Genomic DNA, 130,379 nt, shown 5'->3' with positions numbered 1-130,379 from the left:
ACAGAAAATGACCAGGCAGTGGTTCCTTTTCCTCAATCAACTTCACATAAATTGGTTATTGACTGCCCAACACATCCTATGAACTATCCGGGAGCATGGCGTTATGGGTTTAAGATAGACTGTGAAAGGGCAATTTGACAGCGCTCTATTCCTCCTCTCTCCCTGCCTCACACCGTCTCTCCTTTTTCCCATGCTGCCGTTACAATGAGTCTCCCTCAGGATACAGCCCAGTAATGTGGCCCACATTTCACTACATTATGGTTCAGTGAAAGGACCCAGCTGCCTCGACGTTTGTCTAAGCATTTTAAGGCACACCGTAACAAGAACGTGATGCCAAACCTTCCTTTTTGGAGGATTATTTGATGTTTAAATAAAAAAAAATAGGTTGTCAGAGATAGATAGGCTACATCTGTGGATAATACAATCTGCACATTACAGCAATACTCCTCTGGCATTGACCTGTATGTCTGCTGCCAATCAGACAGTTGCTGCTCAGCAGAACATCTAAAGGAGATGACTCTGCTTTTATTTACTTTTCACCTGAATTTATTAATCACGCAATCGTTAGTCAACAACGATGGTATGTCCATAAAGGGTCTCTGTCTCCCCCTAGTGTAAAGCCCACTCTGTCATCAAATTACATGCAATCAAAGTCAAGGTGTGATTCCTGCTTCTGTCAAACATGACACACAAGTCTCACACCACCAAGTCGTGCAGAGCCTTGTAAAAGCATTGAAACACCTGCAACATTTCTTACTGTTTGTCACGTCTCCCAAACTTTGTTGTGTTTTATTTGGATGGGCAAACAATGAGCAGAATGGAAGTGGAAAGAAAATTTCACGTGGTTTTATACAAACAATCTGAAAGGTGGGCTGTCGGTATGTATTAAATCTCATCTACGCTGACGCTCCTTTAATAAAGCCCAGCACAACCGTCAGAAGACAAACAGTTAACTTCACAGAGTGCTGATTGTCCATCGTCAAAATGGAAAGTCATTTCTGTCCATCCAACCTGAGACGGAGGCAATGAGAGAATTACTCAGAGAAGCAGTGAAGACCTCCATAGTAGCACTGGAGGAGCTGCGGAGATCCACAACTCAGGTGGGAGGATCTGTCAAGACACAATAAGATCTGCTCCCCCTACTGATCTTCAGATGATACAACAGCACACACTCAAGTAAATTACAGACAAATAAAACATCATACATGCAGGAGAGAAAACCTTTGTTGGAGCAACATTTAGTGTGTTATCCATTTACTAAACAAACAAACTTGGCTTTATAAAAGCAGTAAGTGATTTTATTTATTTATTTATTTTTTACCTGATAATTGAAAGTTCGTCATATGACGTTCTTTCCAAAGTTTTCATAAGCCAACTATGTTACTAGAGTTTAAAATTAATCTTCCTGGAATACATGAAAAACTGTTAGTTGTGAAAAACGAACACGCTGAAAACCACCATCTGTATAGTGAAACAAAGTGATGGCAGCGTCATGCTGTGGGGAGGCTTTTTTGAGTGAGTCTATGGCAAGGCACACACAAAAAAAGATGTTCACAGATGATCACTCTGTAATCTGAGTGTATAAAAACAATTATAATATCCAGATGTGTGAAGCTGCTAGAGTTACTTCAAAGATCTACCAGAGCTGGTTCCTATAAAGGGGTGAATACAAATTCAACTCACATTGTCAAAATTTATTTGTAACAAAAAAAGAAAAAGAAAAAGTATTAAGAAAAACATGTCACTCTATTTTCATTTTCCTGTGATCCTATGATTTGTTGCTCTATTTCATGAGATCCCCATAAAATACATAGAACTTGTAAAGTTCTTGCTACATAACAAATTTTGAAACGGTTTCAAAGTTGCGAATGTTTTAACAAAGCTGTGTAATTATCCTGACAGTAGCTGCATTTCCAACAAACATAAAATTGTGTAAGCTGGAAGTACAAAAATAAATTTGGCATTTTCAAAACAACTCATGTTTTTCTATAAGGAGTTTTTGCTCTGTGATGAGGTTGTTTTTTCAGCCATATCAAAACAGATGTATTTTGTTAAAACTGCAATGGAAATATTTTTCTGCTCACCATACAAGTCATGTGATCAACACACTACTCGTGCTGCTACTGGCGAAAACGTCAAAGAAGATAGCAGGAAATAGCGGGAGGAGAATCGTTTGTTGTAGATTTTTTGTTTTTTTGGACAAAGTGCAACTGGCTCCACCTGAGCTCTAAAAGCATCACACAGTTCATTCGAACACTTCAAATAAAAAACTCTTTTATAAAATCGCCATCTATAATTTCCACAAAATGCTCCACACATAGCCACTAGTTTTACTTCTTTTTTTTTATGGAAACACCACATTTGTGAAATTGTGTTTTCTTGACATTAGCAGAATATCTATAAATATTCGTTCATATTTGTAATGGAAACAAAGCTACAGTTGAGCTTCAAGTGTAATTTACTGATTACAGCACTTTGTTCCTTTTGGGAGCAGTGGCTCCATAAATATTTTAAGACAGTATGTATGTTTTGATAACGGATGCTTTGCGGCAGACTGAGGAAGATTAAGCATGCTCTATAATGATGTGAATCACAGCCACATGGAAACCCAGCTTATTGATTAGTGATCAATAGTTGCTTTGCAGGATGTGAGGTTGGTCTGTTGGGCAATAAATTGTTTTGAAAGATGGGCTGATAATGAGCCAGTAAAGAGACAGATTTTCCTGCTCGGCCTTTCAGCTTCTTAACTGTGTTTCTTGTTTTCTCCCTTCTACTTCACGAAGTCCTCTGTGCAGCACAGTATGAAGGGATTTTCAAAGCTTTGCACCACAGAGGGACGGAGCACAGCTAGAGGAGGGTGTTTCCACTGTAATTCTGCTGCCCAGCAGTTTCATTTTAATGGCTCAATACACAAATGTGAACATTTGAAAATGAGCGCAGAGAAACGGAATAATTTTCTAAGAGGAGCGTTTTCATTTTCCTACCCTGAGACAACCAACGACGCCCACTCATAATTATAAATCTTCGCACATTTGATGCTTCTACAGGGAAGAGTTGTTGACTAGCCCCGCACAAGAATGCCCACTCCACTTCTACAACGTGCAAGCTTCAACCAACTTGGTTACACACTTCAAGCCAAGGACAAATATTTTTAGATTGTGACAGGTCTTTCTTTTAGTTTACAAAAGCAGCAAACTGAATCCCTTGCGTGGCTAAAGGCAGGCATTTCTATTCCAAATCAAACTGTGCTGATAATATATCACGAATAATTAGACTCACCTTTAGAGAAAACGAATGATGTGATGCGCAGAAAAGTAAATTGGGAAGTCAAACCAATTTTGAGGTAGAACGGATCATTGCACACTTCTTTTGCTAATTGATTAAGTTTAATGCACCTGCAGATGTAAAACATTTAATGAAATAACTGTTTGCAGCATTCACTTCTGGCGTAAATCTGTACTTTGCAAACGTCAGTAAAAAAAAAAACACTCGCCTTATTAAATACATCTGTTCAACTGCTTGTTAAGAGAAATAGATAATCCGCCAAGTATTTGGCAGCATCTCAGCATATTTAAGAATCTAATTGTGGTGGAGGTGATTTGCTAAAACAAGGAGTGAACGTCCATCTCTGAACACACCCTGAAAAAGACTAAAATTTTAAAACAGTGCAGGAAAATCATCATCATTGTTTATACAAATCTCCTTCTGTTCGCTGATTGACCCGGTAGAAAAATCTACCTGAGGAATCCAAGTGAATGGGAGAAATCCTTGGACTGGCATAGGAAGGCGAACGCAAGGTTAATCTGTAATGGAAGTTCAGTTGAAAGCTGAAGCCTTTTCTTCCAAACAAAACATCCAAAGGACGTAGGAGGACGTAGGAGGAGGCATCAGGAGACGATGAATTACATTTTTGAACTCCGAGTTTTGGCACAGAGGCACTTTCAATCTTCAAAAGAACACCACATCCACACTGTGGTGGCACCAGCCACATGGCCTTGAGTTGCTTTTGAAATTGAATTTAATACTCAAACAAAAAGATAACTTCACTGGAGTGATATATTTTTTTTAATTTTGCAAAATATTTGTGGGGTCAGCTGAGGAAGCCAGTGGATAATTTCACATGTGTCACGCTGAAAGACTCCTGCCAGAGACCAGCTGCCACTAAATAACTATGCAGGATATGTGTCACTTTGTAGGCGGAAAAAGTTTTAACATTGTATTGTTTTGTGTTGAGTGACTCTTCACATCTGAGTGTTACTGAAGTGCTTACCTTAACTCAGTTTTTGAATTTAAAATAGATACTTCCTTCAGAAGCTGAAGGAAGCTTATTTGTTGGCGTCAAGAACGTTGCCTCACTTTTAGATTAGAGACTTACCTTCAACTCCAAGCCCACGCAATCTTCAAAGTCATTGGGTATTATGAAAACATAATTCAGACAGATTAACACATCATTCAGGCACTTATATGATCTTGATCAGCGGCTAAATTATACCTGGACAACTTTGAAATATCTAATTTCCACTTAGGTTTACCATAATTAAACTGTAGGGAACTTATGTATGCCATACAAATGAATCCTGAGCCTTTATTGTATATGCTTATCAACCTTGCCTTTACAGAGATATTATTGTACCCTTGAGGAGTTCATTAGCATAAGGAGCAGGAAATACGTTAAAGTGTCTGACAAATGAAGAACTGCTTCAGACAGCTGAATGAGATGCTGATCTTCTCAGGAATATTAATCTACAGACATAAAAGCCTTCAAAACCTTTTCTTTTCTTTTTTGCGGTCGTGCATTGGGCGATGCTGGAAAACAACTGGGGAGGTGGGGGGGGGGGGCGGGGGGGGATTCACAGTGGTTTAAAGCTGAATCCATGTTTTAAACAGGCCTCTTTTCACTGTATACCTTCACAAGCCCTCCTCCCGATCCATCTCTGTTATCCGTTTTCCCGTCCCTCATTTCATTCAACTGCATTTCAAACAAGAGGCATCTTTGATTAGCAAGACAAAGAGCGTGCCTTAAATAAAAAGACCATTTACAAGTCAGACTCCAAAAACGACACGATGAGTAAGGGCCCTGCTCTTTAATTTGCGATGAGAGGATGTGGCAGGCCTGAGTACAATGACGCAGCAGGGCCTATTGTTAGTAAAATGAACACCTGGCTGCCGGATAAGTGCTACATCACTGCCGTGCGTTCAGCCACACCTCGGGCTCGTCATAAAAAACTGGCACAAACCAGAGGATTACATTGCAGGCTGCGTGGATTCAAATATAGCTGTACTCAAAAAAAATAAAAAAATCGAATCCATCAACGGTTGGCATGTCAGTTCAAATTAACTTGTGTCTGTTGTGTTTTCCTCTATTAAAAGCTAAAACGTTATTTCCTCGGAGCAGAACTGCTGTCAATGAAACGTTATTAAACGCGGTTATGCCAAACCCGAGCAGAGGGAGTTATGGCTGCGTATTTCCAGCAGCTTGCGTTGATGCTATTCTCTCAAAAGTTGATCAGGGAAAAGGGGATAGTCTTTGTCAAGGATAACTAGATCAATGAAAAGCCATCTGCTTTATTACCTTTTTGCTGCGACTGAAGCAGCGGCTGACAGATACCCCACTGACGGTCCTGCTCAGAGAAAGCCCCATCACGTTTGATAGATGATGTTTCAGCACGCAGACTCTTAAGCCAGTCGTCGGTGATAACAGACACGATTCGTCAAAGCCGATCATAGGAAATATCGGGTCGTCCATCCCAGCAAGATAATATTCTCGGTGCTGGAGTGAGTAAAACCTATTTAATTAAACTATCCAGTTCTCTTTCAGCCCAATGGGCTTAAACTGTGGAGGATGAGGTAACAGAGGGGTTCTAGCAGAGATGAAAGCTGCTGTCCTCCGCAATTATTTCACGAGAACTTGCTGTTCAAAATAATTGCTGGAAGGTGAACCCACCCAGTCGTGAGCCTTTACAAACTCTAACAAGCTTCCCTCCGTGAATGAAGCTCCATCCATCTTCCTTCAGCTCTGCTCAGCTTTCCTGTCCCTGTCGAAGGAAAGCAGTTAACACAGTTTGACTGGTATGATAACACAATGGAAGAGGCAAGCCAATTATTCCCAAAAAGTAACAGTAATACAATTAAAGCAGCTAAAATGACCTCTTCTGCATGAAACGTTACACTCTCTAAAGCCATAGTTTCACATTTTGGGCAAGAAACCAAAAAAAAGCAAAAGATGAGTTGTTAAAAACTGATCCTTGCCTTGAAGTGAGAGCACCCATAATTGCAGCTAAGCTGAGATTATGTGAAGACCCTGAAGAAAGTGAACAGAGAACAATGGCTGCTGGCTAATTTTGTCTTGATCTGCTTAATGGGACGGTGGATGTAGTAAGGACCTCACCCCGAGCTTAGCCGCGCTCCAGCTCCACGTTTGCAGTCAGGCCTTTGTCGTCTTTTTGGTATTTGTTGGGTAATTAATTTACTCTAAAGACTAACTCTCTGATCATATTTGGTAAAAGGAAAAAGAAACGGCTCCTGGGCTGTGCGGTACAACTGAAAACACAAAAACTGCGTCCTGAGGACGTGAAGCAAAATATTTTGGTTGACGTTTGAGACTGTGTTCTGTGGTTCACACGCCATCAAACACATCATGTCAACCTGATGCCAAAGAGCTTGAAAGTCATCTCATCTGACCGCATCACTTCCTCCTGAGCCTTCGCTGAATTATTTAGATGTTAAGTCGGGCCTCTTGTCGGATACCTGCCAGTGAAGTAAGAAGTACACCGATGGTTTAAGTGGGTATTTCTTTACTCACAATCATAAGTAAAGGAAACTCAAATCATTGATGGAAAAAGTAACCAAAAATACTCAAATTGAACCTGAATACCCTTGATATCGCTGTAGCACAAAGTTTCAGTAGAATAAGCAAAACTTTGGTTTTCTTCAGGCTTAACCACAACTTTTGACTCGGCAGGAAGGAGAGGAAACAGGACGCCAAACCCCAGGTAGCTTCACAGGAAAAAAAACAAACAAGTATAAAATATATAACAGGAATTTGATCCTGCAGTGCAATTATGTGAACTCCACATAAATGCTGAGGTGGAATAGAAAATGAAATTGATTTGATAAGGAAACGATGTATTAATGTTTCTCGCTGCAGACACTTGCTGTTTTCTTGAAGTCGACACCATGATCAAATTTTCTCACCCCCAGTAAATCTGTGCCTTGTTAAAAATTGCTCAACTAAGTGGATGTGATACAGGCTAGATTGGCATCGTTTTATGCTGATGTGGAAGCATACGGAGAAAAAGGGGCATGATTGAATACAGCTCAATCAGGATATGACTGAAAAAAAAAGCCTTCCTGATAAGGAAAGAGTAAACAAATTGAGTTTAGGCAACTACTCTGTAGTAATTAACCTTTAGACATTAAAATGCAAATATGCATTTTGCAGTTTCTCTGCAGAACGAGCATTATGTCAGTAAATTAAATACCTTTCACAAACAGCTTAGGTTTCAGACTTTTATTTTTTTTACTATTTATTTTTCTTGACAAACTAACAACTAGAAACGAAAGGAAAAAATGGCATAGCTGGAAGAAAATGACAGAAACTGAGTTCATTTGGTTATGTATTCTGAAATATTATTATTCTTCCTATAAAATGTTGAAGTGATGTGGGGCGCCTTCTGGAGCCCTCATCCATTTAAAAATCAATTGTCTACAATACAGTCAGCTACAGATGGTTGCTTTAGCCAGAACTTAAGAGTTTTTAAAAAGTATTTTGGTTGGACATCTGGACAGTTTGTTACAGTTTCCTCAATGGACATTATTCTGTTAAGTCTTTCATATTACTAGGTTTCACAATAAGACATTTGTAGTGTGTAACCCTGAGTTAAATTCATAAATGAATTAATGTCATGGAGTTTAGTGTGAAGCTTTCGGACAAACCTCAGTTCTAAAGAAATCTATCGGAATAAAGACAGCTCTGCTAGATAGGCAGTGGGACAGACGGTTTGAAGAAGAGGGCTCGGATGTTGGGAATTTGAAAATACTGAATTATTTTCATATGTTCTTAAAAATTAGAAATGATCATACTTTATATGAACCAACACCTAACAAAATAGATCAAATGAGGCACAAAATAATGCGTCTAAGTTGGAAATTTAGTGAGCAAAAAATCTAATCGTTCTGCCTTTTATGCAAAGTAGCTGTTAATGGGAGGAGTGGCATCATCAGGCCATCACTTTTGAATTCAAACTTAAAAAACTGTGAAATAAAGAGACTGTGCACTTGTATTGAACGCGCCATGTGTGTTTGTACTGAAGGCATGTTTTAATGACAAATCATATATACAGACCTATTAAATTATTAGAATGCTACCTAAAAATCCATTTATTTGAAGAACTTTATTACTAAGTGACACACATTATATAGATTAATTACACACAGTTTAAGGTCCGAAAGCCTGTATTTCTGCTAATTAAGGAGATTGTCCGCTTACAGTTCATGAAAACATTATATTGAAAATTAGAATACAACAGACCAATTTTCAGTTCAGAAACGTATGTTTAATAAAAAGTATGTTTAATACCTTCTTTGAGGTTTTTATTGCCGAAAGGTGCTTTTAATCTGGCAACGAGCCAGATAGATAGATAGATAGATAGATAGATAGATAGATAGATAGATAGATAGATAGATAGATAGATAGATAGATAGATAGATAGATAGATAGATAGATAGATAGATAGATAGATAGATAGATAGATAGATAGATAGATAGATAGATAGATAGATAGATAGATAGATAGATAGATAGATAGATAGATAGATAGATAGATAGATAGATAGATAGATAGATAGATAGATAGATAGATAGATAGATAGATCGATGAGTATCAACCTTGTGTTTTTTAATTGAAGTATCAGTTTGGTGGAAACTGTCATTTTTGTTCTGCTTTGTCATTTTGCTTGCTTTGTGGTAAAATGCTGCAAACAGCTGTCTGTTGAGCAAACGGCTAGGAATGTCCAAAACTATAACTTATCAGTGGATATTCAAATCATTTGCATCAAATTATTTGTAACCATAACTAAGCATGGCCCTGCCCATCATCTCTAAGCTCCATGCTTTGTTTTACAGGCACAAGAGATTAATTAGTTGGCCAGTTTCAGTGCTATGTGAAGAAGCTCAGTTGGAGCTTCATCCTCAGGAATAATTCAGTGGAATAAAACATCACACCTCTTAAGGTGCGGGCAGAGAGTACGCTTCATAAAATCTCAGTATGTAGGCATTTAAAAGTGTAAAAAAAAAAAGGGGAGTTAAATTATTGATCTACTGAATGTGTGAAAAGAATTCAATAAAAAATACTTGCAGCAAAATGTAGAGTCCAAAAAAAAAAACCATGGTAATAAAAAACACATGACCACATTATTTACTATGCACAATGTTAGAACCTTTATTGATCTAAATTAAAATCACGTGTGCTTTCAGACTAAACTTTAATCATATGGGTTAATAATGTATGTTCTTCAGATATTTTTTATTATTAAACAAAATATATTACATGAAGAGTGGAAATTTCAACACATAAAAATGTTTTAAAGCATACACGCTGAGAGAGAGTTGATGTTACCCCTGTGCTAACAACCGAAAGCTCACGACAGCCAAACAGACAAAAGTAATACTAAGTAAAAATGTACTAAAAATTAACCCATGAAAGTTAGAAAAGGCTAATAGGCGACATGACTTTAGATTTCTCATTAATAAGAGATTTCTCTTATTTTACAAAGTTTGGATTAGTTTTTTCCCCCTTAAACTTAATAACAAAGTGAAATGCAGAGAACTAATGCACATCATCCAGTACCACACCTCTGCTGCGCTCTGCAGTTGGTTGCAGCTAAGTAAAAGGATTTAATAAGACACGCTGCCTTGCTTGAGTGGCTGAGTTAAATATGAGTCTTATGAGGCTGCTGTGTCTTCAGAGTAAATTGCATTATTTAATGTCTGTGTTTGAAAGATGGAAGCTGAAAAAGGAATTATGTTTCTGCATTTTATTCAAAAAAGAAACATCAGTGTATCTATGACAATACATCACAAAGGCACCAGTGGTTCCTTAAAATAAAAGGAACCACTGATTGGAGCGCGGCCATTTCTTCCAGTTTGTTTAGAAGCTACATTTAATGATTTGTAAAAAAGATAAATATGTTAAATGTTCATGTGGGAATTCAGCAAAAAAAGTTTAGTTATGTGAATGTATATTTTAGGCAGACTAGATAGCATGCGTCTGATCTGAAATGTTTAAATTTAGTCATGAATGTGTGCCTCAAAAATTTATTTGCCTGAGGACCTAAAAGAAACTTCAAAGCAGCCAAACATGTAGCATAAACAGATATTTAATGAATTAACCTAACAAGGTATCCAAGATTGCAGTTATCCACATTACTGGATATTAGTGGTTGATGTTATTTGTACATTTAAACACAGATTGTTTAATTAGAACTTTGGTTCTAATTTGGTTGTTTTTTGACATCATAGTTTAGTGTGTGTCACGTTGGTTATTTTTTGACATCATGGTTTAGTGTCTGTGACTTTGGTTGTTTTTTGACATCACAGTTTAGTGTTTGTCATTTTGGTTGTTTTTTGACATCATAGTTTAGTATGTGTCACTTTTGTTGTTTTTTGACATCACAGTTTAGTGTGTGTCACTTTGGTTGTTTTTTGACATCATGGTTTATTGTGTGTCATCTTTGTTGTTTCTTGAAATCATAGTTTAGAATGTCTCTCTTTGGTTGTTTTTTGACATCATAGTTTAGAATGTCTCACTTTGGATGTTTTTTGACATCACAGTTTAGTGTGGGTCACTTTGCTTGTTTTTTGAAATCACAGTTTAGTGTTTGTCATTTTGGTTCTTTTTTGACATGGTTTAGAAAGTCTCACTTTGGTTGTTTTTTGACATCATAGTTTTGTATGTGTCACTTTAGTTGTTTTTTGAAATCATAGTTTAGAATATCTCACTTTGGTTGTTTTTTGACATCATAGTTTAGTGTATGTCATTTTTGTTGTTTTTGACATCACATTTCAGTGTGTCACGTTGGTTGTTTTTTGACATCATAGTTTTGTATGTGTCACTTTAGTTGTTTTTTGAAATCATAGTTTAGAATGTCTCACTTTGGATGTTTTTTGACATCATAGTTTTGTGTGTGTCACTTTAGTTGTTTTTTGAAATCATAGTTTAGAATGTCTCACTTTGGTTGTTTTTTGACATCACAGTTTAGTGTGTGTCACTTTGGTTGTTTTTTGAAATCATAGTTTAGAATGTCTCACTTTGGATGTTTTTTGACATCATAGTTTTGTGTGTGTCACTTTAGTTGTTTTTTGAAATCATAGTTTAGAATGTCTCACTTTGGTTGTTTTTTGACATCACAGTTTAGTGTGGGTCACTTTGCTTGTTTTTCTAAATCTCAGTTTAGTGTTTGTCATTTTGGTTCTTTTTTGACATGGTTTAGATAGTCTCACTTTGGTTGTTTTTTGACATCATAGTTTAGTATGTGTCACTTTGGTCGTTTTTTGAAATCATAGTTTAGAATATCTCACTTTGGTTGTTTTTTGACATAGTTTAGTGTGTGTCACCTTTGATGTTTTTTGAAATCATAGTTTAGTGTGTGTCACTTTGGTTGTTTTTTGACATCATAGTTTAGTATGTGTCACTTTGGTCGTTTTTTGAAATCATAGTTTAGAATATCTCACTTTGGTTGTTTTTTGACATAGTTTAGTGTGTGTCACCTTTGATGTTTTTTGAAATCATAGTTTAGTGTGTGTCACTTTGGTTGTTTTTTGACATCACAGTTTAGTGTGTGTCACTTTGGTTGTTTTTTGAAATCATAGTTTAGTGTGTGTCATTTTTGTTGTTTTTGACATCACATTTCAGTGTGTCACTTTGGTTGTTTTTTGACATCATAGTTTAGAATCTCTCACTTTGGATGTTTTTTGACATCATAGTTTAGAATCTCTCACTTTGGATGTTTTTTGACATCATAGTTTAGTGTGTGTCATCTTTGTTGTTTCTTGAAATCATAGTTTAGAATGTCTCTCTTTGGTTGTTTTTTGACATCATAGTTTAGAATCTCTCTCTTTGGTTGTTTTTTGACATCATAGTTTAGTGTGTGTCACTTTGGTTGTTTTTTGACATCACAGTTTAGTGTGTGTCACTTTGGTTGTTTTTTGACATCATTGTTTATTGTGTGTCATCTTTGTTGTTTCTTGAAATCATAGTTTAGAATCTCTCACTTTGGTTGTTTTTTGACATCAAAGTTTAGAATGTCTCACTTTGGTTGTTTTTTCACATCATAGTTTAGAATGTCTCACTTTGGTTGTTTTTTGACATCATAGTTTTGTGTCTGTGACTTTGGATGTTTTTTGACATCACAGTTTAGTGTGTGTCACTTTGGTTGTTTTTTGACATCATGGTTTAGTGTCTGTGACTTTGGATGTTTTTTGACATCACAGTTTAGTGTGTGTCACTTTGGTTGTTTTTTGACATCATGGTTTAGTGTCTGTGACTTTGGATGTTTTTTGACATCACAGTTTAGTGTGGGTCACTTTGCTTGTTTTTGAAATCACAGTTTAGTGTTTATCATTTTGGTTCTTTTTTGACATGGTTTAGATAGTCTTACTTTGGTTGTTTTTTGACATCATAGTTTAGTATGTGTCACTTTTGTTGTTTTTTGAAATCATAGTTTAGAATATCTCACTTTGGTTGTTTTTTGACATCATAGTTTAGTGTGTGTCACCTTTGTTGTTTTTTGACATCATAGTTTAGAATGTCTCACTTTGGATGTTTTTTGACATCACAGTTTATTGTCTGTGACTTTGGTTGTTTTTGGACATCACAGTTTAGTGTGTGTCACTTTGCTTGTTTTTTGAAATCATAGTTTAGAATGTCTCACTTTGGTTGTTTTTTGACATCATAGTTTAGTGTGTGTCACTTTGGTTGTTTTTTTACATCACAGTTTAGTGTGTGTCACTTTGGTTCTTTTTTGACATCATTGTTTATTGTGTGTCATCTTTGTTGTTTCTTGAAATCATAGTTTAGAATGTCTCTCTTTGGATGTTTTTTGACATCATAGTTTAGTGTGTGTCATTTTTGTTGTTTTTGACATCACATTTCAGTGTGTCACGTTGGTTCTTTTTTGACATCATGGTTTAGAATGTCTTACTTTGGTTGTTTTTTGACATCATAGTTTAGAATCTCTCACTTTGGATGTTTTTTGACATCATAGTTTAGTGTGTGTCATCTTTGTTGTTTCTTGAAATCATAGTTTAGAATGTCTCTCTTTGGTTGTTTTTTGACATCATAGTTTAGAATCTCTCTCTTTGGTTGTTTTTTGACATCATAGTTTAGTGTGTGTCACTTTGGTTGTTTTTTGACATCACAGTTTAGTGTGTGTCACTTTGGTTGTTTTTTGACATCATTGTTTATTGTGTGTCATCTTTGTTGTTTCTTGAAATCATAGTTTAGAATCTCTCACTTTGGTTGTTTTTTGACATCAAAGTTTAGAATGTCTCACTTTGGTTGTTTTTTCACATCATAGTTTAGAATGTCTCACTTTGGTTGTTTTTTGACATCATAGTTTTGTGTCTGTGACTTTGGATGTTTTTTGACATCACAGTTTAGTGTGTGTCACTTTGGTTGTTTTTTGACATCATGGTTTAGTGTCTGTGACTTTGGATGTTTTTTGACATCACAGTTTAGTGTGTGTCACTTTGGTTGTTTTTTGACATCATGGTTTAGTGTCTGTGACTTTGGATGTTTTTTGACATCACAGTTTAGTGTGGGTCACTTTGCTTGTTTTTTGAAATCACAGTTTAGTGTTTATCATTTTGGTTCTTTTTTGACATGGTTTAGATAGTCTTACTTTGGTTGTTTTTTGACATCATAGTTTAGTATGTGTCACTTTTGTTGTTTTTTGAAATCATAGTTTAGAATATCTCACTTTGGTTGTTTTTTGACATCATAGTTTAGTGTGTGTCACCTTTGTTGTTTTTTGACATCATAGTTTAGAATGTCTCACTTTGGATGTTTTTTGACATCACAGTTTATTGTCTGTGACTTTGGTTGTTTTTGGACATCACAGTTTAGTGTGTGTCACTTTGCTTGTTTTTTGAAATCATAGTTTAGAATCTCTCACTTTGGTTGTTTTTTGACATCATAGTTTAGTGTGTGTCACTTTGGTTGTTTTTTTACATCACAGTTTAGTGTGTGTCACTTTGGTTCTTTTTTGACATCATTGTTTATTGTGTGTCATCTTTGTTGTTTCTTGAAATCATAGTTTAGAATGTCTCTCTTTGGTTGTTTTTTGACATCATAGTTTAGAATGTCTCACTTTGGATGTTTTTTGACATCATAGTTTAGTGTGTGTCATTTTTGTTGTTTTTGACATCACATTTCAGTGTGTCACGTTGGTTCTTTTTTGACATCATGGTTTAGAATGTCTTACTTTGGTTGTTTTTTGACATCATAGTTTAGAATCTCTCACTTTGGATGTTTTTTGACATCATAGTTTAGTGTGTGTCATCTTTGTTGTTTCTTGAAATCATAGTTTAGAATGTCTCTCTTTGGTTGTTTTTTGACATCATAGTTTAGTGTGTGTCACTTTGGTTGTTTTTTGACATCACAGTTTAGTGTGTGTCACTTTGGTTGTTTTTTGACATCATAGTTTAGTGTGTGTCATCTTTGTTGTTTCTTGAAATCATAGTTTAGAATCTCTCACTTTGGTTGTTTTTTGACATCATAGTTTAGTGTGTGTCACTTTTGTTGTTTTATGACATCATAGTTTAGTGTGTGTCACTTTTGTTGTTTTTTGACAGCATAGTTTAGTGTGTGTCACTTTGATTTTTTTTGACATCATAGTTTAGAATGTCTTACATTGGTTGTTTTTTGACATCATGGTGTAGAATGTCTCACTATTGTTGTTTTTTGACATCATAGTTTAGTGAGTGTCATTTTGGTTGTTTTCTGACATGACAGTTTAGTGTGTTTCACTTTGGTTGTTTTTTGAACTCAGTTTAGAATCTCTCACTTTGGTTGTTTTTTGACATCATAGTTTAGTCAGTGTCACTTTGGTTCTTTTTTGACATCATGGTTTAGAACGTCTTACTTTTGTTGTTTTTCACATCACAGTTTAGTGTGTGTCACGTTGGTTGTTTTTTGACATCATAGTTTAGTATGTGTCACTTTGGCTCTTTTTTGACATCATGGTTTAGAATGTCTGGTTGTTTTTGACATCATAGTTTAGTATGTTTCATTTTGGTTGTTTTTGACATCACAGTTTAGTGTGTGTCACTTTGGTTGTTTTTTGAAATCACAGTTTAGTGTTTCTCATTTTGTTTCTTTTTTGACATGGTTTAGATAGTCTCACTTTCGTTGTTTTTTGACATCATAGTTTAGTATGTGTCACTTTTGTTGTTTTTTGAAATCATAGTTTAGAATATCTCACTTTGGTTGTTTTTTGACATCATAGTTTTGTGTGTGTCACCTTTGTTGTTTTTTGACATCATAGTTTAGAATGTCTCACTTTGGATGTTTTTTGACATCACAGTTTAGTGTGTGTCACTTTGCTTGTTTTTTGAAATCATAGTTTAGAATGTCTCACTTTGGTTGTTTTTTACGTCACAGTTAATGTGTGTCACTTTGGTTGTTTTTTGAAATCATAGTTTAGTGTATGTCATTTTTGTTGTTTTTGACATCACATTTCAGTGTGTCACGTTGGTTCTTTTTTGACATCATGGTTTAGAATGTCTTACTTTGGTTGTTTTTTGACATCATAGTTTAGAATCTCTCACATTGGATGTTTTTTGACATCATAGTTTAGTGTGTGTCATCTTTGTTGTTTCTTGAAACTATAGTTTAGAATGTCTCTCTTTGGTTGTTTTTTGACATCATAGTTTAGTGTGTGTCACTTTGGTTGTTTTTTGACATCACAGTTTAGTGTGGGTCACTTTGCTTGTTTTTTGAAATCACAGTTTAGTGTTTATCATTTTGGTTCTTTTTTGACATGGTTTAGATAGTCTTACTTTGGTTGTTTTTTGACATCATAGTTTAGTATGTGTCACTTTTGTTGTTTTTTGAAATCATAGTTTAGAATATCTCACTTTGGTTGTTTTTTGACATCATAGTTTAGTGTGTGTCACCTTTGTTGTTTTTTGACATCATAGTTTAGAATGTCTCACTTTGGATGTTTTTTGACATCACAGTTTATTGTCTGTGACTTTGGTTGTTTTTGGACATCACAGTTTAGTGTGTGTCACTTTGCTTGTTTTTTGAAATCATAGTTTAGAATGTCTCACTTTGGTTGTTTTTTGACATCATAGTTTAGTGTGTGTCACTTTGGTTGTTTTTTTACATCACAGTTTAGTGTGTGTCACTTTGGTTCTTTTTTGACATCATTGTTTATTGTGTGTCATCTTTGTTGTTTCTTGAAATCATAGTTTAGAATGTCTCTCTTTGGTTGTTTTTTGACATCATAGTTTAGAATGTCTCACTTTGGATGTTTTTTGACATCATAGTTTAGTGTGTGTCATTTTTGTTGTTTTTGACATCACATTTCAGTGTGTCACGTTGGTTTTTTTTTACATCATGGTTTAGAATGTCTTACTTTGGTTGTTTTTTGACATCATAGTTTAGAATCTCTCACTTTGGATGTTTTTTGACATCATAGTTTAGTGTGTGTCATCTTTGTTGTTTCTTGAAATCATAGTTTAGAATGTCTCTCTTTGGTTGTTTTTTGACATCATAGTTTAGTGTGTGTCACTTTGGTTGTTTTTTGACATCACAGTTTAGTGTGTGTCACTTTGGTTGTTTTTTGACATCATAGTTTAGTGTGTGTCATCTTTGTTGTTTCTTGAAATCATAGTTTAGAATCTCTCACTTTGGTTGTTTTTTGACATCATAGTTTAGTGTGTGTCACTTTTGTTGTTTTTTGACATCATAGTTTAGTGTGTGTCACTTTTGTTGTTTTTTGACAGCATAGTTTAGTGTGTGTCACTTTGATTTTTTTTGACATCATAGTTTAGAATGTCTTACATTGGTTGTTTTTTGACATCATGGTGTAGAATGTCTCACTATTGTTGTTTTTTGACATCATAGTTTAGTGAGTGTCATTTTGGTTGTTTTCTGACATGACAGTTTAGTGTGTTTCACTTTGGTTGTTTTTTGAACTCAGTTTAGAATCTCTCACTTTGGTTGTTTTTTGACATCATAGTTTAGTCAGTGTCACTTTGGTTCTTTTTTGACATCATGGTTTAGAACGTCTTACTTTTGTTGTTTTTCACATCACAGTTTAGTGTGTGTCACGTTGGTTGTTTTTTGACATCATAGTTTAGTATGTGTCACTTTGGCTCTTTTTTGACATCATGGTTTAGAATGTCTGGTTGTTTTTGACATCATAGTTTAGTATGTTTCATTTTGGTTGTTTTTGACATCACAGTTTAGTGTGTGTCACTTTGGTTGTTTTTTGAAATCACAGTTTAGTGTTTCTCATTTTGTTTCTTTTTTGACATGGTTTAGATAGTCTCACTTTCGTTGTTTTTTGACATCATAGTTTAGTATGTGTCACTTTTGTTGTTTTTTGAAATCATAGTTTAGAATATCTCACTTTGGTTGTTTTTTGACATCATAGTTTTGTGTGTGTCACCTTTGTTGTTTTTTGACATCATAGTTTAGAATGTCTCACTTTGGATGTTTTTTGACATCACAGTTTAGTGTGTGTCACTTTGCTTGTTTTTTGAAATCATAGTTTAGAATGTCTCACTTTGGTTGTTTTTTACGTCACAGTTAATGTGTGTCACTTTGGTTGTTTTTTGAAATCATAGTTTAGTGTATGTCATTTTTGTTGTTTTTGACATCACATTTCAGTGTGTCACGTTGGTTCTTTTTTGACATCATGGTTTAGAATGTCTTACTTTGGTTGTTTTTTGACATCATAGTTTAGAATCTCTCACATTGGATGTTTTTTGACATCATAGTTTAGTGTGTGTCATCTTTGTTGTTTCTTGAAACTATAGTTTAGAATGTCTCTCTTTGGTTGTTTTTTGACATCATAGTTTAGTGTGTGTCACTTTGGTTGTTTTTTGACATCACAGTTTAGTGTGTGTCACTTTGGTTGTTTTTGACATCATAGTTTAGTGTGTGTCATCTTTGTTGTTTTTTGACATCATAGTTTAGAATGTCTCACTTTGGTTGTTTTTTGACATCATAGTTTAGTGTGTGTCACTTTGGTTGTTTTTTGACATCACAGTTTAGTGTGTGTCACTTTGGTTGTTTTTTGACATCATTGTTTATTGTGTGTCATCTTTGTTGTTTCTTGAAATCATAGTTTAGAATCTCTCACTTTGGTTGTTTTTTGACATCAAAGTTTAGAATGTCTCACTTTGGTTGTTTTTTGAACTCATAGTTTAGAATGTCTCACTTTGGTTGTTTTTTGACATCATAGTTTAGTGTGTGTCACTTTTGTTGTTTTATGACATCATAGTTTAGTATGTGTCACTTTGGCTCTTTTTTGACATCATGGTTTAGAATGTCTGGTTGTTTTTGACATCATAGTTTAGTGTGTGTCATTTTGGTTGTTTTTTGGCATCATGGTTTAGAATGTCTCACTTTGGTTGTTTTTTGACATCATAGTTTGTGTGTCACTATTGTTGTTTTTTGACATCATAGTTTAGTGAGTGTCATTTTGGTTGTTTTTTGACATCACAGTTTAGTGAGTGTCACTTTGGTTCTTTTTTGACATCATGGTTTAGAACGTCTTACTTTTGTTGTTTTTCACATCACAGTTTAGTGTGTGTCACGTTGGTTGTTTTTTGACATCATAGTTTAGTATGTGTCACTTTGGCTCTTTTTTGACATCATGGTTTAGAATGTCTGGTTGTTTTTGACATCATAGTTTAGTGTGTGTCATTTTGGTTGTTTTTTGACATCATAGTTTAGTATGTTTCATTTTGGTTGTTTTTGACATCACAGTTTAGTGTGTGTCACTTTGGTTGTTTTTTGAAATCACAGTTTAGTGTTTCTCATTTTGTTTCTTTTTTGACATGGTTTAGAATGTCTCGCTTTTGTTGTTTTTTTAAATCATAGTTTAGTGTGTGTCATTTTTGTTGTTTTTGACATCACAGTTTAGTGTGTGTCACGTTGGTTCTTTTTTGACATCATGGTTTAGAATGTCTTACTTTGCTTGTTTTTTGACATCATAATTTAGTGTGTCATTTTGTTTCTTTTTTGACACGGTTTAGAATGTCTCGCTTTTGTTGTTTTTTTTAAATCATAGTTTAGAATGTCTCACTTTTGTTGTTTTTTGACATCATAGTTTAGAATGTCTCACTTTGGTTGTTTTTTGACATCATAGTTTTGTGTGTGTCACATTTGTTGTTTTTTGAAATCATAGTTTAGAATAACTTACTTTTGTTGTTTTTTTACATCATAGTTTAGTGTGTGTCGTTTTGGTTGTTTTTTGACATCACTCTCTTTGGTTGTTTTTTGACATCATAGTTTAGAATGTCTCACTTTGGTTGTTTTTTGACATCATAGTTTAGTGTGTGTCACTTTTGTTGTTTTATGACATCATAGTTTAGTATGTGTCACTTTGGCTCTTTTTTGACATCATGGTTTAGAATGTCTGGTTGTTTTTGACATCATAGTTTAGTGTGTGTCATTTTGGTTGTTTTTTGGCATCATGGTTTAGAATGTCTCACTTTGGTTGTTTTTTGACATCATAGTTTGTGTGTCACTATTGTTGTTTTTTGACATCATAGTTTAGTGAGTGTCATTTTGGTTGTTTTTTGACATCACAGTTTAGTGAGTGTCACTTTGGTTCTTTTTTGACATCATGGTTTAGAACGTCTTACTTTTGTTGTTTTTCACATCACAGTTTAGTGTGTGTCACGTTGGTTGTTTTTTGACATCATAGTTTAGTATGTGTCACTTTGGCTCTTTTTTGACATCATGGTTTAGAATGTCTGGTTGTTTTTGACATCATAGTTTAGTGTGTGTCATTTTGGTTGTTTTTTGACATCATAGTTTAGTATGTTTCATTTTGGTTGTTTTTGACATCACAGTTTAGTGTGTGTCACTTTGGTTGTTTTTTGAAATCACAGTTTAGTGTTTCTCATTTTGTTTCTTTTTTGACATGGTTTAGAATGTCTCGCTTTTGTTGTTTTTTTAAATCATAGTTTAGTGTGTGTCATTTTTGTTGTTTTTGACATCACAGTTTAGTGTGTGTCACGTTGGTTCTTTTTTGACATCATGGTTTAGAATGTCTTACTTTGCTTGTTTTTTGACATCATAATTTAGTGTGTCATTTTGTTTCTTTTTTGACACGGTTTAGAATGTCTCGCTTTTGTTGTTTTTTTTAAATCATAGTTTAGAATGTCTCACTTTTGTTGTTTTTTGACATCATAGTTTAGAATGTCTCACTTTGGTTGTTTTTTGACATCATAGTTTTGTGTGTGTCACATTTGTTGTTTTTTGAAATCATAGTTTAGAATAACTTACTTTTGTTGTTTTTTTACATCATAGTTTAGTGTGTGTCGTTTTGGTTGTTTTTTGACATCACTCTCTTTGGTTGTTTTTTGACATCATAGTTTAGAATGTCTCACTTTGGTTGTTTTTTGACATCACCGTTTAGTGTGTGTCATCATGGTTTTGAACGTCTTACTTTTGTTGTTTTTCACATCACAGTTTAGTTTGGGTCACTTTGCTTGTTTTTTTGAAATCACAGTTTAGTGTTTTTCATTTTGTTTCTTTTTTGACATGGTTTAGAATGTCTCGCTTTTGTTGTTTTTTGACATCATAATTTATTGTGTTTCACTTTTGTTGTTTTTTGACATCACAGTTTAGTGTGTGTCACTTTGGTTCTTTTTTGACATCATGTTTAAGTGTGTGTCACTTTTGTTGTTTTTTGAAATCCTAGTTTATTGTGTGACTGGTTGTTTTTTGACATCACAGTTTAGTGTGTGTCACTTTGGTTCTTTTTTGACATCATGGTTTAGTGTGTCATCTTTGTTGTTTCTTGAAATCATAGTTTAGAATGTCTCTCTTTGGTTGTTTTTTGACATCACCGTTTAGTGTGTGTCACGTTGGTTGTTTTTTGAAATCATAGTTTAGAATAGCGGTTCTTAACGTGGGCGGTACCGCCCCCCGGGGCGCTTTCAGAGGACGGCAGGGGATGCTTGCTGACATTCTTGCAAAATGGGGGCGCTGAGATTCCTTTGGGGGGCGTTTGGTCAAAGGTAAACTTTACACCTTAAATCCGCAACAATACCAGTTTAGACTTTGAGCAACTTGGTAAAACTGTATTGTGTAACATTAAATCATGCTTGGCTGCAACTGTATCGATGGCAGCTCTTCTTCTATTCAGTTTTTGTAGCTTCTGTTAGCTTCTTGGCGCAGCTCCGTTCTCCTGCTACTGGTAGCTAAAATCATGACACCCTCACTGTGTGTCCCTCTGAAAAATGAACCCATTTAAACCCGTTCGTTTTATAGCATTAACACCGGAGCTGTAAGTGGTCCGGTATGAAACGGGGGTGATAGAACAACACAGCACTTTTACATTTCAATAATCAGAATGCAGAAATTGTTTCCGTTGTTTTAAAAGGTTTATGTCAGTCTCCCTTTTCCCCATCGATACGTTTCCCGACCGCCCTGCACCTCAGGGGGTAAAAAAAATAAATAAAAAGAAGGGCACATTGCGCAAAACTTTGAAATAGGAGAAGCGGGACATAAAACGGAGCAACGAACTAGATGTGAATTATGGCATAAAAACAGCGAATCCGACGCTGAACAGTGAAAAAATCAACACACGATGTGAAACACATGACGATTAGGCGGCGCAGCAGGTGATGAGTGAATATTATTCGTCTTATAAATGATCAAATAAATCTAGCAAGAGGAAAGAAACTAAAGTGGACATAGCAATAAGAGAGGATAATAATAATCAAACGAAACTGAATGAAAATGAATGAAGAACAAAATGCAATTATAAATTAAGAAACTAAAGTAAATACAGAGGAATAAACTGGTATGGCAAAACCTTTCGAGCAATAATTAATACAGAGACTGTATGGCAAGAATAAACACACTATTTCCAGATAAAAAGTACAATAATATTGTTGAAATGTCATGGGTTTAAGACCACATCTAGTACTGAGAATAAATATAGCTTACAGACCATAACAGTAAAGAACTGACCACTTATTTTTGTTTTAATTAGATTTGATATATTTATTTATTCAATATTATTTTTCATTTCAGTGTTAATGTCATGAGGCTGATGACTCCATTACACTTTCAATTTGACTCATTAGGACTTGATTAAGAACCAGATTTGTTCTTTGTAATTTCTGTCTAGTTAAACTATTAACCTATAATCAATAGACAGGTCTATATAAAGATATAATCCATGTTTCTGTCTCATATTTGTATGGCATTAAAAGGATATGGAACTTTTGTTTTTCCACTGAAAACTCTGGTTTGCACAATAAATGCCATGTGGGTGAAATTTTATGGATGATACTCTGAACTCCCATTCTCCTGAAGGCAGCACAGAGCTGCACCACCAGAAACTAACAAACACTGAAGAGAAGAAGAGCTATGATTAATGTAGTTACAGTTCTATCCATGTTTTAATTTTGCAGAGCTCAGTCGTTTTGCAAATAGTTCAAAGTTTAAACTGGCATGTTGAACATCTTTTATCTGGTCATTTTGTGCAATATTTAACAACTAGAAAATGGCACAACATAAGAATATTTTTTCCACTCTGATTGGCTGCTGTTAGGCCTACCAATTTTAACTTGAATGTTCATTGCATTTTTTGTAGACACCTGTGAAAATAATTTCTATTCCCATGGCTTTTTTGTTCTCTGGGAAATTATTTTTGATGATAAATACAGAAACAAGCATAAAAATCTAAACATCTACAATAGTGAGTAATATTAATGATAAAATAATGGTCAGTGCAAAGTAGCCTGCAAATTCTTTGGTGGGGGGCGGTGACGGCCCTGGATAAAGGCTAGGGGAGCGCTGGCCCAAAAATGGTTGAGAAACACGGTTTAATATCTAACATATTTGTTTTTGATGGTTTATTTGCTTTGATTCTTACAATAGATGAAAATAGAAGTAACAATGACTGTATATGTGCTATTACAATTCATGATAGCAGAAAATACCAACCAGAGTTGTTCAAACCGGGATCACTGAACCATTTTCCTCACAGTATTCTTCCTATCTGAAATACTAAAGCCCCATGCTATTATTTCAGGATCAAAAGGGCTACCTCAACACCAGGCGCATAAAGTATATCAATAAAGAGGCACAAAAAAAAAAAAAAAAAAAAAACTCCCGGAAAGGGATCTTAAAATGCAAACTTCCCTTATGTTGCCCTTGAAATCAATTTGCACATGTAACATCTCTGCCCACTTCTTTGGCTTTATTATAAGACATTAATTAACTGTGATGGCTGTGAATACCCGGACGAGTGACAGCCAATAACACATTACGTAGTGAGGACTTCTGTCACCCACCACTCCACCAAAGTTAGAGCAGTCTCGAGCAAGAGTACACCAACACGGACGCGCCCAAACAGCTCTATCACAGAGGGTCAGCTTGAGCAAGCAATGCCACAGACACTTTGAATCGTGTGTCTTCCCTCAGACCGCTGTGCTTCACTCCATCCTTTACCAGACACATTTTTAAACGCTTCAAAGTGGCGCATGGCCAGCAGCACTCGGTAAACAAGCTCCAATAACACAAAGCACAAAGTTTATTTTCATGCACATGCAGGGATGTCGGGAGGTTTAACGCTAACAGTACTTACTCCCCCAGGCAATTCCTGCTTTATTGTTACGCAACAGTAAATGTCTGAATTAAAAACAAATGTTTGTCTTTTTCGGTCTTTATTGTAGCTTTCGAGGCAGCGATATTCTCATGGTCTTTTTTAATTGGGTGTTATTTCTTAACTATTCACGGCCTCCCTCCAGCCTCACTTGGCCCCCTGCCTATCCCATTGTCTCGTCTCCTTTTCCCCTCCCAATTCTTTCAGTCCAATTTCTGCATCCTTTTCCCATTGTCTCCCGTCTTAAAGCATTCATATGGCAGCAGACAGAGCTATGGCAATTGGGTCTGATAAAAAAAAAAAAAACAACCCCCAATAAATTTTAATACCCACGCTGCAGCCACATGCAAAACATTAGCTAAAACTGCCACGCCTTTTACTTGAAAGCCTTTAATGTTTTTGTCCATTGTGGAAAAAAACTATTGCCAAGCACTGTTCAGGTAAAATCACTCAATCAGGTTTATTTATGAATTGTGCACAATACAGAGTAGGACAATCAATCATGAAGCAATTCTGGATGGAAAGCTCTGCCAGGCAGAGACAACACATGAGTCTTTTACACACATTAAAGTTAATTTTAAATTAACTTCTCTTATGTCTAGAATTAATTTCTAAACTCTTAAACATCCTTAGGACTCAAACAACTAAGAATGATTATAATTAAGCTACCCAATTTCATGTGTTTTCTAGGAAACCAAAAAAATAAATAAATAAATAAATTACACTAGTGCAGTGAAGTGTCCATAAAAAACCCAACATGAAAGCACAGATTTTCCATCTGGAAAGTAGGTAATGTGTAGACGCAGAAACACTGATCGTCTGTCTGGAGGAGGATTTGTTGCCTCCTGTCAGAAAAGTGTAAATGTTCACTCTGCTCTTCGGTCACTCGCCAGTAGACCAGCAATAGTCCTTTGAGTGGAGAGCCTTTCAGAAATATCCAAACTCGTTGTTGCTCTGGACATTGTCCTCTTTGATGTCAAAAGTTGAAGTTCTTGATACTTGGTAGAGTGAAGTTTTGCTGCTCACTCTTGCTGCTTCAGATTTAAAGTTGTGATCTAGATGGACATTACAGACAGGTCGTCCTTCACAGTGGTTGATGTGGATCCAGGTTGTTCCTTCCTTCTCGCCCCTCTCCTCCACTCGGTCTCGGCGTTGCTGCAGCCAAATCCTCCCCCGTCTCTCTCCTCTGGCTTCCTGTCAGTCCAACTGGTTCTGGCGTTGCATCTTTGGGTTGTCCAGATCGTCCCTCAGGAAATGTCCATGTTGTCCGCAGATGAAACAAGCGTCAACAGTTCAGAGTCTTCTTCTCTCACAGCTCTGAAGCATGTTTAGCTTTTCTTCCTCTACGCTGATACTGGACAGCAGACCAGTGGAGGTTGTTAAAGCTCAGTCTCTCAGTTTTCAGTCCAAATGCCCAACAGGAGACTGACGGTTGTCCCCTGGAGGTGATGGAGGTCGTTTTTGTCTTCTTGATCCTCCAGATCTTCTTGATCATTTTCATTGGCTGGTTTTGTAGGAGGGACATCATCTGATCCATGGGAGGACAGGTTTGAGGAATTGAGGTCAGATGCACCGAGCGAGGCTCAGACAGAGGGAAAGAGAAAAAGGAAATAGAAATCGATTAGGGTTTGTTTTGTCATTTTCCTTGTTGTTTTCTATACATATACATTTATATTTATGAATCTTATTTTAAACTTTTACGTGATCATATAGTTTTAGTCATTTATTATTCATCCAGTATTATGGCTGCTGTTTGTGGAACAGTTTGAGAAACCTGAGGGGTAATTGTTGGTACAGCTCTTAGAGCTGCTTTTAGTGTGAAAGGGTCCCTTATAAATAAAATTAATTAATTGATTGATCCTTTTAAGAAATAATTTTTTTATAATATAATAATAATGATTTATTCAAACCCACAAAAGAAAAATTAAACATATTAAGGCCTGTAATTTATCAACAAAAGATTTATGTTCAGCATTTTATTCCAAACAATTCACCCTGAGGAGGAGATTGTGTGCTGAAACCACTTAGACCCATTCTTCCTGAATTCGGTTTGATTTCCTCTTTAGACTGCAAACGTCTTCACAGAATCCAACAAATCAACTTTGTGGTCGCTCTGCCTCTTAATCCTCTAAGAGGGGCCTTTATTTCCAATAAAGGTCTTTAGGATTCTCTAAAGGATCCTAAACACATTTAGGATCCTTTAGCAGTGGACACTTGCACAAGTGTCCACTGCTGTTCTGCATCTGAACCTCCTCAGCCAAACCATCAACAAGACTGGCTACGGATACCCTCAATTTAGAAAACCAAAACTCAAGGAATCACCTGCCTTATTGACCTTCCTTGCGGCTCGTGTTTAGTCAGGGTGATGGATTTGGGGTGGAACCCTCCATGCATGGTTAGTAGCTTCCAAGTCTTAACATCCGTGGTCTTTATCTCCTCTGGCCAGCTAGTTATTCCTCCAAGGTATCTGATTACTGGTAAGGCATAGCTGTTTATTGCACAGATCTTGTTCTTGCCATTGAGCTGGCTTCTCAGGACTTGCCTTATTCGTTGGAGGTATTTGGCTGTGGCTCCTTTCATTGTGACCTCATTCAGGTTGCGATTTGCTTGTGGTATTCCCAGGTACTTGTAACTGTCCTCAATGTCTGCTATTGTTCCTTCCGGGAATGAGACCCCTTCTGTCTGGATGAGCTTCCCTCTCTTTGTAACCATCCGACCACACTTCTCTAGTCCAAATGACATCCCAATGTCAGTGCTGCAGATCCTGGTGGTGCGGATCAGTGAGTCGATGTCTCGCTTGCTCATAGCATACAGCTTGATGCCATCCCATGTAAAGGAGGAGACTTTTGGTGGCTGCATTCTTGAGTTGATGTCCGTAGCCAGTCTCATTTGAAGTTTAGAGCCGTCCCGTCCTTCCAAACAGTGCTCAGGGGGCTTTCCTCCCCCACTGCTCCTTCCCGGAGAGCCAGGCCGCTGATGCTGGGACCTCTGTCCGTGGAGCGCCGGCTCCTTCGTCCAAAGAGGTGCAGGTGATTCTTCTTTGTGGCTGTGTCCTTGGCGTGCTACCCTACCTGTAGCTATGTATGTTTTTCCTTTTTTTGCCACCATTCGGATCACAGCCACAGGTGGGCATCTGCGTACGCCTGCTTACCAGCAAGTTTCTGGAGGTCCATATTGCGTCTTTGAAGGTGGCTAGGGTGAGCCACATCTCCATGAAGTCTTTTTTTTGCCATTTTCCGGTGGCTCACCCCGTGCAGCACTAGCTGCGTGTCGAGGACCTCCCTTGCTGGCAAGTATGGGAATTGCAAGGAGCCGTCCTTTGCCCACAGGTCCACAGCAGCGCTGTACTCCCACAGAAGGTGCCTCACTGACTTCGAGTCGGGGGCAGATGTCGCGGGAGTGCATGACGGCTCTGACCGGGAGGATCCCATGAGCCACCATCCTGGAGTCTGTTTGGAAGGACGGGATGGCTCACGTTGATGATTTGGCTGAGGGGGTTCAGACCTATGCAGAACAGCAGTGGGGCAGAGAGTTTCCTGGAAAGAATTATGATTCTTTCCAGAGTTTGTGATCTCTGCCCCATTTGATTGACACTTATGCAAGTGGTTTGCAGTTGCAGTTTATATATATAAAATATACATTCAACACAAAAGTAAAAATCTCGATTTAGACTTTGTGGCAGTTCGTTAACAGAATAAACCAGCTTAGCTCTTAACATTAAATTAACAATAAGTAATATTGTTTATAAATATAAACTCTTTCAAAATACTGCTTATCTGCTTAGACACAAGAAATTTACAGTTGGTAAATTTTGCAAATGTGAAAATCAGAAGTTTACTTTGTGGAACTTGGTTACCAGAAAACGCGATTAACAGACTAAGGAATTGTCAGTGAAACTAAATTATGAGGAAAACAGCTCATTATGAGACTCCTCTGAGAGATATTCTAACATATCTGTGGGGTTTTGTACAATGTAAAAAAAAGAGGAAAGAAGAGAGTCCTTAGCAAGAAAATGAGGCGTTCTGCACCAATATAATTATGACAGAGTGAGTATGCCGTGATGGATAGAGACAAGAAGAAGAGATTCAAACAAAGAAAAGGAACGAGACAACATGACGGTTTTGAAGCTGACACACTCCGTGGTTGAACGTAGGCCATTCACAGGCTGCCTTGGGACGCGGGTTTGTAGTCTAAGAAGCCAACACTGGGGGATGTCAGCTCTCCCAGGGCAAGGAGACAATCCTTCCTGGTCCACACTCCTTATGTAAATACAAATCACAGCGTCTGAGCATTTTGAGGTGAACTTCATCTAAAATGGAAATGTGATGCCTGCCTGATATTCAGTACATTCAAATGAAAATGGGAAAATGAGATGATAGCAATAGCTGTATAAACAATTTTTAAAAATCAGAAGTCTCAAATATGTTTTTTCACAAATAACTGTCCAGTACGGTTTAATCGACCTAAGCATTTTAGATTTTGTGTTGTGTTGAACAAATGCAACCCAGATTCGTTAAAACATGTGAAATAGCACTTTGGTTTAGCCGTAGCCGGGATTTTTAAAGCAAATTAATCATTGTTAGTGACTAAAAGTTAGCTTGTTATGGGATTCTCTTGGAGTAAACAAATTGCTTCTGTGTTTTCTGTTTTTTTTTTTTTTTATTGAAATCCAAAACCTTTCCACTCAAGGGGTTTACAACGGTAGAGGATACATGGATGAAAATACTCATTTGGGTAGATGCACACCATTTCTCATATTCTTGCTATTGCCTAAAAATTAAAAATCTCCTTAGTTCTACATAGTAAAAGTCCAGGCTTTTTACTGCTGTCTTTCAGTTGTAGGCTGTGTTATTTCTTGCACCTCCGCCTGCAGCATGCACATCTGTGCATTTTTATCCATTTGCAAACTCAACCTACACAACTAACAAAAAAAAAAAGTAATGGATAACTTGGCAAATAAATGAGCAATTCCAGAAAGAGCAAGAAGGTCAAATGTACTATAGCGTGTGCATGTAAAGCATTATGAAAATGTGTGAGAAGTTTTCATCTGAGGGACCGTGCTTCATTTGGACTCTGGGATCTTGCTGGAATAAGTTGAGTCTTTTACATACTCTGGGTAGGTTTGTCTTCTCCACCTTTCCTGTGTTTACCGATACATCCACAGACGTTTATGTTCCCAGGAACAATAAACTTCTCTTCATTAGCAGAGTCAGCAGTAATGGGTGACCAGTAACAATGATCAATGTTGAATTATTCTTGTTTTTGGTCACACTTTCTAGCTTTGAAAAGTGCAAAAATAAATTTAATTGTTTCCACTACAAGCACTCTCTACACAGCACTCAGCATGACCTTCACTACCAAATGAAACAGCCACGGCTGTAGCTGCGGATCTATTGAAACTAATTAGAGAAGAGCTCTGTAGTGGCCCAATCATAAAGGTCAAAGGCCTTTTATGGTAAATCTCTTGATACTTAGTCAAGTTCTATAAGAATGCATGTGCTCTGGGATTGTTTTGTGCCTTAGCTACAAATAACAGAAATAGTTTCATTTAACAAAACCTTAGATTTAGCCCTCCTCTCAATCTGTAGTCTCAAATTCCAGTTCTCAATGTCCAGACATTTTTAGACATCTCTGCTTCAGCACACTTGGCTCCAAACCTCCAGGCTTATTCCTTATTCCCTCTAGGTACCGCTAAACCAGTGGTTCTTAACCTTTTTTGAGGTACCAACCCCCCCAGTTGCATATCCGCATTCATCGAACCCTTCTTATTCCAACCAACCCCCCCTCCCACCCCGACACACAAAATACTTTGCGGTATTCTGATTTAGTAATGTAATTATATTAGCTGTGTTACCACCCCCACGCCACTAGAGGCAGTACCAACCCCGAAAAGATGCGACTAAGGAGCAGATTTAGACTATAGAATTTGGTAAAAACAATGAGCTTTGCTGAAGTAATTAAAGACAAAAGTTCAAATCCATGCTGAGAGTGGAGCTCCTTCAATCATGGCTCCTCCGCAGCTCTGATTGGCTAAGCAATGTAACGTGATCCTCTGATTGGCTAAGTAATGTAACGTGATCCTCTGCAGCAAGTGATGGCAAAGCAGGGCGTCATCACGACTTTACACAAGTGTGTCTTTACCTCCGTGGCAGAGGCTCCGCCGAACCCCTGAGACCGACTCATCGAACCCCTGGGGTTCGATCGAACCCAGGTTAAGAACCACTGCGCTAAACGCTCGGTACACTAACAGTAGTCGCAGGTTACTCTGAATCCAAGCTCACTTGAAATAAGCAGTACTTTTCTGTCTAGTATGTTACTTTTTTTTACTCGGCAATATAGAATGTCATGTGGATCATTGTTATTTTCTAAAATGCAATGGGTCATGATGTGAAGTTGAGGTACAAGTCTTAACAAATTCCAGACAATTTTAAGTGCACCGGCTGAAGTGGATTACCTCAGCCAGTGCAAATAAACACACTGTTTAACAATTACTCTCATCTGCATTGCACCATGCGGAATCAAGGAAAATGCTTACACATGCCACAATGTTGAAAGTAAAAATATCGTATTCATTAGTGCTGAACGCAAGAACCAAATTGAAAAGATTATTTCATCTGTTCAAATGAGTAATAGATCGTGTGATCTTGTAGTAGATCATGTGTTGCTGGCTGTGCTTGATAATAGTTTTTATACTTAGTTTATATTGGTATTTCAGTGCCAGAAGTGGCACTTTTGTCATTGGTTTTTAAGCAGTTAGAGTACACTTAAACTAGTTTGAAACCTACATTTGTAAGTAATACATTTGGACGTGTTATGATTACTTTGTAAATGTTTAGACCCTCCCCATTAATTAATTAAAAGGTTAAGGACACAACAGGGTGTGGTGAAAATGTTTTTTGTTTGCCAAATTTCCGGAGTGACGACAGGAGGTTTTGTAAAATGGTTTGACCACATCGTTTAAGTTTTAGGATAAGATTAAGTTATCTTTTATTTACACCTAAGTTGTTAAAACAATATCTTTTATTATCTTTGTCTATATTTATGCAAGAAATAAACACAGATTTTTCAAAGAATCAAGTCGGAAGTGAGCACAGAACACACACACACTCACACACACACGCAGACACACACACACATATATATAATATACATTTTAACATATTTTGTTTCACTTGACAATAGAAACAGTGATTCCTGAAACTGCAAAGGGTCCAATGATCCACTGAAACGGTGTACTAAGCAGGAATACCAATGTGTCTGGCCACAGATGGGAGCTGAGCAATTCTGAAGAATTAAAGTAGTTTGAAGCTCATCATTTTAATCATCGCTGCTGGGAGTTCAAACTGAAGTGGGTCATAATGTGTGAACTGTAATAAAAGACTCAACACATTTTTCTCCAGCATAATTCTCTCTTAAATTATGCAAATGAGGCCGTCTGGAAAACTGTCCATCCGCCGGTTGTTTGCTGTGGGCTGGTGAAGAGCCCCAATAAAGACTGGAGGTAAACAGTTTGATGGAAATAAAGTCAATATTATCACAGGAGAAAATGAAACAGGTGTCAACGAAAAAGTAACCGCAGGACCTCACAAGATTCATCCATTTATCACATATTTACACCTAATTGATTCGCACAGTAATAGAGTTAAGGGTTGGTGTTATCCCGGACTAAAACCCAAACTATTCTTCAAGTCGAGAAGTTGTCAAGTGCAGTTGATTTGTGAAATTTATTGTGCTCCTTTAATCAAGGATTGGGATTTCACTTGATTTTTAATCACAGATTAAATGCAAACACAATGTCACGCTAATGTCCTATTTTAGTTCCTATTGTTTCTTTTGAGGAAAAACATGAACTATCATTAACTGCTTAGCAGAAGAAAAGATTGCAATGTGTTAGAGGGCAACGGGCGCTGAGGAAGACTGACAAAGGAATGAAATGTTTTGTGATTAATCAACATCTGCTGGGCAACAAGCCGATACAAAAACCTGGAAGGAAAACAACTTCGCTCTACAGTTAATACAAGGTTAAGGAGTACAATAAATACCACTGTATGTCTTTAAATCACTTTTTTTATGACAAGACAGTATTTTTAAGGCTGAAGATGCAGCTTCCCATCCAAAACCTAACATTTTTCAAATAAATTTCCACACTGTGGCCAACAACCAGCAGGAATCCCAGCCCTCAGTGTGAAAAACCCGAATAATAAAAAGGTCTTATGACAAGGCCTCATCCTGAAAGGCTGAAAAAGAATCGAAACTGTCAAAAGACGGAAGAGTTGTGAAAAAAAACGTCAGAAGTCGTGCTTTATTTTCACATTTCCATAAAGTTCTGCCGTTGTGTTACACTTTGAGAGAAAACTAGAAACCTCTACAGGGAACAGATTGTTTTTTATACAAACAAAGAAACCCATTAACAAGTCTGAAGATACACTCGATTCGTGTCTGAAAACCACAAGAAAAATTTACAAAATAATTAAAATGTGAAAAAGAAATTCTCAAACATAAAATAGACTGTAAGTAGCAGAATTGATATTTTCTTTTATTTTTTTAAACATAAAGATACATGTAGTGGTTTTAGTTACAGTATTTATTTTATAAATAAGTATGACCTCTTTAATACTTCTCATGAAGGCATTTATTGTTTTGATATACAAGGAATAACATTGTATATCTTGAGAATTGCTTTAACAATCAACAGGCTTGGTTTCGTTTCCTGTAATGTACTTTTATTATCTTGTCAAAATCTTGATAAAAGTCAACATATTGTGTCACACTGAGTAAATTATGACGTTATGACCTTGATTTTTACATTTTGTGGAATCGCTGTGGCTCTTTTGGTTTCTATTCTGCAAACCAATTCTAAGTTTGTAGGTCATTACATGTGGATCATGTTACTCCCTCTTCTTTGGTATTAATTTGTTACTGACACATTAAATTAGAAACTATAAATTAAAGTTTAGATTTCCCATAAAACTTTCTTTAAAAACAACTCTGAATTTTTACAATTTTTCTTAATCATAAAGTGATCTTTCTTTGCCAAATTAAAAGGTGCAATGAAAAGTATATTTCCTTAAGAATTACGATGAGGGCACTTCCACTGAAAATTATTGTAAAACAACCGAACGCTGCCTATAATGTTGTCTTTACTTCTGTTTTAGCTGGAACAGGCACATATCTTGACATGGGTGATATTAAGATATTTTATAAAATAATGTTCTAATGTCTTCTTACTGTCTGTGAGCAGTAAGAGGAGGTGAAACAGCCATTGTGACTTTGAATCATTTAATGTAACATGACATGTATCCATGTCTAGCACTGAGTCAAACCGGAGTTCATTAAGAATTATCAAAGCCAGCCGAGGAATACGTGTTCCAGTCTGCCGCCCAATATAGCATATATGAGTCACATGCCAGAGCTTTGCTGTCATTAGTGTCAGTATGGCAGACAAAATTGAGCTGTTTTTTTTTTTTTTTCTTTGCTGCTTTTTCAGCAATGTTTGCTGTATCTCCTGTAGATTTACAATCTACACCCAGGATTTTACAAAGAACTTTTGAGATCCACTTGTTCTTATCCTTGACTACATTTTAAAGAATAAACTTACAGCAGAAACTGCAAGCAGGGAAGGGATTCAAATTAGGTAAAAACCAAAAAAAAAAAAAAAAACAGGAATTGGATTCAATCATCCCACAATCTGCTACTTTTCTACTCAGTCCCTGGGTTGTGCATGATCACTCCAAACTTACCAAGGGAGAAGCCCCCTTTCAATTTGGGATGCGACTGCAATCGTCTGCAAGCAGATGGAAAAAGGATACATGAAAGCATGTCAGAGAAGCGGTCACGTCTCTGTTCAGTCATGGATGGCCAGCGGGATAACAAGCATGTATTTGAATGCAAAGAGAAACCCTGTTTGCTCTGTCGTACCGTCCGCGTGTGCCGTTTAGCTTGGCAGATCCAGCGGCGTGTGTGACCTTGAGCTCAAATCATAAGGCAGCTTTCTCTCCTCTCTGTTCTGCCTTACCTTTGACAGCTTGTTCTCCCCATACCACACGATTCCCATTCTTCTTTTTTGAGAAAAAAGAAAAAAAGAAAAAAGAAAAGCGCTGTGCATCGTAAAGGAAAAACCAAGCCTGATGATATTTAAGAATTTTCTGTCATAAATTATTTACCACACAGGTTCTTCTCCATCCGTTTGTCTTCCCAGTGTAATTTCCACACCTGCTGTGCAGTGGCCTTAAAAAAAAAAAAGAAATTGCAATGAAACAAGATAGACAGACAGACAGTTGTGACAATTGCTGCACTCAGATTTAATGTACAAGTTGCACGTCACACACACAAAACACCAGAATGAATCAAACACAGTTCATACATGCATTTGAAATATCTTTGAAAGTTGATCCTGTCCACAGAGGAAATACACTTTGCTCTAAATTACCATAAAATCTAACCACATTTTGACTTCAAGGCTTTTTCTTTTTTTTCCTCCCCTCATTTCTTCTCTTCCAGCTTTATACTATGAGACATAATGTTGCTGTCGCATGATTTCTTCTGTTTTCTTGTCGTAATTCCACGCTGAGAAATGTCTTTGACTAAAATTGGTTTCTGTGAGGTGATTCAGCTGCATCACAAAATTAATGCTGCGAGGACCGAGAAAGCAGAACCAAGCAATCTTTTCGAGCTCCTCACGTTCTTATTAATGAAGAACACGTCTTGTCTCTGCAGCACTTTACAAAACTGTCACATTTTTCCATGGCAGAAACCACAATCCGAAATTTCTTCTAGAGGGATTTCATGTGAAAGACCAGCATGTGTCAGTGTATAGAAGTGGATGAGGTGAATAAATGGCTTCCAAGCCTGTTCTGTCATCAACATATTTTTGATCCAAAGTAGAAGTTTTCAAACATTTCAACCAAAACCTAAAGGAGTCATAAAAATGAAAAATATAGGAATAATTTCATCAGATTTTTTTTCTTTTCAGTTCAGTTCAGTAAAAAATAAAAAATAAAAAAAAAAACTCAAGTAATCTCAAAGGCAAATTAAATAATATTTACATTTGTCATGCTGCCCAATTAATTAGCCTGGAATATCTAATGTAGCTAACAATAACAAAACATAAAACGGGTTTTTCACTTTGGGCTGTTTATAAAAATGACATTTCTGTACATTTTGGTGTCAAATGTTTTTGACACTTTAGTTGTAGTTCTTTTTGATCTACTCACAACAGTAAGAAACAGGATAACTCCATGTATTTTCTTCATCCAGTCATCTTCAAGTGTGGAAGACGAGTTCCTTCTTCAACTCCTGATTCAAATCGACTAATCTCTGCTCATCTAAATCAGGCGTGCTAAAACGGAGAAACATCAACATTATGATAATCTACTTATCTAATTGAGCAGTTAAATTTTCCAATGCTCAGGCTATGGAAGGTGGATAAATATAATAATTTTAAATTTGTGGTTTTGAAAAAAAAAATTTAAATTAGATTGATGAATCTTGAGTTTGTCTTGTTTTCTTATGGTTTGGTTCCTATCTTTTCTATGATTAAGTTGATAACTTGAATTGGCTTTCCTGTTGTTTTTATGTTGTGTTAGCTCATCTTAACACAGTGTTGGTGCTGCTGCATCTACGGTAACCATAGTTTCTATTTTGGTTAATTTCCACTGTAATAATTTTCATTTAAAGTCAATACTCAAAGAGGCTTGAAGCATTTTAGCTATGAAGCACTTTGACATAGTGGGTGAACTCTGCTATTAATTTTTAGTATTGCTAAAGGGAAACCAAATGCCTCTAATGTTACTTGAACTGTAGCAATAGGGGATCACGAAATATTTATGCTTTAATAAATAGTAGTAGAGATGTCTTTGACTAAATGTATCATTCTGTCCAATAATTATAGCAATGTTAAAAATCCACACAAAATACATATTGAATGTTGCACTGCAGTTGGGTTTAATCTAACGCTAAATTCGAAACCAGAAACTAACTTGAGTTGTGATGTTTTTCTTTCTTATTTATTTACCATAGATGAACCAAAGCGCTTCACTGTGGTTTCACTCATCCATTCATGCGCACACTCACAAACTGTAATGCTACAGTAACCATGCAAAGTGCTGGCCTGCCTGCAGCTCCAGCATTTTATCCAAAGACAGCTCTGGCATGTGGAGGATTTGGAGGAATAAATCACAGAGCAGCACCTGAGCCGCGGTTTGCCACGACGCGTGGATGTGCTCCAGTTATGTGTTTGAAAAAGTGCAGCGGGTGACGTAGAGGATGATGGATGATGATGGAATTTCCCACAGAGAGAAATTTATGAAAATTTTAACAGCTTTATTATTAAAAAAAAAAAAAGTCCTCTCTTGGATGAGAAAAGAGACGTAAGCCACAGCTGAACGTTCTTTCCCGTAGTTTTCCCTGGGAGTCTCACTCAAAGTCCTTCTTGATTGTCACGGCTGTCCTCTTAAAACAGACGCTCATGCCAACACTCTCCTTGTCCTCACCTCTTTTCCTCCCCCAACACACACACACAGCACTGAGCATCAGCTTACAGTACAAGCTCAAGCCAGGGAACACACCAAAACTTCAAACTCAAGATGTCACAGAGCCATACTTGGTGCTAACCAGTCGTGGTATTATAAATTCTTCATGTGATAAGGCCGGCTTTAAAGCGCTGACCGCTGGTGCGTAAAATGCGATTCACTTCCAGGACCACTGTCTGGAGTGTGTGTCTGCTTGTGTAAAAGAAGGAACTGTGAATTTTTATTTATTTTATTTTATTTTTTGCAGTGAGGTCTGCTTTCATGTCAAGCCAGAAACCTCAAGACAGCCTCAGAGTGCAGGTAGCTCTACCTCTCTATGCATCGCTCTAGTTTGCACCTACAATCCCAGGTCGAACAGAGAACATCACATACAGATATGTGGATCATTTCTTGAATAAATAAGTACAGTGGAGTGTGACGTTTTTTTTTTTTTTTTTAAGAGTCTGGAATTAGTTGTGCAGAACAGGACAAATTAAGTAGTAATACATTTTCTATGACTTTTTGGCAGCAACATAAAAACAATTACATTCTGTGACATTTAGCGGATGTATGTATACGTTTGTGGCTCCCATGATTAGTTGTGCGGTTGCAGATATGCATTTCAGAATATGTTTGTGTAAATCAGTCATACGCAGGCACTGAGCTCTGGCCCTCTGTCTGAATTTCCCCCTACAGGAGCACTGAAGTGAGAAAAGCCGGTCCTCGTGAGACCTGCCTCCAGCAGAGGCAATTATCAGTGCTCCGCTTGTGTCTCTAATCTGTGATGTTTCTTCAGGAGAAAAACGATCATTATGGTCTATCCGTCTCTTCGGTCTTCATTCTGTGGTTAATTTTTCCTTACGTTACACGTGTCCTGTCATTTATAACTCGTCAGTTCTTTCTTACTGAAGACATTTCACAAACAGATCCTGATTCCCACCATTATTATTATTATCATTTTTTTTCTCCAACAAGAATATTTGCTAATGCGACTGAGTTTGTTGGCGTGACACTCTGTTCAGTGGCATTAGCAAATATTGGCATACTTGGAAAAGGCAAACAATGAGCCAGTGGTATAATCTTGTCACATTTTTTTTTGAAAAACAAAAACTACTTTTCATTTGAGAGCACTCATTTAGTGTGTGTCAGGGAGAGGGGGTCTGAACAATGCATGTTTACTTCCAGACGTCAGTAAGACTATACATAACATTTTTTAATCTTTTTCTTCTCTTTTTTTTCAAAATCTTTCTCTTTCTTACTGTTTATTCAATGTCACATGATGTTTTTATTTTTTCTTTAATTATGTAAAGCACCTTGAAATGCCTTGCTGCTGAAATGTGTCAAATAAAATGTGATTGATTGATTGATTGATTGATTGATTGATTGATTGATTGATTGATTGATTGATTGATTGATTGATTGATTGATTGATTGATTGATTGATTGATGAGTTCTGGCCTTATAAGTTGGTAGTTGGGTAATAATCCAGAATATATGGACAAATCATCACAGAAATTCACAAAATCAACATTTTTCCAGGTCCATGCAGGTGTGAATGCTATGGAAATGCTGTGGGGTGGACTAAATGAAACACAAGACAAAGGTTGTGCAAAGAAGAATGGTCAAAGACTCCTCTCGCTGCATGCTCCAGCTTTCAAAGGTTACAGGAGAACACTAAGAGCTGCCTGGTGGCAAAATGGGGTCACACAGCGTAATCACAGCAAGGGCTTCAATTAATGTGGCTCTAACTGATATATATATATATATATATATATATATCACCCGAGATTAAGGCTAAATCTTTCTCAAATTGTTTAGGTTATATTTCTGCAATAAAATATTAGTGTATTTAATTGTTTTTCAGACATCTATACAAGCAGAGCCAAAAACTGTGGAGCTTCACCCAGCAAATGGAAAGCAAGACCTTGGATGGGATGAAACCTGCCTGGGGCATAAAGGAACATCAACACGTAGCAAAGCTGGTGTCTGTATCAAATTTGTCCTCAAATGCATTTATGATGTGATTATGAAAAACAAGTTTGTGTTGTTTTATTGGCTGGACTCGGACGACACAGCTGGTTTTCTCACGCTGCAGTCTGTCATTTACATTCGCAGTAACAAAGATTAACAACTGAGTAACTGCGATGACCTTCCTCAAGCATTCACACCCCTGGAAAAGGCCGAGCATATTGACGGTACGACAAACTTCATTAAGTTAATGAAGAAGAGTAATATATGAACACCATCATGAAGAATGAGGAATATAATTAACAGGACAAAGCAGTCAGTGTTGGGTTACAAAGCAATATCCCAAGCTCTGAACATTTCACAGAGTGACATTTAGTATATCATTTTGTAAAAAGTACGGTACACTTGCAAACCTACAAAGACGTGACAGTCCACCTAAGCTGCCAAAAAGGCAAGGTGAGGAAAGGAACCGTTAGTAACCACTGGTAACTTTGGAGGAGCTACAGAAAGCTGAGGTAGAGGAGTCTTTCAACAGGGTTTGGGAGAGTGACAAGAAGAATGTCATTGTTGAAAGAAAGACACAACTGGTTTGCCTTAAGTAGCAGCAAACGTGAAAGGAAGATGGTGAAAGCAAAAAAAACAAAACATGTTGGGGGTTACAAATTATTTGGAGATTCAGACAAACTGCAAGAGCGACTGTGGAATCATTGAAAAATCAGATTCATGCACAATAACGGAGAAGTCAAAATCCAGACCTAATGTCATGTGAGTCTGTGAAAAGCTTTGAATCTAATCATATATTTCAGTTTTGAAAATGTTTTTTTAGTGATCGGATATAGTCTTCTTATATGAAATGTTGTTTTCATTTCATGTATGTGGAAAATCCTCACAACAGGAATGAAGATTTGAAATCTGTGCAGCTGAATTGCTGCTGAAATAAATGAACTTTTCAAAAAAATATTTGAATATACTGGCCAAATATCCTTTTCTTGAGGACTCAGAAGTTGACCTACTGGCTGATTTGTCTTACTTGTGACCCTGATGAGGAGCTGTTCTCGCACCGTCAGCACAAGTGTATTAAGAATCTATCAAAACAAGAAAATGCTTTAAATACATGCTTGAATTTCCCATCTATGAGGAGTAAAGGTGGTGCACACTCCAGCTTGGAGAGTCTGAAACAAACATTAGGAACTGAGTCTCCCACGACGGTGACATTCACAGAAGCATGATTCCCCGCGGTGGATTAAACAGATGTAACCCCGCCTTGATTTTTTTTTTCCACACTTCTTCACAGTCCCCGCGTCTCCCGCCTCCATCAGTACCGAAGGTAACTCCGCTGCGTGCGTAAAGCTCCGGGAGACTCACGCATCGCGCTCACAGTTTCAACGTCTGCTCTACTTCTTCTGAGATTAAAGAAAAACAATCTTCGGCTGATATTAGACTTACGTAACAAAAAAACAAAAAAAAAAAGAGTGACCAATTTTCCGGCATTTTGAAAACATTGTCGGCAGCGCTTTCTTTTTTTTTTTTTTTTTTTGGCACATTTTCGGATCAGCTTGAACTAAATGCATCGCACTCAAACTGACGCACTACCGATCCGGGTCGTTCAAGTTGAGAGTAAAAATGTGCAAAGCAAATAGAAGATACAGAGGGAGCTAACTGGACTAATTTTGGATTTATTTGTCGGTGCCTTTATAAAGGATTCAATCAAACTTATGGCGTGAAGGTAAGATAGTTTTCTTGTTTTTTCTTGTGCTCCAAACGTTGTTGTCGCTACAAAACTTTAAAAAAAAAAACAACCCAATCATAGATTTAACAAAGGCTACTTTGATGAACCTTTCATCTTGCTCTTGCAAAATTCCGTTTTCTGTGAATGAGCGAGCGCACTGACGGTTCAGGTGGGAATTTGTCTGAAAGTGCTGCTTCAAAGACAGACTCTTGCTGGATGCGATACTGAGAGGAAACATTTAGTTAATTTTCTGTGGTGATCCAGGACTTCGAGGGTTTTTTTCTTCTTCTTCTTTTCTTCTAAGCCTGCCTCTCCACCCTCTGCTTGTTCCCAGCTGGCAATCAGAGCTGGACTCTTACTACAGGGGTAGCGGGTCCTTAGCGCCGCAGAGACAGAGAGTCTCTCTCTGCGGCGGGCAGGTGAGAGCTGCTCCGACTGCGCAACCTCCTCCCTGGTGCCCACTCTGAGCCGAGGGCAGGTTTTATCAAGGTGGAGGCAGAAGGCTACATAAATGAGAAGGAAATAAATTGATAGTTTATTTTTGCAGCTCCCCCCAGAACAACTTGTGATTTCTTTCAAGATTATATAAGTTCTTTTGTTTTTTTTTATTGATTTCATTTGAGTATTTTTAATTGCATGGAAATCTACATCCAGCTTCTTCTCTTAACAGCAAAATAGCTCTTATGTTAGATATTTTTCCATAATTATCCCATCCTCCTGAAGGCTCTAATCATGCCCCCTACCCCCATCCCCTCCCCCTTCGCTCCTTGAAACTGGAATGTGCTTTTGAGCAGAATTTGCCCATTGCCAGTATTCTGGTCTGCACAGTTTAGGTTGCAGTAGAACCAGTTTGGAAAACTGGTGCAGATGATGTAAGACTTTTCTTCCCCCAATAAATGAGCAAAACCCTAATTTCAATGCTTTCTGAACACAGGGAATTCATCTTCTAATCTCAGCGAAAGCATTTTCAGGTAAGTACCAGGGGATAAGCTGAGACTGGCTCCTTGCGCCCTATGTGTGTGCGTGTGTGTGTGTTCGGTGTTTATCCGGTGACAGCGCCCAGACAAATATTGAATTCTACCCACTCCTGTCTCTTATCTGTTACTCTCCTTTGCGAACAAAACAGCTTCAACTGAGCAGCCTGATGCAGTTCTTGTCAAGACATGAATGCTTTCAAGAATTTCCCTCTTAGGAAGAAGCATTAAAAAGAGGGTAAAAATGCAGTTTCTGTTTGAGTTGTTAATTAATTACTGTCCCTATAAAGGATTTACGTTTTCGATCAGGCACTGATTACAAAAATACTTTTAAACCATGTAAAATAACATTATAAAAGGTGTCCTGCGACACATTTATTCTGTTTTTGAACACAATTTAGTGTCTGAGGAGGGTAATAGGAAGCTAATGGAAAGTACAATTTTTAAATGATGATTCATTTCTCAAGTGAAACCAACTATCCGCACCGACTTGCCCTTCTGCAGAAAAAATAATTGCCTCCCTTGACAAATCATGAGGTAACTTCGATTAACCGCATTGTTTGGCTTAATTTTAGGTCAGGCTTGATTACCTGTTAACAGGTGAAATCACTAAGCCACTTAAACACAAAGTGTCTGTAGCGTGAAGTTCCTCAAAATATTTTTAAAAAGCTTCACATCACACCCTGATTGAAAGAAATCGCAGAACAAATGAAAAACAAAAGCATTGTCCTCTGAGAGTCTGGAATGGGTTAGAAGGGCATTTCTAAAGCTTTGGGACTCCAGCAAACCACAGTGACAAGCTATTATTCCTAAAAGTGGCCAGCTCATTGAAAAGAAAAAAACAAAACACAACAACAACAACAAAAAAACTAGGTGTTTACTCAAAGGGTTTTTGATTTTTAACACAGCTTTAATATTTAAATTGACACATGAACAGCTTCATGTACATCACAAATGGACTTGGCAAACAGTTGTGTATGATAGAAATTGGGTCAGGTTTGTGCTGGTACAAGTAAAGCTTTTAAAGTTGAGACATACAAGCCTTCGAGAATAAAATAGTCCAGAAAGCTTGCCTGGCATCACTAGACAATTCAAAATGAGCTTGGACGTCCTCCGTCTTCATTTTCAATTTCCAGCGGATGATATCTGCTGCCAACTAAAACTCCTTTGGACGCTAATGAAAAGACCTGCAGCCAATCAGAGTAACAACGTGCGCGATGAAGCGCAGGATTATTTGCTTCAGCACTGCCTCAATGTACAGTGTTATCTTTTCAAGCCCCCCTCAAGTATTAGATAAACCGCCGTGATTGCTTGCCCAGCACAAAGCGGAAATCCGTTTGAACCGAGTGAGGGCCAGCTGCAGTCTGCCGGAGCAAATAAAATATGTATTCAGATTTCCCTGTTTTTCGAGCTAACAGAAAGCTGCATAAGCCCGTTCTGTCACCAGTGACGTGACGCCACACGGTTTTGTTCAAACTTCTTTAGCTAAAAGATGTCTCACTGCAAAAACGCTTTACTGATTAACATTCTCTTTGCAAGGCATGCCACTAAAGGTGGATATCTTTTGGTTTGCAGTTTTTTCATTCTCTTCTAACTATCGGATGATGGACTTCCTCGAAGTCTGCACGGTGGTGCAGCTGCTAGCACTACTGCGTGTCTTTGAGAAGGTTATTGGTTCAAATCCTGACCTGGTGTCTTCCTTCATGAAGTTTGTATTGCGTGTTTGCTCCCGGGATTCTTTGCACAACACTTTGACAATGAATGGCTAGATTAAAAAGCCAGTGGACTTTCTATTATGAGCTTGTTGTGCTCCACATAACAGTTGTGTGGTGAGGAAAGTCGACTTTTCTATTTTTATAACAAGTATCTCATGTTGCTCTTTTTAGTGTACAAAAACACCTTTGCCACCTCAGGAGTGTTAGGGATGGATTTTATGCTACTGTTAAGGTGTTTTTTGCACTTATTCTTACATTTCTGCACTTTTTGTGGAGCATATGTTGCTAGATATAATTTATCACAGCAGTTCCTCAGTGTGACACACACATGTGTGAAACAGACTAACCATTAAAACAGATAAAAACTAACTTTTATCGCAACAGTGCGCTACCGAAGTGAAAAAAAACAAGAACATAAACAGCCCACTGGTATCCATCATTTAAAATTCAGTTAAACCTCAAGGTGCTTATAATAGCAATAGACCTGCCCACAACTCTCTATTGTACCAGTCCTCTGCTAAGGTGAACACTGGTATCCACCCAATTTTCTCATGAGAAGTGTAAAAATATTGACAGTCAAGTGTCTCTGTTGGTGCACATCACAGCTTTTACTGCGATCATATTTGCACGTGTGTATTAAATGCAGAAACACAACACCGACACGCACAGGAAAGCTCAAAATGCCCTAATTGGCTGTAGACGTGTAAGAGCTCCATATAAATTCAGAGGTGACGTCTTAAAAGCTCGTCCGAGGTCACCGCCGGGGGAACTGCTTAAATGAACAATCTGGACCAATAAAAAGGGACGCGTTGTTGTGGAAGTGTCGAGATGACTATTAAACAGAGGCGATGGGATGAGGATTAATAGCAAACCTAGAGAGAAGGAACAGAAATTCCCAGGAGAGTAAAAATCCTTCCCTGTTATCTTGCTGTTGGATGTTGGCTCTGAATGCCTTGAAACATGAAGACGTTGACCATTCAAGACTTTATCTGAATAGCTTAAAAACATTTTTACCAGCAGATCCCCGACATCTGAACTCCATAAGAGGTTTACCCAATACATCAGAGCGAGAGTTTACAGGTAGAAATTGCCACTCAAAAGTTCTTTAGAAGTGTCACTTTACATACTCATGGTCATGAATAGTTGTCAGAAATTAGTTTTTAGCTTTCTGCTCTGTGTTGAATGATCATGACTGATTTCAAAAACAATAATGGAACGTGCAAGTACAAATTCATTTTGCTTTTTCCATTCTTTACAAGGCCAAAGTTATTCATACAGACTCACTGTACCACGAAGAAATGAATTAACCTTCATACATTTGTTTGGTTTTGCTTTTTCATTTCACATTTGAATGTTTCAGAGCATTAAGGAGGTTGTTATATCAATAACAAATCAACACATTAACACATTGCATCTGTGCGGAGGAATTTTGGTTCAGGTTTTCTCACAGAAGTAGTTTTATTCAACCAAATTGCAAATGTTGGCAGTTGTTTCCATCAGAGGTGAAACAACCAGGCAATACCTTTAGGAGGCAAATACTTTGGCACGTTGGGGCCATGTTGTTTGAAATAGTCTTACTATTAGAAACTGTTTTTGTGTTTACTTAGGTTGCCTGGTATTCAAATAAGTTTGATAACATATATATATATATATATATATATATATATATATATATATATAATTTTTTTTAAGTGATCAGTTGTAATTTTCTTCAAATACAAAGTTGTTATTTGAAAAATACATCAGTAGTATTGGTCTTTAGGGGTTATCTGATGTCACAATATTTTTTTTTACCTGCAAGAGTCGTCTACAGTAGAAGGAGGGACCGGGTCGGTTGGCGTGCTTTTCTGTCTGTCGGCCATATTGGATTTAACAAAAATAATTTCTTGCATTTGCAGCTGATGGCCAGTAGTTGATAGTGTACTTTATGATGCAATAGTGTCCATTTCAGTGCTCTGTGTGCATTTTTTACATAAAAATCCACAAGAAGCACAAGAAAATGGCTTTTAGACAGCTGTCCACTGTAGTGACCACTATGCATGAAAGGGTTAAGGAGTCAAATAGTGACCACCCTCCTGGATGGTGATGAGTCAGATTTCATAGGAGCGTGACAACAAACATGCATCACAATGAAAAATGTCCCTTCCGTGACATTTTCCCTAACCGCCTATGACTGTCATGTCTTAAGAGCAATCCAAGATCCTATATGACCTTTTGGTCCACGCTCTAATAAATTATTGTCTCAACATATCCTTCTGTATGTGCTTCACTAATGTCTGAAAATAGCCAAGCTTTTAACAGAACCACAATCAATCACAATCAGGAAAACCACATTCGATACATTTTATCAAGTCGATCAGTCCTGGTTACAGAGGTAGCTTCGACCTCTTTGAAAAATAACCAATCTTCTGCTTTCATGCTTGGCACAGCCTAACCGTATTGCTTTGTCTGTCTGATATAGATTTCATGGTTGCTCGCTGAATTAGCGAGAGAGCAGAGAAGGAAGGGACACATGGCTGCTTCAGAAGACGAACAAACATCTAGATATTGCCTTCCAAACAATTAGAACTGTAATAAATATTTCAGTTTGCAAAAACTAGAAGTTTGCAAAATTGGACATTTTGCTCTAACATGTTTGTTAGTGGGTTGTTTCATTGTAGAGATTGAAAGGTCCTTTATGCACTTGAGTGGTTCATAAAAATATATACTTTTAGCTTGCTGAGTGTAGTTTTATTCCTAAAATAGTGATCTCTGGAGGCTTTAGAGACAATGACATAAATTCTCAGGTGATCTTATTAGCCTGACGACCTAAAAACTGAGCTTTTTCCTCGTGGTAGCGGTAATAAAATGGAGGAGGACACAGCTGTTTTGGTTCATTGTTAGTTTATTTAATGCAAAAATTAATTTTGTAAATTAATTTACAAAATTAATTTACAAAAAACCCTGAAACATTTGTGCATCTCAATAAGCTAGAGTAATAGCTTATTGAATATATTCCTGTAATTTATTCATATTCATCTAGTTCATTATATTCATTAAATTGAGTCATCAAAGAGACATTATATTCATTAAATTGAGTCATCAAAGAGAGAGTGATACATTTCAAACTTTGATTTTTATGTTTCTGAATATGGCTTACAGCTAATGCATACCCAAAATTCAGTTTTATAGAAAGTTAGATTACCAATAGTTAGAAATAAACTGATTGTATATTATGGCCAGAATAATGGAGACAATGCTGATTTGATAGTTGTCCAGCAGACAGTCTCTGACATACAGATGTATCATAAACAGTTGTTAAGTTCTCCGTGTTTAGCTTCTCCTGAGCTAGAAACAAGATCAGAAATGTTTAATACTCCATGTTAACAAAATTATTGAAATGATTATATTTTCCTGAAATTGTGCTACCCAGATGGGGATGCTGTGGTGGTGCAGGGGCAAAGCACGACCCACGTATGGAGGCCTTAGTCCTCATGGTGGTGGTCGCAGGCTTGATTCCCGGCCTGGCGACATTTGCCACATCTCTTCATCCTCTCTCATTACCCTCTTTCCTGTCAGGCTACTTTCAAATAAAGGCAACTAGAGCCAACAAAACCTTTTAAAAAATGGTGCTACTCTAATAGAATTGAAGCTGCTTGAGACCCAGAGTGAGGTTTCCACAATCAATGAAGATTTGTGGAGCCATGTCAGCTGCTGGTGTTTGTCCACTGTGTTTTTTTTTTTTCTTTTCATGTCCAAAGTCACATAGTCGTCTGCCAGGAAATCTGTGTTCACTTCATGGTTCTCCTGACAAGCCCTATGAAAATGATCACTTCAGTTTCCAGAAGGACTTGGTGTTGGCTAACACTGGTATGAGATCTGCATCAATGACCAGGATGGACGATGTGTCCCTAAGTTATTACTCTAAGATAGATCTTTCATTTTATTATGACAATTGTTTTTATTTTTTATGTACATCCTACTTGGTCAAACCAAATGGAAATGGACTCTTAAGTGACATGTGTTGGATTGTGACTCCTTACATCAAAATGTTTGTCAGTGGACTGATTCACTCAAAGCAACCTGAGGTTAATTATCCATGCTATGCTACATTCATGGTGTAATTCTTCCAAAAGGATCCCCTAACACTAGGAGCATATACTGTACAGTATATTCACATATACATTTCTGTATTTACTTATATATAACAGGTTTTATGTAATACTCAGTTGTTGTGATTGATTTTGAATTCGAATTTTTTTTTTTTTTTGAAAAAATAAAAATACACAAACTGAAACAGGCAGACCCAAACCTATGCTTGAGTCGCAGATTCTGTGACTCAATGCTTTGTATTTGAGAAACATTTATGTGTTTACCTCAACAAGCAATAGGATTTATTAAAAGACGTGTTGCTTGGTTTCACAAACCTTAAAGATGATATTATTATTATTATTATTATTTAAAATATTTCTCTTCCACATCCCAGTTGTTGTTGCTTTATCTACTTTATGTCTGAGCTTTCTTGTTGTTGTAAGCTTGGATGGGCACATCTGTCTTACCTGCCCTCTTCGGCTCCTTGTCAACCATCATTGTGTCTGGCTGGTTTGCCCTTAGCTACTTGTCAGTCTGGAAGATGAACTCTCTTAGGGTTTTAAGCTCTGCTGTTGTCAGCTAATTTGTGGTGAGCTCCTATCGGGACTTGTGGGACTTCCAGGCCGTACGATGCCCTCATATCCCTGCTACTTGGTTGTGCCTCGTCAGAGTGCACTATCTCGGTGTTTGTCTTAGCCTTACTACAGTGTGTTGGGGAGACAAAGGGTGATCTTTGCATGGCCCACGCAATGTCTGCTGCCGTAAACCCTACCTTGATAATATGGCTCTAAGGGTCTATTCCTTCTGCTGCTATGATAGTAGTCTTTGCAATGTCCTCCAGGTCTGCCACCTCTTATGAGTGTTAAGATTCTTTAGCCCACACCTTTTGCATCCCTAGTTCTACTTTGAAACTTAAGCAAGCTGTTTCCCATGTGAGTAGTCGAAAAACATCCCAAATCAACAAGATTATTGTTCTTCTAATGCAACATAGTTTCGCAATAGGAACACAATTTTAAAACAGAAGGTTATTTTATTATCATAGCTTAGCTCACAAAGTTATTGGTAGATTGTTGACTGGACAGTTGTCCAGGACATAATCAGAGACTCCCAGTATCATAAAAAACGGTAGCTTTTCACCCTTGGTTACACAGTTCTTCATTCAAGACTCCTAATGGGCATGAAAGCAGTAAATCGGTCATAAAGCTGCTGGCATAGTTAGCAACAATACTCAGGTAGGCTGTGGCGCTGAAGCAATGCTTATTTGGTAGTAAGGGGCACAACTGTTTTTCTTAGACTTTACTTGCCCCCTTGAGAAAATTACCCAAAAGTACCCATACCCAAAGTGTAGCTTTGTCCATTCCCACTGTATGCTACAAAATAATGTAACAAGCAGCTAAAAGAGAACCTATCTCCTGTCACCTTTTTCCCTTTATCTCGTCATCTCCATTTTATAGATATTATACAATTTTTAGAATTATAGATACAAAAATTAAAACCCACATACAATACCTGCCCAGAAACAGTTTCTATAAAACTGAGACGATCCCGTCTGGTAGCAACAAACATGGTGAGTTCAGTAGCTTAAATCAGAAGTTTTCTACACAACGAGTCACTGCCTTGTGATCGGTGGACTCATGGTATATATTGACAAGCAATTGAATAGGTTTTCCACAACAAAGTAATAGATGAGTGCATGAGTATATTTAATGACATAAATTCAGTTTTCTAAGATGTTTTATTTTATTGAGGTATTTGTTACACTTGGTAGTGTTGACATGATGCAGATATCTGAGGGTTAGTAATGGCAGATATCTATTTGATGCAGTAAAACCGTGCTAAATTGACTTCAAAGATTTCCTTTTCTAAACACAGACATAAATGTACTGAATTATAAATTTATTTGATGACTCTGCAGCAGTACAGCACACTTAAATGCACCAATAACTTCACCAATAGCTTCATAAGCTAGGTCAAACGTAAAACCATCACAATTCTGATTTGGTTGTTATAAATGTTCTAATTGCACTGACTGAACAATACAAAGTAAAAAAATGATAAAGAAACTGAAATTGACAGAAACAGTAGGTTGACTACCGTGGTCAAACGTAAATTAAACTGCAACATACCTTCTTTCAAATGGTTCAGAAAGTGCAATTATGAATTCTAAATATAATTTAAATAAATAATACAGCAAGACATTGGTCAGAGCACAAAGCATAGAATTAGAGTGAACAGATCTACCCTTATGGATTGGGCACATTGACATCGACACCCAATCCAGAAATGTTTTCAATATCAGGACCGATGCAGGTCAGTCCATCTCCATTATGCAAGTTTGTGAAACTACATTAAACTGAAATTATTTATGCATACAAAAACACATTGTTGGTATACTGACAATTACTGAATCATATTCAATACAGAGAGGAAGCTTAATCTCCTCTTTCTTGACATTTACTTAAGCTAAGTGTGATGTTTTTTCCTCCGTACATTTTATCCTGCCATGATCAAGCTATGGCTGGGATTCTTGCAAGATCACAAACTGCCTGATTTGACTGTGAATTAAGTGGAGACACTGATAAAAAAAAAACTGGAAACCTACTTTTATTTACTTATTCTGTACACAAGACAGCCGCAGCCAAACAGATAGCGTGAGAGCTAAAGAAGCAACTGATTTATCAGAGGCTTATGAGCCTCTTCTGAGTATTGAGGAAAAAGCAGAGGCAGAGCCACCGTGCATGCTGATTTACTTTTTCCACACACCTGCATCCATTGCTTGCCTGCACGTCTTTGTGGATCACAATGTGCAATGGAAAACTGGCAAGGGGTTTGTCTGCGTGTGTGTGAACCTGTGTGTTTGCCTGTTTGTTTAGGTCCTATGCACAAGAGACAAACCTCGTTGTTTAGTTGGAGATTCTCTAGAACCTAATGAGGTCAATGGAGGCTTGTTACCAACATCCCTGTCCTCTCCTTCCACTGGGTGAATGTCCAACAATTTATATCCTAATGGGTGGATTTTTTTATTGCAGCTGTTAAGGCAAGAGTCAGTCCTGATGTGGTCTTGGTTCAAACTTGAAGTTAGACTTTTATTTTCTTTCATCCATTTTTTTTTGTGTTCAGGTGGGCTGTGGTCGGCCGCAATTTGTTTTTAATCCCATTTGTTTTCACCATTTTCTGTCTGCATTCCAATGTGACAGCTCCAATGTATGTGTCAAATGTGTACATTAAATGCAAATTCTGAGGTGCAAGTTTAGCAATTTATTATGTATTTTCTTGGCACATAGTGCCATTTTATAGCACAGTCATTGACCTTCAGTTGTTATAAAAATGCTGCGTAGATCAAAGACAAAAGAAATTTGATTTTGCAATTTTACTCCTTGAAGTTGGCCTCTGTCTCTGAGAACTTCTTGATCTTTTCCGATGCTGCGCCTTTAGCATGTCATCACTACAGTGTTCCTCCATTATGCTGTTTGCAGCTGTTCTTAGGGGCGCTGGACTGAGAAGTAGTTTGTATGATAAGCTCAGCAGATGTGCAGTTTTACCAGGTGTTTGGTAATTGTTGCTGCTGCTAGTCTGGAGGAGCTGACTGGGAAAGCCCAGAGGAGCGGTTCTCTAGCTGGAGACTTCATCTCTAGAAAGGAGCTTTGAGTGGTCAAGCATTTACGCACCCCCAAATGTTTGCCATGCTATTCAAAATTCAGAAACTGCACAAAATGTTAAGTTCTTTTACATACAATTAAGAGCAGTACAAAAAAATTTGAGAACCCTCGCTATTTTCTATGGTTCAGGACAAACAGCCTTTAGTTTTAAGTGCCAGATTTATAGTGAGAGATAGATTATAACAATAAAACATTACTGTACAAAAACAGCCATACCTCTAGGGGTAAATGCTGTGACTCTTTTCTGCATAATGAAACTGTCCTGAAACTTTTTTAATTAGCAAGTTTCACATAGAGTGCTCTTTGAAGGTGCCTGAGAGAGCTTTACCTAGTTCGTCCTGGTACAAAGCTGTTCTATTAGGTTGAAAATGGAGCATTCTGCCAGATAATGCCAAGAGTTTGAGAAGTTTTATTGTTTCTGTAAAATCTAATCTGAAATGTCCACCAAAGATTGCTCCGCTCAGTGTTATGGTCAATGATTAGCATGAGTCCAGAACATCCAGAAATTTGCTGAGAAAAACATTGCAAATTGCATTCTTACCCTCGGTTGAAAATAATAAAACGTGGAATGCAACTCAAGAAAAGAAACCGCAAAGTCAGTAAGCTCATTTTCCTCAACGGCTCGTCCTATTGTTTTTGATTTGAGACGAAACATCGAACTAACGTAAAAATTTTCAATTGCATTAATCTGGCTGTTTTCTATTATTCTGCCTGGCCCTAGAGAAAAGCAGCTGTTTGCCAAGCAAGTGCAGTGGGCTTTTAGAGTCGCTGACATGTTGGCGGCCGGTTACAACAGAAAGTACTGGCTGCAGTGTAAACTAGCTCCTGATGCTGGAGTGGAAAAACTTCCTGTAAGGGAAATGTTTCTATGGAGTCCAGCTCATGGGAACAAGGAAATGAATAAAAGCTCTGTGGAGATCCAGTCTTTCACAATATCCTCTTGGTAGGTTTGTGTGTACAGTTTACCAAAAAGCACATCCACAGACTGTAACTTGTTGAAGAATATGTAAAAAAAAAAAAATGTTTAGAGTTCTGAACTTGGATGGTAAATGACATTTTTTAAACACAAACCCACATCCTATAATAGAAAAAGATGATATGCCCTATTGTTAGGGGAAAAAATATCTGAGCTAGAGCGATACATGTTTAGCTCTGTGAGATGTTTTTGCTAAATAAAAATAAAAAAAACCTTTAAGAAATGTATCACTGTCCAATTGATTCTACCTAATACAGAAAAGCACCACATTCCCACTGCTACAGAAATAATACACAACACTGATTACTGTAATTCTAATTTAGCTATTTCTAACATGGTTATAAGGAGACAGTTGGGTGCCTGGTCTGTGCATCAACCTCCTTCTGCTTCTTCTAGCTGAAGAAGTCATCTCCCACTTTCACTTTAAACATTTCCCACACATTTCTCCCTTTCTGTCCCCCTTTTCCATCTCTGTGTCAATCACATTTCATCATTTTGCATTTCAGTACAATAAACCCAAAGCAAATTCTGAGAAATCCTCTCCTGTCTGTTCAGATAAATACAGACATTCATATGCAAGCTACTGTCCACGAGTATCCATGAGGAACAGCATCCCATTTATCTATTTAATAAAGATATTGCATAGGAAACAAATGTTTATTTTATTTAATTAATTAAATTTTTTTTTTTTTTTCATTTTATTTCCTAAGTGTGACATTTCCAGACCAGGCGATGATGGAAAATGTTACAACCAGTTTTAAAAAACCCCTGCAATTTAACAACAGTGGTGGCTCTTTCTAAAGTGAAAGTCACCCCCAAATCAACTTTTTTTTTTTGCTGCTATAATGTCTAAATAAGTCATTTTGGGTTTTATTTTTATCTTTCTGTGCAAAATTTGACGTTTTTGTGTAATTCTTTTGGTTTGGCATTATTTTGCCTAAAACCATCTCACTACAAGCCTCTTCGGTCAAACGGTTCTTAGGCAGCTGAATTTTCCTGTTGGTTGCAGCCACAGCTTGGTACAGCTTCGTCACTTTGGGTATAAAATTACCCTGACCATCCGATGGCACGTCATGAGTTGGCATAGTGAACATTGTTGTGGCAACTGGTGAGCATTAAACGTCAAAGAATCTAATGGCGGCTAATGGCTGACTGCTCACGAAGACAGAGTCTAAAAAACATAGAAAAAGAGTCGTTAGTTTTATCATGAGTTGTTTTGAAAAAAAGTCACAAGAGGAGTGTGAAAAATCGATAAATACAGCAACAAAGTGGAAAAGTTGACCACAGTGCTTCTTTTATCCTAATCACAGGATAGCAGAGGCTCATCCCCACACTCGGCCGTGTCGCTTGGCTCCGCCCACTTTGCTGGAATTTTGCAATATTTGCCAGAGGCATTGCTTCGCTTTCAGACGGAGGTTAATTGCACTATAAAGGCAAAAACGTTACTGTAAAATTACATGTTACAGTAGTTCCAAGGTATTTATATTCTTCTTGATAAAGTCCCCCACCACAGATCAGGGCTTGTTCTCATTACCATTCAGCAGACTAACAATAACTGTATCATCTGCAAATTTAAGGACTTGACTGTAGTCATGGAAACTCCTTCAACAACCAGTGCAAAGGATGTTCAACAAGGATGACAGAAAATATCTGTAGGGAGAGACAGTGGGTCTGGAGTTTATCATCAAAATACCAGTTAAAACATGCAAAAACCTGCATGGCTTGGTTTCAAAACTGCTACTGTGTTTTATGATTGTTTTGAAAAACAGACGTCTTATTTTCTGTCAGAAAAAAAAATCTTCTTGGTTCAACAGAAATAATTTTGGAGCTTAATCTGGCAGGGTTATGAATTATTTTGGTCTCAACTGTGCATTTGTAATAACTTGTAGCTCAATGCCATTTTTCTTTCACACACACACTCTGAGACTTCCTCCGCTGCCACGATGCGGTAGTGTTAGATCACTTAACCCTCTTCATTCCACCTTAGTTATATACAACAATACTCTAAAGTCGTTTTTTCAGGCCAGTTTTAAAATTCATCCAACCCACAGGAAACATTTTTTTTTTTTTTAGATAAAATCTGGTTGTAGCTCATTTTAGATATTTTTTGTGAGAGAAATGTAGTAAAATGAACAGATAGTTTCCTAACTCTAAAACAAACTGCTTTGCATTTTCAGAATCAGGGTGATAAAACACTGCACATTTTAAATATTTTACAATCATATAGTTTTCAATAGATTTATCTCAAAAACAGTCAAATAAAACTGTGATCGTTGCATGTCCCTTTCAAACAAAACAAAACAAAAAAAAAATCATCACTTTGAAAATATAATTAACAGGGATTCATCTTCCATTTAAAGCTAAATGCACCCTTATGGGTTTTACTTGGGGGGGGGGGTGATGGGGGGGGCAGGGGGGGGGGGGGGGGGACACCTTCATGATGGTGAGTGCAGAGAAAAAGCACCCATAATTGCAGTGGCAGGATGATGACACAGTAATTGGTACACTGAATGAGCAGGTTTATTTTCAGCTCTGTAAAAGTCATAGCAGCCACCTCCTACACAGCCAGCCAGCAGACAGGGACTTTACACTTTTACACTGATTTTTGTCTGGTTCTCCAGGAACACAGAACCATGTCTCCGTGACAGACGGTCGGACACAGGACAGTCATTGACTTTGACCAAAATCAGTCATTCTTACCTGAGATTATGACTGATAGTAAAACAGATGAGGGAGAAGGCTGCCGTGCTGTCATAGGGTAAAATAAAAATATTATTGACTTAATTATATCAGTGTCAGAGACAGTGTACTTCAGCTCATTAATTATATCATTGAACATGCTTTACAAAAAGTGAAACTTCTCCAAAACGTCTAGTGGTCTTCTAATTAAGCGTCACGTTCTGAATGACAGGGGGGATTTTTCACAACTTACATTTTTAAGAAACATGTTGGTAAAATTAGAATATTACTTTCAACCTAAAACTGCCAAAAGTATGAAAAAGACATTCATATAAATACATTAATCTATAAATGTATTAGTAGTACAACTACTTGTGCTTTAGAAAAGGAAATTCTACCTGAAATAAGGTCACACCTGAAGGCCAATCTGTTAATTGTGGGGGTTTTATTGTAATGTGGCTTAATAAGCTGACTAAGCAGTGTCATCTGTACTCTGGAGCAAACAGACACATTGGTAATTGGTTTTCTTTGGCTTTTATCAGTTCGCGACTCACAAACATGCTGAATTGGACGGCGCTTTAACTGGTAAATCAATCAATGAAGAGATTAATCAAAATTTGCATTAATCTCCTCACCATAATCTAGCTCAATTTAACAAAAGATAACGATGAAAGCATTTATTTTTATTTTTTTTAGTTAAAATGTACACTGGGGTTAATTAGTTGAGCTCGAGAGAAAACAAAACATCTTTATTTTCCAAGAGCGGATTATGAAGTGATTAAGGTTGATGTGTTTAGATAATGGATAGTTATAATTGCTGGGTAAATTAAAACCTGTTTTGAACCACTGTAGCAGAATAATTGCACCTTGTAATTGTTTTTTAAGTGCCCCACTAATTTTATTAAAGTCTCTTTTGGTTATGATCTCGCACAGTAACTTGGGAGTTATTTCAGGTGATAGAGCACAGTTCCCACTCTACAAGACATGCCACGATTATACATAAAGCAAAAATGCTATTTTCAATGTAAATATTATTTAAACTGCCTCTCATCCAGCGTAGCCTGATAATACCCCCCTTCCTCTCGTAGATCAGCGCTGGGGTCGACCGGTAATAAAAATATTCAGCAAGATGTGAGAGCAGGGTTGTAGGAAGGAGGAGCACTCCGGCTATTTAAGGATTTCATCCAGGAAAGGTCAACTGCTCATGATCCAGGGGTCATCGGCTGGGGTATTGTGCCATTTAACCTGTTTAATGATGAGAGGTGGATACGCTCTGGCTGCTGCTCTGTGAGCCACATCTTTAATAATGTATAGCTGCTCTACAATTATTATTATGTAGGAGGAATGTCTCATGGTTGAACATCTCTTAGGTTGTAATATGAAATATTTGCAGGTCTCTGTGGATGGTAACTGAGAGAAAAGAAACAAAAGGACATTTTCAAAATGGCGGTGCTTGCTTTGCATATAAATTTAAAGGGTTTGAAGCAATTCCATTAAAATAGACAATAGTGAGGATCCAGCCGTAACAATTTCTTTACCCTTATTCCAGTCTTTTAGCTACATTATGCCAAGCATCTTTTCACTCTCACACAATGTTCTTCCTTGGGCTTCTTTGCAGTTTGTTAAATAATAAGCAATAGAATGAATTCTACATTTTGCGGAGTGAGTCTGTAGTCGTTTAAGGAGGCAAACCTATACGGGCGGTTGATCCATTTTCATCCCATTGTGTCCAAATGGCACAGATTCAAAAGCAATGCAGAATTTGGCTGCAAGATGGTTTTTGAACAGCTGTGCATCTTTTCAGGATTTGCAGACTCCAAACTGACTATATGTCTGATTCACCTCATCAATCTGCTGATTCAGGGTCCGTGGTCCTGTGTTGCTGCAGGTGATACTTTTGGCTCAATTTACTCCTGAAATGATATTAATACAGTCCTCTTCCATGGACACTTGTGTATAAAATCCAGCACATGGGCACGCACACTACTTCTGCAAACATTGGAAGAACAGGTTGCTCTCAGGAGCTCAGTAAATACCAATGGGCAACTGGAATTGGATGCAACTTGTTCAATGTCCACAGCTAAAATTGTATTGCTGCCAAATATACCACAATCAATTGTTAGTTGGGGATCTGTGCTTCCATTCCAGTTCATTATTAAACCCAGTATGAGAGGTAACTTTAAGCATACACATTGTGATTCCAGTTGGATCTTTGGTAACTTTTTATGTTATTGTTTGACATTTATCATAAGTTAGTAATATAAATAAATACATTTAAAAATATTAATTATTATAGTCATAAATGTGAAAAAATGTAACCCTGGATCATAAGAAGCAATTTTTCAGCATGTGCTTCCTTGGTCAAGATAATGAATCTTATTTAATAAGTCTAGCTATGTTTCCAACAAAATGCAACAAAGAAAGAAAAAACAGTAAGAAAATGTAAATTAGGAGTGTTTTCATTAAGTGGATTGGAGTAAAAGTCCAAAAGTAACCACTGTGTCATAGAACAACGTTTGGAGTAACAATATTTAAACCCTGTAAAAGGTTTTAATCGATTTATTATTTACGGTAATTGAAAGAAGATTATTTTCACTCATGAACAAACCCTTTTGCATACTTAATGCAGGGAGAAAATATTTGCGTTGCTGACCACTGCCAGGAAGGAAGTGTATGTATGTATATGGACTGTAGATAAGAATTTATGGGAAATGACAGAAAATGGTACCATACATTGATACCTAATGAAGTTTGTATAGCAAACAGAAGTAATAAAAGGAACTGAGTGAATTCTAACTGGATGAAAGTCCAAAAAGTTTGCCTAATCAATTTAGGTAAACTTAGCACTGTTCAGTGCTAAGGAAGGAGAGCAATAACCCAATAAGCCAACAAATGACTGGAGGGCTGGAGAAGCATGAGGGTGTGGAGGAAATACTGGATTTGTACTGGTAGAGAACAGCACAGGTGAGGCAGGGAGACAATTAGACATGGCACAGGTGGGCTGAATGAGGCTGATTAGAGCAGAGGGATTTGGCAGAAATATGCTTGGGGAAGAAATGTGAATCATTATAGAGAAAATACATCCAAGTTTATAACAAAACCAATAGTGGAAAGGTGAGGGACTTTACACTTTTACAATGCAAATCTAAAAAGTTCAAAGTGTGCATTTCTATAGGCCTATTTTAAAGTCCCAATATCTTATAGTTAAAGATACTAAACACCTTATAAGTCAGACAGTAATAACTTACATAACTGGTGCAACAGTTTCGTATAATTCCATCAACAATGCGCCACTGGGTTTCATCATAGCTTTCACATTTAGTTTGATAAAATAAATGTAAAAAATTATTTACTGGTTGCTAGGTTTGCAAGGCGAAGAAGGAAAATACCTCCAGGCTATTTCAGTTTTTATCAGGGAAGTTACAGTTGTACCCTGGTCACTCTTAGTTTATGTGTATTTTCCTACCAAAAACCATATTTACTATTTTAGTTATTTTTGCTCTCCAAATACCCAGCAGCTCCTGAGATGAGGGGAGAAAAAACACACAATACTGAGGACTGTAATACCCATAATGGGTGTCTTCTGCTGCCTGCTGTGCCCTCAAATGGGCAGGATAAAAAAAAATACATTCAAGTGTCAAACAAGAGAAGCAAAAAGGTGGTAATTGCTGCTGCACCTCAAAGGATTAAATATCATAAAAGCTGGCAAAAATAATGGTCCTTGACAAGGTTAGCTGATTTTGAAACCTCCATTTTCTTTGTTTGAGAATCACGTCATTGTTGTTGAAAGGAAACGAGAAAAAAAAGAAAAGAAAGATGTTGTGCAAGCAGGAAATGAAAATAATTACAGAGAAACTGGTATCGATTAGACACACGTTGAAGCCTTTGCTGACATGAGATGGGAGAACTTCTGTTTGTTAGAACTCTGACAATATTGCTTTAATTTGTAGGCTGCATTAATAACAGTAATAACGTTTTTTTTTTTAACTTTAACATTTGTGTGACTTAAATATAACATAAACATTAGTAATGTCTGAATCAATGTTGAACCAGGAGGAAAGGTATAATTCAACATGTAATACCTTTCATTACTTTTGTTTATAGTAAGTATTCTGTTTCAGAATTAAATGTACTTTGATTTTATGTATTCATTTTTAGACCTATTTGACTGCTGATCTGCCAAGTTGACTTGTTTCCTAATTAAGAATAAATTGCAAATACAATTTGATTTAGTTCAATTTAATTTGTATCCTTAGGGATGCCGATAATTACGGCACTGGCAATCAAACTTCTTTTTTTTTCTAGCCTTGGATAATTCCCCCCCCCCCAATAAAATGAATGTGCAGATATTTGTTAGTGCCATATATATCACTCTTGCTTTAAGGCTTGCCTTTACTATGAGTGTCAATAAATGTGAAGTGAACCACATTAATAAAAAGATTACTGCAGACAAAGTCCAGGTGGCAGCCTGGTGTTATTAAGCTGCAGAATGTAATCTGGTTCTTTTCACACAGCTTGATTCACAGTGCTGCTCAATGCCATTTCAATTACACAGTGGTCAACAGTAAATCTGAATTGCATAAACGTCTTCATAGAAAATATGTTTGCATTGATTAAAAGTATTTAATAAACAATTGTGCCATTTTACTTAGTGCTTGAGCTGTGCGGCTTGGAAACTTTGGCTGCCAAGTTGAAGGTGTAAGCTCTCCAGCTTTTCGCTGTCTGTCCGTTAGAGAAATACAGCACAACGTTCAGAAGGTTTACAGAGACGGCAGGTAAATCTGAAATCTGTCACCAAGTGCTTAGTTGTTTGCACAGCATTCCCAAGTCCTTTAATTCATTCAGTAAATGCAGAGAAATTGTAATGCTTGTCCGAATGTTTGACGTCCGGCTGAAATCCAGAGCCCAATACTCTGGATTTCAGAGGTCACTTGGAGGGTCACTGTGGCTGACTTGGAGCATTATGTGCTAGTCTGAAAATCAAAGCTTTAGATTGCTTGTAACCACAGTCCATGCGGTGAGGTGGCGTTTTAAGGAAGATGTATAACCCTATATTATCTTGAGTACAGCATTCATAGACAGAAAAAGAAATGCATTTGAGTGGGAAAAAGTGACTGTGGAAGACAAAATAGATGTAGAAAAGAGAAGAAAATGATCTTCCTTCTATGTTCAGTTCAAGGAATTTTAGTTATGATGTTTAATCCGAGTAAAAAGCCTCTTAATCTCACCAGTAAAAACAAAGCCAAGACTACTAGCATTTAAAAAAAGAACATTGAAAGATCAGTCTTTGTGTTCAACACGTATGTTAGAAACTGTGTGCGCAAAAAAAGGCTTTTCCCGTTTAGATGACTTACCCTGACCTTTGATTTGTCCCTCAGATTGGTCTGGCCCTGATACAAGTCTTCAAAGACAATAAATAAGGAGCAATAAAGTCACAGTAAAAGAAAATAATCGTCTGTCTGTTTTAAGGCACAAAATGACATGATTTTTAACGGGTTCAGAAATGATTTACATCCGTCTTCAACCAGACAAAACAGATTTTGCCATGTTATAGTTTTATTATATAAAGAAGAAAATGGGGCATAACATTAGGACCACCTGCTTGACTCTACGCTCATTGTTTTGCGTCTCAAAATCTGTCAGAACCATTTTTTGCTGAAAGAGGTCATGGGAATCAGGGAATATTATTCTTAGAGAAATGGCGCACCAGGAAAGCTACAGCGCTCAGGGTAGTGGTATGTGTAACATCCACATGAATGACAGCGCTCTAGGTTTCTCAGTAGAATATTTCCTAACAAAATCAATGCACAGCCTCTCCCCACTAGCCTTTTATCCTTCCTATTCTTTTCTTTCCTATTCTTTCAGCAAGTCAGGCACATTTGGTAGACTATCATTGTCATCTGAGAGAAAGCGCGAGTCATGTCACATCTCTACTCTGAGCAGTTTTAGTGGACAGTGATCAGCATTAGCATCCTAACTGGTCTGCAGCAGTTTGATCAATGTTAGATCGCCTCCTGGTAAAATATAAACTGTATTGTAAGTGTTGATAAATCTAACATAGACTTCCAAAAATAAATATTCCAAAAAAAGTAACACATTCTGTAGCTTTCTTCTGCAACCGACTGTTAAAATACTTGCAGAATCAATCCACTGTTAACAAGGGCGTAAATCCCATCTCATTATTGGGGGCGGGGGGAAATATAAACAGGAACATTTCTTAAGACCAATTTTGGGGGGTCGGCAAAGTTACAGTGAAAAGTAACGGGATCAAGCTGCAGGACCAAAAATGACTAGTAATGCACACCAAACGTGTTTTTCTAAGTAAGCAACCTATTGAGAAAAAAAACCCTAAAATTCAAATGTTGCTTAGATACAAGTTTTGTTCAGTCTGACTGATCTAATCTCTGCTACAACTTTACAAAAATTTGAGGACCTAACAATTAATTCTTATTTTTTTCTGAGATAAATGGCAGATTTAGTTTGTTTTTTGTTTCTTTTGCCTTTTCATATTGATATTATTTAAATGTAAATGTTTCTTCAATTATTTTTTTTTTTTTGGGGGGGAGGGGCAATTCTAGACTTTTCCAATATTGGGGGGGGGGTCCAGGCACCCACCTCCCACGGGACTTGCGCCTATGACTGTTAAGATCTGCAGTGAATGGCAATCTTGCCTATTTTTCTGCTTCATCAACTATTACCTTATTAATACCACCAAAAAAGTAGTGGAGCAGTGAAGAAATATTCAGTGTTCTTCGCTTCGCTCATCAGTGGTAGTAGTGATATTCCTTATAAGAAGTACTTAAAATCCTAGAAATTATGGAGAGTGTTCTCTTTTCTTTGCTGCACTCTGCAAAGATTCAAGACATTAGAAAGAAGCCAATGCAGTTTGTTCAGAAAAGCACTACCTACCAGGTCAGCAGTGAGAGATATTTCAAATATTGCAACGAAGGAAGTAGATTGAGCAAACAAATAAGATTAGACAGTGCAGAGCATCTGCAGGGCACACACACACAGGCAGCTGCCTCAGAGCATTGCTTACATGTCCTAACGGGAACATGCTTTTCCCCTACTCCAATTCCCTTTCCTTCTTCTACTGCCCCTCACTTAATCCTTCTTCGTCCTCCTGAGGCTTTTTTAACCTTCCACAGCAGCTCCTGCATGGAGCTAAATAATTAGTTCTCAAAGAGAGTTGGTTGAATAAATGAACTTTTAACTCTAACATAGTTTTCCTTAATTCATCAGTTATATTCAAGGCCAAACACATCATAATAGCCTCTCAAAAATGTGAGTAATCTCATCGGCTCTGTGACATTAAAGTCTGTTGTGGATTAGATGTACCAGACACTATTAGGAACTGTCTGTCCTTTGCATTGCTGTGAGCAATAGGGATTTTTAAGGACCTTAAAAATAAAAACAAAGGGTGCTTGTATTATGGCTGCAAAGGTCACACAAGAATACATAAAGGTCTGGCCTTTACAAGTCAATGGTTCACAGCAATGCAGCTCAGGTCAGTTACCAATCTCCCTACAACTCACAAGAGAATTCAGAGAAGTGAAATGAATAAAATATGTTTAGCAATGACACCGTAAACACACAGAGATGAGTTTTTGTTTTGTTTTTAGTGCAAGTCTCTGGGAATTGAGGTTGTAACCCCACTTGTGGTGATTTAAGGATATTACAACCTCAACAAAAGCAGTATTGATGAGAAACCATGTCCTCTTCTGACTCATCTGTTCGCACTTACCCAGGGGTGAAAGTAGGGGGTACGGTAGGGTACTGCGTACCCCTAAAAGATTTAGGGGGGGTACGCAGTACATGCAACATATTGATGTTGATGAGATTTTCTCCAAAATGATAATCTTTTTCAACCTTTATAGCTCCACTGTTGAAAATGAGGCTCTAACATTCACAAATGACATTGTAATAAAATCCAGTCCAACATCTGGTTTGAGGTGAATCCTCTGGAACCTGTTGGAGGAAAAATATCCCAACTTCAGAAGATGAGCTTTTAACCTAACAGAGCTCTGTGGTTCTTCCTATTAGTCTCAGAGTCAGGGTGAGGAGATGCCATGTTAGGAAAAGAATTGGAAGCCGCAGGATCTTCAGAACAAACAGGTCATGATGCTGGGCTACTGATTATCCCTCTTTCTAGACACAGGATCAATATAACCAGTTTAAAAGCTAAAATGAATGGTTATATGCCAGACATGGAAAACTGGGACGCAATCCACGCCAAGATGTTCAGAATTTAGGTCTCATGGCATCTCAAGATGTTAACATTGCAGCCAGTGGGCTGAAGGAAATACAGCTTTATTTTGTAGCAATTCAAGAGCTACCCAGCTTTTATCGCTTCGCAAAAGAATTAATCAGCACAGAAACTCCAAAGCACACAAAGAAACAAAATATATACATACATAAAATTTTTATTATTCTTTTTTTGTCATAGTACCCCCAAGAATTTAAAACTAATTTCATCCCTGCACTTACCCTAATGTAAATAGTACATTACAGCAAATTGCTTCATGCATTTCAGATGCAAGCAGTTTGAAATGCTCTTCATTGTTGTGGGATAGCTTATGCTTTGTTTATTGTATTTTGCAACAACTTTGTACATAATTGTTGAAGTAAGTATGTCTAATTTTTGGTGTTGTCCCAAAGACTAGAGCTTTAGCGTTAACATGTGGTAGCCACCGTGATATAAGTTTCTCTGCTAGCAAGTTTTTTGCTGCTGTGAAACTCTACAGCAATAGTGTTGGGCCAGTTAAGAGAAATGCATAGTAGGTATCATTATAGTTTTTTCTGTTGAACATTGGTTCTGAATTAGCAGATGACAATGCGGTAAAATCCATCACTGCATTTTGCTTCTTTCATTATTCTAACAGCCACTATAACGTTGATGCTATCTTAAAATCTGTTTTATATTCCCCAAAATATATATATATTTTTAATTGGGGTATTATGTATTTGTCAGTCATATTTAGCTATTCATTTTATAGCAAAATTAATATAATTACTATGTTACCTTCAGGTGTTATGAAATGTTGTACATATCAAAAACAGCTTAAACAAAGTTCAACTTTGCATCATAGCCTTATCAGACACTTTTAAATTGGCCTCTGTCTCTTTAAGAACCTCCTATACTGCCCAATACTTCCTCTTTAGCGAGTCACCACAACTTTGCTTCTCCATTGATATTAGGCTCCCATTCCCAAATGGCGGCCACGGGAGATTTGAATATTCCTCAACCAGCGGCTTAAGAGTATTGAAACCAATGCAGATAGATGTGAAGAGAGATACAATAGTCAAAAAGATTTATGCTGGGAGATTGCTAATCACATCATAATTCATAAAGTCAAGAAAAGATTTCTGAAAAGACATTTTCCTAAATATTTGACGTTGTATTTATGACTTGGACTAAAAAGAATCTATAAGAAAATCTAAAAAAAAAAAAAAGTTTTGCTGTAAATGATTATTTTTGTAATTTATAAATGATTTTCCACAATCATTTCACGTTTAAAAATAACACTTAAAATACATTAACATGCCAAATGTGATATCCATGTCATTGCTGAGAGTGTGTAAGCTTTTCACTGGAATGTGTGTTTGAACAAAAGTTATCCCTAAAACTAGAGTGCATAAAAGGTTGTGCTGAAGTAGGAGTAAAAGAATAGTTATACAAGAACTAAGTAGCTTTTTCTTTGATAAAACCTCTACTGGGAAAACCTTGATGCTTATTTGCAGTCATTTTCCAAATGGCAATAAATAAAACATTTGATGCATGAAAGAAAAAACAATTCACTCAAACATGAAGGAAATCAGAAAGAAACATGGCCATTTTAAATTCTTTTTAAGTAAAACTTAATGTAACAAAAGGGCTTTGTTTTTTCCACCTGTTCTTTTAAAGCAAACCCAGATCAAATATGCTCAACGTTTAGAAGACATTTCTAATTAGAATGATCATGAATTATGTAAAAACACACATTGTGAAAACAGAATTTTAATTTACTAAGCCAAATAGATTCTCCTATTTGCTATCTTTACAGGGAAAATGAATACAACTATCTATAACAGTTATGTATTGCCATAATGAAACTGCAGGAACACTTTCACAAGTAATACAATTTTTTTTTTTAGCTATGAAATAATTTAAATTTGCTAAGCTAAAATGGCTTGGCTCTAGTTGAGGATGGAAAATCATTTGGATTCTGCCTCGGTGTCAGACTGCAAAACCTGTTTTTCCAATCAAAGTGCCGATAAAGGGTGAAGAACAGATTTAGCTGAAAGAGCGGAGCATGTCATAAAGCACACGTCTTCACAGACACAAGGGAAGTTTATGACTCTTTATTTTCATTCAAGTTTATTACAAAACAATGTCATACAGCTTTGATAGGCTTGCGGTGAAAGGAGTGTCCTATGCTTCATGTATCACATTTTTATCAAGCAGCATTGTCACTTTGATCCAGAAAAAAAACAAGCAAAGCACACATCAAGGTAAACTGACTGTTTCTATAGCCCATAACCATCTGGTATGTGTCACATCCCAGACAGAGCACAAGCAGTAAAGCAGTTTTGTTTACATCAAAAGTTCAGAAAATCTGTCCCAGGGAAAAATAAGATAAGAAAACAGAAGTGATTGTCATGAGGTTATTCTTGGGGGCTCTGAGATTGTGCATGCAAAGGCTGGGTTTTGATACACAACCTAGGCACCAAGGCATATTTTACAATATTGTAGTATTGAATGTTTAAGATTGCTTTTGTTTTAAGTAAGAGCTAAATTTAATTTGGTGTTAGTTATGGACGGAATCTTATTGTCACACATCGACTTTAGCTATATCATCCATTTTCCACGGTTCTTAAAATATTGCAGTTAATTCAGCAGCTGTGTTTAATTAACCCATTAATTGATATTTTCATGTGTTAGTTTCAAAGTAACCGTGACTTTGTGTTGCTTGTTGCTTAGAGCCGGCAGAGGAAAACCGAAGGCCACCTCTTGATTGTTGTTGCTATATTTAATGTGTGGGATGCACTGATGACTGGCTGTTTAGTTTACACACGGACCATTAAGGCAAAACATCCTGCAGACATGCACTGATGTGATATGAGCAGTCAGTCAATATAAACTGATCGGCCTCGGCGTTAACACTACCAACAGGGAAAATGACAAGTATTGACAATGTCATTGAAATGTTCCGCTCTGCCGGTAAACTTCGTGTCTTCAGGCTCTCCAGCAGGCTAGTGTGGCTTTTATTTGTCTGCAAACGTGCTTTAAAATGATCAAGCCTCAATCGCTCGTAGCAGGCATCTGATTCATTCAGGGGGGGAAAATATCAAGAGGGCAGCAGAAAACCTGCATGAATAGTAGAGGCAGAACAAAAGCGAGCTCAACCTGCATGGGAGTTGTGTTTATGAAAACAGCTGTGCTGTTAGGTGCATTTAAATAGCTGCAGACGTCCAAGAGGTGACGTGATTTGTCATGGGTTTAACACATTCTGTGTGTCCAGTTGTGTAATGCTGTATGTAACTTTTATTTAAAAAAAAAAACTATCACTATGTTATAATATGCAACAGATAATCTGTGAAAAAAAAAATCGAGCTCCTTTGCCTTCTCCCTATGACTCTGCTGCCATCTACAGAAATACAGAAAAAAAAAACCCCATCAGAGCCAGAGGGATGGTCTTAGTGCTGTCAATCGTCACACTACTTTCAATATTTTTTTACTTTCATGATGTACAGCTGACCACCAGAAAGTAGTGCATATAAGGAAATATTTTAGTGGTGGTTGTTTGTTTCACATGCTGTGTAAATATACACATGAAAATATGAGTGTAGTCCAACTATTAATATTCCTTTATGTCACATTTTTCTGTGAAGAATGCAAACTTTTACTCAAAGCCACATCTATAATCTCTTAATCTTCTGCTTCGTTGTCACTTTAACTTTATCGAACCTGTCATGGTGTTGATTCCAATCTCCATCACAATTCGAAATCAAGTCCAATCCCATTACCGGGCTCAGCAGGGTTTAAAAGATCAATCGAGAAGCTGCTTTTGTTCCGCAATTACTAAAGGATTAAAGATTATCAGGGGACTATCTTCCTGTTTGCAAACAATTCACTGAATTCAACATTGAAATACTGTCTCACCTGTCTTGCAGGGCCACTCCCTGGCCTCCATCACTCACAGCTAATGGATGTCTTTGGCCAGTATGCCTACAATGACAGTTTCAACGATAACGGAACATGGCACTTCAACGAAACAGAGCAAGAACAGAGGCATCCTTACAACTACTATGCCATGCTTCTCACGCTGCTCATCTTTGTCATTGTCTTTGGCAACGTTCTGGTGTGCATGGCTGTGTCGAGGGAAAAGGCTCTGCAGACCACTACCAACTACCTGATCGTCAGCCTGGCTGTTGCTGATCTTCTGGTGGCCACCCTGGTTATGCCCTGGGTTGTCTACCTGGAGGTAGGATGATAGAAATGCACAAACACAAACATACACACAGCCACAGAAAGAAAAAAAAGAAACACATTTCACCCATATTTCTTTGTAATGAGACATAAAACTTGACATTTCTTAGCCCAGAGACATGCTCTCTGTTCATTTTATACTCTCTCTCTGTGTATTACATCAGTAAAATAAAAAACAACAACAAAAGATTAAAAAGAGTAATGGTTAGAAAACTAAGGCATCTGCAGAAGAGCAATATCCCTGCAACAACTGTGTTTATTTCCAGGGTTATAAGTGACTGGAACGTTTGGACAGCACTGAAATGGCGAAGAACCAAACGCAACACTTAATTTAAAAGACAAAATTCACAACTGGAGGGTAAAACATGTCAGAGCAGATAATGCTTTTAGATTAAACGTGGTTCTGGTGAAACACTGGCGGAAAAAGGCTTCGATACAGCGAGCTGCGGCTGTATCGTCGGGTCGCAGGGACAAGGTAAAACAAGAGTGAAGGTTAACGTGTTCACATCAGTCTTGTAAACAGGAGCCATGCAGTGGTCAGAGGCCTGTGATTTAGCAGATATGTGACAACAGCAAAATGTCAGACCAACCATTTTTATTAGAGGTCATTGGGTTTTGAATAAATCTTCCTGGATGCCTTTAATCCAGTGTAGCTCAATTGAGATCTTTTTTTTTTTTACTTCCTAAAAGCCCACAAAAACATGTTTGCTCTAGCGTAAAATTGTCTAATCAGTGATCAGTGGGAGGTTACGTTGTTTGGAAACCTCTGTGTGTTTTGTACTCCGTTGTTTTTCTAAGTAAATCCAAACGCAGCTGTGTGAAAATGTGAAGCTTAAATTCTCATAATACAATAATACAAATTTCTATGTATCAAAAATGTTGGAGCCCCTCTAAATTAACGTGAAAAACCCAGTCAAGTTTGTTTTCACTTTCTAGAAAGTGAGGAAAATAATTATTCGAGAAAATATGCTTGCATTTTTCCTGGTACTGTATAAATGAAAAAAATTATTATAACTTAACCATAAATCTTCTTATAACCCCATACTTAGACAATTTTGTGTCATCTTTGCAATCCATCAAAATGTTGACATTATATTCCACACTCCTCTGGTTTTGATTTCCATTTTTATTATTTGAGATCTGTCTTTGCTCACCAGCCTACAGTGACTTTGGAAAACAACAATTTTTAACTTGACTGTACTATTAGACCATAAGACCATGTATAACCAGGCAGTTTTTAGTGCGTTTTTTTCTTTTTTGGTTGCTTGTTTTTTTTTTATTTATTATATTAGTTTATTCATCTCTGTTCTTTATTGCGGTAAGATTTCACCTAATTAGTTAATTCCTTGTCTTTTAAAATTTCGTTCTGTCTATGAGTTTATATTTCTTGTGTTAGTGTTAGACATGTTTCCCTTTGTGTCTATTTTAGCTCCCTCCATCTTACCTGTGTTTATTATTATTAGTCTATCTCTCTCTCTCTCTCTCTCTCTCTCTCTCTCTCTCTCTCTCTCTCTCTATTTCCCTGCTAAATACTCTCCCACAGCTGTTCGACATCCCCTGATTAGACTCACTTGGTTCCCATTTTCCTGAAGCCATTTCTGTGTCTGCGTTTGTTGACAGCTGGTTTCTTTAACATACATGTGACCTGGTTCTGTCCTCTTCGTCCCTGAGTATTTCGTCTGCACTCTGCTCCAGGTGCAACCTTTGAACTTATAACAGACTTTGGGATTAGAGAAATCGGACGAGATTATTTTATTTATTTATTTATTTTTTGACGAAATACATTATGAGCCTGATTAAAAAACAACTTGACAAAAAATTGGCAAACTTATTATTTTAGTTTTGCTATTTTTTCCCAAGCTATACCACTCCTGTAGTAGGAGCAGTGACCTTTCCAGCAGATACGATTTACTTAAACCGCACAGTTTTGTAAACCACCATAGAAAAGACACAGAACTGATGTCCAAGATAAAACAAAGGTCTCCAGGAAATTAAGCTATGGGGGGGGGGGATATTTTGAGTCACATAGTTGGGATTTTACTGTGGCATAGACAACATTAGGAACACACACCTATCAGACTCTTTTTCTTTTGTTCTCCATGATCCATTAGAACAGCTCTTAACTACCTTTTAGTGATTGCAGTGAGCCGTAATACAGGGCAGAGTGTTCACACTGTGTTTTTATCAAAATTATTTACTTCTTTCTCTGTTGTTGTGGGCAGCTAGCTTCTCACAGAGGGGGGCACATCAAAGCATGCCATAAAAGTTTTAGCTGATTTGCTGCCAGACGCATTTCAAAGCACCAAATGACACCATAACACTTTCTCAATAGAAAATTGTACTTGATGGCATACCAAAGACTCAAAGGAGAGTCTTTGAAGGTGTAAAGTGGTTTAATTGCACATAGGTGTTTGTTTAAGGATGGCACTTTGTGTGTGCTGAAAGCAATCACTTTGAAATATTTATCAAATACAAGGAACAGCAAGCTTTTGGCTATAGGTTTGACAAGCATAATTCCTACATAGGCGGCATCAAATTTCAGGAATGCTCGATACATCCTCCAGGTTTCTGTCCTTTTTGTGCCAATTTTGTTTCTCTGCTGGCAGGATCATAAAAACCTTGTTATGCCAGTTTAATGAAACTTGAAGAGCTGGAGTATGTGTAGGGGGAGATAAGGGAGTGCTCATTAAAAATTAAATATCTGCAACCCAAAACATGGCAGTTCTCATAGTGGGTCAGAGTTGTCCTTTTGACTTCACTTTAAGCATATTTCCTGTCTTCACAGCTTCTCAATCCACAACTATTCAGTCCGTAGTTGTTACCTTGGTCACTACATGAAGGGCACGGCTAAATGTTTTTCCGTCTATTTTCAGGACACAGCCAATTAACCAGACAAGATGGATAGCAGTGCTACAAACCAAAACAAACACATAAGAGCAAAAGTTCCAAAAATATTAAAGAATAATTCAAGTTGCAGCTAACAAGATATGACAAAATGCAAACAAAATACTTAAGATTCGTTTGCTCTGCCTTTTTAGCACAATATAACGATGTATACCGTTACAGCTGGACAGGGTAAAGGCTGTCACGTTGACTGGCGGAGGCTCAGTGTCTAAAGAAGGAGACTTAGCAAGAAAAGTAAGTCAAAGTAAATTTATTAAAGAACTGCAGGTCACATTTGCACCAACACCATTACACTGTTTTTTTTTTGTTCTGTATTTGATATGATCAAACAGAAACATTTTATTTTTGAGAATGCAGCTTCCTTTCCCTGCTCCTCTCTGCTGCAACAGAATGAAGATTCACAGTCAACAGCGGAAACTAGGGATGAGACATTTTGCGCTTTTTAAAGATTTTGCTTTGGCTCCGTTAGAAAAGTTAAGAGCTTCGAAATGGTTCTTTATCCTGTACTATTCCCACTGGCTTGTAAGTGCTATGAGGGTTTTTTTGTGCTAGTTGAATTTTTTTATTGCATCTTTTGTTTAAAAAAATACAATAAAACCTTGAAATACTTTATACTATTGAACAGTTTAATTAAACTATTCACCAGAAAACTGAAGAGAGAAACATGATCTAGTTTGTTGTAGGGCTGAAACGATTCCTCGAGTGATTCGAGTACCTCGATTATTAAAATTCCTCGAGGAAAATTGACCTGCCTCGAAGCTTCGTTAATTTATGTTTTATCATTTAGCGCACAGTGTGTCAGCCGGAACATTATTTGCGTTGCGCGGAGCTCTGACTTCCGCCTCTGAGTTGTTGACGGAAGCTACGTTTTAGCGGGATAACGTCCAATCTTCAAGTTTGCCTGCGGGGATTTTACTGATTGGTGATAATTCCGGGTTTTCATCGTTTTTGTGGGACCAATAAACATCCTTAAAATGACCGGCGCGATGTCGGGAGTTCGGCAGCCTTTCTGCTCCGGAGCTGCTGGTTGAACGGCGGGAAGAAGCTGAGGAGGATTTATACAGGTGAGCGGAGAGACTGAACACGGCGGGCGGCTGAGGGTTGATGCTTACAGGTTAAGAGCAGCTTTACGGACGAACCGCACAATAAACTTATATCATCCCGGTCTGAACAAACAGGAGGCGGAACATGGCTGGTAGATGAGTTTCTGAACGGAGGAGCCGTAAATATCCCGTATTGCTCCCCCGGTCTACAAAAAAGTAACTGGTAGGGAAGCTCAAATGTGGAAAAAATAGACTGATGTTGATATCCGATAGTAACACTGGTGTTATGGAAGATTTACCAATATTTTATTTTATAATTGTTTTTATCCGATTACTCGATTAATCGTAAGAAAAATCTATAGATTACTCAATTACTAAAATAATCGTTTACAACAGCCCTAGTTTGTTGCTGATCCTACCCTGATGTATAGTTTAATAATTTAATAATCTGCTCTCAGTTTTACTGCCTTCAGTATCAGTGAAATCCATCCAGATGCTACCACTTTTTCAGGAGTTTTTCTCAGCCTTCAGATGCTACCGTCTAAATCCATCTGTCTATTGTTCTATTGCTCTTTGCTCCTGGCCTCGTACACCACACTTTTCCACGGCCCTTTTCTTTTTTTCACATCACGGTTTGCCTATCGATGGGGTGGCGCGCTTAATTTGAAGGTGAGACAGAGACAAGCACTCGCCACACAAAGCCAACAACACACAGCCCGGCCAGCCTCAAGTATTTATTCAACTAGTACAGTTTTTACCTCCCTGGATATCTCTTAGCCTTTTTGTCACATTTAAATGTTTCCAATTACTTATGTCTTCTTAACCCACCTTAGGCTGACAGATTTTAATAGTTTTTTTCATTTGTTCTTGTAATTTTGATTAAAGAGTAATGGTTTACTTTTTAAATCTTTTTAACGTACTTTGTTTAACAAGATAGATTCAAGAAATATGTAAAACAGAATCAAACAGAATGGCAAGTGGAACTGGTCAATTATTGCTACCATTTAAAAAAAAAATTTTATATGGTCAGGTTGTTTTGGATAACTTTTTCTTTAACAAATACTATTTCATTTTCAGAACATTTTACATTAACTTTTGTTGTTTTCGTTAGTATGTCTTGGATAGAATACAATTTTATGTGAATGTATGGAAAATAGACAAAAAAAAGGCAAAATGGAAAAGGGAAAATGTGTATAGAGCTCTGCATGTGTCATACAGAGGTATACAGTTTATCTGCAAAAAACAAAATCAACAACAAAGACAGACACTGTGTTGGTAGATGATCTACCAACACCACACCTTCCTCCAGTAAATGTTTTTGATTTATTCGGTCACTGTCCATTATTGTTGGGGCTTAATGTATTTGACATTAAGCTCAAATTTCTTAGAGTATCTGGTAGCTCCTGGAGCGTAGACCAGATTTCTTTTATCATTCGCCTGCATTTTTTTTAATTCTGGTGTCACTGACCATGTCCGTGACCAAGGCTCTCGTGTTAATAATGTTTTAGCATAACTTAGTCACAGAAGGTGGGCAGAGCATTCAACTTGCCCTTTATTATTAAATGCTAGATTTGCATTAATTACCACAGTTTTTGCTTTTTTTTCCCCGTCTGTGACGGATTTTTGGAGCCCATGGAAGGAAAATTATGCGTGATCTGAATTAGTGGAAAGACACTTAGAATAAATGTTAATTATCATCTGCTACAGCACACATGCTTACGCAGCGGTGCAGCTTTTTATGTAAGTTCCTGGAGAAAGTAAAAACTAAATTACATTCACATTTCTATTTGGATTCATTATATCTTATTATCAGAGGGAAATTATCATTTTGGTTGCTCCTCTTATCTTGGATAAACGTACTTTCGTATCAGTGTTGACTTTTTTGAGATGTATTATTTTTGAGTTCAGAGCAGCTTTATGATTGCAATTTAGAAAACATTGTTACATTGTTTGAACTCGGAGTGATATTAATTCACACTCTATGAATTAACATAGCATGATCAGCTGTAACTTGCCGTGTGTCCATTGGCAAGGAACTACGGAAAAACAAACGTAGGTGAATTTGTATGTTTATACTTTTAAATCAAATGGGATAATGAATGACAAATGATTTTAGAATAACTTGCCCTACATCTTATATGAACGTTCTTTGCCCTATATGTAAAAATTAAACTTGTACTAGCGATGACAGCATTGTAACAAAACACTCTAAACATATTTTTATTACTGTAATATTCATGAACATAACAGCAGGATGTGTTTATATCCAGAGCCATCAATCTGCTCTATCAATCACCTCCCAATTGCAAATTGGAATTCTAATTGCATATCAATCATGGATACTGACAGCAATAGCTATAGCCCTTAAGTGACCATGTTATGAATCACCTTAGAAACCAACAACAAACTTCCCTTTTTACATCTGAGAAAATGACCAGACAGCAAAACAACCAGTTCTTACTTTTGTTCCTTTTGTGTTTTGTTTTGTTTTTTCTTGCCACATTATTTGTCCTCAATGTTGCAAAGGGTATTTTGGTATTGTGTCTGAATTCACATTGTTCGTTGTCAATGTGAAAGCAGGAGATTACACTTTTCTGTCTTCTCTCACAAGTGTTTGTCCAAAGGTTGTAATCCCAGATGTGCGTTGTAGTGTGAGGGAAACAGAAGAGCTGGATTTGGCCCGCTGCCTAATTTTTCCTCACAGGCCTTATGTTGTAAAATACAATAAAGTTCTTACGTTTCCGCATAGATCAAAAGGTATGCCTTATAAAGCATATTGTATTACAAGAGACACATCTGAGTGCAAGCAGGATTTAAATTTTTTTTTTTTAAACATGGAAGTTTACAATCCTTAAATCCAAGAAAAGCCTGTAAAAGCCTAGTTTTGTGTGGCAAAATGCAATATGAAGTTGACAGGCAGAGTTTAAAGTGGACAACAAACGGTGTGGATGTGCAGTGGACTGTAACATCTAAAGCTTAACTCAAACCCAAAACAGTTTTTCCGGCTTTAGAGCCTCGCAAGCAATTTTTATACAAGTGAGAAACCACCGTCTTTATCCACCCGCTTCTAAAGTACATCCTAAAGTAAAGAAAAACTCTCCATATATATATAATTTCCTTCCTTCATGCATATTTGAATAACGTTTTGAAATTAGTGTTCAAAGACAGAGAACTACAGTGACGGTTTGCTTAAAAGCAGCCTGCCGTACATCACAAGTACGGACGACTTTGAATAGATTTCCTTTTAAAGTCTCATTAACGTGTCTCTTTCTGCCAGCTGGCTAGCTGAACAAGCAGTTGGGCAAACATTTACAAAGAAAAAGTGCACAGCTAATGTCAGTCTGAATTCACAAAACATAATTAGTAAACTTACTGAAGAGGGTGAAATCTTTTATTCTACCAATGATATCGAAGCAACTAGCCGGGCACAAGCATCACTAATCTTCAAGGTGACTAAGTCAAAATTTTAACTTTCTTTTTTTGTTTTTTTTTTAATGATCAGAGAGTAAATGCAAAAGAAACAGAGAAATAAATAACTGTACAGTAAGATGTGTAAATGTATTTAAAATTTAAAAAAGATAATTTTTTTGTCAACTTAGACTTCTAATTTTGGTTTTGAAGTGGTCAAATTCATTGACAGTACTCTCCACATTTATTGATATCCTGATAAGGATGTATGCGTATTTTGAAGAATGGTTAACAAAATTAGGCTTCCAATCAAAAGAAATTGGAAAAAAGTCCTGACACAAAGGATCATAATTCATGAATGAAAGGGTTAATAAACGGACATGCACACCATTATGGGGGAGTTACTTCTTTTATCCAGCTTCAACGTGGACAGACATTATTTATAAATGACATTTTTTAAGTTTTAGACCTCACTTTATGACTTTTCTCTCAGACTGAAATATTTGCATAACGTTGTTGGCAAGATCATTATTTAAATATCATTTTCTCAATGGGTTTACATAAGGATTTCCCTTTCATTTTGCTTTAGATTGTTCAATTTTATTTATCAAAGTGATACACTTTGTAGAGATTAAACATCAATTGTGTCAGCTTTACTGGAGCTGGCCTGCCTAAAAACATGGTTGACATTTAATTTACTGACAAACATCTATGATGAAATTTTTGCCCTGCCAACCCCCCTGTTGTGTAGCAGGCAGCACCTTTTTACCTGTGCAGTGCTGGTATTTTACCATCATCCATAACCAGATATGCTAATCTTGTTTTTTATTTACTTGCATGTTCAAAATCAGCGAATCCTGAAGACTATGACAACTTCCCAACCGTCTTTACGCAAACGTTTTGATATACCAATGCACTTTTAAAATTAAATAAAGACTGATAAACTTAGATCAATTTCTACTTATCACAAAATATGTTTCCCTGGAAAAGCAACATCAATGTCTGCCATTTTAGTTACTTTTGTTTTTAAGCAATTAGGTTGTAAAATGCCACTTAACTTTAAAATATACCTTTCTAAACCATCCCGAATGCTCTTCTGAACTTCTTCGACTTTAAATATCCATATTGTTTCGACTTTAAATATCTATATTGTTTTGTGCTCTAAGACTACTGAGCATTCAAGATTAAACAGCTGCGTTGAAGGGGTTTTGAGAGAAATGTATCCTGATATATATCTGCTTGCTGCTGTTCCAGAGTAGGAAACCAGGTGACGACAGAAAAGTGCACACTCTCAATCAATGCAGAGGGCATTATAATTGTTTTGAGATGCAGAGGAGGCAAATGTCAAGTGCAGACGGCTTGTGTGATGTTAGAGCATAAAAGAGCCTTTGAGAGGTGAGGCAGTCATGGCTTCCTTGGACGGTTCTCCGTAGTGTAATCCCGCCCGCATCAACATACAGCTTTTAAATGACGGTTCTTAATTTTCTGAAAACAGATCATTGAGACAAAGATTAATTTTCAGCAGAGAGGCAGGAGGTGCCCCGTGACACTTGCATCCCCCTTACCCTTTACGCAGCTGTGGGAGGAAGCAGGTAGGATTTTGTGCCAGCTGGGGTGGGCGTAATCCGAGCTGTCAGCGCATCACCGGTGATGTGGGTTTTATCATTTGACCAAACCATGGCGACCAACTCTGGTATAGATATAAATAGGTTGCAATGTTGTTCATGAGAGGAGGCTGTACAAACTGTAATGTATGTTGTAGGATTTTTATATCACGAACATTTAAGCCATGCAAGAGTTTGTTACAAGGGAGTTCTTTAACCCCCAAAAATAAAAGAAAATTGTTTCAAAATTAGATGATTTTGATGACTTGAAATACTCTAAGACTCTAGAATTGTCCACACAGAAATGATTGCAAGGGGCCAAAGGCTTTACTTTATTCAACCCTGCTTTATAATTCTCCTCTTTTTGTGACTTCTTTGCTTTTTTACGAAACTATACTTGGTTTGTACTTCAGTAGAAATAAAACTACAAAATGTTAACTGTTCACTGATTTTGGTCCTTTTCCACTTACCATGGAGGAAATAATACATCAAAATATGTACAAATGTTTAACAATTGCTCTTCTGAAAATAAAGAGGGTATAATATTTGCGTTAGATATTTGTGTGGATGTATTTTGCTGACACTCAGTAAACTGTGAATGCTTCATGTCTTTTTTTCCCACTAGGTAGTGGGAGAGTGGCGCTTCAGCAAGATCCACTGTGACATATTTGTCACCCTTGATGTGATGATGTGTACAGCAAGCATCCTCAATCTATGTGCCATCAGCATTGATCGGTAAGTTTGACGTTGTAGATGTGCCAAGTGTGGTCACTCATGATTGCAGCATGGAAATCAATGGAAATATTTAGCTTCTGCATAATAAAAAAATAAATCCCTACCTCTGGGTGCATGACTCTCCAGGCCGTTGTGTCTATTTACAGAGTAAATGGCCTTTTCAGACATGAATTTCACTCTGCACACAATCTGAAAATGAAACATTTGTTTTTAATTAGGGACCACCAGATGTCCTACAGATATAACATGAATAGACCTTTTTTAAAAATTAAAAAAAAAACTATGAAGAGAGCATAAGCCAGTGAAAATGTCAGGTATCACAGAGTATCTACCAGTAAAAATTTAAAAGCATTTTTTACAAAAAATATCTTGTATTGTAGACAAAATCACGTGAAGGAGTTCAAACTTTGGAAAAGAGAAAAAATATTAATACACGATTTTTACTTCAGCTGGTTTTCAGTTTGAAACTTTGTCAGCCAATCACAACAATCAAAACCTAAACCATAATCTTTTGGTATTGAAATCAAGAGTCACACCAAGAGCTTTAGAAAACAAGACAATGACTAAAACATAGATCATAATACAAAATGTTGTTGGATCTCTTTTACAAGCAGAGCTGTAATCTAGGGCTTATAAAACAAAATCTGACCAAAAACCTAAAGCAAACAATCTAGATGGCTGCAAACCAGCAACATAACAAATAAAAGCCAAATAAAAAGACCCTTAATCTAAAACCCGGGTCACTTTAAAGCTACCCAGCCAACAAACACAACACAGCAGAACAATACAGGCTATAAAATGCCACGTCAAGTCAAAGCTACATTAAACCCTGGCTTTCTTCTCCTTTATTTTGACATGTACACTGCTCTGATTGCCTCATGTAGAAAAGCTACAATTAAATGTATTTCTGGTGTACGCCCTGTCCTGTGCGAAATTTCAGATGCATTAGTTCACTGGTACAGTATACTGCCCGTTTTATGGTAGTGTTTAAGATTTCATTGCTTGATTTGAAAAGACTTTTAATTCAAGGGCAGCTCTTTACATGACTGAACTTTCAAAGTCCCACATTCTCACCAGAACACAGCGGATGAAAAATCTATTTCTATTTGATTTTTGTGGATTCAGGCTGAAAGGTAGAGGTGACAAAATCCTTTCTGTGGTGGCCTTTAATCTGAGGAACTGCCTTGCCTTTTTAATGAGAGCTGGTCAGACCATTTAAAACCAATCTCTTCTCTCTGCCATTTAATCCCAGCAGAGCAGAGTCATGTAGGCTTTTACTGTGCATGTTCATTGTTTTTTGCTTTGTTTATTGCAGTTATGTGTTTTCACTGATTTGGAATTTGTCAATAGTAAATTTCACACAGCAAACTATGTTGTGTTTGGCTGGAGCTGCTTTAAAATTTGATTTTGAAACTCTCTTTTATGTGGTCGATCAATAATTATTTGTAATAAACAAAAGGTAAGTGCGGTGGGGTGTGAACAGCTGGCACGGTTTTGTGTAATTTTGTGCTAAATTTACACTATTTCTACATGGCAGAGCTTTAGCCAGATGGTCTTAAAAAATGCAGTCATTAAATAGTCTGGTCCTGCTCAACTGTTTCATGCAAGTTGCATCAACAATTGCATCAGAACACATTCTGTGATTTCTAATTGCCTAATCGCAGAGCGTACTCTTTTACGTTTTCAAAATCTAAGGAAAAGACATGAAATAAAAATGAATGTATTTTCCTTTTTGCTGAATTCCATGATGTAGGTATGCAGATTAAAAACATGATATGGCATAAAACAGCTTAATACTTTGAAGCCATCATGCAGACTCATTCAATAAATTAGAACATTACTGAAAAGCCTGTTTAGTTCAGGGACTTTATCACTATGTGAAACACATTATATAGATTAATTACACACAAACGGATGTTGGAAACCCACATATATGTCAATTATGATAATTTTACACTTAAATGTAATGAAAATATGACATACAATTAGAATATTACATCAGACCATTAGGTTAGTGCAGTTAAACAAGCTACCAAGTTAAACAAGCTGTTTAATACTAGATGTTAAGCATATTTTAAAATTAATAAGTGTGCAATAGCAACCTCAAAGGTTATTATTTTCAAAAGGTGCTTTTAGTATGACATTCTAATTTAAATGATATCACAGTATGTCAATAAAACTAAGAAAAGCCTCCTTATTGATTATATTAGACTTACTATAATTATTCATTGTTAAATTTCCAAACAGTATGGACTATTTTCTTCAGGATCAATCTGAGACAGCAAGTTTCTAAATGTGGATAAGAAGGACGTCCTAGAAACTTGCTTTGTTCGCATGTTAAAGGATGTAGCCTGGTCAAAATTAACTACAGTGTTCCCTTACAGTGACTCCAGATGGTTATATCAGTCATTATTAGTAGCATGATATACCACCTATCCTCTTAATTAATAATATTCAACTTAAACTTAATCTACTCAAAATGTATATAATTTGCTTAAAAAGTACGGTACATGGTTCTGAAGTAAACAAAATATCTGATGACATTTCACTCTTATTCATTGTGGGCACATTGAAACTGTATCACTGACTTGGAGGGAGTATTTTGATTAGTCATAATAAAACGTAGTACTAAAAGAAAATTATACGAACCACTTCCTTCAGCCCCAGTAAAGCATCACCTGCGTCATGGTTTTTAATTCTTAAAATCTGAGAATTCATCCAGGAACTCAGATTAAGACCTGAGTGGATGCTAAAAAGTGTTTTTTTCTTTCTTTCTTTCTTTTCCCTCTATGTTTTATTTGAATAAGACAAACTAAGAGAAAGTCTCAACTATTGATTGCAATTCTCCTCCTGAGATAGTGGTTCAAGATAGCTCAAAACCAGGTTGACACAACCAGGTCTGTGAAAGAAAGAGCATCAGAAATATAATGACAAATTTCTAGTGATTAGTAAATTACATTAAAGATTATTTTTCTCTTCAAGTAGAAGAAAAACAATTTAATAATATCATAATTTTCTCCCGTTGTGCTGATTTTTGATTCATTTATCCTAAGCTGTCGGGGATCAGATCTGGTCTCAGTGGGGGTTTGTTTTAGTGGATGTGTGTGAGATTAAGACTCTTTCTCAGTTTTAATGCTTGGTTGACATCCGCCAGAGAACTACTAGAATATATACGAAGTAGTGGGAAGATCACAAAGGTGGAACTCGCATCACAGTCACATATGGTTTATTAAAAACAATGATTTATTGCAGTAACTTGGTTCAGCAATTCAAACATGATATAGATTAATTACACCCAGACCAATGTTTTCAAGCAGTTCTTTCTGCTAAAGATGCAGATGTCCTGCTTTTGGGGTGATGAAGCCAAGACAGGTTTATTTGTGCAGCATGTTTCCTTGACAGGGCACTTCAAAAATACTTTACATGATGAAAACAAAGGAGATCAGACAAACATTACTTCGGAGAGGCATAATAGAGAAAAACAATACAAAATTGGAATACAGGGAAAAAAACAACATAGTGAAGAATATCAAGCTCAAGGTGCCCAGCAAAACCCCAAGTTTAAATCTAAAATATAATAGTACTAAAATAAAAAAGCGTGCTCTTTGAAATAAGGAATATGGTGGCACATCAATTTGTGGTTAGGCTGCTGCTGTTCCAAATCTCTTCCCCTTTGTCGTAATATCACTAAAACTAACACACAGTTAGTTGTGAGAAGATTGAACAACTGGATTTGTTGCACAGGAGGAAACTCACTGCAGCACCAGTGATCCATTCTTTCACAAATATTTGCATAAGCAGCATGTCAAGGTGCTGGATTTCATACCCCTGTAGACATGGAGGTAGTGTGTAAACCTGATTTCCATTTAGATGTTCAACTGTGAATATTAATGAACTGATTCTGGCCTGGGTGAATTAAATTTAGAGCTTGAACAATACTGATTATAGCAATTCTTAAAGTACATTTTCTACCTTGGGTAACAGTAACACTGTACTTTAAGTCCTAACCTTGTCAGTACAAGTGAAAAGAAAAGCAAGATCCTGTACCTCAGAGCTTATGAACGCTTCTGAGATTTTGGACTAAAGATCTTGGTCTCAGTTTAGATTTTTTGTACTTACCAAATTTTATACTGCGATGTAGGATATTTATATCTAAATCAGAAGTGTCTGAGGACAAAATCAAAACACATTGTAACATAAGTTCGAAGATTATTTTGTCCTTTTTTGGTTGTCTATGCTGAAACAGGGAAATATTGCTCCACGTACCAACATGGCCATTTCATTTTCTGAACTGGATTCAAACTGATTGGTAAAGGTTCGTCCGGCTGCCAAGGGAGTAGCGATAGTTGCCATGGCTTTGTCTCGACGTACAGACTTATTGTCTCTGAAAAATTAGCAGTTGCAGTTGTTAAGCATCTTTGGCTGGATGTGTTTTAATATAATGGTCGTCTGAAACAACAGCCTCAAAGCCATTAAAAATACGGCACGTGTGTGCCGTCCTTCAATTCTGTTCAGCAACGATATTCGATGTGTTGTTGCAAATTATCCAATTTAATTAAGTAGTGCCAGTAAATTAAAGCAGATCACGAGCAGCAGGAGCCTGCTGGTTTCAAGCTGGACTTTTTAGGAATAAATCTGCGTTGTCATTTTTGCTAAGTTAACTTCCAGAATATGTATTACAATTCCAAGTGCAAGACGTCCCCCATATTTTCTTTTTATAGATTTCTGCCCTGCTTAATTTTGCATTATTTTCTGCGTGGCTGCATGTTTGGAGTCCACATGGCAAGTAAAAAGTCTAGCCCGGTCACACATGGAGGCGATTCCGGCTCTTATTGAAAGCAGTGAATAAGAATGAAGGATGACTCCCGCATTTGGAAGAAGATCTGGTTGATCTGAATAATATCATGGTTGATTCCTGTTTGTGCAAATTGCAAGCTAACATGCAGGAGGACAATGGCCTCAGCATTTACATGTTGGTTGTTTTCCACTGAACTGCGTAAGCTTGCAGCATATTTGCGAATATACACAGGAGAAGAAGAAGAAGAAGATGGATGAGTGTGACTTGATCTAAAGTTTCCTCTCCTTGCTTCAGTGTATTTCTGTTTCCACTCATAGGAGACTGATTTGTGAAAGCCCAGGTAATAGCTCGGGATAAATAGGTGTGCTTTTATCAGTTTAGCGGCTCTGGGAAGCGATGAAACGTGTTCGCCGAAACACTGTTTGCTGCTAAATCTTCTGTGAATGCAATCATAAAAAGGATGAGGACATTAGTGGGGAATTGAGTCTTTTCTCTCTCTAACAATGACCGGTCACTTATTTAGAAACAGAAGATGAAACTGTCTTAATGTAGGAGGTGATAAGAGGACACACACGCACACCCCCACGCACACACCCACACACACACACACACAGAAAGTATGATTCATGATAAGACTAATTAATTTCTTGGTGGTGTTTTCATCTTTTTTTCTGTTGCTACCAGATAGATAGGACACATTTATGACTTAATACTGAATGAAAGTTCAGTACAAGTTCATTTAGAAATGTTTTTTTTCTTTTTAAATTGTATACACACTCAAAAATATTTTAAGAGGCATTCAGCCTTTTCTTCTTTGCATTACCGGGACATATTTCTAATCTTGTTTGCTTTCAAAAAACCTTGTACATATATTATATTAGTATAAATGTACAAAAAGTCCCTTACTGTAGATGAAATGGTATTTTTTCTTATCAGTCATAAATTAAATTAAAAAAAGAAACACGCAACCACAAATTCCCAAATAGCGCGCTGATCTTTTGTTAAAGAATGTTACGTTATAAATGTACTTAAAAGGCCTAAAAATATCTAAATTGGAATGCAGTAATCAGTGTGTATGGAGACAAGTATTTAATGGTCGCTTATATCAAAATGCTACCAGGTAGCTGTGGCTACAGTGTAGTAGCGAGTGAATGTCTGCGTAAATGGTTGAACGACTGAATGTTGTGTAACGAGCTTTAGAGTCCTCTGGGCTAGAAAAAGCGCTGTACAAGTAGAGGACATGTGCCATTTTAACATTTAAGGGGACGAGTGGCGGACGGGAATGTGTGCCAAAAGTATATAAGTTGATTCAATGAAAGGCAATTACCAACAAAAAAAAATACTTTAAGAACCATATCATGAAGCTTTCCTTCTGATGTCATCTTATATATGTTCAAAATAAACCTAATGTAGTTTTGATGTTGCACATAAGCATTTTATAACATTTTAGTCTTACTACAGGGGTCGGTAGCTTTTAAAAACCAAACAGAATGACCAAAAATCAGAGATTAAGGAACTATAATACATTTGTTAGCAATAACAACCCAACTTTATTGAGGCTAAATGTTTTTTGTTTTTTTTTACTTATATTTAATTCATTGCTATTCTAAGAATGTATTCTTGTCAGTCTGGTGTTGTATAATTATTTTTTGCTAAATTGGATAAAATCTGTTCTTGCAAGTTCCATCCTTTACACCTCTAAATTTGGGAAGTGAATCCGATTTTTTTTAGGTGTCAGGGTTCCAGATGGGTGTGTGTCTGCATGGGATTAGTGAAGACCCTGTCGTTTTCAGGAACTCCCACATTCTGTCAGAAAGGAGCCGATATTGATGCTCTTACGGCGTTTATATTCTTTAATATTTGAGTTAATAAATGATGGGTCTGAATTCGTTGGATAAATGAATAGACTCATTTACTGGACTGTTTCTTTTTTACCATCTTTAGATGGATTGTGGCTGATAAGTAATCCATCCATTTTCTTACACCCTTGTCCCTCAGTGGGGTTGGGAGGGTTGCTGGTGCCCATCTCCAGCTAATGTTCCGGGTGAGAGGCGGGGTCACCCTGCTGGACAGGTGCCAGTCTGTTGCAGGGCAACACAGAGACACACAGGACACACAACCATGCACACACACACTCACACCTAGGGGCAATTTGAGAGGCCAATTAACCTAACAGTCATGTTTTTGGACTGTGGGAGGAAACCGGAGTACCTGGAGAAAACCCACGCATGCACAGGGAGAACATGCAAACTCCATGCAGAAAGACCGGGGCCGGGAATCGAACCCAGAACCTTCGTGCTGCAAGGCAACAGCTCTACTAACTGCGCCACTGTGCAGCCCGCTGATAAATAATATTGAAGCTATATTTCTCCTTTCATATTATTAAGTGTGCATAATCTTTAAATGTGTATTGTTATCTTACTATATCATTTACGTAAGAAATTAATCAATAAAACCATTTATAAACAGGAATATATTTCTTTAAAAGAGGTTTTATTTTGTTTTATTCAATTTCTAAGGGTGTTACCTATGACACATTGTTATATTGTTCCATTTTTATTTCATTATGTAACTATGAAAGCAGGAAACATTTATTTATTTTATGTATCACATCAATGGTGTTTAGTCTCCAAAAAAGCCCAAACTACTTGACTTTATGCATGAAGACTCTTTATGTGGTCAACAAATCAGTGAATGACACACAGTAAAATGCCGTTCATTTCCTGGTATTTACTACAAGTGCACTAATAAGGTCAAATAACGGGGCAAGGTTAAATGATAAGGTCGTTCTTCCGACATGAAAAAAACAAATTTGTGCTTTACAGTTTCTCATTCTGATGTGAACTGAAGCCTGCAGCACCAGAATGTTTCCAAAGGGCCAGTCCGACATCCACAAGGATCTGATCACAAATGACAGGCAACATTTCAAGTTTAACCCACTTGCGGACTTCATGTTCTCTACTGCGCTTCAGGCACAAAAAATCCCACCAAGTAAAAAAAAAAAAAAAACAAGCAGGTAGCAGAAGGATGAACATAATAAAACAATGGAGAATTTCAGATTTCGTGCACAAACAAGAAATTTAAATTTAGTTTCAGTTTTACCTTAGAGGACTTACAATAAAGGATAAGAGGAATGTATGCGTGTGTACAAACACTTTATTTTTCTGTAAAGAAAAGAAAAAAAGGGGGGCTTGTTGTTGTAGTGCATATGCATACTTTATTTCGTAGCAAAGTAGCTGACTAACTTTCCCCATAGGCTATTAATGTTGTACTGTAAAAAGGTGTCTGGCTACATGATAATATGGTGTTTTTTTTCCCCCCTTTGCTTTCATGTTAGATACACAGCGGTGGCAATGCCGATGCTGTACAACACGCGCTACAGCTCCAGGAGACGAGTCACCGTAATGATCTCTGTTGTCTGGGTTCTCTCCTTTGCTATATCATGTCCCCTGCTGTTTGGCCTCAATAACACAGGTAAGAGGGAGTTGAATACAAATCTTCTCTACGGTCACTGTCATGTATTTTGCGTATTTGTCTGACTTTTACGCAGGCAGCAATAGTTCTACATGGCATCAGGTGTAAACATTTTCACTCTACAAACTAATGTCAGTGCTGGGCAGCCATTTATAGAAACACTAGTGTAATTTTTTAACAAGCTTTTACTTGCAAGATTTGCCTTATGTCGTCTGAACCTCTGTCCTTCAGGTTGGTTAATATTTAGTTGCAGTCAGTCAAACCTTTGTTTCACCAGGCTAAACAATAAGTCTGAAAGTGCTGAATATTTAGCACTTGTAGGCTCGCATGCATTAACTAACTATAGATAATTATGTAACTCCCAGAATAAAGAACAGAATAAAGCCAATATAGGGCTCATGTGTGTGTATGCTACTGCATTCAGTCAACAGAAACAATTAGGTCTAAGTCATGGGTTCAATTGTGTAAAATATAAATTGGATTTTTTTTTTACAGAATCTTATTCATTTGAAGCATGTTTAGAACTCATGATCTTTACGGACAGATTTAAAGATTCCAGGATAAAATGTAAACAAAAGATTAGATTATTTGCTGGTTTTCATATATTTTTTGCCCTTTTAACACCACCAGTTGGTCCAGCATGTTTAACTATGTTCACACATTCTGGACTCTTGGAACCTCTTTGCTGGCAAAACCCCGGACGACAGTGAAATTAGCAATTCAGCAGTGGCAGCAAACTGGACGCAATACAAACCCAAAACCTACGTCCAGTTTTATGAGGAAAAATTAGGGGAACAACCTGTCTATGTGGTTGGTCTGTCCATTGCTTTGAGCAAGCTGCAACAATTTTAAGCTGCAGCATCTTTGCAGCGAGTCAGACAAGTGTTTAAAAAGTAATTTGATTTTTATAACCAAAAACAACCCCCCGTTTAAGCACATATGTCTTCCTCTCTTCAGGACATGCAGCCTGAAGTTTGTCATTCACCTTGCGCTTGTCTCCACAGCAACCCGCGACGCGTCTCTCTGTGTCATCGCCAACCCTGCCTTCGTGGTGTACTCCTCCATCGTGTCCTTCTACGTACCCTTCATCATTACTCTGCTGGTTTATGTGCAAATTTATGTGGTCCTGAGGAAGCGCAGAAAACGTGTGAACACAAAGCCAAAGCGGCGTGTGTGTCAGCCTGCTGACACCGATGTAGCAACTTCATTGAGGGTGAGCGGCTTCGAAATTATGGCTCCTGTTTGCAGCTTGGCAGCTTTATTGATTCAATATGAATGAGTTACGTCTTTGTTACGCGAGAGCTCTTTATTTTTATGTGATATTTTACCGCTTTGAAACAACAGTTTCTCCACACATTATTTAACGTAAACATGCGGGTGCAGACAATATCCTGTACTTGAAATTTACATGCCTCTGCAAATCAGTAATCTTTGCAGCTCAATTACATCTGACAGTTTTAAAACAGGCTGTCTGCAGTTGGCATTTAGTTCAATTGCAACAATTCACAAAAATAAAAACATGAAGTGGGACCAGATTATTATTATTATTATTATTATTATTATTTACATCAAACTTAAATTTTCAGCAAAAGTTGTGCTATAATTGACAGTAGTTTATGCATATGAGGATGCAATGGTAAATGTGCATTAGCATGGTTAGTTATTAAAATGGATTAAATGTAATGTACATTTTCATTTAGTGGCTATTGATTTTCTCAACATAAAGAAACTTGCAGGAACTCTTGTTTCGAAACAAACTTTTAATCTGATTCTCATTATGCGCAGCCTCAAACTGGTCTGCCAATCAAATATAGATAATATATATGAATATAACATGGATGTCGCGGCCTTCCAGTTTCCAAAAACCAATATTCCAACAAAGGCCGTGGGTCTTAACAGGTGGTTTAATTTGAACGCACTTTCCGACTTAATTTGTTTGAAAAAATATATTCGTTATTTATTGTAAAAAATTAGCGACAAAATAATTACCAAAAATGTCCTATAAATTAGCCAAAAACGAAAGTAAACTTAATGTGACGTTTCAAGTACGAAAAAGTGAAAAGTGGTCAAAAAATCATTTACAAAAAACCTCCCGTCCACACACCAAACATTTGCCAAACAATGCCTCCACCAAGCACCCGGTGTGTTTTCAATTACTCAAATTAATGGGAGGGTCTAACCAATTACCAGCATAATCTAATCAACTCAAATATACAAATTAACTACAGATTTTGGATCTAAACTAACTTAAATAAATTCTAACTTTCAAAAATAGAAAAACTAAATTCGTAGAAATTACAATTTGCTAACTTTACAGAAATGGCCACAACAATGTAATAAAATAAACGTATTACTTTTCTGTGAAGTTTCATTTTTTCCAAATCAATTGAAAGATCCTATTATTGCGAAACAACACCCTCCCTTTCCCACTCACCCCACAAAAAAACTAAAACACTGTCATCATATCTGACCTCACATCCTCTATTATTTGCCTGTCTGTTCTTAGACAGCCCTTTAGTCGGGGTTTTGACATCGTACCCTCTCCTGGCCTCACACAGCTGTTTCTGTTGCAGGATAAGTGCACTCATCCAGAAGATGTAAGGTTGTGCACCATGATTGTGAAGTCCAATGGAAGCTTACCTGCCAACAAGAAAAAAGTGGTATCTTCTCTTTTTCTGTCACTTTTTAAAAAATTGCTTGAGTCTCATTTCTGTTCAAGATTCTGCTTTTTGGAAAAAGCACTAGACTTGCAACTAATGCTGTTGAGTCAATATGTTCCTAATTAGTCAGCATTTATTTTTTTTAATCCAACTCTACTTTCTAAAGGCCTTCCTGTTGTATGAAACATGTTTAAATTTTTAATTTGCGTACCTGAAGATAACGTTGTGTTAACAGCTTCCAGTGCATTACAAACATTACCCATCAATAATTATCTGTGGTCAATATTGTCATTCATATGACACTTGTAGACCCAGTAGGCACTACTGATAAAGTATGTTCACTCTTATACAAAACTTTTAAAATAACCTAAAAACCCAATTCTTTAGAGCTGCCTTCGATTCATAACAACATAATTTGTCTAAATTTAATGTTTGTTGCTTTTTTGCTGTTGTCAACATATTTGATTATTATATTTTGCTTTTATTGTGAAAAGCAACTTTGAAGTACCTCTCTCTGCTAAAATGTGATACACATATGAACTTGACTTGACTTAATATTTAAATATTCTCAAGCAGAATATTTTTTTTAACAAGATATGAAGAAATAAATTCTAGAAATCCAAACTTTTCCCTTGGCCCCGGGCCAAGCACCTCAAAAAGCTCCATGAAATATTGCTCAAGGCTAATTTAATAATGTGACAAAGAAGGCTGGATTCTTGGACACGAAATATGAAAAGATGACACCACACCTTTGCACAAAGCGGTAGATATTTTTTATATCCTACTTTTAATGTTACCCTTTTCTTCAAATGATAAATGACATCCTGCTTTGTCTTGTCTTGAACTTCAGATTTTCATCAAAGAAGCTGCCACCGATGGGGATGACTTGGAGCTGGATGAGCTGAACAACAGCGGCACCAGCCAGAGGCAAAGACATCAGACACACAGTGCCCTTGGAGACACTCCGGCCACTAGCCACCAGCAGCTAATGCCCAACAAGGCCAACGCTAGCCCCACCTCCACGCCTCCCACACCCCCCGAGGACGGCCACAAAGCAGAAAAGAACGGCGAGCGCAAGGAGGCCCTGACTGACCCAGCACCAGTTGTAGCCAAAGCCTTCCAGACACAGGCGCTACCTAATGGCAAGACTCAATCCTCTGTCAAAAACATGAGCAAGAGGAAGATCTCCCAACAGAAAGAGAAGAAAGCCACTCAGATGTTAGCTATTGTCCTCGGTACGCTTCATCGACTTCATGTGTCTTTTATTTTTTTGTTTATTTGGGGCTAAGGTTCTCAGTTTTTGTGTAGGGCTGTCAGAGTTTTTAAAGTTACTGAATCTAATGTTAAGCAGCCTTGCTGTCATGATCAGATGTTAATTAGATTAGATCCAACAAGCGTGTCAAACTGTATATGTGAGAAATCAGTTTGTACAGCCCTGCAGTTAAATAGATATTTCAAAACAAATCACTCTTCAGCGATTTCTATTGGTGTTAATTAAGCGTAATTAGCATGGTTGAGCTTACCAACAATCGCCTCTGTGTACAGAGAGACTATTTAACTTTAACAAAGAGTTTGGAAACACTGCCAGCATTTCTCACCACCAAGCTCCATAACAGACAGAGTTTGGCTCAAAGGGATAAAACACATCTTGCAGTCTTGCATGCAGCTCCACAGGTGTCTTACCACCCAACTGTGTCAGTCTGAATGACAAGTTCTCTCGGAAATTTCCCCTCCTGTTTCATTTTTAATACCTCATGATACTAAATATAGCTAACTTTTATTCTTCTCATAATAATCTCTTCCACACTAAAGAGTGGTGCATTATTTGATTGGAAGACATTACGTTTTTATGTTGCTAATCAACTTCTTGCTGCTCAGGTTCTTTCAGGCATAAAACTGTTAAGTTACAGAAATATGTCTGTGTTTGTTGCCTGCAGCTGACGTGACCCAATTCTGATGTTTTTGTCAAATCAGATATTTTTTTGTCGTGACCGTTCACATTGCCACACTGTATGTGTTCTTCAGTGTGAACGGGCAACCAACCTGAAAGTGACCCGCATGCGCAGTAGAGGGCGCAATAGCGTCAGCATTCTCAGTGTTCTGCCAACCGCCATAAAAAGAAGTGCTCTGTGTTTGCAGAAGTTAACATGGAGGCTAACGGTGGAGCTTAGCTTACATATTTGAAATTGCTGTCCGACCGGAGTAGAATATTAACAACTTAATCCTTATTATAGTCTGTCATAGTTGATTTTCGCGCGTATCAGGATCCAAAATAGTGACATTTGTTGAGTATCAGTATCAGTGGTCGGATGAATGCGACCTGGACGTTAGGTCGCATTTGAATTGGATACGTATCGGATAGTGGCCCGGGTTGCACTCGAAAAGAATCCAACCTGTGCTGTTCAGACTGTCATGAAAAAATCGGATACAGGTCGCATTACGTCAAAAAAATTGGAATTGGGTCACTTCAGGCTGCAGTGTGAACGCATGAGCAGAAGTACAAACTTTCAGTAGCCAATATCTACAGACCTTGAAAACTCAGGTGTCCTTCAGGCAGGGGAGAAATTGGACTAATCATAGCTGTCTGTCTGGTTTGTCTGTCCACTGGTCAAGTTTATTATGTTCGGTAGTTGCACTACCTCTTGTCTGAAAATTGGTGCAGGACGAGCTATATTGTAGAGCATACCTTGACATTCCTGACTCATTCCTGTAACAATATGTCTGCAAACAATGTACATAAAAACATAGATGTCCCAGTTTGGATTGTACTGACCACAACCTGAATGAACAACTTTGGTATGAAGTAGAGCAAACAGATCTTACAATGCACTTGGCTAAAAGTTTTAAAATGTCTTGAAACATCCTAGTTTAAACTTTCTGGGAAGCCTTCCTAGAAGAAATGTATTAAACTAAATTTAGTGCAAATTTGTTTGTTTGATTGAAATAAGTAAGTCATGTTTACTTATTTCAATCAATTATTTATTTTGCATTTTACTTGCGTTAAAAAATTATGAGAAAATTTTTTTAATTCAGATTGTGAAATGCCACAATTGCTAATTTCACTATTGAATTTGAAAAAGAAGAAGCTTTATCAGTTATCTTAATGTATATAATATGTCTGACTAGAAGATATCTTGTTAAACTTCATATTTAAGGTTGTTAAGTGATCTTCAAGCATAAAATTGTTTTGATGAGTCGTCATGATTTCAGTATTAAGCAAAAATAATGGTGACTAAATACTTTTTTTAGACTCAAGCAGTTCTAATCAAACCTCTTAGGGAACACAGCTTGAAACTGATAGCTAAATTGTTATTTAGGTTCTAATTAGCAACAGGACATTTTGTCACTGAGCTGTTCTACATTTTTGTCTTAAGTCTCCAACATGTAGTTGGCTGCCTGGGTGAGCATGTTTTAGAATAATACGAAAAGGAAAAAAAAAAAAGAAATCAAACTGATGCAAGAAACAGTAATGATTTCTGTGCTCTGAGAGCAACTTTTGTTTGCAAACCCATATTCAGGTCTAATATACAGCAAGGCCTTGACTTTGTTTTCTCTCTCTCACTTACATTGTTTCTCTCTTATTATCTCCTCAGGTGTATTCATCATATGTTGGCTGCCATTTTTCATCACCCATATCTTGAACACCCACTGCACCAAATGCAAAGTTCCCGCTGAGATGTACAACGCTTTCACTTGGCTGGGCTACGTGAACAGTGCTGTAAATCCCATCATATACACCACCTTTAATATCGAGTTCAGGAAGGCGTTCATTAAAATCCTGCACTGCTAAGCTGCCGCATCCCTTACAGATCAGACTGAGGGACAGGGCACAAAATAAAGGGTCTGGCAAATACCTCATCCTGTGAAAGGAAAATGCACCACATGGGGGGAAAAACTGAACAATTACTAAAAAACTGGCAGTGTCTTTTTGGAAGGCGCGTTGATTATGTGTGTGTGTGTGAGTTTGTTTGTGGAGTCCTGTTCTCCAGATAACTGAATGTAAAACAAGAAAAGTCTGTAACAATGATCTGTTTATGGAGAGAGAAAAAAAAAAAAACTAACACTAATCTCTAAAATCATTGTGTGTGTTATGTAAGGAGCCATCTGTGTATACCACACACATGCAAGTAGCATACTGCTATTTATTGTGTGCGTACTCCATGTTTCCACGACGGAAAAGCCACGACGTCAGTGTTCATTGCAGTGTTGATATCGATACATCCGGTCTTACTCTTGGAATCTCTTACGGGTTGGGAATGTGTTGGGAATAGGGAGGATTTACTTACTGTACAATGTGACGATGCCAATATTTGCAATTTAGCATTTTATAAATAACCTGATATCGTATCTTAATGAATCAGAATATCATTGAGAAATTAATTTCTTTCATTAATTCAGTTCTAAAAGTGAAACTCATAAATTCATTACATGCAGAGTGATATGTTTTATGTATTTATTTCTGATCATTTTAATTATTATGGTTTGCAAATGATAAAAACCTGAAATTCACTTTTTAAGAATTGTGGTTTACTAAAAAAGTAAAGTCCACAATACTTTATCTGAGCTACTACGCAGTTACTCTGTTTAGTTTAAGTCAGGTTAAACTCAATAACAGAGTGATGCCATATTCATTTTACTAAAACACCAAGTGCTGCACATTTTCTCCTTCTACTGAACTTTTCCTACGTTTGCTAGGATAGAATACTACACGGTCAATCTTAAATAATTTGTAGAACAAAATGTTTGGTTTTCATCAGCTGAAAGCCATAATCATATTAATTAGCAGAAATAAATGTTGGGGCTGTATTGCTCTTTTCTGTAGTGACTATAATTGAGTCTCACTTTTTGAATTTATATTTTGACAGAATTAATCTTTTGATATTTTATTTATTGAGATGCATGTATTATTATTATTATTATTATTATTATTATTATTATTATTATAAATATTATTTTCATTTTCTGTATTGTACATAGTTTTCATAACACATTACCTGTGAATATATGCCTGCAATGGAAAAGTGATGCATGCTACACTGCTCCTCTACTTGACTTTTCATGAAATGTATGTTACAAAAAATAGCAAAAGATCTCCAATAAATGAAAATAAAATGCATAGTTAAGTGCCACGCACATGTCGCTGTTTGCTGTATGTGTCAATACAAGCTAAATTATAACTTAAAACTGTCAATGTTTGGTAGTCTTTGTTTGATTAATGTAGCTGGCTTTGCGTTGCTGCAGCTGAGTTGTTTTATGGCAAACTAATGACCTGTATGTGGAGTTTGCAGCTCCCAGGTTTAATTATTTGGATGTGTGTAAACCCCAAAGTGGCCCCCCAGGGGCTCTGCAAGTGAGAAGAATGAGGTTAGGTCGATGCAACAGAAACAAAAGCTGCTGCAATAAATCACTGAATGCTGTTTGGAGTGACACATTTTCAATATATTCTGTACAGCCTTAAAGACATTATCAGTAAGAGCCAATATGTATTTAAGCATCTCTATGCTAAGAGAGGTGGCAGCATTTAAGATGATGTGATTTTACAGTATTTAAGTATGAAAATTAGTTTTCCATTAAAAACTGTAAATGCCGATTTAATTTTCTTTTCTGATCAAGACCCAACTGCAAGAATTGATATAGAAACAATAGTTTCTCATAAAAATTCCAGAATACATTCCCAAATATTATCTAGAATAACAAATATGTCAATGATCTCAGGTTAAATTATATTTTTAAGGAAAAACGTCATCTGCAATTTGAAACAATAATAGGAGCACATGCTAGAAAACATCTGAAGAAATGTAAACAGGGCCTGCCAAAGTTGGAACCCAGCGTTCTTATGCTAAAAATTGGCAATTATAAAAATGCATATCGATATTCTATTAAAAAATACTAAAAATATTTCGATCTTTATGTTATAGAACATATAAAGCTAAAATTAAAAAAATGATCAAATGTCAACATTTTATAAAGAAATTATTCTCAGTGCAGTGGTTTTAGTCTGTCATGCAGGGCTGGTGCAAGGTGGTATGCTTTGACTGAGAAGCAGAAAAATTACAGCCCTCTGCACAACTATCCACGATGCAGCAAGCAGTTTCTGAGTGGCAAGTCGACAACAAAACACTTGTCTTTTCCAGCAGCCATTGCACAACCAGCTAACCGACTGTGACATTATTATTTGGGATGTTCTCGAAACAGTTAATTTTACAGGTACCAAAAATATTAATTTATTGTCAGAAAACAGTTAGATTTCCTTAGCATTTGCGCCCATTCAAGAAGCAGTAAGAGACCCTAATGGAAGTACAAAATACCATAGTACTAGTGTAACCGTGTGAGTGATGACTAAAAGCAGTTTATACTGACACAACCAGACAGACAACACATATATTGTATAGTCATATTCATTAAATTAGAGAATGCATTACGCTGCATTAACAATACATTTTGAAAATAAAAGGCTTTGATTTAGTGTTAAAAATACTTTACATTACGCCAACATTGCTGTTTGTTCTGGTCTGATTTATTATTGTAATTTTAAATATTAAATCATTTTATTAGTGAAAAATCATCAAAATTAACAAATGTAAAGACACTGTGGATTTAATAATGTGTTACATTTAGTGAACTGAGATAATGAAACAATTGGACATTTCAATAATATTTTAGTGTGTTGAATATAAATCTCTAATATTAGTTAGGTTAAGCGATTACTCTTTACAACTTATTGAAGGTGTAATAGAAGTTCAATCATTTTCTGCTCATTTTTCTTCTGTCCATCAACAGCCTGGTTGTTGACGCCTCTGTTGCTGCTGCTGCTGCAGTGCTGGCCGTGCTTCTGATTGAATTTCTGATCTTATTAGGGGAACGTTAGAACGTTGGCAATTCAGTTCCAGGCGTCAGTTCCCCTTAAGCCCTCAGGGCTCCAGTTAAAGGATTACTAAAGCTCCTTTCTTCTTGTTTTTAGCTACGGCGCTCACACCTCCTCTTTCTGGACCCAATGTGTCCCAAACATAGTTTTAAATGCTGCATGATGAAATGACACATGACCTGGCTGTGATACTTCTCTCTACAACATTTATGATGTTGCACTCTGCATCGCCGGGTCTTCTGAGCAGAATATCAAAGACGGGGTGAAGAAACAAGGATGGAAGAGTTGGCAGTCTGCTGTGAATGAAGTAAGAGGCTGCAGCGTGAAACATGGGGTCCATATGAAAGCCTTTGTTATGTCAATCATCCGTTTTCCTTCTGCCTCTAGTCTCCAGTCAGTGTTTTTCCCTCATCCCCACAGTACATTTCATACTGTGAAACATGTCAAGAAAAACTGCTGGGAGTCTGAATAGGATAAAGGCTTTTGTTAACTCTGTACATTTAGTTAAGTAATTAAGTTATTTTATGCACTTTAAAAAAGGCTTACAGCTTTCAAATAATGTTCAGCACAGACTCATAACATCACTGTGCAATGTGTTATAATGTTCACAGACTGCTCACTTTATAGGTTTTGCAAAAGGTCTTGCTAATATTTTACATGATAAGAAAAGAGAAAATAAAAGAAAAAAGCTAAGTGTGTGTTTTGAATCTTTTCATCTTGATCTGACGACATGTAGTATCTCTTTGCCGTCATGTTTGATTATGTAATGGTAATTAATTGTATTTATATCTGATCTGAATTTTTCCTTTTTTTTATTCTCAACTTTCTGCCCCAATAAGGAATAAATGCAATATGAGATTCTGAGAAATTAATTCATATTAGAAAACTCAGAAACAAACAAAAAAACTAAAGCGGGTGAAATTTTTTAAAAAACAAAGCAGCAAAGCTTTATGATTTTAAGAAAGTAAAAGATGACAGCAAGAGTAATGCTGAAATGAAAATCAGGGAACAGAAATATACTGACTACAGAGTGAGATTGTGAAAGAAGCCAAGAGCTTAAAAAGTGCAAGACAAGTCATTTCTTGTGTAAAAAGAAAAAAAAAGGTATAAAAGGTACAATAAAGTTCTGCTCAACTCAACTCAGCAATTTCATGACATCTGTATGGCACAAATGCATTTTCCATTTGCGTGATATTTCTTTGCATTACTTTGTAATAGCTTTGTCTTGCATTAAGCTGTTTCCATTCACAAGATTTTTTTTTAATCATCCCAGTCAATGTCAAAAGCGTTTGCACTGGTCCATCCCCATTACATAACCCAGTGTCTGTTGAGGCAAAAGGTCTGAAGCTGCACAAGAGGATAGAAAATGTGACACTTCAGAATAATGCTTTTAATACTCCTTTCGAAAAGGTCAGGCTCGAACACAAAACGACCTGAGGCTCAGAGAAGCACTTCTGGTCGGTAATGTAGAGATGAATGCCGCCTTATTGCTTGCAATGTAGCTGTGTTTATTTGTTGAATCTCTTCAACTTGTTCTTGAATTTTTCTACAACAGAGTTGCTTTATTTGTTCTTTACTCTGGAGACAGAGAGCTTCAAAAGTGTTTACAGTGTGATGAAAATAGTATTTGCACCTTTTCAGGTTTCTTTTGCCTTTTTTCTTCACAACTAGCTATTTTTAATCGTACTGATTCAAATAGTAGACACAGATACACTCAGTAAACACAAATATCAGTTTTCAAATGGTGATTTAATTTAGTGAGAGACAAAATGAAATGACTGTAATCAAGTGTTTAACTAATAACTAGACAGGAATATTTTAATGTGTTGCTGTGTAAAAATGTGTCCCTCTCCTCTTCGTTGAATTGTTTTAGTTTAACTGCGTTGTATGATGTAACAAGCATAACTTGTATGGTATGCCATAAGGTCACCTCCAATAGTTTTAATGGTTCCATCAATGACAGGAAGTCACCAGAGCCCTAAAGGAGCCTAACGGCATCATGGTAACACTGGTTTGTCATGTAATCAGTTTAATGTTTTTTTTTATTAAATGTTGTATGATTTAATCCCAGATATTGTAGGAGAAACACTCCTTCTATTAAATAGTTTCATTTTTGATCTAATGTGCCCACAAAACGTCCAGATGTTGTTTGTGAGGCACGTCTTTGTTCATTACGCAACAATGTGCATAAACTAAAACACACAGAAAAGTGAGAAGCTTTGCTGCATTCTTAGTTAAATGCTGAACAACATTCTAAATATCAATGAAATAACAATCTAATAATTGATGATTTTATTCACAGGAAGAGTTTCTTATTGTTCGTCTGATACATTTATAATAAGCAGCAACTCTTTCTAAATGACATTTTCCATATTGTTGAGAAAAGTTAAAAATAAACTCTATTAAGGATGAATCAGCTTCACCCGTCATTCGTAACGTCTGTGAAGAATCAAATATATGCTAAAAGCAAGTTAAAAGCGTCAAACATATCAGTAGTGCTTTCAGACTTTTTCAAAAAGTGTCTGAGGGAGGACACGTTGTAAGACAAGAAATAAATTGCAGCAAACCTGATTGATTTTATGCATTTCGCGTCTTGTAAATTCTCCGACTCCAGAGCTGAACTTGACAACAAGAGGCTCACAGAAAACCACGAAGATGTTAAACTTCTTTTCCAGTTCTCGATTCTTTCCTGCTAAAGAGCAGAAGCACAGAAAGAGGACCACGACATTGGTAATTATTTATTCCCCAAGGCAGAGTATCAATCCAAATCTTAGCCCAATCCATCAGGTCAGAAGCTTGAGGACGGTGTTTGAGCAGCGGGGTGGGCTCCTAATTGGGCTCGGAGTGAAACTGGGAGACTGAAGAAGGGCTCTCAAGTAGCAGAGCAGAGTTCTAATCACATTCTTGGAGAAATTGGCCATCTCTTCTCTCTGTATTCACTTTTCACTTCTATTTAATGTGCTTCATTTTTTTCCCCTGCTTTTGCACTTTACCCTTCCTAGTTCCCAGGGGAGACATTACAGCATCGCACCAGACACAGACAGGATTTTGTAAAAAAAAAAAAAAAAAGTTACATCTGGCAGCTTTTAGTTAGTTATGCATCTTGATATCAGAGAAAGTTTGTTGACACAGAACATAGACTGTAGCTGTCTCTAGTTACTAAATCAAACATTTCCCTGTTTTCTAAATGAAATGTTTTAGCCACTGCCAAAACATTTGCTGCATTCCTTACTAATGTGCAAAAGATGGAGGAGGTGAGAAAACAGATTGAACTGTGGCGCTAAATCCTAAATTAGATTTATTCTGAGTTGATGGTGATAAGAGTGAATTCGGATAAATGGCCCTGTCTCCAAAAAGTTTTATTACCAAACGTTTTTTCTTCTAGTATTTCAGCCAGCAGAATGATACAGTAACAATCACAGGCTCAGAAATACATAAAGTGCTGTCAAATGTTTTCCTCTTTCCAGACTTTCCAGTTTTTACCTTTATATTATGCTAGCATGTTTTAGATGACCAACCAACTTTAAAAATCAGAGACAACCTGAATATATATTAAAAACCAATGTCAAACAATTGATTTATTTAATAAGTAAAAAAGCTATCCAAACCAGTATGTCTCTATGTGTAAAAAGTAATTATTTTATAAACCTACTCAATGGTTTTGCCAGTTTTAGTGGCAGCAACTCTAAACAAGTAAAAGTTGAGGTAACTTTTACATCACTGTTGAGGAAATTTGTCCCGATCTTCTTTGCAGAATAGTTTTATTTCAACCACACTGCAGAACCAATTTAAGATCTCAGCATAGCATTCAAAAGGGATTTAAGTCAGGACTTTGATTAGACTACTCCAAAGCCTAATTTTTGTACTTTCTGATTAGCATTTCAGAGGTGAACATGCTAGTAAGATTACAATGTTTAATGACCGACTTAAGTCGATGACCCAACATCGCAGATATGCTTCCATCACAGTGAGCACTGGTGATAGGGCGGAAATTTTGTACACAAGAGCTTAGTGATTTGAAAAGAGGGAATTGCTTTTTTTCTGTGTTTTGCTTACACAGTTTTCTTTTTTTTTGGCGTGATACACATTCAGAATAGATCCTACGCAACATTTATAAATCAGACCGCAGAAGTGTTTGGGTGTTTCAGTGTACATAATGCAAAAGTCATGAACATAGTTTCAAAATACATAGTTTAGGATTGTTTTTATGGCGGTCCAGCTTCTTAGACACACTATGAGAGTGTTTGGTCTGTTGTCAGCTATTGACCCATGAGGCCACATCAAGGTCCTTGCAGCCAAGCCTGCACGGAAAAAGCCTGACACTTATTAAGGATGTGGGATTTACAGAGACATAAATGTCACCTAGTTATGTGAGCAAGTGACATCTTGATACAAAAGAGAGATAAAGGCAATATAGAAGCACATATTGTCTTAGAACTTTCTAGGGACAATGTTTAAACTCTCCAATAAAGTATTGATGGACTGCTATATCACCACAGATTTTCTCTTTAATCTGAACTTGCTCTCAAAAAGCATGACAGATTTTCTGAGATAACCAAACTTAAACTCAGATATTTTATATATATATATATATATATACACATATATTTCCCAATGTATCCATGTCTATGTAACTGTGTATCAAGTAAAGTTGTGATCTTACATGTTTCCCTTCTCCTCTTCAGCCTGGAGCCTTTTAAGACAATCCTGGAGTTTCATTTTGACCCAGATTATTGGAGGTGGTATGAAGATTCGTGTGAATGTTTTCTGAGAAGCATGGGACAAGCGGATATTTTACTGGTAAGACAATTCTTTGAAAACAGGAGTGAACAACCTTTAGAGGAGGGGGACTGCTGGCTGAATTTTTCCTCTCCACTGTCGCTACATGCTCGTCCAGGAGGAGTGAATGCTGCAAGTCAATGACTCAATGCATTCTGCTGGGTTTCCACAGACAGAAAACGTTTTAAACTAGTTTGAATTATAAACTGAACTGATTATCAGCTGGAAAATATCTGATTGAACTGAAGTACATTTTTTGTGAAGTGCCTTGAGATTACATGTCCTGTGAACTGGCGCTTTGCAAATAAACTGAGTTGAAATAAACTCTGTCGTGGGATATTTAAATAATCACTGTATTTCAATGTTAATTAAACTTTTTCTTACCGTCAAATCTTGGTGTTTGTATCAAGCATATTAAAAGTGAGACTAACTGCAGAGTTTAAAACACAATAAATTTTCGGGATAGTAACCGCAATAGCCTCATTTATCCAGCTGTATAGGTTTCTGATCTGGTTTATGATCAGTTATATGTCGGAGCTCAGAAGCCAGAAAATCCATTCCTAAACTTTTAGCATCGTGCGTCAGGCAGTGTTGGGGTGAATTAAAATAACTACTATAAAGCCATACGTTTATCAAATGGTTTAATGTGGTTTACAATTTTTTTTATCATCTAAATGTGATTTCTTGCCCCCACAACATCGAGCCGAAGCTCATTTTATGCAAATTAGGTCCCCCGCCACCCCCCAGTAATCAGACGAGCACTATATCTATCTCCTGATGGCAGAGGCAATACTGTTCCAGTCCCCCTGAACAGCGCTTAGTGTTAAAAACGAGCAGAGTCCTAACATGTCTGCTTTTAAAAGTGACAAGCTTAATCAACCCAGCAAGCCTTGGCAAGAATGTTATGAAAGCTGTCCTAATCTATCATGAAGAGGAGTGAGAGCACAACGTGAGATGCTGAACAGCAACCGTGTCAGCAACATTTTTTTTTTGTCATGAAGGTTGAAAAAAGTTGCTCAGTAAATCTATAGCAAGAAATGAACAAGCTGGTCAGAAAAAAAATTTAATTAGCAAGTTTTAAAGTGAGACCTGTCAAGTAAAAGATTACTAACCAGATTCACAAGGCCAGTAAATACAGAGGGATGTGAAAGAAAGTGCTTTCATTTGTTCTTTATCTGTTTAAAGCAGTAACTTAAATGGGAAAATGACATGATTTTTAATGAGCTTTTAAAAAAGGCTTAGTTTTAATTTAAACAAAAATTGATTACTACTGATGGGAGACTAAAACCCTGGCTGTTCCTTCTGCTCATGAAATAAGAAAATGAATCAGTTCTTAAATAAAGCTGCAAAATACTAAATGGTATTTCTGAATGTTAAAATATTCCATTTTAATACACTAAGCACTAAACCTTTTCTGTTCAAAACTGTACAAAAAAAGAAGAAAAAAACAAGGACTTTCTTTATTAGCAAATTATTTTTTTCTAATTTAACCTCTTGCCTTGATATTAGGAATCTGCTGTTACTTCTAAATGCACAAGATCCTGAACCCGGTCTTAAAATATTTAATATGCTCCCTCACAATAACACAAGCCAAGCAATGCTAGTGTTTTAGTGTGGTGCAGCTCTTCAGAGGAGCGATCTGCTGCCCCTCACTCAACAAGCACACCTACTCTGTCAAAGCCCATTCAGAAAAATAAAAGTTATATCATTGATACACTATATAGTGATTCAGTCCAGGGCTAACAAACCTATCAAGAATACTAGGAAAATTGCACATTTCTTTTTATCTTAGTGCGCTATTCTCCCATTTACTCCCATCAACTTGCTGTTGGTGCACCTTAATTACCCCACTGTAGGATAATATTCTATTTTATTCTATTCTATTTGTCATTGTAGTATTTAATCCCAATTTTGCATTGCTATTTTTTTAAACATTCACTTTAAACAGTGCCCATTTCTTCAAAGCTATGAATTTTAAACATCAGTTGAAGCTCATGGCTGTCAGAAACACTTCCACACGGTCTACCGTCTGGCAGAACAACACTTTGGCATCCTGGGGTGTTTTCTCTATTTTGAACAGCGTCACGTTACACGCTTCAACAGACAAATGAATCCTTCTAATAATCCAACTACACTCATGTGGGCAAAGTGTTTTCATTTAAATGCTAAACAAGCAGTTAGATAAAGTACCTTAGATTCAATAGAATAAACAAAAATCGCCGCTAGAGCAGAGAGTATATCCCTTAAGATAAACCATAAAAATGAGGCAATAAATAATCCTAAAAAGGCAAAACAAAGTTAGATAAGAAAGTGAAAAAAGTTTGTTTAAACTGTTTTTTGGGGGTGAAAAGTGAACAAACAGGAATGGCAAGAACAACAAAAACAAGTAAGAATACATAAGGAGGAGCGAAGAACTGAAACAAAGAGATGAAACAGATCTGAGAGTCGATCGATGTGATGTGGCTTCTCTCCTCCAGCAGCTTGTCAAAGCAGACATTTGTATATTACTGTATTATGTTTCCCTGCCATTTGTTCAACAGTTGCAATACATCTAAATGACGCAGCGTCATTAGCAGTGTTTTTAAAGGGTTTTATTCAAAGTGACATATTCCTCCATGACTGCTCTCTTTTCATTTCTGTCATTTAGGTGATCATTGTTTTTTTTTTGTTTTTGCAAAAGTCTTTAGCACCGAAGCAATTGCTCATTTTATGCCATGGAATTACAAACAACTGTTTTATAAACTGAAATAAGATTAGCATGGCAAAAAAGTTTACACACTAAAAGTGTACAGGTAATCTCCAGTGTCAAATAATGTTTTATTTAATCAATTTATGCATTGAGTGTTTTATTTAAGTGGGAGGAAAAATGACTTTGATTTTCAACGTTTGTCACCAATCATTCAGTAGACAGATTTTTTTAATAAAATACTTTGGCAGATTTCAGTTTTTGCCATTCCTTTGTGATTACGGTTCTCTGTCCTTGCCTTTAAGAAACTTGTTAGAATATGCTGACTTTTCTTTAAATGTGCACAGTCATAGTCATTTTCTTGTCCTTAGCCTTGAAAATCCAGCATTATTGTTAACATCTTTCCCTCTGCCCTTATGGTATGTAAATGCAAAGTGGAAGCATTGTGAACTCAACTGACCCGAACGAGGGGAATAGTTAAAGTCAATTGCAGATGCAAATAGAATATTTTTTAAAAACTACCATCCCAGTGTCCTTCTGTCAGATTGACGGATTCCTCCTGTCTCTTTTATCGTTCTTGTGCTGCTATGGAGTAACTAAACGCTCTTACGTATTTCCTCGTCTGTCTTTTTATAATTTTCTTCATGTGTCCATGTATGCCTTTTCAACTACACACCTAAGTTGTTTATGTTTCCCCTTTTCGCAATCATATTTTTCAATTTCACAAAGTCTCTATTTTCTTGTTATGCCAAACACTTTTACCTTTGGACTTGTTACTCTTTTGTTCTTTTGAGACAGCTTTGTCTCCACAGTTTGATTGCACTGTTTTCCTATTTTCAAGTGAATTAAATGAATAGCTAGATTTTCTTCTTTTTTTTTTTTTAAGTGGTTTTCTGTGAAGTACTTATCTGTACTCAGCACCTCACCCGTTTTAGACTGATGCTTTATCAAAGTTGGGAACGATGGGGGAATTCTCTTGCAGGAGGAATGCTAATGACGTGTCAGTCTGACTGCAGGAGACTAAGTCTACGCTAACCCATCTTAATCAATTTCATTCACTTTTGTATGAAACTGTTGAATACAGAGCTGCTGGTTTCTCAGCCAAATGTCTCAGTTGGTTCTAAGTTGGTGAAGAGTTCGGCGATCTTCGGGATCGAATCTCGGGAATTTGTATTTACGTACGGGGAATGAAAGACGATCATTCAATAAACGAGCATATTATGATAAAGAAATCTCGTCATGCTGGCTGACAGCTATGATAAAACAATTCCATTTAATTGAAAGCGGAGCAAGATGGCAACTTTCTCCACTTTCTACTTTATTCAGCTAATAGGTGTTTGATCTCTTAAAACCCATTGAGTATTTTTATTTCATTCCCAGTTGATCAAGTCAAAATTAAATGTGACAATTTCATTTTTTTTTTAAATTAGACAAATCAGTAATATCACAGTACATACTTACTATACGCCATAGGGGCGAATCGAAATGGAAAAACAAGACATGTCAGGACTTGATGTGTAATAAAATGCATTAATTTCTTCACATTTAGAACCATGTAGCGTGTGAATAGAAACAAAGCCGTTTCTATTCAAGATCAAACTAATCAACTATTATGAAGAATTTTAACATAAAAATGTAACACTTTCTGATACAATTTTATTGAAATATGTAAACATTTTAAGGCTTGTACTACATGGCCTGTGCATGCATACACATAACAATAACATCCAACAATATGATGCGTTGCTTTTTTTAAACATTTCAGCAAGTAATGGTTGTCAATATATGAAATTGCTTAATTATAACTTTAAGAAAACACTTCACAATAACAAAGTGATAGAAAAGTGTTTTTCCCCCATTTGCTTATTTCTGCATAATCCTGATTTCATAGAAGTGTAACCGGAGTAAGCGGCCTTAGAACCGGCGTTATAGAGCCGAAGTTAGCGGCCTTATAACCGGTGTTATAGCCTGAATAAGCCCTAGGTGAACCTCAAAGCGCTTGAGGAGGGAGCGCTAGAGAACGAGTCTATATTTTATTAGTTTATATGTGCAATCTTAGTCTTGTGAGTAAGACAAAAAAAAATGTTGACGTGTGATATTTGAATAGTGTATGTGCGTAATTGTAGTATTTTGTGTGTGCGTGTGAGAGAAAGAAAATTTGTATGCGTGTGTGACATTTTAGTAGTGTGTATACGCAATTTGAGTATTTTTTAAGTGTGCGTGAGTTTTTTTAGAATGTGAGAGACAAAACATAGATTTTGTCCTAAACGGCCCCTCATAGGTTTTGTCTCAACCGTCCTTTCAATCTTATAACAACATAGAGTCATTTCTTTTGTTCTGCTGATGACAAGTCAGAAAGTCTGCTTAGTTTTTGATGTAAATTACATTCTAAAGTGCACCTTCTTGCACTTTAAAAACTAGATTATAGGCATACAAATAATGCTTTTAAATGGCTTTGCTGTGATAGAATATCTCCTCGGGGGGGATATATTAGAAAGCAGGAACAATGACTCAGCCAACTTTGCTGAGCCAAATTTTTACAAGAGTGATACTTTTTAACCTGGTTAGATCACTTAGGTGGAACACACTGAACATATTACCTGATTTAGAGCAGTTTATGTTGAGTAATCTTTCATAAGGCTCACTGATGTGTCTCGAAACAACAAACAGAAAATTTTAGATTTTGTAGATGATATCTAAAATTGTAGCCGTAAAATCGGTCCAGAGGAACAGAGCAAGCCCGGATTAACTGAGAGAAATTCAGGAATTAGGATGTTATCTAGAAAGTCAGCCAGCAAATTACTTTTCTTGTCCACTGCTAGTTGTTATTCTTATCTGATCTTATTTGTGGAGTTTTTCATAAAAAAATTAGCAGAACCACATTTTTTTTTTCAAAATTTGCACTCGCTGTTAAATTGTCCAAATCATCTTTAATCTAAAACCTTGAGGCTTAACTGTGCCTGTCTGTCCTCCAGCCTCGCATGATTAACACAAATAATATTCATTAACTAGACTTTGTGTCTCTGAATGACCCACACCTCCTCGGAGTAAAAAGTTATTTTCAAGATATACTCAGCTTAAAGTTTAAACTTTGCCGTTTCTCTTGTTGCTATTCCCTGAATCTTCATCTGAGCACATGGACCATGTTTCTTCCATTATTCATACGTTCATCATTTTCAATAAAAACATCGTTGTTATTCACGTCAACACCTTTGTTCATCTACTATTCTTGCATCAGACTCTAAGCAAAACAAATAAATATTACAGACATTTGGAGATCTGCTCATCTTATTTTATTTTATTTTTTTCTGGTCAGGTTCAAACTTCTTTTTTGATTTGACAGCATGCATGCTTGCTTTGTTCTGTTTTTATCCTCCTTGCAGTCTGGAAAGATTTTGAATCACAGATGATCGTGCAGCAAACAAGGAGCTGCACATTTCATATTGAACAGTTGTACTTGTTTTTATTTTTTTGTACAAGCCCTTTTAAACAGTCAATTAAATCTGTTTGTCACACAGAGCGTTGTGGACTCATTTAAGTGTGTTCTGAAGAAGAAAGAAGCAAAAGAGTGGCTAAAAGCATCTATTGAATTTACTCCAATATGCACAAATTGCACTTTTCAAAACCATTCAAAGCCTTAAAACAGCCTTACGGTTGCTAATTGTGTTACGAAAAGACAGTTCTGAATGCTAGTCTTCATTTAAAAAAAATAAAAGTATTGAAGTATTTAACCCTCTAACATAATCAATATATCTGTTACCCTTCAAAAACATTCATGTTCTACAAACTGTTCAACATTGTTTTAGGTTACCAGCTCACCTCAATGCATTTCTTTTAGATTATTTGTCATAGTCCAGCATAATGTTATGTACATTCACAAAGTGAGAGGGAGGTAATAAAGGGTTTTCACTTTTCTTTCACATTTTACAAAATATGGTATGCAAATGTATTCAGTCCAGATTAAACCCCTGAATTTTTCTGCAGACAACCCAACATTTAATTGTGTATTTCATAAATCTGGTCTTTATGCAAAATAGGCAATAAAAATGGCAAACTATAGCACACCCTACATACACTGTGCCATAAGGTGGCTTACGTGGAGAAAATAAGGCAGGCGGGGTGGGGGACACCAGGAACGCAAAAACAGGGCGAATGTTTTACTTCAGCAGATGTAGTGGTACGACCTGAAGACTGTTGTGGGATACAGATAAAAATTTTAAATCTGGAAAGTACAGAAAGACAACATATTAGTGTGATCAAGGAAATAGGAACCATAAACAGCTTCAGCTTCGATAAGTGTTCTGGTCAGACAGCATACCATACCAACTTTATTTACAAAGCATTTTAAAAACAATCACAGCTGATACAAAGTGTTGTACATTAAAACACAACATAATAATAAAAAAATAAAAACTCTTACAGTTTAAAAACAAAACATACAATTTAAAACTAGATCCCGCTGGTGTTGAAAGCCAAGTAAAATAAATGGGTTTTAAGACGAGCTTTAAAAGTGGACAGTGAAGGGGCCTCTCTGACCTGCAAAGGCAAGTCGTTCCATAACTTTGGACCCATGACAGAGAAGCCCTGTCCCCTCTGAGCTTCCTCCTGGATCTCGGTACCTCCAAGAGCAGCTGATCTGCTGACCTGAGTGACCGATAAAGTACATATGGGTGAAGAAGCTCAGAGAGGTAAGCCGGGGCAAGATTATGCAGTGATTTAAAAACAAACATAAGAATTTTAAAATGAATCCTAAAATATACAGGCAGACAGTGAAGTGAGGCCAGGACAGGGGTCACATGCTCCCTCTTTCGAGTTCCTGTTAAAAGTCGTGCAGCGGCATTCTGAACCAGCTGCAGACGTGAGAGCAGCGACTGACCGACTCCCAGATGAAGTGCGTTACAGTAATCCAATCGAGTTGAAATAAAAGCGTGGATCACTGTTTCAAAATGCTGCCTGGAAAGAAAAGATTTCACTGATGCCAATCGCCTTAAATGATAAAAGCTAGACTTAACCACGGCTCTGATTTGGCTGTCCAATTTAAAATCACTGTCCACCTTAAAACCAAGATCTATAATAACAGGTTTAAAATGTACCTCCAAGGGTCCCAGGTCAACAGAGGAGGACTCACAGGAGCCACTGGGTCCAAACACAATCACCTCCGTTTTGTTTTCATTAAAATTTAAAAAGTTCAGGGCCAACCAAGATTTAATATCACCTAGACATGCCAGGAGATGTTTGATGGAATGGACATCCTTCTGCTTCAGGGGCAAATAAATCTGACAGTCATCAGCATAAGAATGAAATGAAATCCCATGTTTCCTAAGGATAGAACCCAGAGGCAGTAAATACAGAGAGAATAGCAGTGGGCCCATAATTGAGCCCTGCGGGACACCATAAGGCATTGAAGCAGCAGATGATTCAGAGTCACTAATTTTCACTGAAATTGTTCTGTCCTCCAGGTAGGACTGGAGCCATTTAAGAATCGAGCCATCAATACCTACAACATGGTGTAATCGCGATATTAAAATGTCGTGGTCTACTGTATCAAAGGCAGCAGTTAGGTCAAGTAAAATCAGAACAACATGGGTACCAGAATCACATGCAAGGAGGATGTCATTAAAAACTCAGATTCTGTACTATGAAGAGTTATAAAACCTGACTGGAAAACCTCCAGAATGCCATTGTCATCTAAAAACTGTGTCAGCTGACAATACACAATTTTTTCTAAAACCTTAGAAAAAATTGCGGCCAACCAAAAGTGAGACAGTCACTGGCTCAAACTGATTGAAAGCAGCAGAGCAAGGGACCGAAACAGAGGGGTCAGAGTCAGGAGCTGTGATAAGAGCCCTGGTACTACCAACCTTTTCAATAAAGAAACGCAGAAAATTGGCACACTTGTCAGGAGAAGCTTCCAAACAGGCATTCTGTGGAATATTAAGCACAGAGTCAATGGTGTTAAATAAAACACGTGGGTTATGGCTGTTTGAGAGAATGATATTTGCCAAATATTCCCTTTTAGCCTCTTTAACCGTACTCTGGTAGAGACGCCAACAGTCTTTTAAAATCTGAAAAGTAACCTGCAGTTTATCCATTTTCCACCTTCGTTCAGCACAGTGACATTCCTTCCTTGCAGCACGAGTTCTATCATTAAACCAAGGCTCAGGTTTTAAACCTTGGCTGCCTGTTTTTAATGGAGCAACCAAATCCAGGATGGTTTGACAGGAAGAACAGAACCAGGACCAGAGCTCTTCTGTATCAGATTGGAGGAAGTCAGACGATCCACAGAGCTGAAAAAAAAACAGTAGAGAACTGAATGGCAGTGAAAGGGTTAATAATCCGACAGCGCCGAACAGCAGCGCGAGTTTTAACTGCAGTAGGTGTCAAAGTAACACTGAATAAAACAGGCAGGTGATCCGAGAACACAGAGTCACAGATTTCCAGGTTAGTCACAGGCAGACCGCAGGAAATAACCAGGTCCAGTGTGTGTCCGTGCTCATGTGTAGGGCCGGATACGACCTGTACCAGGTTTAAGGAGTCCAGAAGGCTTAAAAAATCCTTTACCTGTGGCTTATCAGGACAGCACACATGTATATTGAAGTCTCCAACAATAAGAACATGTTCATAGTTAGTTATAATCCCTGATAAAAAGTCAGAGAAGTCGCTTATAAAATCCTCATATTTGGGGGGACGGTAGACGACAGCACAGAAAACTGGGTTTACGTGTCTCATTTCAAATGGCGTAAACTCAAAGCTGGGGAATGACGTCTGAAGAAAACACTGCTTACATTTGTAGTCCTGTTTGTAAACAGTCGCTGTGCCTCCCCCTCTCCCCGAAGCCTGTGGTGAATTAAAATAAGCACAATCCGCCGGTAGAAGCTCAGATAGAGCACTGGACTCACCAACACTCACCCACGTCTCAGTCACACACAGAAAACCCAGGTTTTGGTGACTAAAAAAGTCCCGAAGAATAAAAGTTTTATTCGCAAGCGACTGGCGTTTACCAGGCCAATCCTGACAGGCCAATCATGGGCTTCGACAGGTCATGGGCTTCGACAGGTCGGGAAACCCGGCACAGCGGTCTCAGGTATTGGAGACACCGTCGGCGTATGTTGATCCAGGAAGGGCAGGGACGGCGGTGTAGAGGGGCTTGAAACGCCGACCACTGGCACCAAGCAGACATCAACAGGATCCAAGAAACGCTGAGGCACCCAAGAGCGCAGAAACGATCCATGCGATAATCGGGTAAAAGCAGAACAGTGCGTCATGTTAACAGTGATTCTTGAGAATAGGGACAAAATGGGTTTTAATTTTCCCTTTTTTTTTTGTTATTTCTCAACGATATGTATGCAAATATGACAAATAATGTTTTGGAAATGTAAAGATGCTAAGGTGCAAAGGTGCCCAGTTGCAACATTTAAAAAAAAAAAATTATTTTTAATCGACTTGACACAGAACTTTGTCATCACCATCTGACAAAAATAAACATAAAATAATTTTCAATGACCCTATTAGTGATATTTTACTCATTTTACAGACAAATGCTTCTCAAGAAACAAAAAAATATTTAAAACAAAGTCCATCTGACGGATTTGACAGTGCATGATGGAGTTGACACAGAGCTGAAGGTGGTGACAAACTAGTGAGTAAAATGAAAAACTTGGTACATGTAAAGTAATGCAATTTATGTAAAATACATTAAAATGAATTAATTGCACATTTAAGTGAGATTTGACAACAATTTCACTGAAAGAGTCACAAAAACTCTGATGGAGTTGACATCTGATGGAGTTGATGAAATGCCAAACTACCTCAATTTATATGATGTTATTCTGAAGGAGGCCATATTGTAGCTCATCAGGTCCATGAAATCTTTGCAGTAAACTAAAATCAAGCTTTTATTTCACAAAATTTCATCAAAGTTTTGTAAATGATCAGTTATGGTGTTGACACATCATGGTTGTGACAAAGAAATTAAAGAATAACATAAGCTAACCAGAGCTAACTAGCCCTCCTAGCAATGGAAGAGAAATGAAGTGGTCATGGGGTCCTCAGAAGTTCTGGTGCCCCATAATAATGCCTGATTTTTTTTTTTTTTACATTCTTTTCATTTCTGACGGTGTTGACAAAAACTAGGGACGAATTTCAGTTGGAAAATATATAAAAAGGATTTTTAATTCAATTTATTGATACCTTTATAATTATTTATATGACTACTTAATTGTCATAATATACAATTTTAGTATTTCTTTAATTGTTTTAAACTATTATAATGTATTGAGTTCTGCTCCTGGACAAGGGCTTTTACAGGCATCATCCACCGACTACAATGTTTAAAATAAAATAATATTCAGCAAATACCAGGAAAATATACATTGTTGTGCTCACATGACCCAGGTTGGTTTAGTCAGATATTTGAAAAAATTATATTTTGTGTACATTTTATTAAAATTTTGTGCTTTATTCATAGGACCCGTTTTGTCCCTATTCTCAAGAATCACTGGTAAAACTTCAGCTTCACCAGCCGGCCGCTTCGTCTACCGCGACGACGATGACGTCTCCTCTGTGAAAGCAGCGGAGGAACCCGGAACAGGTGACTCGGAATCTCCGACAGAAGCGGGCGCAAGGATTGTTGGCCAGGAACATCAAATAACAGCATATCCTGGACCAAAGGTTGGAGGTCTAGTAGCGTGTTGCGATCATACACCAGTAGAGATTCAGTTCCGTAGATGACACAGGTCATAAACAGTACAAACATAAGCAAACGTGAGAGAGACAGACGAGCAGCCACACACACACCGGCGCCATCTTGGATCTATCTTTAGAGCACTCAAGGCTTTGATGTCTAAAGTGACAGCAGCACGCTGTGGTTTGATTCCACACAGAGAGGATTAACATCAGGCTACAATGGATCATCCAGCAGCTTCTTAAAACCTCAGCAGGTGATTAGATAATCACAGTCAGGTGTGGCAGCTGCAGCAGGTTAACCACGCCCTGCAGCACAGATCCTCTGTTCAGAGGTCTCACCAGCACTCAAAAACACAAACCAAGAACCCGACAGAGCTACAATGATTGATCTGGAACAGGAGTCTCCAACCAAAGTCCCATAGAAATAATGTATGTTTTTCAGGTTTTGGATGCCTCCTGCTCCAACACACCCGAATCAAAGGAATAGCACTTTACCAGGCCTTTGCCAAACTTGACGGGACGTTGAAGAGGTAATTCAATGATTTCATTCTGCTATGTTGGAGAACCAGGAGGTTCTACAAAGCTCTGCACAGTTTTGTGTTGATCTGTCTGATGAAATCCAAATAAAATCCTGTACTTTTGGATGTTTTCTGCTGCTCACATAAAACATGGAAAAGTCCAACTAGCATTAATCCTCGTTCAAGGCCACGTATTTTTAGTACAGAGCTTTGGACAAAACCAATGCCATTCATTTACTCGAAAGGGTCGGCAAGATCATGTCCTGCCTGAAAGACAAAAAGGCGTGAGCTCAGTACTCCAACAAACCTGATCTGTGGGTGGAAGATGATGCTATGCAACAAACTGTCTATAGAGTATTGAAAAAGTGCATAGTAAATGAGTGTTGGAGAGTTTCTGTTCTGTGTTAGATAGCAGCGTGATCCGCCATTAATCATCTTACGACTGCATGACAACACCAAGGGGAGGAAGCTGAAAGAATAATAAGAATGCACAAGGGAACAGAAGGCCAATAGATCAGTAGTTACGGAGCAGTTTTTCTTCTTTAAGTAAGTCACTTATTCAAAGTCTTTATGTGACTAGAAAGTAATTAACAACACAATTCACTGAGCTAACAAAAAAACTTCTGGTCTGAATGGCTCAGTGGAAATTGCAGAGCCATCATCAGCCCTGTGGCGACGAAGAGAGACTGGCCCTGCTGTTTGCTCTCTGTTATAGAGAAGAGTGATAGATCACCAAAATATTTCCCATGTCATGAAATCCTCCCCCCAGGAGCCAGAAGGGATCACTCAGTCAATTATAGTGGCCATGACAGGAGACTTCTTACCTCGATACTTGCTTGGAGCCGTGGAGGCTGCACACCTGGACCAGAAGCATCAGCTGCGTCAGTCACAACTGCAGCTGCTCAACAGCGCTGAGCTTCATGATGTGTGTGTTACGAGGGGGGCCTTGTGAGAGTCTCTCTTCTGAGATGCTAAACAACCAGATTACATCCTTTCCATCACAATGAGTGGTGTGAATTTCAGAGAGCCCCTCTGCATCATCTGGATCTTCATGCCTGTACATGATGACTTAAATGAGATGCAAGGAATATAATTGAGTTGTGGGTAGCAAACACAAACTCCAATGCTGACTTCTAGGTGACACTATGTTGTTTTTATGTTATCAAGATGTTGCTGAAAACTCATCCGTAGCTATTTATGTAACCCTGTAGATGGTATTTTCATACATAATCAAACTTCACTGCAAGTTTAGCAATTTAGTTGTAAAAAATATATATTTGCTCTTAGGAAGAGAAGTGTCAGGCAATCATTTAAAGCAATGCATGTCATCGACACCAACCAGGTCTGTAAGCACACAAAGAAGAGCTATGAGGTTATTTGTTGGCTTTAGTAAACATTATGCAACTTCTGTCAGATTCTGACATGGACTGCAAATCATTTGCTACATATTCTGATGGACTTTTTGAAAATCCTGTCAAACACATAGTTCCAGCAGCAAGGGATTCAGCCTTATAGGTTTGAGCCAGAAGTTGAATTTGGCGATTTACTTATGCTGATGTTAGCGATCATTTTCAGAACCTACAAAAATATATTTAAGTCACAATTCAACTTTTTTTATTTGATTCATTCCCATATCTGTTTGTTGTTGATTAACCGATTGTTTGCTAGCATCACCCCGTCTGGTTCTGTGACATTCCAGCTCAGTAGATTGTTGTCTGACTGCGCACAAGTGAATTAGAATCTACGTTTGCTACAACCCACCTCACCCTTCATGGCATAATTAATATTGCACCATGGGTCATGTTCAATGGTCAGACAAAAAATAAAAAAAGATCTTTTGGTAACTTTTTCCCACTGTTGCTGGCAGGAATGGGTGGAAGCATGGTGGTGCTAACTTGTCCAGCTGGATCCATCGTCGCGCTTTCTCCTTACCATTTTTGGCAGTCATTGCACACGACGCAGCAATTTGCAAATCCTGGCAGGGTATGTCGTTGGACCTTGAAAGTCAAACGAGCCTGTTCAGGTTGTTCTGGGCATCTTTATAAACTACTGCCACAAATTTCTGCTGCCAAATCATCTTGAAACATGTGCAGTGTTTTTCACACGGCTCGGGAGCTTTTGCTGCAGCCTTAGAGAATATCAACAATTACCTTTGAAGGCTAAATGTGAATGAAATCATTGATGACAGAACAAGTAGTCAGACTTTGAGTTCAAACATGCACAAAATGTCGTTATGCAAACTAAAACCTTCTGCAAAGTCTCAGAGTAACGCATTCTGGATACAGAAGTTTGTTGAAGAGGTCAGTTTTCATGCAGTTAAAAAAGGATTTATAACTTAGAAAAATAAAGCAAAAATTTACTGTAGCAAAAGTTTAACTTTGTGGCTTAGTGATTTTGTTTAGGGTTCTTGATACATTTTCATGATGTAAACCCTGCAATCCAGGGGCATCAAACTAATTTTCATTGGGGGGTCACATCAAAATCATTAATGTCCTCAAACGGCTGGTTGTGTATAGAATATATTGACAAAACCGCATTTTGACAAACTGTTAAAATTTATACATGTTCAATTTGTAATTCTTAAAATGTAAAAAAAAATTGCATCTTTTGACATTGATGTAATTTGGTCCTATAAAAATGAAAATTGATTTGATTTGACTGATAAAATAACATTTAACCACAACTTTAGGTTAACAGTTGTGACCTGAAACAAGTATTAGGACTGTAAATATTTATGTGACCCTGTAGAATCTAGATGGCCAGAAAAATAGTTATGGGGGGCCGGATTTGGCCCCTAGACCTCAAATTGTAATCAAAAACAACCCAGAATGAGGAATAAAAAGAGGTTCAGTGGTTTACCCAAGGATTATTTGAGGGCAAACTAGAACCAACTATATACAACAATAACTCCAGAAATACAGCTCTGGTAAAATCATCATTCTAAATATAATAAGTAAAGTCAAAACTATTTAATTAAGAGAGAATATAGCAGAACACCATGACCATTAAATTTAAAGGCCACTGCTTTGCAGTCCCCCTGTCTTTGTTTTGCTTTGTTTGTTTGTGGTAACAACAACTTACATGACATTATCTTCTTCCTGCTTGTCTCCCTATTAGGAAATAAAATTAGTTTAGGTGCCTGAAAACCCAATTACTGGCCGAGATAGAACCTATCCGATGTGTCGTTGCATGTCTGCGTAAAAAGGTTGAGGCAAAACCATTGATTTAAGTGGCTCTGATTGGACATAGGTGGGAAAGTCAGTGTATTGTTTATTTCCTGGAGCTGCTCCAACAGCTTAGGTATGAGGGAAAACAAAAGACGGGTTTCATCGATAAAAAAAAAAGTTGTTAGACCGATCGCGCAGTGGCACAGCAGTGCGTTTCACAGAAACGTGTCATCAGATTAAAAAAAACCCAGAAAAAAAACTGGTTTGGTTCCAGTCTTTAGGTGACATAGCTCAGCAGTAGGATGGGAACAGTGAGTCATACCATGTGGCTCTAAGCTAAGCTTATGCCTCTGCATTTTACACTGAAACTCTCCCAAAACAACTAAAATAGGTGATTAATGTACAACTAAAGTTATTAAGTTGTGTGCGTTATGAGGAATTTTTAGTATCATAAATAAATTTAAAGGATGTCACAGCAGCAACAAAACAACACGTCCTATGTAGTAAACTGTATTCCTAAAATCAAATTAATTTATTTGCTATTGGTACCTAGTTTTTAATCAAGACATATCTCTGGAATGAATTTAATGTGTTTATTTTTGCTTATCACTATCTGCGTAGGGTACTCACTGTCTGGGCGTTACGAAAACACAGACAATAACAATATATGCTTTGGTATTTGTAATTTTATTACAATTGATATGATCACCAGGACTTTTCCCATATTTGGCCACGAGAGAGAGAGAACACTGAATTTTAATTAAAACTGCAAACTAAAGGATAACAATAAATGCTTTACAATAGCAAATTAAACAAATCAGGGTTCACAAAGATTGTTAATCTAATGTATAGATTTCTGAATGCTGGACTCTTGGATTCGTTTTTCTCTGGTTCCCTGCCTGATTTGATAAGTGTTGTTATGTTCAGCAGCATTTAAAACCTGGTTGTCCAGAAAACAAGGTACGTCATAAAAACCACTACTGAATATTAGCAGAGAGGAGGGCATGCACTTCAATTTGGATGGAGCAATCAGGGTCACCACCATTCAAGACCCAACATTGACATTAGTACTAAAACTTTTTATTTTTATTTTTTTTGCCAAAAGAGCAAGCTGCCCCAATACAAGATGCCACTATAACAGTGAGTCACATCACCATTATCCAAAATGGCCACCACTTCGTTCATTACATGATACTCTTTCTGATGGTTTTGACGAAATGCAGTGACAGCACCAAATAGAAATTACAAAATTTATCTACAAATTGGGGGGGTGGACGGGATCTGTAATTGGTACATGATTAATCACATTTAAGTCATGAAGTGGGGCTGCACAGTGGCGCTGTAGGTAGCACTGCTGTCTTGCAGCAAGAAGGTTCTGGGTTCAATTCCCAGTCTGGGGTCTTTCTGCATGGAGTTTGCATGTTTTCCCTGTGCATGCGTGGGTTCTCTCTGGGTACCCTGGCTTCCTCCCACAGTCCAGAAACATCAAACTATATAAGTTTGATTTCATTAAGATGGAAAAGTTAAAACAAATGTTCTGCTAGAGTCTGACACTATGTGGCTTCTCCATTGATCAAGGTTATGGGAAATGTTTTATAATATTGCATTTAATGTGATAACCAACACTTTGGTTTGATACAAAATGTATTGTTTATGCAACACAAATGTATTAAGGGATTACAAATGGAGCAGGCAATCAATATTCAATTACTTTCCTACCAACCAAAACAGTAGAAAGAGGCTTAATGATTTCATGTTATTTATTTATTTTTGTTCTTTCAGTCACAATCATTCAAAACTGCGTGAAAGAGTAATCAACCAACCTGAAAGAACCTAAATTACATGGAGGTCAATCACAGTGAAGAGGTGGGAAACATTATTTTCTTCTGAAATCTCATGCTTAACACCGTTACTTGGCAGCGCAGGATAAAAAATCTTATCCCAGTTTATGTCTATTTATAGTCATGTCGTTAGTTTGAACTCTTGGTTCTCCATCCAGACGTTTGAGTCTTTCAGATGCAGGATGAGCCCTGTGAAAGCATAGTGTAGGTCACTGATGCTCCCGAATACAGGCATTACATTTAATTTTAATAAGATGTCACTCTGAGCATGGCGCAAGCTGTGCAGCGCTCCCATTGCTGTGTTGGAATTGGCTTATAATTATCTTATCCTATCATTAGGCACACAGTGGATTTTTATTTTATTTTTATTTTTTATGAAAAATACTGTCAATTTTTATTTAGCCAGATTTTAGAATAAAAATGTGTCTACATGAAATGAGGGTGTGTAGACATTCTTACAGCCACTCTCCTTTTGTTTCGTTTTTCTCCCAATGACAAGAATAATGCACATTGAATCCCATATTTAAACTCCCTGTCATGTTTCACTGTGTCGTAGATTTCAGATTTAACACTCATGAAAGCAATTCTCTTAAATTTACACACATTGCTTCGGGAATAGTGGCACTACCATTTTAGACAGTGCTGTTTTTTTTCTTTTTCTTTTTTTAGCTCGTCATTCGCATTAAGATAACAGGATTGTTTGACAAATGTAATAAAAACAGGTATTCTCACGTAACCAAAGCAACATTTGAATATGGAAAACATCTATACTGGATGTTTGTGATACGGCTGACCACTCGGGTCACCACACCATGGTGAGGCGCCTTGTGAAGCTCAGCAAACAAAATAAACACACAAGAAAAAAAACCCGCTGCCCCACAACATGTGGTGTTGTTCATAGGCTTTGTTATGGCCTCATCTTTATTGGTTATATGAATATGATCTGCTGGTTAGCCAACTAGTTTTATCATGTGCTTATAAAGAAAAATGACAGTAATCTGTGAAAAGCCAATCGTGGGCCTATTTAGTTGGCCTGAGCAAAATCTAAGTCGGCCTCAATTATATATTTATATATTTGTACTTGGATGTTGGACAAACAAAATGTTAGAAGTCTTTAAATGTCTGCATCTAATCCACTTTTTAAAAATATCCTTGTCATAACAAAAATGGCAAAACTTATCAAAAACCTTCAACATCCTGGTATAAAATGTCACACCAAAGTCAAAATGACCTGGTCAGCAATACTGTAGTCAATTTTCAAAAAAATAAAAATTGCTGTAATTTACAATTCACATTCGTTTTTCAGTAGCTCAACGATTTCCCATTTTTCACACCTCTGGGCTACGTTCAGAGCTGTGGATCCAGACGAGTCCATCAGTGTCTTGTCTGCTCCATTTAGCAGCAGGCCTTTAACAATGGGCACGCAGCCATGTTGGCAAGCTAAGTGTAAAGGTGTTGCCTTTCCTGAGTTTAATGCATTGATGTCTGCTTGATGCGATATCAAGTGGAGGACACTCGGAAAGCAAAGACTGGCACAGGCGAGGTGCAGGGGTGTCCATCCGTCACTTTCCTCTTTGACGTTTGGGTCAGCTTTTGCTGCCAGAAGCTTCAGCACTACCTCAGATTCACTTTGGTGGCAGGCCAGGTGCAGTGGAGTCCATCCATTCTGGCCTTTTGCGTTCACCGAACCGCCCTTATTCTCCAGAAGGACCACCACAGCCTCATGTCCTCTTAGGGCTGCCAGGTGCATGGGAGTCCACCCTTGATCGGTCTTGCAGTTCGGGTTGGCCCCGTTGGAAAGCAGCTGCCTGCAAATGCCAGCATGACCCTTCAGAGCAGCCAGATGAAGCGGCGTAGATCTCCTGATGTCGGAAATGTCAGTTTTGACCTCCTTAGTCAACAAGAGTCTGACTATACGGTTATGGCCTTGCTCGGCTGCCAGATGGAGAGCGGTGGAGAAAGAGTAGTCCTTAGCGTTCGGATCCACGCCGCGACCCATGAGAAGCTTGGCGATGTTGACATGGCCGTAGGAGCATGCAACGTGGAGCGGTGTTCTACCTTCCTCCTCCACCCGATTTACGATGGCGTCCTCTGACATCCGCGACAGCAGCAGGCGCACGACCGTCTCGTGGCCGTTCTGGCACGCCAGGTGGAGCGGCATCCAACCGGCTTTCTCCTGCACGTCGGCCGCGGCTCCTTTTTCCAGCAGGAGGCGGATGGTTCTATCGTCACCATTCTGTGCAGCAAAATGCAGCGACGTCCACTGGTCTTTGTCCCCCTGCGATGTAGATGCGCCATGGTCCAGCAGCAAACAGGTGATGTCATAAAACCTGTGGAAAAAGATGTAATTTGACATCATTATGTTCTGCTGTTTGTTGAGGAAGAATGTAAATCACTTCTTAGTAGAATAGAAAAAAAGTTACCACATCAAAGTTATCATTTCTTTTTTTAAGGTCAATAAGTGAAATCCTTCTAAATAGCTTGGCTTGTTAACCTTAAACTTAAAACACAATGACGGGTAGATTAGATCGGGCGTTGAAAGGCAACATTTATCTTAGCCTCACCCTTCTCAAAAATAATATTCTTTGTGTTCTTTAATCAGAAATAGACAAAGTCAGTAGGACAAAATAACAGACAAAACAAAAAATTAAACAAGTAGGATTAGGGATGCAGAATTTGCAGCTGTATAGTTTACAGTAAAGTATAAAATTATTCATTGCCCTGCGACAGACTGGCGACCTGTCCAGGGTGACCCCTCCTCTCGCCCGGTACATTAGCTGGAGATGGGCACCAGCACCTCCCGACCCCACTGAGGGACAAGGGTGTAAGAAAATGGATGGATGGGTGGATAAAATTATTCACATCCCTGGCAGGTTAAGATTTAAATTGATATACATTCAACCAGGAATTTTATTTCTGCTAGAAAAGGAGACCAGCATCTTTCAGAGATAATAAAACAATGTATGCAGTTTTGGAAAAAAATAAATGTAAATGGCATGTTGAAAATTACTGGTACTCTTTACAATGAATATCTACAGGACTCAAACCTTTCTTATAATTGCTGACCAGTTTTTCAGATCAAAGCTTTTTCAGCATTATGCACCCACACACACAATGCGCTGCACTTAGGGCAAGATGTTTTTGATGGTTTGCAGGAGCGATAATGGACAACATCGAATATAATATGAAACTGCTACTGTTTTAGAAAAATATAAGCTCAAAAAAGTCAATTTTACATAATATTTCTCCTTTAAGAGGTGCCTCTGTTGGTTCATCTGCAAAATTGTATTAAGAAGAATCACATTGTGATTCTTCTTAATGTGATTGGGTGTGTATGGGCGCAAATGCTCAAAAAAGTACCAGTTCGGGTCAGAAAATGCAATGTATTAACAGTCAGGCCTTAGTTTTCTACCTTGTTGTGACCAAAACGAGATTAAATTAGTGTGGTAGTCATTTCCTGCCCTAAATCTACCGATATCTCTGACAGCTTGCACTTGATCCACAGTATGCCATAATTGGCCTGTGTTCTGAACAGGACCTCCACTTACACACGTCATTATGAATTTTAATTTTCTACGCAGCGTGCACAGAGAGAATCTCCTCTGTGATCATGCCGCTGTGAAAGCACGAACAGATAAGCTGCTTGGTGTCTTATCTGCTGAATGCTTGACCCAGCTGGTTGTGTTTATCTAAACCACTGACTCAGTAGATTTTTCACATATTTCTGTCCTCTTAAACTGGCACTTAGAAAAGTATTCGTATCCCTGTGTAGGACCCCCACCCTGTTGAATGATCGTTCTTCTACCTTTCACGTCTTTTAAAAGTGAGAATCAGTTTGTGTCCGAAGTGTCCCTTTTTGTTTCTTTTGGTCATAAGTAAGAATCTCTTCTACTGCTCACGTCTGAATAAGAGCGGCATTATTCTTCTCTCCGAGCTCCAAAGAGAACAAAATGTGTATCGCACGAAAAGTTCATCAGTGTTCTCCACAAAATGTTAATATATTCAAGCTCCAACAACAACAGCTCTGCCTTGCTCCACTCACAGAACACTTTGTGCCCAGATTTTCATACAGACCTTTGCAAAACAGCGATGATAAGGGGAGTGTAACCTCTGGCGGTTGTACAGTTCACTTCAGCACCCAGACTCAGGACATGCTTGACACTTTCTGCATCACCGCTGGCTACCGTGAAGTGGAGGAGGCTCTTTTGGCCCGAAAACTGCGTGCACACGTCATCTCCTTTCACAGACTGCCTGAAACTACTGAAGTCCTTTTTGGCCAGCATAGAGAGAATGCTGTTCTTGCCGTGTTGGTCATCTGCAAAAGGAAAACAAAGGACAGAAATGCTGATCACTACATAGTAAAATTAAATTGTGAGTTGTTTTTTTTTCTTTCTTTATTAAAGACAACTTTTCTGTCGTTGTTACATAACTGCAGGCATTGAAATGCTGCAGGGTTCGTCTTTCTGGTGAAAGGGGAGCTTAAGGTCAGTCACCTTAAGGTGTGAAGTGTTTGCATTTTGATTTTGAGACCATGTGTGTTCATATGTACTTGTTTAACTTTGTCATGCAGAACAAGTGAAATAGAACAACTCCTTTAATCAATACTAATGAAATCTTTCACACCTTTTGCTAACAAGTGATGGTGATACTTCCAGTCACTTTCTTGACTAGCAATACTTTTACAGTTCTGCAAATATTTAGCTCATTTTTAAGCTCAAATCTTTACGCGTAAGTGTTTCTGCGTCAGAGCAACTAAACTCATTTCTAACATGGACAACGTTAAATGACTTATATAAATCTGAAAAGTGTGGGATTGATTCATATCCAGCCTCCTTTACCTTGACACTCTTAAAATAAACTTTTTGGCTTTTTGGAAATAAAAATTATAAAAAGGTGTCAGTGGCAGCATCATGCTTTTCTTCAGCTGGACCAGAGAAGCAGCTCACCACACTTTGCACAATTTTTAATTAGCCAATTCAGTTGCACATTCCTCTTGACTGTAGTACCTTATAACTACATGGTTTATTATGTCAAAATCTTACCCTTACTGTGCATTACTTTTTATTCTTTATTCTGTTTTACATATGTTATATTCTGTCTGAGTGACTCTATTTGTTGTTATCGCCTGTCACTTTGCTGCTGTTGCACAGAGATGTCCCCATGTAGGACATTTCTATTCTATTCTATTCTATTCTATTCTATTCTATTCTATTCTATTCTATTCTATTCCTAAACAGCCAAAATCCAGTTGTGTCCCAGTTGTCTATGTGAATCCATCTACCTGGACTTACCTGAAAGTGTTTCAGACATCTCAGGTAAACTGACCTAAAGGGAGAAAGACAATTTTTTAAAAATAATACAGATTATTGTAAACTTGAGGTTATGTTTATCTCATTACAAAGCCAACCAATGAGTGGTTATAGTTTTAAAAAGCTTAATAGGGCCTGTACCTTTTTAAGGCATTCAGTTATTCAGACTGGTAACAAGAGTTCTCATACACATATAGAGACTTTGTAAATTCAATTTTGCAATATTTTTCTAACAGCCTACACTGCTTATAATAAATGCAGCTTCGTAGGCCAATTCTATATGGTCAAACAATTTATACGACTAGATTGTCACAGTTATAATCAGAGGACGGAAAACAGGACATAGCCGTAGGTCAAGCAGGCATACAAAAGAAAAGACAAAACAAAAACTGAAATGAGAAAAGAGAAGAAATCACAAATAAAGTCAAGAAAGGTTAATTGACAGCCACTGAGAAGTTTGAGGTGAGCACAATGCAACGCCAGCAGAGAAACGTACAGAAGAATACATTAGATGCAAAGCTCAGTGAGATCATCAGAGTGGACTAACTTTGTGTACTGGCGAGAACATCCAGGGATACTTTGATTCCTGCTCAGCGTTGCCTTTCCTCTGACCAGTTATTGTTCCTGGGATCTTCAGGACTTCGTTCAGAGTCTCTGTTTTCCTCACAGTGTCTGCAAACAAAAAGCAGGAAACCACTAAGACTATATTAAAGACAAACATCACATTGAACAAATAAATTACTGTCGACAGCACAAAGGTGTTGACTGGATTGTAGCTCAAAAACCCAGTGGGATTGTCTAAAATTTGCTTTGGTGTGGGACGTTCATGCATGGCTTAGCACTAAATTCAGTCACAGATGTGGTAATACAAACAGTGATATGGGGGATAATTACAAATTGGCAGATGAGGTTTTTATAAATAAACATGACACTGATTGGTGTTCACACAAAACAACTCCGGTAGATGCACTCGTGTGCTTGCAAAAACCTTGTGGGATTGATTAAATCTAATTTTACCGGTGTAGTTTTCAGTCGCACTCATGAGAGGATTCTCGAAAGACCTATTCGTGTCTCGGTTTTCATACCGAGACGAAGTGTAAGCACATGCTGTTTTGATAAATGTACAAACAGACCAGCACAAGAGAGGTGTCGCCTTCTTTACTTGTTGAAGCTTAACTGGCATGAATTGGAGAAAATGCACGTAAAACACAAGATCCTAAAACTGTTATTTATTTATTTATTTATTTATTTATTTTAATTATAATATCTGACGTTGGAACCTGAGAATAGGGGCCTCTTCTGGGGATTCGTGTCCCAGCACTGTTGCATGACGCAGATCAACTCATCACACTCCGGGGGCCTCGTCTCAGGAATCATCTCCAAGCAGGGCCTCTTCCCTTTTGATACCTGCAGCAGCACTTTGGTCACACTGCACCCTGCGACCACAAGATGTGTCTGTCAGTTCAATTCGCTTCATCTGGTATACGCAGACGTACTTCTCAGGATATTTTACATCAATTGAAACTAATTGGACCAAGACACATGAAACAGCTGCAGAGAAGTTCAAAAGCTTTTCGTCTCCAGCACTTAAAAGTGTACTTCCTCACTGGACTAACTAAAAAAATTTGGTACAGTTTTTGTCTATTATCTTTGAATATTATTTGTGCTGTAATTAAACTATTTAGAACCTTGAATTTCATAGCTTATGATTTTATGAATGCCATTGATTTCGACGGCCTCTAATCTTGTTCAGCTTAATGTGTAGTAATTTTCTCTAACCCTGTTTAGGAGTGCATGAAGAGGCGCTAACATAGAGCTCACCGGACTTCACTCTCACCGGAGCTGTGAAGTTTTTACAGCTCCCCCAGATTAAATAAATGCCTGTTGTCTACTTCTCCTAAGTTGTGCTCTTCTTACCCAGCCTGTCAGTGTCACTACATGCTTTGGGAATGTCATAGTAACGGGGATTAAATGCAAATGCTCAATAACTTTTAGATTCTTCTCTGTAAAAGCATCAAAAAGAAGCGATCGTGTTTAAATTGTCTTTTGTTGGTTTCAACATGACAAAATGACAAATAAAACAGATTTTCTATGAATACATGGCAAAGGACCGACTTAATTTCTAATACAGCAGTGAGATCTTTGAAGCCTCAGTGAATTTTAGTCTAAGAAACACATTTTGACCTTGTTAAATGTTACATGACTCTTTGCTAAAGTAAGAGTAATAAATCTGTTTGATGTGGAGATGTGATTCATTTCAAATAATTCATTCCTACCTGCGTAGGGTTTCTGCTGTGTCAGTATCTCCCAAATCACTATCCCGAAGCTGCGGATCAAAGCAGGAAAAGGATTTTCAATAATAAATGTATAATTTTACATTATGTGCATTCAGGAAACTTTGTGACTTATGCTCTTTCACACAAAAAGAGCGCTGAGAACTTTTCCTGTCCTTTCAGACATCCAATAAAATATTGAGAAAAAAAAAAGGGGGGGGGGGGCAAGAGAGAGCGAGTCAGATGGGAGTAAAATGTTCGACTGGAAAACATCAGAAACATCCAGAATACAGAAGAGAGCAAAGGTTACGCTGTGTGAATTTTGGGTTGTGCACTGAATCAAAAAAAAAAAAAAAATGAAATGCAGAGATTCTGATTGTGGACACTGAGAACAGCCGCTAGCAGGTCACCTGTAAACGTCAAAAGCAGTTCCCGGTGAATCGGAGCATTCGGTGAAGACCTCAGGAGGAATGTAGTTTATGTTGCCTCTTGCTGTCAGGCGCTCCATGAACGTCGCCTTGCACATGCCGTCCTCCCAGGGGACAAGACCAAAATCTGAAACCTTAACCAAGAAGAGTTGAAATAACTCATCATCATACATCGCTAATGAATGTCATCCAGAGAGGTGCTTCACTGACCTTGACATGCAGGTGATCGTCCAGTAGGATGTTGGACGTCTTGAGGTTAAGATGAAGCAGCGGAGGTTTCGCGCTGTGAAGGAAATTCATGGCCATAGAAATCTCATGGATCATCTGGAACTTCTTTTGCCACATGAAGCTGTGACTGGCTAGGAGGTTGTTTAGGGATCCGTTACTCATGTACTCCATGACAACACCTGTAGCTTCGCTGCACACGCCGTAGATGGACAAAATGTATTTAAACTTCAGCTTGGCTATGGTGGACAACACATCTTCTGTTTTCCTGTGAAGTAAAATGAAAAAAAAAAACAATGAGGAGATATTTGTAGTTTTGACTTTATAAAGAATATTGAAATATATAGAGTGTGGTTTAAAAGTCTACATGATTTCAAAAACAAAACAAGCTTGTTGTTTTAAAAAAAAAAAAAAGAAAAAACAAAGACCTGGATGCATAAAGGTGAAATTAGATTGTCAGATTGATTTACTTTGCCATGTGCTGGTAAACACAACTAAGCAATGCAGTGATCCTAGGATGAAAAGAACCATCAATTGGTTATTGGAGAGATAATAAGTAACACTGACCTGAGTTATAATGGTAAAACAGTAGTATATAGGATACAGTCACTTGGAGCAGCAACAGATATATTAAGTGTCATCAGTGTGGCTTAGTGCAGTGTTATTGTCAAGTCAGGAGTTCAGTAATCTGACAGCTGGGTCTTTTTACACATGCTGTTTGGCTCCTGTACTGATTACCAGAGAGTGGCAGATGGAAACGCTCTTATAAAATCCTTAAAAAGTCCTCATAATATAAATTTAGAATGTTTTGTCTGCAATCTATTAAACGTCAAAATCATTCATATAGCACAAAAACAATTCATGTACACAACCATTGTTGTTTGGTTCAATGCCCCTCAAAAAACTGAACCTCCAACAAAAGTATGACCAAGTAGTTATTTACGAACTATTTTTATTTTCCTTATTTAATTAATTGATTTAACTCAATTTGCTCTGTTCTTTGCCTCTGTTTTAGCTCATGGACATAAAAACACACCATCAAAAGTTTAACGTCTGCCAGACTCATCCACTCTAAAACCAGTACGTGTTTGGGATCCTGCTAAAACACTCAGTTTTGGCCAGGTTTCAGTGATCTGATGCAACCTGACTCCATCAGGGGAAGCTTAACTGGGTCTGATGTTAAACAACAAGCCAGAAACCTTTAATCCGGATTGTGGAACACCAAGGTCCCTGAAACCAAATGTGTGCAGTCAGTTCTTTTTTAATCCTTGTTGTCCATAGTGTGATCTTTCCACTTGAATAAAAGATGAAAAACCTTCCAGAGAGTTGAATGTATCTCATACCTGTAAAAGCTGTTGGCAGACAAGGTTGCGTCAAAGGTTTTCAGAGCACATTTTTCCCGCCAGAGCTTGACTTTGACTTGGTACACATGACCAAATCTACCTTCGGCCACCTTAATCCATTCTGCCTCAAAGTCGTCCCTCTTGAAGTCCCTGAAGTGTCCAGGTGACGTGTCAGAGCAATCCATGAGTACAAGGATCCTTAGGCCGCCGTTAGAGTCCAGTCCTAAACTGAAACACGCTTTTATCCTACAGATCCATCTCACCCAGCCGATCTGCGGGAACTTGTGACTCATTCAGGTGAACAGGAAAGTTCACGGCAAACACACAGAGTTTTGCCCTTTGTGGGTGGAGCTGAAGTGCAGAGCTGGTTGGTGCCGTCAATGTTGCTCGACCAGTTTTCCAACATTCATGGTTTCTTACGGGACAACGCTGTAATCTAAGCAATGCAGTCTAAACGTACAATCTCTCCACTTTGATGGTTAGATAACATAAACTTTTAATTTAACAACAACAGAGTATCAATTACCCTGGCTGAAATCGGACCTACGCACATCGTGATTGAAGTCTATATTTACAGTGACTTAACACCCTAATGAACCGTCTGTCTATCTTATTGTAGTTTAATAAGACATTTGTTTAATCCCAGTTAGTCTCAGTGGAAGGACTCAGTGCTGTTTTTGAAATCAGGGAGATGACCATTGGAAATAGCAGAAATGTTCCCAGACAGTAATAGAAACTTACTTTAGGCTTGTCTCAAAATATATACGCCACTAAAATCTCAGTTTGTTTTCAAGACAAACCAAGACTTTATCTGTCTTCCTACCATAACCTACACCTGACACTGGGGCATGAGTGACATCTGTCTTTGTGTGAAACCCGTTCAGCAGGACTTTATTCTCCCAGCTTCCTGAACCCCGTGTTTGCCATTACTCTATAACAGCTTTGTTTGTGGACGTCTTTTCGCAGATAGATCTCCATATTCTCTTCATGAATTGAACAATAACCTCAAAGCCAGCTGTTTTCTTTCAGATTAGAGAAGCTATCAAAGCTTTCCCCAATTGGAGTGCATTCAAAATGACTCTGTTGTTATCACGCAAGGTTAGGTAAGGACAGGAAGCTGTTGTATCATACCAGACTTTTTTTATATATATATATATATATATTCTGGTGGAAGACGTGTTTTAATAAAGCAGTTATTGATTACTTTTTAATTATGCATATCAACAATGAAATGATTCTGGGTATTTATTATTAAGTGTGTGGGACATTTTTCACATTTAATGTAAAGTTTAAGTTCTTTAAAAGCACAGTTGGGCAATTTGCTTTAAGCCTCTGAGACAGAAAGATAAAATGTTAGCATTTGTGCCTCGAGGACTTTTGCACTTACTGCCTCAAACTGTTTGGTTGTTTTTCAGTCTTAATGAATTTCTGTTTATTCTCTTAAGAAACTTGCTGTGAAAGGCCTACATTTATTTATGGTAAAAAAAAGAAAAAAAAAACAGAAAGAGAAAGAAAAATGCAAATAAAACATTATTAAATTAAGCTTTTCTGAAAGCAGAGAGTAAGTGTTGCCCTAAAGGAGAAAGACTGCAATGAGTGACACTCATTTGAGCATTTATTGCATATCATTTACCATATTATCGCATGCAGCTGTGCAGCAATATTAACTCTGTTCAACTTTTCCATATTTTTTCCACATATGACGACACACAAAGCTCAGTGTGTTTGATTGAGATGCTATATGTCAGGCCAACAGAAAGCCTTGAGGTGAAACATGTGAAAAGTTTATTGCCTGGTTGTGTTTTGCCATGTGTAGGTTGGCTGATGAAGGACCCAGATGCAGAGAGGCAGCGGCAGCTTATTAGTGAGGAAAGTTTTTATGCGAAAATCATAGGAAAACTTACAAAAACCAGCAGGAAAATAACATGAATTGCCATTATTATAACAGGAGGAACCAGCAAAGAGAAGGGGTTGAATACTGTGTGGGTGAATAACAAATGACCTGGGCTGATTAGCTGATTAGCTAACTGTGTGCAGGTGTGAGAGGAGATTGAGGGAGAAAGTGGCACAGGGGGCGAGGGAGAGTACACAGGTGATTAGGATATGAATGCAACAGTAAAGCAAAACTAAAAATAGGAATAAAAAATCATTTAAAATCATTAGACTAGAGCAGGGGTCACCAACTCCAGTCCTCGAGGGCTACCGTCCTGCAACTTTTAGATGTGTCTCTGCTCAAACACACCTGGATCAAATAAACTGCTCATTTCCAGCCTATTGCAGAGAGGAATGAATGCTGGTGAGGAAATTCAAACATTTTGGAGCAGCGGTGAATCTAAAAGTTGCAGGATGGTAGCTCTTGAGAACTGGAGTTGGTGACCCCTGGACTAGAGTAACTTAGAATAGGCACAAGAACTTAAGTAGACTCACTAAGAAAGGACTGAAGGAAAAACAGGAATAAGACCAATCTAACCAAAATCAACCTAGGAACCCAATAATGGAACTAAAATGAAATATCAAAACACAAAAACGGCCCAAGATCCTCACATGTTTAAGATTGTTTCCATGATCGATGGTTAATCTCACGTGCATCTCAAGTCTTTTGTATTTTTCTGCTCTGCTTGTGTTAGTTCATTCTATCTTCCTATCTACTCCTTGAACATACTCCATACTCCATATCCTTGAACACACCATAGGGATGGTGTGTTCAAGGTTATGGGGAAAGTTAGTTTAATCTCACATTCTCATCTTCAGAAGATCCCCTTTCTTCTACACATTTTCTGCATCTTCTATATCGCTTGTGGCAACTTGCACACAGAGCGTCTTATGGCTTTCTTTCAACAATGGCAGTCTGTCATAAAAACTAGACTTATGGTGTACGTGTGGTTGCCTGTCAACAGCTTTTCCCAGTTTTCAAATATAGGTTTCAGTGGATTGCTAAACAATTACAGAGTTTCCTCTTGGCTGATTCACTCAGTAAAGCTCTACATGTCCTATCATATTGCATCATTATTGATGCAATAAACTTTAATATATTTTTATTTGGCATTTTTTTGTGATAGACAACTTTGGAAGTAGTGAATATTAGAAAGGTTTGGCATGTATTTCTATGGATACGCCTTTATTCTGACAAACTTGACTGAAGTCAGCTAATTAGTAAATACCGTTCCCTTGGCGATGAAGTATTCTCAGTATCAATAAACTTATTGGGCAGCCTAAGAACAATAACAGTCAGACAGTATCACGATGACGAAGAAACACAGCCGACAGGTCAGGGGAGAAACCTAGAGGAGCCTGAACGACGGTTTGGTCATAACACATCAATAATGATGATTTATTATTGATGTTTTACCATTATTGATGCATCAATTATTAATCAATGCATCAAAAATTAATTATTGATGCACTATTGATGCATCAATTATGCATTACTGACGCATGAAGCATCGATTATTGGAAAGCATCAACAATTATTGATGTTTAATGACAATACTGAGAATACTTTATTACCAAGGGAACTGTATTTACTAATTAGTTGACTTCTAAAGTCAAGTTTATCAGAATAAAGGTGTATCCAAAGGAGTACATGCCCAACTTTCCTAATATTCACCACTTTTCCAATTGTCTGTCACAAAAAAATGCCAAATAAGAAGACATAGAAGACAGTGAAGTTTGTTGATGTAATGTTCAGACAAGTTTTACAGGTTTTAAACACTTTTTACAGCGGCTTAGTGACACCGTGGATTTCATCACCCTGAATCATTCATGAAACCTGTTGTTTGACAGCAAAGCTTTAAACTGGCAGCTTTATATGAAGGGAGCATCTTTAAAGAAAATGAGAAAACAAGGATGTTCTGTGTTACCCTTCCCTTTTATTCCCGCCTGCTGCTCTGGTTTATATCACACCACCATTCAGGTCCATTTAAAACCTGATTATGTGGAGACATTAGGTCGTGTTGCAGTCGTAAAATAATGAAACCACACAGGTACATCAAAAAAAATAAACATTTCCTGGAGGCTCCTTGGCATTCACGGGGACACTTGGCCCACAGGTTTCTTCATTCCTAGCAAATCTAAATTCAATATGCCCCCTGCTGAGCATATAATGCAAATCTTTTGTCCTATACTCTAAATTGTGAGCAACCCACTTACACAGAGCAACGCCTCATCACATCTTTTTGTCTCCTTTCAACTGTCATATGGCGGCGAAGCAAATGTGATTCATTAGGATTTTTGTTCATGGCGTAAAACTCGCAAGAGAGCAGCTGCAGGTCAGGATGGTCCTGTCATTTCTTCCTCTTTTCGATACGCTGTGAGCTTCCTCCTTGTTTACACCTCGATACTCTCCTTTACATAAGGCTTTTTCTTTTTAAAATATGCTACTGTGAGAGAATTTGGATCCTTGAGATTATGGAACAGATATCCGTGTGGAATGCCAGCCACACCTAGAGCCCAAGAATTCAGAAATAAATCACTGTTTGGCTTTTGTTGATTAGAGATTAGCAACTGTACCAACAGACTGTGGAACAAATAATGGGAATTGGAAAGTGTCCCCCCAGAAAGAAAAAAAAAACACACAACATGAGCAGAAAACTTCTAATTTGAGAGTCAACTCTGGTGAAAATAATGAACTCTTAAACATAAAACCTTTCAACTCGGTGGGTGGAAGATGAATTTAACATTCTCTGACAGCTATAGTTTCATGCTTCACTAACTCCCACTATTATTTAGGACAGACCCACGGATTGATGTTCCAATGAAGACCAGGCAGTCGTGATCAGGTTTCTGATAGGCTACCTGAGGGGAGAAGTCTGTCTTCATTGATGGAAGCCACATCTCGCAGGGTCAGCCAATCGCATTAGCAGGCTCCACCACACTAGCTAAGCTGACTGGGTAGAGCTACAGGCTTTTTCCATCGCCCCTCGTGTCCTCTAATAGCTTAACTCGAGTCTCTCCGGTCCATATGCTCAGAGCGTAGATGTTGGCAAACATAACCAGATGAAGAGAAATGTTAAAAGGGCGA

General features: G+C 37.3%; 2 protein-coding genes and 1 long non-coding RNA gene across 3 annotated transcripts; 1 reads left to right on the top strand and 2 right to left on the bottom strand.

Moving 5' to 3' along the window:
- Positions 1–39,226: 39,226 nt before the first annotated feature.
- Positions 39,227–92,431, top strand: drd2a (dopamine receptor D2a). Its single transcript, XM_008425671.3, has 8 exons — positions 39,227–40,068; positions 66,299–66,609; positions 76,199–76,308; positions 84,444–84,580; positions 85,585–85,793; positions 87,154–87,240; positions 88,091–88,475; positions 90,834–92,431. Exons 2-8 carry the CDS (start codon positions 66,331–66,333, stop codon positions 91,028–91,030), a joined length of 1,404 nt encoding a protein of 467 aa, XP_008423893.1. The 5' UTR covers positions 39,227–40,068; positions 66,299–66,330; the 3' UTR covers positions 91,031–92,431.
- Positions 74,057–84,434, bottom strand: LOC103474583 (uncharacterized). Its single transcript, XR_014090504.1, has 2 exons — positions 76,413–84,434; positions 74,057–75,659 (listed from the first exon to the last, which is right to left on the bottom strand). It is a non-coding gene; the product is annotated as an uncharacterized LOC103474583 (long non-coding RNA).
- A 24,239-nt stretch (positions 92,432–116,670) lies between the features above and the next one.
- Positions 116,671–126,852, bottom strand: ankk1 (ankyrin repeat and kinase domain containing 1). The gene is made up of 9 exons (XM_008425672.3): positions 125,360–126,852; positions 124,002–124,284; positions 123,774–123,925; positions 123,367–123,416; positions 122,371–122,526; positions 121,638–121,762; positions 121,073–121,106; positions 119,856–120,096; positions 116,671–118,111 (listed from the first exon to the last, which is right to left on the bottom strand). Exons 1-9 carry the CDS (start codon positions 125,650–125,652, stop codon positions 117,064–117,066), a joined length of 2,382 nt encoding a protein of 793 aa, XP_008423894.2. The 5' UTR covers positions 125,653–126,852; the 3' UTR covers positions 116,671–117,063.
- Between the last annotated feature and the right edge of the window lie 3,527 nt (positions 126,853–130,379).

The sequence above is a fragment of the Poecilia reticulata genome, chromosome 13, assembly GCF_904066995.2.
Source record: "Poecilia reticulata chromosome 13, P_reticulata-male-v2, whole genome shotgun sequence".
Classification (NCBI taxonomy): domain Eukaryota; kingdom Metazoa; phylum Chordata; class Actinopteri; order Cyprinodontiformes; family Poeciliidae; genus Poecilia; species Poecilia reticulata.
The sequence above is the reverse complement of the archived record's forward strand: the minus strand, read 5'-3'. Positions and strand labels throughout refer to the sequence as shown.

What these genes read in the sequence shown, in the direction of transcription:
- drd2a (XM_008425671.3), top strand. Translation starts at nt 66,331, where the DNA reads ATGGATGTCTTTGGCCAGTATGCCTACAATGACAGTTTCAACGATAAC. An exon ending in TGTGCCATCAGCATTGATCG is followed by an intron (nt 76,309 to 84,443) that starts GTAAGTTTGACG and finishes CTTTCATGTTAG; the next exon opens with ATACACAGCGGTGGCAATGC. An exon ending in GTTTGGCCTCAATAACACAG is followed by an intron (nt 84,581 to 85,584) that starts GTAAGAGGGAGT and finishes TTGTCTCCACAG; the next exon opens with CAACCCGCGACGCGTCTCTC.
- ankk1 (XM_008425672.3), bottom strand. Translation starts at nt 125,652, where the DNA reads ATGAGTCACAAGTTCCCGCAGATCGGCTGGGTGAGATGGATCTGTAGG. An exon ending in TCTGCCAACAGCTTTTACAG is followed by an intron (nt 124,285 to 125,359) that starts GTATGAGATACA and finishes TTTACTTCACAG; the next exon opens with GAAAACAGAAGATGTGTTGT. An exon ending in GAAGAGGCCCCTATTCTCAG is followed by an intron (nt 121,763 to 122,370) that starts GTTCCAACGTCA and finishes TTTTGTTTGCAG; the next exon opens with ACACTGTGAGGAAAACAGAG.